This window comes from Anopheles stephensi, chromosome 2 (genome assembly GCF_013141755.1).
Source record: "Anopheles stephensi strain Indian chromosome 2, UCI_ANSTEP_V1.0, whole genome shotgun sequence".
Taxonomy (NCBI): domain Eukaryota; kingdom Metazoa; phylum Arthropoda; class Insecta; order Diptera; family Culicidae; genus Anopheles; species Anopheles stephensi.
In genome coordinates this window covers 31371761-31479221 of record NC_050202.1, presented here as the reverse complement: position 1 = coordinate 31479221, position 107461 = coordinate 31371761, and the positions used below count along the sequence as shown (strand labels likewise).

At 46.0% G+C, this 107461-nt stretch overlaps 12 protein-coding genes across 24 annotated transcripts; 2 read left to right on the top strand and 10 right to left on the bottom strand.

The window, feature by feature from the left end:
• Positions 1-1481: 1481 nt before the first annotated feature.
• On the bottom strand, positions 1482-7311 carry LOC118503173 (lipase maturation factor 2-like). Of its 3 annotated transcripts, none has more exons than XM_036036144.1 (4): positions 6864-7311; positions 6465-6712; positions 2799-3856; positions 1482-2703 (listed from the first exon to the last, which is right to left on the bottom strand). In XM_036036144.1, the coding sequence occupies exons 2-4, from the start codon at positions 6592-6594 to the stop codon at positions 1867-1869; spliced, it is 2025 nt and encodes a 674-aa protein (XP_035892037.1). In that variant the 5' UTR covers positions 6595-6712; positions 6864-7311; the 3' UTR covers positions 1482-1866. The 3 variants fall into 3 exon arrangements, with proteins under 3 accessions (XP_035892037.1, XP_035892038.1, XP_035892039.1); XM_036036145.1 differs by having other exon boundaries at positions 7101-7211; XM_036036146.1 differs by lacking the exon at positions 6864-7311 and having other exon boundaries at positions 6465-6844.
• A 21436-nt stretch (positions 7312-28747) lies between these two features.
• Positions 28748-31024, bottom strand: LOC118503172 (two pore potassium channel protein sup-9). Its single transcript, XM_036036143.1, has 3 exons — positions 30365-31024; positions 29632-30293; positions 28748-29558 (listed from the first exon to the last, which is right to left on the bottom strand). Exons 1-3 carry the CDS (start codon positions 30489-30491, stop codon positions 29214-29216), a joined length of 1134 nt encoding a protein of 377 aa, XP_035892036.1. The 5' UTR covers positions 30492-31024; the 3' UTR covers positions 28748-29213.
• A 191-nt stretch (positions 31025-31215) lies between these two features.
• LOC118503171 (1-acylglycerol-3-phosphate O-acyltransferase Pnpla3-like) lies at positions 31216-46061 on the bottom strand. 7 transcript variants are annotated; one of them, XM_036036137.1, is made up of 10 exons: positions 45882-46061; positions 43456-44024; positions 35921-36153; positions 35195-35847; positions 34596-34664; positions 34284-34389; positions 34087-34208; positions 33865-34012; positions 33675-33795; positions 31216-33205 (listed from the first exon to the last, which is right to left on the bottom strand). In XM_036036137.1, the coding sequence occupies exons 2-10, from the start codon at positions 43613-43615 to the stop codon at positions 32874-32876; spliced, it is 1944 nt and encodes a 647-aa protein (XP_035892030.1). In that variant the 5' UTR covers positions 43616-44024; positions 45882-46061; the 3' UTR covers positions 31216-32873. The 7 variants fall into 7 exon arrangements, with proteins under 7 accessions (XP_035892030.1, XP_035892031.1, XP_035892034.1 ...); XM_036036138.1 differs by lacking the exon at positions 45882-46061 and adding an exon at positions 44179-44375 and having other exon boundaries at positions 34087-34202; XM_036036141.1 differs by lacking the exon at positions 45882-46061 and adding an exon at positions 44179-44373 and having other exon boundaries at positions 33625-33795.
• A 4250-nt stretch (positions 46062-50311) lies between these two features.
• Positions 50312-65221, bottom strand: LOC118503170 (T-box transcription factor T-like). Of its 2 annotated transcripts, XM_036036134.1 has the most exons (7): positions 65026-65221; positions 64077-64652; positions 55702-56050; positions 52787-52907; positions 51289-52191; positions 51034-51218; positions 50312-50957 (listed from the first exon to the last, which is right to left on the bottom strand). In XM_036036134.1, the coding sequence occupies exons 3-7, from the start codon at positions 56010-56012 to the stop codon at positions 50534-50536; spliced, it is 1944 nt and encodes a 647-aa protein (XP_035892027.1). In that variant the 5' UTR covers positions 56013-56050; positions 64077-64652; positions 65026-65221; the 3' UTR covers positions 50312-50533. The 2 variants fall into 2 exon arrangements, with proteins under 2 accessions (XP_035892027.1, XP_035892026.1); XM_036036133.1 differs by having other exon boundaries at positions 64077-65221.
• A 6286-nt stretch (positions 65222-71507) lies between these two features.
• LOC118503169 (F-box/LRR-repeat protein 7-like) lies at positions 71508-74023 on the bottom strand. The gene is made up of 3 exons (XM_036036132.1): positions 73735-74023; positions 72463-73665; positions 71508-72102 (listed from the first exon to the last, which is right to left on the bottom strand). Exons 1-3 carry the CDS (start codon positions 73840-73842, stop codon positions 71584-71586), a joined length of 1830 nt encoding a protein of 609 aa, XP_035892025.1. The 5' UTR covers positions 73843-74023; the 3' UTR covers positions 71508-71583.
• Positions 74024-74634: 611 nt separating this feature from the next.
• LOC118503167 lies at positions 74635-79315 on the bottom strand. Its single transcript, XM_036036131.1, has 5 exons — positions 77397-79315; positions 75553-76758; positions 75152-75355; positions 74877-75083; positions 74635-74806 (listed from the first exon to the last, which is right to left on the bottom strand). Exons 1-5 carry the CDS (start codon positions 79035-79037, stop codon positions 74714-74716), a joined length of 3351 nt encoding a protein of 1116 aa, XP_035892024.1. The 5' UTR covers positions 79038-79315; the 3' UTR covers positions 74635-74713.
• A 2277-nt stretch (positions 79316-81592) lies between these two features.
• LOC118503164 (SCF E3 ubiquitin ligase complex F-box protein grrA-like) lies at positions 81593-84218 on the bottom strand. 4 transcript variants are annotated; one of them, XR_004905158.1, is made up of 5 exons: positions 83798-84217; positions 82533-83729; positions 82255-82458; positions 81833-82191; positions 81593-81759 (listed from the first exon to the last, which is right to left on the bottom strand). XR_004905158.1 is itself a non-coding variant. In XM_036036127.1 (5 exons), exons 1-4 carry the CDS (start codon positions 84155-84157, stop codon positions 81892-81894), a joined length of 2061 nt encoding a protein of 686 aa, XP_035892020.1. In that variant the 5' UTR covers positions 84158-84217; the 3' UTR covers positions 81595-81759; positions 81852-81891. The 4 variants fall into 4 exon arrangements, 3 of the variants coding, with proteins under 3 accessions (XP_035892019.1, XP_035892020.1, XP_035892021.1); XM_036036127.1 differs by having other exon boundaries at positions 81595-81759; positions 81852-82191; XM_036036128.1 differs by having other exon boundaries at positions 81603-81759; positions 81912-82191; positions 83798-84218.
• A 229-nt stretch (positions 84219-84447) lies between these two features.
• LOC118503165 (dynein regulatory complex subunit 6-like) lies at positions 84448-87012 on the bottom strand. The gene is made up of 4 exons (XM_036036129.1): positions 86639-87012; positions 85070-86566; positions 84764-84970; positions 84448-84647 (listed from the first exon to the last, which is right to left on the bottom strand). Exons 1-4 carry the CDS (start codon positions 86858-86860, stop codon positions 84555-84557), a joined length of 2019 nt encoding a protein of 672 aa, XP_035892022.1. The 5' UTR covers positions 86861-87012; the 3' UTR covers positions 84448-84554.
• A 617-nt stretch (positions 87013-87629) lies between these two features.
• On the top strand, positions 87630-89083 carry LOC118503166 (28S ribosomal protein S31, mitochondrial). Its single transcript, XM_036036130.1, has 2 exons — positions 87630-87785; positions 87877-89083. The coding sequence occupies exons 1-2, from the start codon at positions 87754-87756 to the stop codon at positions 89033-89035; spliced, it is 1191 nt and encodes a 396-aa protein (XP_035892023.1). The 5' UTR covers positions 87630-87753; the 3' UTR covers positions 89036-89083.
• LOC118503162 (E3 ubiquitin-protein ligase mind-bomb) lies at positions 89079-95912 on the bottom strand. The gene is made up of 6 exons (XM_036036123.1): positions 95412-95912; positions 92989-93981; positions 92347-92454; positions 91200-92261; positions 89890-91053; positions 89079-89812 (listed from the first exon to the last, which is right to left on the bottom strand). Exons 1-6 carry the CDS (start codon positions 95562-95564, stop codon positions 89672-89674), a joined length of 3621 nt encoding a protein of 1206 aa, XP_035892016.1. The 5' UTR covers positions 95565-95912; the 3' UTR covers positions 89079-89671.
• Positions 95913-96952: 1040 nt separating this feature from the next.
• On the bottom strand, positions 96953-102822 carry LOC118503163 (mRNA (2'-O-methyladenosine-N(6)-)-methyltransferase). The gene is made up of 4 exons (XM_036036125.1): positions 102113-102822; positions 99727-101645; positions 99503-99646; positions 96953-99282 (listed from the first exon to the last, which is right to left on the bottom strand). Exons 2-4 carry the CDS (start codon positions 101625-101627, stop codon positions 98991-98993), a joined length of 2337 nt encoding a protein of 778 aa, XP_035892018.1. The 5' UTR covers positions 101628-101645; positions 102113-102822; the 3' UTR covers positions 96953-98990.
• A 762-nt stretch (positions 102823-103584) lies between these two features.
• Positions 103585-105348, top strand: LOC118507985 (protein 60A-like). Its single transcript, XM_036047352.1, has 2 exons — positions 103585-103905; positions 103983-105348. The coding sequence occupies exons 1-2, from the start codon at positions 103691-103693 to the stop codon at positions 105094-105096; spliced, it is 1329 nt and encodes a 442-aa protein (XP_035903245.1). The 5' UTR covers positions 103585-103690; the 3' UTR covers positions 105097-105348.
• The last annotated feature ends 2113 nt before the right edge of the window (positions 105349-107461 follow it).

Genomic DNA, 107461 nt, shown 5'->3' with positions numbered 1-107461 from the left:
AGCACGAGCGAAGACACGCGAAGGTATTGCAGGGCCTTTGCTGTGGCCCTGCAATCCGTTGCGAACAACGGTGCACAAATGCATTATGTTTCGCGTCTCCCTTCCAGCTGCTGCTTCTGCATCCCTCAGCATCCGAAGCAGCTCTGGAAGGATTACATGGCCCGCAAAACTTAAATCCCAAAACCCATCCTCCAAGTGAGATGACTCATCTGCTCATCCTTCCTTGAGTGGAGCGCGACCCTGCAAACGATGCGTTCCCGTTTTCACAGAACGGAGCAGTGGTAGAGCAAGATTGCATTTTCTTGCTGCTTCTCTACTGAGCCCCACCTGGCTGGCAGGCCAAACTCAAGCGGAAAGATCGTGGCATTATAAAATAATCTAGCCTGTAGTAAAGCGAAGGAAAAGAAAGTGGAAGAGACAAAACAAAAAAACGCTAACCAGCCCCAGTAGTCAATCATTTAGCACCGAAATCGAGGCAATGGAACTCAAAAATGCATCCACATCCGGCATCCAGTGCTGCATGCTGCATTTTCGGTCAATTATTCATCTGTCCATCCGTCTATCCAACCAGCTGTCCGGCTCAGCACATAACATGTCTGAGTGGTCGTCGACACGGCACACGGGAAAGGAATGCATTCTTGCTCTTTAACGTCCAGATACAAGAAATGCAAATTATCCACTATGAGACTGATGGATGATGCCAGCCAGCTGCTAGCAGTGAGCAACCGAGCAAACCGAAACACGTCCACCAGGTGACCTGTCTCCGTTGGTTCTTTATACTTAAAATAGATTTAACTTCCGTTGCCGGACTCCGTCACTGTCTGCGCAACGGTTTGATATGACCGGGTTCGAATTGCTTGCTCCAGCATTCGAATGATGGATACACACTCTTAACCTACGACAATGGCATCATACGCTTTGGATCGACTCGAAAAATCGCCTGTTTGATCTGGTGAATTATTGCTTACCTCAACGTCGAACCGTCGTGGGAGGCTGTACCGAGTCCAAGCCAGCTGCTAAAAGTGTTCCGGTTTACTCAAACACACACACACTGCTGCATGACTTCGGGATCTCTCTGTCCGTGCGCCGTACCCCCCCCCCCCCCCCCCCCCAATTTTCTAATGCCTCACCTATGCTGACCTATGCACAGCAAAACCGAACACCCGGGACAGGTAAATATTCGAACTCCGCAAAATGTTCGTCCGAAAATCCTGTCGGAAGCTAATGAAAAATGCAATTCTTCTTTCTCGGTACGCTGCTTGACGTGCGAGAGCTTTGTTTCGGCCCCTCCGGTTTCTCGCATTTATCCGTGATATATTTAGCCTTGCTGACCTGTACCGTATTGCACTGTAGACTCTTTCTCCCTCCGACGTACGGCGCCATATTCCATCACAAATTGTTCATCCAAATGGCTGCTGTGAAGCTTTTTTTCCGGATGCACAGTTCGAAAAAAAAGAAAGCTTCCAGAGCAACAACAAAAATTGTGAGATTGAATTGCAATTTCTTTGCGCTCGTGTGTATGTGTCTTTATTTGTGTTGCTCCTACCGTGGGATAAATGTGTGAGCAAAGGGACGAAACGAAAACAGGAAATAAAAGCGAGCAGGGAAAAACACTAGTAACACTATCCCTCTATGGGTTCACATCCTCTACTGGGGGAAACTACCCCACAGGAAGTAAGACGGTGAGATCTTCCTTTTTTTTTGTGCAATGGTGCAGCAAATACGAACGCGCCTCTTTCAGTGCATACAGTTCTTCGAATAAGTTTTTTTTTGTTTATCTGTCTTGTTTTGCAATAATTTGACTACAATTGACACCGTTTTGGCTGCCCATACTTACTATTCTCTCTCCCCCATTGGGCTTTCAGTTTAAGTCGACTGGCCTGTTGTACGCTGGTGGTGCTGCTGGTGGTGCTTCTGCTGCTGCTGCTGGGTGTAGATAACCATGCCGGCTGCTACGAACAGTCCCACCAGCAGATAGCTACCCTCGATGGCACCGACAAACCGTCGTATTGCGTCCAGTACCCAGCGCAGCAGCCAGTTCCACGATCCACTGGAGGGTTCAACCGTCGACCGGAAGTTCATCTGCTTAAGCTTTTCCCGTAGCTGTGTGTCGTCCTGCGAGAACACATTGAAGTAGTCGGTGAGCCGTTCCCGCGTCCAGAATGCACCCTCCGAGAAGGATGTGTACGCAAACCGGTACAACGATGTGCGGATGTACTTTGGTGCCTGCGCTGGGATGTGCCGTCCGTCGAGAAGATCCAGCACCGGACGCTGATGCTCGAGCAGCCGTTGAATCAACGGGTAGATCCACTTTTGTGCGTCGGTCTTCGAACCGGAACCGTCGTAAAACTTGAAATCGAACCGGGGGAAGTAAAGCCATCCGTACGGTAGCGAGGAGGCACGCTCGATCGTCCACGGTTTGTACTGGAAGCCGTACTCGTGCCAGGTGCCGTTAATGTCGTCCGAATACTCGAGAATGATTTCCCGTCTCATAGGGCGCATCTTCGTTAGGTGACGGCCGTACTGGTTGACCACGTACAGGCTGTGCAGACCACCGTAGGCGCGTGTCATCACGGGCGAGGTGATGGCGGTACTCGGCAGTAACCGTGAGTGGGGTACAATCGACATGAAGAACACCGTGAACGCGACTATGGTCGATATCAGCAGTCCGAGATTTTTGGAAAATTGTCGCATTCCTTCGGCCTGGAACGGGGAAATAGAAGTAATAGTTGGGAAAATCATACATATTTTTCGCCTGAAATTGGGTTCCTGTTGGGTACATCAATTCTTTCACTTACCAAGCTTCCCACACTGTCCTGGGAGGAAAGTAGTTTCAGGAACTTTTTGACCATGAGGACAAACACCAGCAACGGTGCCGCGCGTATCATAGTCTGCATGACGTTCAGATACTGGTCACGGGTGAAGGATGGCTTAAACGTAAGTTGTCCCTCGTCCGAGGTTCCAACGCTGAAGCATAGCCACGATCCAACAACCATAAGTAAACCGATCACCTTTACCAACCGACCGCCGTATCGATCCACATCGGCGTCCTCCGTCTGATTGCGTCCCTTTGCACGGGGACGTCGTCGCGGCTCATCGGAAACCCGTTCGTGTAGCCAAACGAGCAGCTCGTCCTCATCGTCCAGCAGCGTTAGCAGCAGAGTCAGTACGAGTGGCGATAGAAATCCGTAATTGCCACAGCCGATAATGTTCAGATGGAGAAACACGTGCCACCAGAGGGCGAAACGGCGTACCGCCTTGCTCGGAGCGAAGAACAGCCACGGCACTACCAGCTCGCTCAGGTACACGTAGATCGTGCTCGCCCGATGGAACGCATCCGGCAGCTGATACGTGTACCAGCTGTACGATGTGGGCAGGGGCATCGTTTCGTAGTGTCGCTTCAACCCATCCAGGGACCACCAGAGTGGACAACCGCTAGCCAGCTTCACCGAGCCGGAGGCAAACATGAAGCGGAATACGAGCCATTTCAGCAGCAGCAGTGCGATATCTTCCATCGGCAGCCGCCGGTCAGTTAGCCGGCTCGGAGCCAACAGTATGCAGAGAAATCCGGCCTCGAGCAGCAGATGATCGGCTTGCTGGCGGAAGGACTGCGAAATCTGGACCAGCGAAAAGTACACCGACCACATCACGATGAAGCTGACCAGCCGGCAGTGGACGCGGGAGACGAGGCCCAGGAACGCGACCGTTGCACCGACCAGACACAACAAATCAATTGCCTCGTGCCCATCGCCCAGCCCGATGAAGGGTCCGAGCTGGAGCAGGCTCAGCCGCTCCTTTAGCGTCCCGTTCGCCAGAATCCGGCTCGCCGGAAGTATGCCTGCATCGCCGTACAGACCTGCGAAGAGAAATCAATCCGCGGAAAATAAAGCGCCCGGTCGCAACCCCTCCCCCGGGGAAACCCGGGAATGCTCCGATTAATCGAAGCGCTCTAATGGATTCTGACATGTCGCTTCGTCTCGTTGTTTCCAGCCGGAGGTTCGCGGTGGCGGGAGTTGCGAAAAACGCGGAGGGGAAGGTGGGAAGGTAGTTTGAAGACGCAGTCAAGGGTGACTGGGCCAGAACTGAGACGGGAATCGATTACCGAGTTTCTTCTCAAATTGAGAGATAATTAAATTACATCATTCGTATTCGCATTCACATTCGCTTGGGTGCACAGCGCTCGGGTTCAAGGGTATAGGAGCATTTGCTCCGGAATCAAATTGCCGATGATGGCTGAACAGCGTATCCATTTCACCGTACCTTATCATCACCAATCCCCCAAAGACCGACCGAGTACCGACCGTTTCAAGCTCATTTATACCGTCTTCTCCTAACCATTAGCTGTGACCTGTGCTATCCCTTTTGTGGGCATTCCCCGGTCCGAAAACCCTAGTGCCAGTCGAGTTTGAAATCATTGATTTCTAATTCCTAATGTGATGACCGGTCATCTCGTTCTCGTCACCGCACGGCGCGAAGGGACCCGGCTTGTGAAGCGCAAAAATGATGCCCGTGATGATGATGATGGGATTTTCTAGCCACGTATTAAGAAGGGCCAGAGTTTGGCACACCGACTGAAAGTAGCTATGTGGTTATGCGATGCTTGTAGCGAAAGAAAAATACTATCGAATTTAAGATCGACTAGAGCCCTAGTGCGGTGCACGGAAAGATATTGAATTAGACCGTAAACTCAATTACCAAACCACACACATTCTTCAGTTTGTCAGTCTGACCATGCTAACCACTTCTTAACCAATTCGTGGGACGAAAGATTTCAAAGCGCTTTTAAACAGTTTAATGCATAAGGGAATTGGAACTGCACCGATTGGATGAAGATAATGTTTTTTTACAAACGAAAGTATCTTTCAGGTATCAGGACAGTCCTATTCCAAATTAGGACACTAGAATGAAAACATTGGAGCGTGCCGCTAAAAGCTAAAGATCTTTAGGAGTTTGAAGGTACTCAAGTTCGATTTCGTCGTGAGTGTAAACTGTGTAATGGACCCTACGCAAAATTTCAGTGTATACCGGATTTCCCATGAGTTTTTGCATTCGTCCTGAGGTTTCTCAAATATTTTTGAATTTATCTCGATATTTGCTCAAAAATATGGTTTCTTCTAATACAAAATACAAAAACTTTGCGTCTTGAATAAAAATGATGTTCTAGTAAGTTAACAATAATAAAATTACACGAGTACTTTTTATTGTTAAATAGTTAAATTTTAAGTGAACAATATTAAAAAACCCGGCAAAAAACTACGAGAAAGCGCGAAAAAAACAATCTTGACTTGCTGGAAAAGTCCTCGGTACCGCCGCTCACGGTCGTCGTCTTACCAGTCTTGTAATCTTACCAGGCTTGTAAGCATGACTATGGCCAACATCACATGCCAGGTGAAGGTGGATGGAAAACTCTCAGGGCCCTTTGCTACCACCAAGGGAAAGCGCCAGGGAGATGGGCTTGCCTGTCTCCTTTTCAACCTGGCGCTAGAGAGAGCCATCCGTGACTCGGAGGTGGAAACTTCGGGGACCATCTTCTATAAGGCAATCCAGATCCTGGCATACGCTGATGACATAAACATCATTGGTTTGAGGCTCTCCTATGTAGCAGAAGCTTATCAAAGGATCGAGCGTTGGCCCCGTATGTGTGGAAGGACAATGGAGGAGCCGCTACAATGACGAGCTCTTCGAGCTGTACGATGATCTCACCATCCTCGCCAGGCTCAGGTGGGCTGGTCACGTCATGAGAATGATATCGGACGACCCAGCCCGTGAGGTCCTTTTAAGCCGTCCACACGGACAGAGGAGGCGTTGTAGGCCCAAATTGAGATGGAGTGATGGCGTTGATGCATCCGCCAGAACGGCTGGGATGACGGATTGGCAGACGACGGCGCTAAACCTTGAGCTGTGTCGAGGATTGTTACAACAGGCCAAGACCGCAAAGCGGTTGTAGCGCCTGATAAGTAAGGCTTTTTACGGTAACAATAGTGCCGATTTTCACACGGCAGAACCTTCCCGCACACAGGACTGACTATCCAGCATCGAGTAAAATCAAGTCATGGAAGCCTCCTCCAACCTCCAACGGTCCGGAGGTGATAGTGCCAAGGAAAAAAATAAATGGAATTTTTTCTCCAACATAACTAAATAAGTCAATCATAATACAAAGCAAAAATCCAATTGATCAGATTTCTCACATTGAATAGAAAACCCAAAAAACCGTTAACCATAAGCGCGTTAGAAAATCAAATTTCAAATCGGCCAAACCCGGGAAGCGTTTCTCCTTTTGAAGCGTTTGTGAAGCGTTGCGGACCGTTGCTGTTTTCGCTACTTGGGAACACCGCACGGTTATTGAGTGCTTGCACCACTACCACCAACAAAAATCCCGCAACACAACAATCGCACCGGGCAATGAAATCGATACGGAGATAGAAATTTGGAACCTTTTTCTTGTGGTTTCTTCACTTGCTTACCTTCAGCCTGGCAGTAAAATCCGACAAATGCCATCAGGTACACTGCACACATCGAACGTAGCAGCAAATTACGCACCCGCGGAACATCTTCGGTCTCCAGCGACCTTGAATCACTGTTTGCCTTTTCCATCGTTTTCGCTGCGTTTTATTTTACCCGTGCCAACAGTTTGCCCGAAATACCGTCGGCCAACATTCACGATCCTACCGATCCGCCCAGCCTTTTTACCACCAATTGTCGTTCTGTAAAACTAGAAAGGAAAACATTTCAACGCTCCCATAAGCAAACACTTTCTCTCCGCACTAAAGAACCACAACTGGACGATTTTCGGTCTCCACAGCGAGAGCGACGATTGCAATCAAAACAAAAACATAACCTATACACTTTGCCCGGGAACTCACGGGACGCTCACAGCGGATGCCGCCTCCGCTATGTCAAATGGCGTTGCGATGAGAAACCGCACAGGAAGCCAACTTTTGTTTAACCAAATGCTTCTGATTTACTTCCGACCGTGTATGTCTGCCGATTTGAAAAACACCTGGCCCAGGCTGCTGCTGGACAGAAAATGGTACGCGTGCGCTTGTACGGTTGGATTTCATAAGACAATAATGTACGGCGTCGTAACCGAGCCCGGGTACCGGTATCGATTGATAATCTGGTCGAAAATTGATACACGTCGTAATACTGATACTCCAGAATGCAGTGGGCAAGAACCGTAACCTAATACTGCCAACCGGCCAAGCCAGGGGAGACTAGAAAACCATTGCCCAACGATGAATGTTATCTAATCAACCATTTACACCCATGGTTATGGTTAAGTGGGCAGTTCGTCTTTTGCTATCGCACGAAATGAAGCCGGGTGTTGATTCTGCATCTGTAAGCCGTGCATTCAACAGTTGGTGCGAGTGCCGGCAGCAATGAAAAGTCTCGGAAGAAAATAGACGTCAGCAAACACTACCCTCGGACCAGTGAATCGCATTTACACACCGACGCCACCAGAACCATTTTGTTTCTTTCCATAACCTCGCCCATTTCCCAACACAATCAAATAATTCACCACATGTAAGTTTTAGCATGTATTTGCCATTTCCAGTACGCTAGTTTCAGCTCGCTTCGAACCCTCACACCCTGAATGCGTTCTCCTCGTTTTGCTTCCAATTGTAATTTTGCACGGATCTTTCATCTTAATCTAATGTGTATTACGCTAACTTATCATAATCAACCACTTGAATTTCTGATAGTATTGTTGCCATACTGAGGAACCCCCGTCTACCGGAGGCTTCCCAACATGGCACGCCGTATCGGATTGATACAGCAGGACGTTTCCCGACGCGTTGGATAGGTACATCATCTCGTGAGCGCCGTGTTAGGAAGAAGCCCTCTTCTTCAGATGGATGCTTCTGTAAGAAAGATACAAAATGTAGTTAGTACGATATGAAACGCACAGATTAACTCAACAATTAGCATAAACTATTGCACACACACACTTACCACATGCAGAAATCAGGGCCTGCAGCAGGAAAGCTTCCGGGTGAAGCTAAATTAAGATGAATCTTCGCTAGATGCTGGAGGAGAATGTCCGATCGGTTTCGAAGCCAGTGAAAAAGTGAAATTTCATCAGAGAGCCACAGCCAAAGCAGCTTTTCCATTGGCAGTTCAAACGTCAAAACTGGCAGAACCCAGTTGACAAAAGTAACTGAGCCCGGTCATTGACAAGTGACAACCAGGGTGTCAAATAATGTTGCTCATGAAAACAAAAATAATTTCAGACGTCGAAGAGAAAGTAATAATACTATTTCACAGTTGAATTAAGGTGTTTTTTGTTTTTTTTTTATAATTGCTTCATCTAGCACTCGTAGTTATTGCAGATGCATCTCTAGGAGCACAAATTGGTGCAAGGTGCTTTTTTAAAGCTGTTTAAGAGAACAATCGCTTTACACTATGGAACATATTGGAAGATTTGACGTGTGTTCGTAATGAATTTTTTACCTTAAAATTCAATGATAAGCATGTTATCCTCGTTCTCTGCATGATTGCTGTAAAATCGTTTAACCTTGAATGGAACTTTCAAGCTGATTAAGACGCACGCACACTCTCGCGCAGAAGTTGCGCTGTAGCCTGCTGGAGGATTGAATTTATGAAAAGCACCGTTTTTATCCAAAAGTCTTGCCAAATACTGCAAGTTTGTTGAGGTTTACAGGGCTACAATATTCCAGAAAGTGTATCAGAAACCGAGCGCCAACCGTAATTTTGTAATGAACAACATATTATTGTGAAGGGTCTATGCTATTTAAAAGCTTGTTAGAAGCACATGACACACCTTTGATGGTTATAAATTACCCAAATAGCCAAAATATCTTAAACAAACAATTTCAGCACAAACAAATAGCCAAAATATCTTAAACAAACAATTTCAGCACGCTAAAGATCGCTGATCTAATACGTCTTTTGTAGGATATATTGATCGGAATATCGATTATCTCGCAGTCGTCTTCGTTCTCAAACATTTCACGCATAATTGAAGCACACTTTATAAAATATTTTCCCGATATTCTTACACGCTTTCAACAAATCTTTCCACACAATGTTTTTCTGACGGCGCATGGCAGATAGCAATGTCCTATTGACATAATCCTGTAAACAAACAACTTGAAGGGCCATCTTTCACTCTTAAATGGGCATAAAGTTCCATGAAGTACCGCATGCTTCTTAATAAGCCGCATAGTTCGGATGAACACTATGCATGGTTTATAAATAAGCCTTATAGTTCCATCGAGTTCCAAGTGCAAGAAGAAAAGCTTCATAGTTCCATCAAGTTCCACGGTCTTTTTAACTTGCCTCAAAGTTCGGCGGTAGTACGTTTTTTCTTTAAGCAGCCCTCAAGCAGCACGATAGTTCGATTTCATTATTTTTGACGATTTGTGTAGATTCTTTAAAGAACTTCATCATTCAAGTCGGTCTGTACAGTAACAATTTAGTATTCAGTGTGTTTGTTTTGGTTTATCATAATCATATTCAGGACGGACATCGCCGGTCTTGACACCCCGGGATAAGAAATTAAATCTCATCCGTACCATTTTCTCGTTATGAGAAGCAACTATCCAACTGTAATTTCTGGCTTACGATACCGCATAGTTGGATAGTCAGTCCTCACTATGGGCAAACGGTTCGGATGGGCTTTCAAACCCGATCCTGCCGTGTGAAGCCCTGCATCGTTGTTGCCCTTACCGTCGTCTATTTTATTTCAATTATTTTTTTACACATTGATTAATAGTAATTCACTTTTTCGTCGAATGCTCATTCGTAAAACAAGATGAAAACTATTTTTTCTTTCGGTTATTTAATGTAATATTAACTTTTTTTCTTTTTTTCTAGTTTGTAGCATATTTTGCTTTCTTTTTCAAAGCCATGGTTCGGTAGTCATACAAGGAAAAAGTTTCAGAAGGATTCCTTATCAGTAAGCCACATCAAGCTACGCTTATAAAATTGATGATGTTGGAAAAATTATTTCACATTTGATGGTTAATGTTCATTAGACTTCTACGTTTTAATTATTTTTGCTAGTCTTAACTCGGTCCGGGGCAGACCGGTGGCTGAGACGATAACGGCGCCAGTCTTCACACGGGCGGGACCGGGGTTCAAATCCCATCCAGACCACCTGCGCGTACGTAGCTCTGACTACTTTCCTACGGGTAAAATTAAGTCACAGGAAGTCAGAAATAGCAGGCCGAGACCTCTCGTGGACCAAGGAAGAAGAAGAAGTCCACAGCGGCGCATCAAACTGTGGTAGAATCATCAGGATTAAAGCTGTAGAAGCCACGTGTCGGAGACCTAGTATGAGTTGCCTCATATTGATGACTGGAATTGGTGGTCTTAAATTAGGAGCTTCGCACAAGATACCGCGCACATTTCATAAAAAGGCAACCAAAATTTTCCACGATACATCGCTGGTTCTCTTTAAGTTACACTCTCCGGTCAACAGTTTTGTAATCTCGAAATCTGGTAGGGGCCAGATAGGGACCGGCAGGGCTGGCTATCTAGCTACGGGTAAACTAAGTCAAGGAAGGCCAAGCTAGTCATGGCAGGCTAAAACCTCATGAGGTTGTGAAGCCAAAGAGGTTGAAAGAAGAAAAATTAACGGAATGGATTATTTTTTGCACCAATCGTACCTTTAAGGCGTGTTCGCCAAACATAATGTCGCTCTTACTCGAGTTAGCTGGCAGCATGGTTAAGGCTGCCGTCAAAAGCTTTCTGCTCTTTCCAGGCCCTAGTATTCAGTTGGTATTCCTTCTAGAAGAAAGACCTATTGAAAAATATCCTTCGAGGAGTTGGGACTCGCAACTACTAACGGTGCCTTAAGTGTCGAAGGGATATTTGTTCCGAGCGCAGTCAGCTACTCATTCTGTGTGATTTGATTCTTCTCATTGTCTTTTTCAATAAGTTTTAAATTCTAAAGTTAAATTTATTCTTCCAGTAATGCAGTACTAATAAGCGAAATTTAAATCTAACTATATCCATCGTATAATTTATTTAATCTTCATTTCAGGTACCGGGCAGTGGGTCACGCTTCCGGTAAGTTCCAATGATTCCTTCTCACTTAACATCCAGTTCGTCAGATGCGGTCGGGGATGAACGTGCAAAAAGGTTACTTTACTTTTAATGCGAAAGCACCCAAACACTTTTCATGAATATGGAAAAGCATACGGGCATAGCAAACTGTGTGTCTCCACCCAGGTCCTGATTAACTAAAACAGGTGCATTTACCACGGTTGCGGAAACATTGGTTCCGCAGCATGAATTCCAACTCCATGCCCCGGTACCAAATGGAACTAAATTCCATTAATGTCCTTGCTGAAGTGTATGGTGAGCTACCGTTCCGCCATGGTGAGTAACGTGCTCCAAAAATAAATATATTCCTAATGGTACTTAATTTCCAAACTTATGCTCGCTGAGAACTGACCTTACCTTACTCATGCGAGTGAGTAGAGTTTCGGGGTTCGAGCTACGATGATTTTGTCACCTTAACTACCAACCTACGATGGTGGTCCATTTTTGGATCCGAACGAGCCTTTTTTCTCCTCTCAGTGGCGCTGGTGACCGTTATATTTTTATATCATCCTGATAGCCTTAGCGCTGCTTACCGACAGTCCGCACTCGGAAATGAAGTCGAAAAGGACTACTACGCACTGTACCGGAAATGCGTTTCGATGATAAAGGTGTGGCAATTTATTACGAAACGCTAAAAATGATGCCATTGGACACATTCGAACTACATTTAGGGGCTACAGTAACGAAGTTCTCCCGGAACGTACCGTTTGGGATAAGTGTTGGGTGTGGAGAGGCACGATGTGCGAGATGTGTTTGTGTCGTTTATTTAATGCCGTTCCTGCTAGCTTGTAACAAATATCTTCAAATCACTCAGCCATATCGATGGAGCTTCAATATCCGCTCACTGAAGGGACAATATTAGGTCCAAAAAAGGATAGTTAAGACATCGTAGCCGAGTTAAGCTGATCTCGCATCGAAGACGACATCGCAGCATGGGCTAAAAGACGACAACGCAGAACGGCATCGAGCATCGAGAATCTGCAACGCAGCAGAATGCACCGAGCAAAGCGATGACGACGAAGACGCCGAGCAACGCGACACTGGCCACGCGCAGACAGCTCCAGAAAAGGACACCGCTGCACGTGGAGAGCCAACGTGGCCAAACCGTGGGAACCATCGTGGGTTCCCGACAGTAGGGCACAAGCTGGGCGATGATAAATCAGTTGTAATTAGGAGTTCGAAACGATAAGTCGAGTTGTAAAATTATCTCTAGGTTTAATAAAATTTTTTTTATGACCAAACGGTTATAAGAAAGTTTAACTGGCGCCCGAATAGGGACCTTTGGTGAGGAAAACCCAAGTGTTGTGAAGTGCAGTAACCGCGTTAGTGCTTGAGTTACGCCGACATAGACATTCGGAAGTCTATCCCGATCGCCTGTGAAAAGTGAAAACAAACTGATGTGCAGTGAACTTTAGTGACTGCGTTAGTGCTAGTGTCACAAGTGCATAGTGCAGAAGTTATCGAACACTTTAGGCAGCCGTGCGAGTTGGTACCAGAGTAGCCGATAGTTGCCAGCAACAGTCTATCGGAGGAAAAGGATTCTGCCGCCGCACCGAGAAGGAAGACATCACCAAAGGATTCCAAAACCAGCCCCGTCAGAGGAGGTGAAGAAAATCAGCCCCGTCAGAGGAGGTGAAGAAAGCCAGCCCCGTCAGAGGAGGTGAAGAAAACCAGCCCCGTCAGAGGAGGTGAAGGAAACAGCCCCGTAAGTGGAGGTGAACAATGCAACTGTTAATGTAAGTAATAATATTAAACATATTCACATCCGATAAAAGTGAGTGACAAAATCCGTGAAAATCGTGTGTCGGTATACGTGTCGATTAGTGTAATTCGAAATTTTGAAGTGAAATTCGTGAAAAAGTTAGGAGATTAGTCAAACTGGAGGAATTAGTCCAATCACTACGACAATTCTCAGTTTCAATAAAAGAGAAAGATAACGAAGGAAAAGAGAGTAATTACGAAATGGAGGCATTGATCAACAGAATCGCAGCCCTAGAGGCACGATTAGAAGAGAACAATATAACGGACGATTATAGAGATCCTCCACTATTTTTCGTAAAAAAGGACGGCAGCGCCATAAACCCGGAGACTTTCGAGAAGATCCCAGGTTTGGTGAAAGACCTTCCCGTTTTTTGTGGAGATCCAAGCGAACTCAACAGCTGGATCAGCGACGTTGATGGATTGATCAGGTTATACGAAACTACTCCTGGTCATACAGAAGAACAGCAAAATAAATACCATATGGTATGCAAGTTTGTTCGACGAAAGATTAGAGGAGAAGCTAACGATGCGTTAGTCGCATCGAACGTAGGGATCAACTGGAATAACATAAGGAGAACGCTTATCACATACTATGGAGAGAAACGTGACTTGGAGACGCTCGATTTCCAACTAATGAGCGCACACCAAAAGAGTCGATCTTTAGAGACGTACTACGATGAAATAAATAGACTGCTTTCGCTAATTGCGAATCAGATAAAAACGGATAGCAGATTTGCCCACCCAGAAGCCTCAAAAGCAATGATAGAGACGTACAATAAAAAGGCAATAGATGCGTTTATCAGAGGTCTAGATGGAGACGTATACAAATTCATAAGAAACTACGAACCGACTTCTCTAGCAGCAGCATATAGCTACTGCATAACATTCCAGAATTTGGAATGTAGAAAATTACTAACAAGACCAAGACAGGTAAACACACCCCCATCAGCACCAAGGAACCTAATACCACTCCCAACTCCCCATCCACCACCACGAGTATTTCAAAACCACCAAAGACCATTTATGACAAACAACACAAGACCACATTTTGGAATCAACCAGCCATTCCAGAATCATGCAAGAAATTTCCAGCGTCCAGCTTTTTATCAACCAAATCAGACACGACCAATATTTCAACGATCAAATTTTAACCGACCCAATTTCATGCAACATACGAACCAATTCCGCGGACCAGAACCGATGGAAGTTGACCATTCAATTAGGTCACAACAAATTAATTACGCGAATAGGCCCAATTCATCCAATGTAAGGCCTATGAAAAGACAACGAGCTTTCAACATAGAAACATTTCCGCAAGAAGGAAATCCATATGAAGACGAAACTGAAAGTCAGGCGTCATATGAACGATACATGAGAAATGTAGAGAAACAGGAGAAAACAAACAACACTTCATGTACAGCAGAACTAAATTTTTTAGAATGAAGTCTGCTTTGCCCTATTTTATATATCATGGTAAAGCAGGACAACAGATAAAAATTTTAATTGACACAGGATCCAATAAGAATTTCATAAACCCAAAACATGCGAAAATCTCACATGACGTAACGAAACCCTTTATCGTATCATCAGTAGGAGGAGACTTGCTTGTCACGAAATATTCACAAGCTAAAATATTTGCCCCTTATTCCGATGTAAATGTAAAATTTTATCATCTACAAGGACTGAAAACTTTCGATGCCATTATTGGTTACGATACCATCAAAGAAATGGGAGCATTCATAGATGCCAAAAGAGATTACTTTATTATAAAAGATAAAATAATACCTCTCTTACTATACCCGTTACAGGAAATTAACAGGATCGAAATAAGAGATCAACATCTTAACAACCAAGAAAAAGGAAAATTACATTCATTCCTTAACAAGTTTCAAGATTTATTTCAGCCACCTGACGAGAAATTACCATTTACAACAAAGGTTGAAGCAACCATATCTACGGATGACACCGAACCAGTTTACTGTAAGTCATACCCATACCCCTTGTCTCTCAAACATGAAGTGGAGACACAGATAAAAAAATTACTAAACAATGGTATAATTCGACCATCCCGCTCACCATATAACTCACCTGTTTGGATTGTACCCAAAAAGGCTGATGCATCTAACAAAAAAAAGTATCGACTTGTGATCGATTATAGGAAACTAAACCTAAAAACTAAGAGTGATAGATATCCTATTCCAGACACGTCAACAGTTCTTTCGAATTTAGGAAACAATAAGTATTATACCACACTTGATTTAGCATCAGGCTTTCATCAAATTCGTTTGACAGAAAAAGATATCGAAAAAACCGCTTTTTCAATTAACAATGGGAAATATGAATTTTTACGACTACCTTTCGGTCTAAAGAATGCACCTTCTATATTTCAGAGGGTCATGGATGATGTTCTAAGGGAACATATCGGAAAAATCTGTCATGTCTACATCGACGATATAATAGTCTTTGGAAAGACATTTGATGAACATTTGAAAAATTTGGAAATTGTTTTGAACACATTACGCGAAGCCAATTTTAAAATACAACCAGACAAATCAGAATTTTTAAGAACTGAAGTTGAATTCTTAGGATTCATTGTCTCAGAACATGGTCTGAAACCAAATGAGAAAAAAATTCAAAGCATACAAAAATATCCCGAACCTAAAACTATCCGAGAGCTTAGAGCATTTCTAGGACTCTCCGGCTACTATAGAAGATTTGTTAAAAATTATGCTGCTCTAGCAAAACCTCTAACAAAACTCTTAAGAGGAGAGGATGGCCAAGGCCACTGTAAAATTACAAAAAATCAATCAAAAAATTTTCCGATTAAATTTGACGAAGACGCCACTCGCGCATTTAAAACTCTCAAGGAAATTTTATCATCCGAAGACGTTTTAGCGTACCCCGATTTTGATCATGGTTTTATATTAACCACAGACGCGTCCGACAAAGCAATCGGAGGTGTTTTATCACAAAAAATCAATGGTATTGAAAAACCAATAACGTTCATATCCAGAACATTATCGAAAACGGAAGAAAACTATGCTACCAACGAGAAGGAAATGCTTGCTATAGTTTGGGCTTTACATTCCTTGCGCAATTACATATATGGTGCAAAAATAACAATACTAACAGATCACCAACCTTTAACATATGCAATGTCGCCAAAAAATAACAATGCGAAACTAAAACGATGGAAAGCGTTCATCGAGGAACATAATTATGAGTTACGCTACAAACCTGGAAAAACTAACGTTGTAGCGGATGCGCTATCAAGAATCCAAATTAATTCTCTAACACCAACACAACATTCCGCTGATGATGATAGCAGTGAATATATACTGTCTACTGAAGCCCCCATCAACGCTTTTCATAACCAACTAATATTTAAAACAACTAACAATTCGTCCTATGAAATGATGACGCCGTTTCCAAAATTTAAAAGGCATATTTTTTGTGAACCAGAATTTACTAACCAATATTTAACAAACAAACTAAAAAGATTCCTCAATCCTAACATTATTAACGGTATACTAACCGATGAAGTAACTATGGGTCTTATTCAAGAAGTGTATAAAAATTTATTCAATCCGAAAACAATGCGATGTAGATTTTCTCAAATACAAGTTGAAGATTTAACAAATGAAGAAAAACAACTAGACGAAATTAAAAACATTCATAATTTTGCACATAGAAATTCGAAAGAGAATTCATTACAATGCATTAAAAGATTTTATTTCCCAACGATGAGAAAAGTAATAGAGTCATTTGTAAAAAATTGCGAAATTTGCAAAATGGAAAAGTATGATAGGAAACCACAACAATTTATACCAATAAAGACTCCAATCCCCAGATATCCAGGTGAAATTGTTCACATTGACATATTTGCGTATAACTCAAACTTGCTGTACCTTTCATCAGTAGATAAATTTTCCAAATATCTCAAAGTAAGATTCATCAAATCAAAATCTATTGCAGATATAAAAGAAGTAATGCAAGAACTTTTATATGATTGGAATTTACCAAAACATATCGTAATTGATAACGAATGCACATTTGTTTCAAATGTCATAGAGCAAATGATTAAAAATCTAGGTATATCTATTTTTAAAACTCCCGTAAATCGTTCAGAAACAAACGGTCAAATCGAAAGATGCCATTCAACAATTCGTGAGATAGGCAGGTGTATCAAGGCACTAAACCCAGAAATCACAGATAAAAATTTAGTGCAACAGGCTGTATACAAATACAACAACACCATTCATTCGTTTACGAAAGAGACCCCCAAAAACGTATATATCGGAGAACAATCGGAAGAAATGTCGTTTAGAGACAGAGCGTTATTAAGAGAAAAACTTGATAAAAAAATTATAAAACTATTCGAAGAGAAAAATGAAAAGATGAAAGATAAGAAATATAAAGACTATGAACCAAATCAATATGCGTACGAAAAGAGGAAAACAAATAATAAACGAGATAGTCGTTTCAATATGTACAATCCTTATCGCTATTTCATCGATAGAATCGAGTAAAATTAAGATACATAATGTAACAAATGATCCATTAGCCATAATACCGATAGGGAAAGCTAAAGTACAAATTGGGTACATTAGAACAATTCATCCAATAGATTTAGCCGATATCAACGAAACAATAGAGAAAACATTGCTAGATAGTCCAAATGGAATTTTTACTGAACCTATCGACAATTTAATTAGAATAAAAGCTAGCATGCTACAGGACACTTTGGCGAAAATCAAACCATTTGTGAAAAGGCAAAAACGATGGGACACGATAGGTAAAGTTTGGAAATGGATCGCCGGAACTCCTGACGCCGACGACCTACATGTCATTAACTCCACAATGAACTCCCTGATAGCAGAAAGCAACAAACAAATAATAATCAACCAAGGTTTCAACGACAGGCTGAAACAAATAACTGATGTCGCTAACCAAGTCGTAAATATCGAGAACGAACGCTATGAGTCATACCAAGTAGAAAATCGAAAACTTATTCTACTTCCCAACATAAATATGTTACAAGAAAAATTGGATGTCATAGAAGACGCTATACTGTTAGCTAAACACGGGATTCCGAGCAGTAAGCTACTATCCCTTGAGGATCTGACCTCAATAGAACAGTTCCTTGAAAAGAATAACATTAAATACAACACACCGGAAGAATTGCTAAGGCAATCAACTGCCCAAGTTGCAGTAAATGAAACTCATATACTATACATGCTAAAGTTCCCCAAACTATCTCCAAAAATCTACGAATACGACTATATCGATTCGATAATACAACACGATGCACGTATAATCGTCACACAGAACTATATATTACAAAATCAAACCCACGTATATTCCATGGCAGAGAAGTGCCAACAACAAGAAGACGTTTATATATGTCCGCAAATCGGCATACAACAACCCACAACATGCATTCAACAAATTGTGAAAAGAGAAGATTCACAATGTGACTACGAAAAGATTTATAGCCAAGGCTTCATAAAAAGAATCAAAGAAGACACAATACTAATCAATGACGTCATAGCAGAAATCGCATCAAACTGCAGCAAAATGAACCAAGTACTGAACGGTTCCTACGTCATACAATTCGAAAATTGTAACATCATCATTAATGGAGAAATTTATTCAAACAATGAAGTCACCATTCCTGGTAAACCATTTAAGTCAACAACAGGAATTAACATTGACAAAGGCGAAATCAAACATAGACCGCCTCTTCAACTGATACAAAACCTCACAATAGAACACAGAGAAAAGCTAAAAAGTATCAACCTACAAAACGACTCCTTGAGATGGAAATTTAACATATTTGGAGGAACATTTGCGTTAATATGCATATGCGCATGTATAATATTTCTATTCTTCCAATTCAAGAGAACTACAGTAAAAATAGACATGACTCAAGCGAAACAACTCGAAACCTTTGTCAGCCGACCTATCTCGTTCCACGCAGCAGCGAGACTTTGAGGGCAAAGTCACTTAAGAGGGGAGGAGTTAAGACATCGTAGCCGAGTTAAGCTGATCTCGCATCGAAGACGACATCGCAGCATGGGCTAAAAGACGACAACGCAGAACGGCATCGAGCATCGAGAATCTGCAACGCAGCAGAATGCACCGAGCAAAGCGATGACGACGAAGACGCCGAGCAACGCGACACTGGCCACGCGCAGACAGCTCCAGAAAAGGACACCGCTGCACGTGGAGAGCCAACGTGGCCAAACCGTGGGAACCATCGTGGGTTCCCGACAGTAGGGCACAAGCTGGGCGATGATAAATCAGTTGTAATTAGGAGTTCGAAACGATAAGTCGAGTTGTAAAATTATCTCTAGGTTTAATAAAATTTTTTTTATGACCAAACGGTTATAAGAAAGTTTAACTGGATTACTAGCTGACCACTTGGTGGCAGTTTTCAGGAAGAATGGCGTCCAATCTACTCATCGTAGTCAGCGACAACCTAGAAAAGGGATTTGTGTGAAGCCGTCCGAATCAATGGCATCATGAAAAAGGGCAAGCTCCCTCGCTGGAAGTTTTACAAGGGCATGTGTGGTGTTGTTTTGCAGAGCATTTGGTAAATCCTACCAAAGGATAACAAAGGATTTCAAATGCTGTTTGCTAATCAACACAACATTGTTCAGTGTTGAAAATGGCCTGGGTTGGAGATCCACATCGCAATGAGTTTATTAGTTTGCTGCCGGAATCCAGAAGAAAGCCCTCCATCTAATCCGATTGAAATTTCCAAAACGAATGTATGAAGTTGAAGATTATTAAACGTCCCGCACGAACCTAGCATACCTGAGCAGAGATTTTCCTTAGCCGGGAAAACTCTTCCTTATATTATTAGAAGCAAAAAAATGCTTAAAATATTGCTCCTTTCAAACTATTCGTTCGTAATTCTATTCTAAGTTTAAATTTAAAAATTCTCCTCCGGGCACAGTTTAACGTGGCGCCCTGGTTTTCTCACACACGTTCCAGCCGACAAATTGAAACATTCTGTTAGCGCAACCGGAAGCGGAACCTGTCCGCGAATTCAATACGCGGAACCGGCTGCTTTACATAAACACACGCACCCTTGCTACAGTGCTATCATGAATATTCAAGCTAGCTAGTGCACGGAAATAGGGTTTTATTTTCGGGTGTCAAATTTCGACAACGTATGCTTCTTTTGCGGGGACCATACCCAATGTTCGCCAAACAATTCTCATTTACACTCTACACGAAGGTACCTAATTGTAACGATGATTACGTTCTGCTCACCTTTTCTGCCCAATTGTTTGATGTTTCAGGTAGGTGATAAAGGTAAGGATTGAACATCAGGATCAAACGACACTCGCGATTGCCAACACCGGAGCATGTCAACACTATGGCCACGCTCGATTAACATTCCCACTTCCGTTTTTTTTTTGCTCTAGCACTTATGTGACCAGCATACCAACGGACTCATCTCATCTCGACCGGCCTTATCCTTGTGCTAAACCCGTTCCAGCTGCATTAATGCCGGCCCTATCGCTGTTGTCCTTTCACAGTACATCGATTGACCACCCACTTCGAATAGAGGGAGAGAGAGTAGGGGGGAAAAAGAAAGCAAATATGTAACGCCCCATCCGAATCTCCTCACGGTGACAATATGGGGGTGTGTGTCGAAAAAGGGAGGAGAAGAATATTGATGGGACATTACCATGTTATTTCTATGCATGTCCATACTTGCCCCGTACCCGAACGCTACGGTAAGTGAGTGTTGTGATGGAAGTGTTGAAGCGTAAAGTAAATCAGTTTCGGAAAACATGATCCCTGATCGAACATCGAACACATCACGATACTGAGATGGCATGGTAAGGGCATGGAAAGCACCAGAACAACTAGTAGAAAGCTAAAGATTATGGTCCAAGCATCTATTCTGGGTCTTTTGATGGTCAATTGAATTTAACAGATGGATAGAAAGCTATTTGCACGTACCGGGGCTGTTACTATCAATGAAGTAAGCTTTAAGTGTAGAAGCATTTTAGCTTCATGTAAGATATAACCGTATGATCAGCTTATGATAAACAAAATTATGTTGCCTCTTCTTTGGGACTACACAGCATAGAAAGATCTTGAAGAACTGGCTTTCTGCGACTGCGACTCACATGTAGCTGGGATAGGTAGGTGGTCCGAACGGGATTCAATCCCGGGTTCGCTGTTGCATCCACCAACCGTTTGCCCCATTTTTTTAAGTCATGCATTTTGCTACTCCAAAATTATTTTTTAACATTGATTATCAGTATTTGAGGTCTGTGAAAAATTTCAAACAGCTTGATAGCAAATCCACACTGGCAGACCTATACTGTATAAGCTTTAAAAAAATCCTTTTTCGTAAACATGTTGCTCATTATGTTGATTGAAATTGACTGTAACCTTATAGTTTTACGAAATATAAAAAAAGATGTTTTCCAACTTTTAAAACACTTTTTTAAACAATGTCAAATTAAGTGTATTAAGTGTCATTCAGCCTTTTGGAATCGGTTATTTGTTTCGTCGTCTGCGAGTATCGTGAATACGAATAGTGCAACAGCTAGAATGAATTAATTTTTAATGTTGTAAACAGAAGTAAAATAAGTTACGTTATGCTTGACTTGATCAGTTAGACAAAACTACAAATTAAATACATTTTTTGTTGTTGTGATTGTCTTTTAAATGTGGTGCAGCACAGCTTAGTGTACAGCAAATGCAGTGCGTAAAAAACAATAAGGCTAGACTAGTTTTTGAGAATAGCTGGAGTTGGAGTTATAGCTTATTTTGCTGTACAATATTTGCTCTTTACTTTTATTCATCATTTTGCCCAAATTTTTGTATATTTTTATTTTTGATTTTCGAAATTTATGATCCATTTTATGCAATATGTTTTGCATAAAGCCGCATCTATCACTACATTTATTGAGCTTTAGCCGCAAATGTTATGGTTACTGTACCTGGGATCTTCCAACTTATTTTGGAAGATAATTCTTGTAGCTTTATGTTTAAAAAAATGGGACCAAAACATGCTCAGGAACAGAAATAAAATAAACAAAATTAGGTTAACTGGTCATTAAAAAATGGTTTAAATTAGTTTTTAGATTATTTCGAGGCTACTACCTGGATTTTTTTTTCCAAATTTTAAATTGGTGATTTGGTAAAACTTTGGTTTTACTTTTTGGTTTGGTAAGCTCATATCAAAAAATGATTTGAGTGCTTAGTCATAAAAATGATGGATTTTTGTTAGTCGTTTTAAAGCTATGATACATGAAGTTATTTTCAACCCAGTGAAAAAAAGGTCTTATTCTTCTTCTTCTTTGACACTACAACCTAGAAAGGTCTCGGACTGCCATTTCTGGCTTTCTGTGACTTAATTTTACCCGTAGAACTTGATTTGATTCTTAACTGAACTAGTTAATGTTACGTACGAGAAGGCGGTCGGGATAGGAATTGAACTATGGTCCTACCGTGTGAAAATCGGCGCCGGCGCTGTTATTGTAAGTGTCTTTTAAATATGGCCCATAGCTTAGTGTTGGCTACCAACCTACCATTGTTGGTGCAATGACACTTACATATTGTCTTTGTAGTGGTAGAAGTGCGGAACAGGACACCAACGACACACGAGGCATCGGAGAGATCGTCCGGGCAGATTAGCAGTTATTTTTGTGTCTTGTAATGTTTTAATACCAAAAGTATTAATTGTAAAAATAAAACACGCAAAATATAGCACACATCAAGTATCATAAGGTGATCCGTCCGGTGGCTTTTTGTTACCGATCTTTGCCTTGGCAGGATATATCTATCCACACTATCTCACATCGAATCTGCTGACTGGGCCAGAGTTAGATTTATAGTAGAGACATTACAAAAGTCCGCTTAGAATGTTCGGAATCCCTCTAAATGATCGATGCATCCAGGGCATCTCGACCTTTTTAAAGGACGATACGCCTTTGCAGATATGAACGAGCCCCCGTGGAAGGCTCGGGGCAATAGGCATGTTTTTTTTATCAGCAAGCTCTGAGAAATTGAAGTGCCAAAACACTAGCGAATGAAGTAGTCTTATTTAACTCATAGCTTTTTACAGAAACCCCCTTTTAATTTGAAAATTGATTCCGCTTAAAAATTAATTAATTAATTAAAAATAAATAAATTTTAAAGTAACATGTGGTAGCGGCGCCGGTCCTCCCACGCCAGGACCGGGGCTTAAGTCTCATCTGGGCCGCTCCCCTATAGTGAGGATTGACTATCCAACTATGCGGTAACAATAAGTCTAGTAAACCAGCAATGACAGGCATGACCTAAGAGGTGAGGTCAATAAAGAAGAAGAAGTACAGTAACTGGATATAGCATGGTAAGAAAGTCTCCGAACATCCTACTCCACTTCGTACTTGGTGGATTGCTCTGTACGCTTAAGAGGCATTGGCCTTACTAGTTTCCCTCACTAAGTATAGTACCCCTTGATTTGCTTTATATTCTTTTACTTTAATGATTTTACACTTTAGTGAACTTTCACTGAATGAACTTACGTGTAACAAAATACAACTGTTATTCTTAGCCTTATTTCGTCTTAGTGCTTGTTACGAACCTAGCATTTAATAAGTTTTTAACACCGTCACATGAGTGCTGCTTTATTTTTTACATAAACATAAACTAATTTATCATATGGACTCACTAATTAAATTGAGGTTTTACTGAATGAACTTCTACTTTTTTTACCTTTAATTGAACTTATTGTATCATTATAGCTTCCACCTGGCATTTCAATAGCTTGGTACAATTTATTCCATGCAGATTAGGAGCGGAAATTGAATCAAACTATGCTTATTTATTCAACGATAAATATTCAACAAACCCCGAAACACTGTTTCCAACAAAACACATGGGAATACGTTACTATCATGTGTCGTTACTTACGGCACCAGATAAACTTCTTTCTCCATAAACTTATGCAACCTTTACTACCTTCTCACACTATCATGCGCTCCATTCCCATGGAAAGAATGAGCGTCTTTAAGTAAGATCCTTTGTTGCTTCCAATTTTCCAGAATTATGCTCCACCTTTCAGCCTGTCATAAGGCAACGATTCTCGTTCTACGGTCGGAGTCGATGCGAGAGAGGGTAGGCTACAAATGCTACTAACACCCTTCGTAGTGGTGGGAATTCAGTTTCCTCAAGTACCCAATTTACATATTTTTATGCGCATTCATAAACAGCAATCAGGCAATACTTTCACTTTCTTCGCCATCCTGGTCCTACGCTCCCGAAGGATGGGAAACTGCTAGTGCCTAGTGCCATAGGGATAGAAACAGTGGGGAAGGGAGTTTTCAACTCGTTCAACACGTCCTTTTCAAGTTTCTTCCTTTAGTTTTCAGTGTACACCACTTGCTTTCTATTTATATTTTGTACATTATTCACCTCTTATAATGCAAACTTTTCCATACTATAAGTTATGACTGGTAGCAATACGGCCAGGACGTTCTTCATGAATAAAAAAAAGTTATAAATGATAAATTGCGTTAAGGGGGGCTGTGATGGGTAGTTAAACGTGGTGGTAGTTTAATTAAAAAAAAACTCTTTGATATCCGATTATTATAGTCGATAATTTACCAACAACACACTCGTCTCGTCATCTAACTATAACGGCAGCTGAGGTATGTTCTAACCTAAGGTATTGAAGTTCTATATAGATAATGCAAGACAAACAGAGGTTTGTTAAAAAGACAGGGCTTTATGCTTCTGGAACTTAATAATATTGCAGCGATTATACTTGGAAAATGCGCATCATCGGTTGCTCCAGTACTAGCAAAGATTTATATCGAATCACGTCGCACAGGTATCTTTCCTGAAAAGTGTCGTGGTTAACTCATGCATACCAATGTCCCTGGAGCCCTGTTTGGCCTTACGAGTAAACTGTCACTTTAAATCAGCTCGGTTTTATCCCAAATAGGACAACCACGATATATCTGGTGCAGTTTGAGTTCTCTAGGTTTAGATTCCGAGTGGAAGCTGGGTATCATTCACCCAGTGCACAAAAAGGGCGACACACTAGACTGTGCTAACTTCCGAGCCATCACAGTCCTGAATGCTGCCTACAATATCCCTTCCCGCATACTCTTCGGCAGACTTGCGCCCCTTGCTACAGATTTCGTCGAAAGCTACCAAACCTGGTTTTGTTGGAGGGAAATCCACGACTGACCAAGTAGTCAGTCTTCAGCAGATCGTCCAGGCAGCCTACGATAGCATGGATCGAACCGAGCTATGGAACACCATGCGGCAGTACGGTTTCCCTGCGAAACTTGTTCGGCTGTTGAGGGCTACTATGGACGGTGTGCTGTGCAAGGTGAGAGTGTCAAACATGAAGTCGGAATTGTTCGCATCTCATCGGGGACTGAGGCAAGGGGACGAACTCTCCTGTCCGTTGTTTAACATCGCTCTGGAAGGTCGTGGATGACATCGACATCATCGGACGGACATCTGCGGAGGTTTTGCGAGGCGTACACCCGACTAAAACGCGAGGCCGATAGGATTGGGTTGAGGATCAATGCGACGAAGACAAAGTACCTGCTTGCCGGAGGTTCTGACCGTGATACAGCACGACTCGGAAGCAGAATATTAGTTGACGGCGACGATCTTGAGGTAGTAGAGGAGTTCTGTTACCTTGGCACGGTCGTAACTTCGGACAACTTCGTAAGCAGCGAAATCCGGGAGAAATCGTGCCTATTACGGGCTTCTCAAAACCTTGAGATCCAGAAGGCTCCTACAACGCACGTAATGCGCCATATATCGCACACTGATAGGGACGGTAGTTCTCTACGGACACGAGAGTCCTGGACTATGCTGGCGGAGAACACCAATGTACTCGCCATTTTCGAGCGGCGGGTGCTACGGACTATCTTTGGCGGTGTGTGCGAGTAGGGTGGGTGGAGAAGGAGAATGAACCGCACGAGCTACATCCTGACGGTTACCAAAGCCGGAAGGATACGCTGGTTAAGGCACGTGATGCAGATACCGGACTCATGCCTTACCAGGATGGTGTTCCCCGGTGACTTGTTGAGCACGAGGCGTAGAGGAGTTCAGCGAGCTTGTTGGTTGGATCAAGTCGGGTCAGACCTGCGGAAAGTAAAGAAGATGGCTGAGGCTAGTTACACTGATATAAAAAAAGGCATGGACATGTGATTCCTGCTATTCTGCTCGCCAAACGTGACAGGCTAGGATAGCTAAGACCAAATGCGCCAATCCTGGTCTCAATTTTTCGCGACTCGTTTCGCCTGGGCACCTATCCTGCTAGTTGAAAAGCCTCGTAGTTAGTTCCAGTGCACAAAAAGGGAGACAAATCCAGCACCTGGAATTACCGCGGCATCATATCGCTTTGCGCCTGCGCTAAGGTTTTCGAGCTTGTTGTGTACGAATCTCTTCTCGCTGCTGCCTCAAACTACCTCAGCACTACTCAACACGGATTCGTCCTCAAGCGCTCAACCACCACAAACTTGGTTGAATAGGACCATCGACTCCGGCTCTCAGGTGGACGCGGTATGTACGACCATCAAAGCTGCCTTTGATAGTGGCCCGCATTCCTTGCTACTCGCCAAGCTCCTGGTGTTGGGTACGCCCGTCCAATTGCTGACTTGGATGCGTTCGTATCTCGCCGGCCGATCGTACCGCGTGAAAATGGGAACCCATTTGTCGCGTTGTACTCCTGCTTCTTCAGGGATGGCTCAAGGGAGCAACCTCGGACCGCTGCTGTTCGTCATTTTCATCAATGACGTAACTAGGGTGCTCCCCGCTGGAAGCCACCTACTGTTTGCTGATGATGCGAAGCTATTCCTGCGGATCCAAGACCGGTCCGACTAACTTCGCCTTCAAGCTACACTCTGTTCATTCCAATCCTAGTGTTCAGAGAATGGTCTTGAATTGTGTGTTGAGAAGTGTGTTGTCGTAACGTTCACGAGAAAGCGCTGTCCTCTGGTGTACGACTACACATTAAACGGTTCTGCTATTGTCCGCAAAAGCTGTGTTAGGGATTTGGGAGTACTCTTCGATGAGAAGCTGAGCTTCCACGAACAGCTCGAACACGTCGTCACCAATGGCAACCAGCTGATATCGAGTTGGGTATCGAGTCGCTGAACCAGCGTAACCGCAACTATTTGTTGTAGGACTTTTGGACTACCGGATCGACTCCCCAGCACTACTCTCTGGGCTCAACTTATACGTCCCAAAAAGGCCGCTTCGCCCAAGGACGCTGCTTGACGTAGAGGATCGCCGAACCCGTTTTGGTACCTTTGATCCCTTTCTCCGTATGTGCCGCGAATATAATTGTATCAGTTATCGTCACCAACCGGACATGTCACGAGCTGCGCTTTTAAATTGTATTCAATCCGTCCGTCCTTATAACTGTTAAGTGTCGTAGCAATTAGGCTTCAACGGGGCCCTGCGTAGCCCGTTGAATTATAATGACAATAAACAATAAACAATAGCCAAGACCCCTCGTGATGTAGTTTCGATCGTACCTGATCGATCGATCACACTCAGTGAGGTTGGGCCCACATCTGTCGTGATCTCTCCGAGCGCCATCTCCGAAGGCAGCAATCTCGGGCCCTCATGGTTTACACTGTTCATCGATGGTCATGGTGCTTCGCAAATCGTTCACCAAATACGCACGTCAGAAGACCATCTTCATCTACAGGGCTCACCGCATGAGCTCAATTCTTAGTACAAGCGTAACATTTTAACTCAGCGTCGATAAATGCGTAACCATCACCGAAGCGCTATGTTTTTTAACCGAAAAGCGGTTGCGAGACACATACGTTCTTCAGCTATGTTTTAAGCGGAAAGATCCTCGCGATAAATGATTGTATTAAGGACCTAGACGTGCTCATCGACTCGAGATCAATTGAGTTCGAGGAACAGTTAGACCATGTCATTGCGAGGTGCAGCCAACTATTCAATCGTTTAATAACGCTAATGCTCGTTGATTTGATGGTGGTAGGAGTATGCTGAAAAAAGTGTGATGGCCTCTTTAAACGAGAACCTTGGTGCGATTCGAGTCTATCCCACGACGGGCTATGCGTATCGCTTTTAGTGCTTGGGATCGTCCTCTGAAGTAAATGACCAGGACCTTGCTTCTCGGGCTACCACCATCGGGATTCACCATCGATAGTCCAGCACTGCTATCGTCGATGTTCCTGTATGTACCCGCCAGGATGCTCGGATCCCTTGGAATGCATGCGATCACAGAGTTCCGGACCGCCTTTAGCTCTCGTAACTCATTGGTCTGCTTGTCTCGACTTTTCAACACAGTAGGTAAGGTATTTGAACCCGGTCACGGACTATCCAGTAAATTTGACTTTCCAGTTCTACCTCACCATCTTCCACTTCAACTTATCCAATGTCCAGTACAACTTGACCATGGTCGGCAACAGATTGCCAGTTCTACCGGGCAAAAGTCTACTTCCTCCTGACCATCGTCCAGAAATGGTATATTTCTCTCATTCTGAAGCACTCATCTTCCACCAATTCAGCGTAGTCACGATAAATGCGCAACTTGTAGCAAGCAGATAATACACTGTCGCAAACTTCATCTCCCCTTGGGCTTATGGCTGCTGGCGATTGTCACCTTGTGGACAGATAAAAAGCGCAATTAAAACTGTTAATCGCGTCATAAATATTCAAGTTTTATGCCCAACCTTCTACCCTCCCGAAGCCAGCCGAAAGCCAACCGTATGAGGCTCTCGGTTTAATATCTGGTGATCCGTTTTTTCACACCGCCTTTTTCTAAATGTTTGATTTAAAAATCACAAAATCCATGATGATAATGCGATAATCATTACAGCAACTTCGTTAAGAACGAATATCTTTTCGAGCCCCTTCTTTCGTATTGCACACCAACAAAACAGACGGGGAGTTCTGGTACTTACGCAAATTGCTTTTGCTGTTGTTTTCTTGTTTCTTTTTATTCATAACGCTCAAGACCGATTGTTCCCGGAGTTTTTAAATTTCTCTTTATCATTGCTAAAACTTGATCAACCGCCGCCACCCGTCTCACTTATTACGCTACTTACTTAGTATAAACCAATTCGTACGCATTCGCATGAAGGGATGTTTTTCTTACAAAAGTACTGTTAGAGGAAGATGATGATTTGCGGCCACTAATTGACCCCACCTTATTCGAGTGGTGTGTTTGTGTGTGTGTGTGTGTTGTGAATTAATTTTGTGCGTTCGTTGCGGCACGCAGCAGCTGCTGCATTCGTTTTTGTCATAGTGCTGCTTCCTTTTTGCTCTGCTGATCATCTCCATCACTCCGTTCCGTCCGTGATTTGGTGTATGTGTATGGTTTGGTAGGATAAGACGATCGGATGCCTCTGGGTGGCTTAAACCGATGCACGACCACGGCTCGGATGGAAATCGTACCGTAACGGTCGTATTAGCCCGTCGTCATCCGTTTCGAAGTCATGCATCCGGTGGCCATTGTTGCCGGGCCCACTGAAGCCTGCCGGTGATCGGAGCTGCGTCATTTCGCAGTCCATCAGCGGGTAACGGTAGTTCGTATCGATGTAACACCCGTTGCCGGCCTCCGTCATGTCGAACTTGGTCGGACAGTTGTGACACACGGTCAGCGGGTTGATGACCGAGATGCGATCGTAGCACCGTTCATCCACACTGTCCGTGTTCCCCGTAATGATATCTCCGTCCAGCTTGACCGCTATTTGCATTGCCTTGATAAAAACAGGAAATGGATGCGTCATCATTATTGCCCCATGAGGATTTCGCCCAACCCCTACTACTTACTTGTATTGCTTGCGCTTCATCGCGCTTTTCATCCTCCGTGTTCATCGTAACGAAACGCAGCACAAGCAGATTCAACGAGGCGGCCACCACCGCCAGCCCGAACAGGATGAAGATCAGCGCGAACGCCACGTACTCCGGCTTTTTGTTGAGTGCGTTATCCTTCTGCAGCGCCACCATATCGCCGAACCCGATCGTCGTGAGCGTGATGAAGCAGTAGTACACCGAGTCGAAGTAGCTCCAGCCTTCAAACTTGCTGAACGCTGCCGCACCCCCCGCTATGGTGAGCGAGCTGAGCGTGGTGACCACCAGTATAAGATCCACCTCGGAAGCGATCGCTTTCTTGCAGTTGAACGACGTTTTTACCGCGTGCACGATCACACTGCTCAGTCGGTTGACGCGCTCGCCAATGCTCTGGAACATGACCAGGCCCAGCGGAATGCCGATGGCGGCGTAGCACATGGTGAAGATCTTCCCACTGACGGTGGACGGTGTCGAGTGACCGTACCCGATCGTCGTCAGCACTGTCGTGGCGTAGTAGAACGCACCGGAAAACTTCCACTGCTGTCCGGCCTTGTGCGGTTCCGACTTCATGATGACCGTTTCGATGACTTTGAAGTCCTCCGCGCTGATGTTGTACCGTGAGATGAGGATGTTTTCGACTGCTGCAAGTGGGAGAGATTGGAAGTTGGTAAGTGCATGCATCAACCCTAAACGAGATGTTGTCGGTGCGTACCACTGAGTGCCTTCCACCGTTTCTTCTCCGTCTCTGACTCGAGCGCATCGAACACGGCGGCTCCAATTAGCAGGTATGTGAACGTACACACGATCAGGGAGATGGTCCGTACGTTTTGCTTTTTCATGCTCGTTCTGCACTGCCTGGCCTGGTAGGCTGAAGGAATATGACGGTTCGGGAAGCCTGGATACGGTGCGTTCTAGCACACCGATTAAAAACTATTCTTGTAGCCACTCTATTTCCACCGCAGACAACCAGCGGACACACTACACGGTAGAGTGGTTATATCTTTTAGCTACGTGGAATCATTGTGGGCAGGTAGATGATGATGGTGCTGGACAGCTAGCCAAGTGGGGTGGTCGCTTGTGGGGAAGAATTGTGGATTCGGTAGGAATTGGGGGGGAGTTTTGGCACGGTTCTAGTGGCACAAGTTCGGATTCGGCACCAATTCCTGCGCTACGCGTTCTCCTTCCCGCCCCGAACGTTCACGGTACACGGTGGTGATGGCTTTCGGAGTATAGCACCATGACAAATTCTGCAGCAGCGCCTATATGTCTATCGATTGATTTTTTTCCTCGTTGTTTGACGACCAACAAGGATTTCTGACATTTCTCGATGAAGCTGAAGGATACCGACTGCGCATGACACGCAAGGTGCGTACAGGACACACACGCACACCATCACAAGTATGCTCAGAGGGCGGGGGGGGGGGGGGGCGGGTTTCACATGGAAAGGGACTGGGGGCGGGTATCCAATTTACCGAATGAACGCATGCTTCACTTGCAGGCACGTGCTTAGCGGACAGTGCTATGCGCCCGCTAGGTCCACACAAAAGTTTCGATCGTTTTTTTTTCTGTTTCGTTTCTTTATTTCGCGCAAAATATATTCTATCGATAAATCGAACCGTATAAATAAACAAAATGTCACGCGTTTTTCCCTCGGCTAGGAACTGATGGACAAGGGGATCGTTCAATCGTACACACTAGGTTTCAAAAATACATATTTTCCCTTGTCGATAACGCTTTTGGTCCTTTTCCCCCTTTCTAGCGCTCCCCGGTACCGTTACCGTTTTGTTTTGTTTGTTCGAGCCATTTTTTGTTTAAATAATTTTGCTTTTTTCTATCGCTTTTACATGGCATCGGGACACGCACGGAAACGGAATCAAACGCTTCTCACACCGGCTACACAAAAAAAAACTTTTCCTATATCGCCTTTTGTTTAGTCGCGCCGTCTATCCCCCTCTACAGGTACTATTACTGCTCACCTCCTCTGCTCTGGATTCATTTAAACAAAACAGCTTTGTTTCTATTGCACAGCCTTTTGTGAAAATCATGTTTTTTTTTCGTTTTTTTTTCTTCTTAATATCATTCACGACGACGAGGCGAGAAAAAGGAACACGGCGACGAGCCGGAAGTGAGGAAGCGGGGAATGGGGGATGCTGATAAATTAATCGGTTGCTAAAAACGAACCATAACCACTACGCACCACCTAACGTTTCTTTTTTTTTTCTTCGTTCTTACATATACTTGCATTCAAAATCACATCCGTTTAAAAGTTGCCTCTTTCTGAAAGCTGTCTTAGAAAATGAAAGTATCAATTTGTATTGTTTTTGGTTGACGTTGCGATTTAAAAGGTCTCCTCGCTAGCGGAGAGGAGAATGGTAGAACAATTGGTTGAGAATGAAATCGAGAGAGAGATGGTGAAAGAAGGAAGAATTATTCTACGTTAAAATTAGTTACGTACCGTACGATCGTCCCAACCATCAAATGTCATACAGTCAGCCGGTACCGAACACGCCATTGCATACTCTGATCCGGACGGTCGTACATAATTCAAAATAAAATACTCTATGTACGCCATCTTGGCCATACTATTCGAACCGTGCACGCGATGGAGCCGCATTTTGTTTTTTTTTTAAATCAAAAGAAAGTGCCTTCCCTACTCCTAATAGGTTCCTGCCTACGTGCAAACCTATGCATGTCCCTGCTTGCAGCTATCGTACTATATCCATCCCGAAAACTACTCATGTACATTTTTTGTTTGTTTTCGTGTAAACATCAGTTCACCTGTAAGTCTTGTGAAACCACGCGCGGCGGAGTCGCAGCTCCCATCCTTGGTCCCACTTGTTTTGTTTCGTGTGCACTCCACGCTTTCCTCGGGGCACGGAACCACTTTCCTGTCCCGCGTCGATTTGGCACTGCTTGCTTCTTTTTTTGGCTTTTGAAGCGCCTCCAAGCAACCAGCCCGCGAATCCGGGGAGGAGGAGGAGGCTCGAAAAGGAAGGTAACTTTGGTCGCTACTAAATGGTAATATCATTCCGGTAACTTTTGTGTTTTTTTTTTGTGTCGCCCAGACACGAGTAAGGTCCCTGCCGGTTACCTCTCCCTCTCTCCGGTTGTGATATGCGACGAGCTTGTGCTTTTCGCACGATCACGTGGTTGCTGTTCACGTCAAACTATCAACTGTATGGCCGTGTAGCGTTGAGATTGCGAGAGCCAGCGCTGATGGTTTACATCTCGATCGAGTACGAAGAGGGAGGTTTGCTTAGCAGCAGCGTTGCCGATTCGGACATGAGGCTGGTCTGCTGGTCCGCTTCCGGTTCCAGCGAGGGATCGTTGAAGTCGGTTGACAGCTCTTCAATTTGTACTTGCGAGCATTCCCACGGGTTGATCGGATACTGTGAGAGCGTGCTAAGGCCGCCAGTGTTGTTGTTGTTGTTGTTGTTGTTGTTGTTGCCGCTCATGAGGTGATGATGGTTGCCAGTCATGAAGATGCTGGGATCGATCAACTCTTCGATGTCAATTATATTGTCTCCACCGTACGAGTTGGTGTAGAGGAAATCTGCAAGGGTGACCAAATCAAAGAGCGAGAGAGAGAGCGCACATTAACAATAAAGTAAATTAAATTAAGCAAAGATACAATTTACATGCTCTTTTTACTTTGAGCTACACATACAACAGTAAACGTACATAGAGTGGTTACAACACAGTCACATACAACACATAAAATGGTGGTGATAGTAGAAGGTTGGGTGCAGTGTGTTAGTGATAAGGAAGATCCTGACATTAAACACCGCGTGCAGAGTGTTGTGGTGTGCAATTTTCTGCAAGGTTAAAAGAAATTATACAATTACAAAACACACACGAGTCAAAATACTGCTTCGGCAAACGAGATGTTGCAAAAGGCAAACGAAGGCTACAACAGTGTATTAGAAAAAAAAACACTCCAACGAAAGATGGTGATGGGAAAGGTGGACATACACAATGTGCCATGGTGGACGTCCAACTATAACGTTTCTTCCGGCCTGTACCTGGCTGTGTTGTTTCCCAGTCGGTATCGAACTCCAGCTGCTGGTTTGCCTCAAGCTCGTTGGCAGTTTGTAGCGCAGGATTGTCACTTTCGCTCATATCGAATATCTCCGTTACCTTAACCTAGAATTGTTCAAGGATTCATTAGCGATGGAGTTGTATTTGTGGCTTTACGCGGTTCAAAACGGTTACCTTATTGTCTTCGTCCATGTAGTAGTAAGCGTACATTGCGTCGTGATGCGAGGATACTTGCAGTATGTGATCGAATGCGTCGATATCGCCCATCGCCGAATGGTGTCCGGAGGTGTAGGTCGGGGTGATCTCTTTGCTGAAAGTTTTGCTAGAATAATCGAACAAGCGGAACGCTGTTAGCAATCGACTTTGGAGATGCACCGGACGAACGCATACACGTACCCATCATCCATTCGCATGTCGATGATCGAGCTGCGATGACTGTGCTGGTGATGCTGCTGTGCCATGGTTTGGTTGTACTCCGTGAGAGCAATCTGGCACTGTAGGTTCGCTGTCAGCTGTTGCTGCAAATGGGGGAAAAAAAAACAAACTTCCGTGAATTACTCGGCTTACAATCAACGAGCTTACCTTCACCTTACCTTTTGCCGCCGTCGCACCTTCAGCAGGATCGTGTTTAAGTTCTTCAGCACAAACTCGCTCATGGCCCAAATCTGTTTGCCTATCGATGGTGCCGCACCCATTAGCCTGGTGGAAAAATCGTACCATTTAGTCAGTAAGGTTGCCCTATTATTAAATGCATCAAGATTTCTCTAGCATTCCGCAGCACACCCAAACTTCCACCACCAACAGAAAATAAGGAACAACATACGAACATAGAACGAACGGGCACAGGAGGACGACAAGCACAGGAGCATCTCACGTGGATGTGGATCGATAGTTCGTGCGCTTACCGGTACGCTAGACGGTTCTCGAGCTGCGCTAGAAAACGCTGCCGGTCAGGGACGGCCAATGTTGCCAATCTGTCGAGAGGAAATGGAACGGGATCGGATCGAGACGAGGAGGAGCATACAAGATGGTTACATTTCGAACGCTGTGGGGCTGGCTGTTGCTTTTCCCGCAACCCCTGACCTGTTGCAGGGCAAACCACATTCCCCAGCACTTGGTAGCGGAATTGTCTCTGCTCGATCATACCACCAACGATGCTAGCGGTGCGCAAAATTTAGCAAGGAGGAGCAACATTTGTTAAGGTGCGGGATAGGACGGGAAGGGGTGTTTTAGCGGTTAGTTACGATTTCTAATTCAACTACTTAGGCGGTTCATTGGTGAGGTGGTGGTAATGGGAGTTGGTGTAGCGGAAAGCGGTTATGATTATTGCACTTAAGAGCGTCTAAAGTACAGATCCCAAACAGATAGGAAAGGACCGACGGTTCCGACCTAGAGTTACTTTTACAATGCACACATATAAAGGGTGATGGCGGAGCGTAAGGGTGCGACCAGCGGGAAGGAACTGAAGCAAAATGACTCTGCTCCACTAGCGAAGAAAACTCACTTAGTCAGCGTGGCACACACGATATCGGCTGGTAGAATTGCCGGAAGGGAAAGCGCAGTCAGCAGCTTGCCGCCCCGATGACGGAACACCCAGTTGATTAGGCCCTTGTTTGCCTGCTCGATGTACGTCTGGAACACAGTCAGCACATTGTCGGGCATGCTTCCCACCAGCGCGTTCTTTCGATGCTGCGTACACTCTTTGCACTCGCTGCACTCCGGATCGTACTCTTCCAGGATCTGTTCCTCCAGGTTCGGGGACGGTTGCTCAGCGACGACGAACGTCGATTGGACCGCTAGACATCGGGTGCAGCTGATGAGATTGTTCCGGTGCAGGAAGTTGAGCGCATCGTCGAATCCCTGCTGACAAAAGGAGGACAGTATTTCGGGCTTCGGTGGGAACAGAATGCGACCGAAACGGTTGATGTTTTCCTTGGACAGTTCGATGCTAGTGTTGGCCCAGTTGACGTGGAACATCTGCGAGCTATTGTCACGCGGGCAGATGTCGCTTTCCCCACAGAACGGACTGACCGTCACCGTGTTCTCGTCCAGCGTCGGAAGGTTATCGGAGAACGCACCGTCCATATACCGCACGCCATGGAAGCGGGGTGGCAACAGGCCCGAAAACACCGGAATAAAACAGGCACAAAGGAGAGCCTACGGAAAACGGAGGATAAATGGTTTAGAGAGAGAGAGTACACGGCGATAGCGGTAAATGGTGCACCATTACCTGAAGAAGATCCTCGCGGCTATTGAACTGTGAAACGATCACGTTCTTGCCATCGTACACACGGGTCAGCGAGATGTGCAGCTTGCCGTTGACGCGTTCGTGCGCATCTGGTGGCAAAAACTTTTGCAGCCCTTCCAGCAGGCAGGTCTGAATGTTGAACCGTGGGCTGAACGGGCCCAGCGAATGTGATCGGGCTTCGTTGACCACGCGGAAGAAATCCGACGTCATTTCTCCTGTGAAGGTGAGAAAACAACGATTGATTAGCTACAGGTGAAATTGATAGTTTAAGTTGTGTGTGGAGTTTTTTTTTTTGTTAAATGGCTTCAGCGTGATAGTGGAGCATGCGTAATCGAGACCCGGTTGCGCAACGCGACAAGGTTAACCACTTGAACCTGACACGAGCTGGCGTGTGACGGAAAGGGTGCTGTGCTGGGTGCTCGGTATGTCGAGAGTCCGCGTATTAATAATAGCTCGCTGGGCGAGATCATACCAACGAAAGCATGTTTGCAAGGTGTAATTGATAGTTATGTACGTGGACTTTAGAAGCATTAGAACGACATCACGCGGAGCTGGGGAGACATGTGATTGCGATGAAGTCATTCAAAATGTAGATAAACTTGGCGGCTTCCTCATTTTTCCCTCCCTTTGCACACACTTTACGATCGATAATAGGCAATGACTTGACTTTAATAGCACCAACAGTAGCATTAAAGCGCATCTAATTCCCGATAAAAAAACGACTTTTTGCACTTCTCTATCCCGGAACGAGAACGACCCATAAAACCCCCCGGGTATACCTGTGCAGTGCAGTTAATGCATCGGCGGCCCTTTTTCGATTGCCTTTCGAAAGTTTTCTGTTGACGTCATCGCAGACACACCTTCTTTGCTTCGTGCTTCTCACACCACACGCCGCTACCCACAGCATCTCCGGAAACCAGCCCAATAGCCAATGGACGCTCGTAGCGGACGGGCCTCCAAAAAAGCGAAACCAACCAACAACAGCAAAAAAAAAAAACCTTCCAAACAATCGAAAGACGAAAGTCATCCGTAGCATTAGACCCGTCTTTCAAAAGCGGGTCGTCCGGCGGCAACTCCTCCTCCGACCCTTCTTCCCCGCTGTAGGGCGACGCGTCCTGCCACCCTACCCTACCTCGCGCTCGAGCTCGAGATCGTCTTTTGCGCCGCACACCGTAGTGGCGGTTGTTTCCCAACATAAGTCGGCGCATAGATTTCGACACCGTGCTATGCTACGTGTTTGGTGGGGGTATGCTTCGTTGATTGTTATGTGTTGGTGTCCGATCACGCCATATGCCGGCCCTTCTAGCTTGCGGCCTCCTTTCCCGTCTCCCGGCTCTTCACCGTGCGATTGCGACTCGCAGCAAATGCTTTCGAAAAAAAAGGGCCCGAGCTACGCAGTTCCCGAAATGTCGCCCCGTTTGGAGACGAATGGAGAAGTTTCTAGATACACACGTAACGGGGTGTCTGTGGGAGAGAAAGAGAGCGATTGGAAGACGCACGGGCGACGGGGCACCGGGAAGGAACCGGGTGATTAGATTTTTGGAGGCCCGTCAACTGGATTTTTGAATCGCAAACGTAGACCCCCCTTCGGCTCAATTGAAGCGGGGTGTCTTTTTTGCGTCGCAGTTAAACTATACGAACAAGAGAACGTAGGTCCCGTGCGAGTTAAAAAGAGACGCGAGTACCAAGATAAAATCTCGAGGTCACCGTAGCCGTCGTGGACGTCAACAACAAGGGGGCATGTGCGTGTAACCGGGACGAGCCCTTCAACATGACACACGACCGCTGCCCGCGCGGAAAGGGTTTTAGAATAGACGAATTGGTATCCGGCTTGTTATGGCCGCCTAGGTCAGTGGGAATGTTTGGAGATCATGTTATTACGATTCCGGACTGACGATGATGTGTTTTGTTTGTCAGCTTTTCACACAGGCGGATGTTTACGAGCGGAAACAAAAACACCCGACTTTATCGATCATTGATCATAACTTGATCATGCACTTAGTGAAAACAACATCCACACCCCGGACATCGGTTGCTGTTTAGGTACTTGCACTTAAGCAATAAATTGTCAAATTTCCCGCTCGTCCATCAAGCGAACCTACGACAAGCAGGTGCATTCTAATCGTAAAGTTTGCGTCACACAAGGCTCATTTACCGGAGTTAATCTCGCTTAATCCCTTTGCCAATTGTTGAGATAAAAAATTGCGTGCCTCATTCAAGGTCACAACGCATGAAACACTTATCGATACTTTCAAACCCGTGATTTACCCGCTGGTGGTCATTAGTTTACGTATCCAAACATACATGCGCACTACCGTAACGAACTACAAATGCTTCAGCTCGCCATGAACCCTTGGCCTTGCGAGGGCACGTCACGACATTAATTTAAGCGGTTTCTTAGTACACCGTGCACGCACCGATAAGGCACCCCACACGCTAAATAGACAAAACCCCCGTTGCGAGTGTTCTGCGGGGCAGCTCTCCTTCACCAGAGACAACCAAAAACACAACTCTCTAGACATCTTCTTCCTTGGTTGCGTGTTTCAATGCGAATGTTGACGTCAATGCAGCGCACGATGGTGGTTTCTTATCAGAAACCTACCACGAATCGCTCCAGAACCGTGTGCGTGAGTGTGTTGTGTCCATAGCGGAAAGAGTTACGACACCATGCACCGAAACATATAAAAAAGTGTTAATCTTCCAATTCCCTGACCTGGAGTCTGTAGCATAACTCTTCGTCTAGAGAGCTTCCGATCATCCGATTCCGAACGCGTCATACCAGACATTGGGGTCCATGGCATTGGCATCATCATCAGACCCCATTTCGGGTCAGTAGGATCAATCGAGTATGTGTGTGCCAGACAATCTCTAAAGAAGCAGGTCAGTTGGGTCAATTTTGGACATTATTTCTAGAGCTCGCCAACTTCATCAATGGGAAGATGAAAGCCGCAGCACACTTTTTGATAACGATCAGTTTGTTTGCTTGGTCAGGGAAACTATTTTAGCAAGCCGGACATGATTTGTACCAATTTATAGGGCACCAGAAATTATTGTTTGCGAATGATCAGTCAATGATCATCGCTTGATCAGGAGAACATCATTTTCGCTTGCTCAAAATGCTCACCCAGGGAACTGCTACTTTACCGCCGATGTGGGTGACAAGTGGCCGAAGCTCTTTGTGATGCCGGCGCGTTTTTCAGGTCACCTCATAGTGCCCCCATGATAAAGGGAGAACTAATCGGAGCACCACATTGTTTACACTGGAGCTCGCGCGATTATCACGACCAAAACCGCGCACCCTTTGCCAGACTCGATCGAACACCATCTAACCCAGAGTTGTTGGGCTGCAGTATTGTTAGCAACATTGAATTGATCAATCGACAACCCCTTTCTTATCGCAATCTGGCTGTCCGTAAGGCCGACGATGAAAGCGATGGGGCGATGCAGTTAAACAAAACAAAGCAATAGGAAAAAAAACTGCCATCAGGGCAGGGAGACGGTTGGTGCATTAGGCTCGGTGGTGTGCGTGTGTTTAGCTTTCTATTGTAGCAACACAAATCATGCCATCATTTGCGTCACACGCGATGCCACGTTAGTAGTCTTCTGCTCTGACTCCGATTGCTAAGCCCTCAGTTGCCTTTGTTCGGAAGAGGCACGGGTCATTGGGAGCTTAGTGACAACTGGCAATGTGCAACAGCACGAGTTTTGTGACACAGAACCTCGTGCTAGGACAAGCGTTCGCGAAATTGATTCTAATTGAGGAAGGCAGCCTCTGAATCATGCAAGCATGGGAAGAGAAGTTGGCAAAGCAAAGTCCACCGGTTCCTGTCACGTGCGCTGCAATGTTGCAAATCCATATGCCAATTTCAAGAGGCATGCGGTGTCTAGCGGTTATCTGTCATAGTTGAATAATCAGACGTTCGTGTATCCACAAACACATGATCGTTTAACGCAACAGGCACAATAACAATTTCACTTTTGAAAGATCCTTTAATGCCGCAAATCGATATCAGCAATAAACCGCGTCGTTTTTACCATTTTGCAGGCAATAAAAGAGCTCTCGCAATACCCCAATGCCACCGGTTCGCACCGTAGGCTGTAGGCCTGTAACAAATGCGTGTGACCTCAGCCGGTGCCCTCCGACTTACAGCAATCGCTAAGGCTTCCACTTAACACATGTGTCTCCACCGGGTCCCACCACTTCACCCCATCAACCCGCCGAGCGACAGAGAAAGAATGCAGCCTAGTGATACTAAACCAACTTGTTTACAACCATTTCGCGCGCACTTGGGCCGGCCGCGGGCAGCAGCATAGGCCAACGTGCCTTCTCCAAAGCGCGTTAGCGGCACGTGGTTTTGACCTTGCGAAAAATGAGCGTCGTTACGTCTCGGCGAGTACTGCAGCGATTGGTGCAATTTCGCCACAACAGACATGCTTGCGACCATGTGCCTGGGGAGGCCAATAAAATCCGATATCCACACCAGCCGTGGACGCGTGTTGACGATGGTATGACGAACGGACGAAAGCCTCCGACGATGCACGTGAGCGAAATAAAATCGGTGTGCAGTGAAAGGCCTGATCATTGCTGGAGCAAGCAAGGGAGGAATAACTGCAACCGACAAGGGAAAGTGTTTCGTTAGCGGTTGCATGGCCAATAATGCAACATGCTTTCAGGCGATTTGTAATGCATGTAACGCATCTCGTAGAGATGAAAAGTTGGCGAGGTGTGTGAAGCGTATTGTGAAGTCGGAGCTATTTGAAACTCGATCGTTTCTAGCACTACTCTTCCAGCGCTCCTCTAGAACTGACCTACCAGGTTGCGCGATTAATATATTCAAACTATGTAACGCGTGGTGGACACTTGCCAGCTTGCTGTACCGCTTTTGCAACAACCCGAAGCACGAATGCATTCGAAATGAAGTTTGTTAGGGTAAGCGACGGGTTTGTGAGCAAAACTAACCTAATTTTCCTTTGTCATTATGACCTCTGTTTTGCTCACAAAACTTCTCGACACTGATGTGTCGCACTGATTGTCACCGAAAACAAAAACTGTGTCACTCGTTTTCTTCAAGCACTACGCAAGCAAACATAACACAAGTGCTGACGGTGGACAAACTATGGCAAAAACGAAACAAAGCTTACCCTAGGTCTGCTGAATCGTCGTCTTACGGAGAAAAAGGGACATGTTTACGTGTTATGTTTTCATTATTTTTTAAATTCACCGCGATTACGCGATCGTGCAGACCGCAGCTTCAGATGGTGCAGAGCATCCGCAGAAGTTGATAATGGGCAGAAGAGAACGAGAAGTGTGCTTACGCGGTTCAATAACCCAAATAACATGCGGAACAAAAAGAAAACCGGCCGATCGTGATAGTGCACGGATTCTTCACACATTCTTCACACAATCGGGTCCGTTCGTAGAGGAAGAAGCGGTTTAAGCATTCCTAAGAGGTGTTTTTTTTACTCATTTCGCCGAGATAGAAGCGAACAGTCCAAAACATTCTCCACCCCCTTCAGAATAACAAATCCCTTCTTGCTGCCCCGCAAAAATCAGCGCACAACACAGACACACACAGTTAGAGCACACAGGGAGGTGGTATGGTTCACAGCTGATAACCCTGCCGGTAAAATACACTGCTGGAGTTCCACCGGGCAAACCTCTGGACCAGGACCACTCGGTAGGGCAGAAACACTCGTGAATTTTACGACCAACTTGATCAACTTGACCACGAGAATCTCGCCGCTCATCGGAGCTATTTTGCGTCATCAGCACAGCACAGTCCTGTGTTCCGGGCTTTGCGAAAGTACGCAGGGGGGCGACCAGTTCTCCTGCGTCGAAAGTTTCTTAAGCCGCGTTTGAGCGTTGTGTTTTCCCATCGGCCGCCTTCCCTAATCATGGCAACCCATTTCTAATGCGTAGTACACGTTTGACCCTGAGACACTGGAGACTGGAAATATTTGCGCACATTTTCAAGGTTCTTCTACGATTGTTGATTGCGTTGCGCTTTTTAATTCATTTTCGATCATATACAATCATTTAGGGGCTTCATCATCATCATCGGTAGGATTAGAATGAGGCAAATTCATTTCAACACTCTTTCAATCTAGATAGCGCCAAATGGGAGTGAACCCACCACCCCGAATTCATCATAGAATCATAGATTAGATAGACTCTGGGCGGTGTGTTTGATAACGACGATTCTTCCTTCTCGAAGCTTTTGCCTTGTCCACTCACAATGCATATGTCCGCCGCGGTTGATTCTCCACCTCATCCTCCACCTCATCCACCGAGACAGAGACCGAGACCGTCCAAAGTGCAGCATTTAGGTTTCCCGATACGAAAATCCCTTCCTACGGCAGGCGTGATCTCATCGCCTCTTTGTCCGGATGGAAAGAGCGATAGGCATTAGGCCACGCGACGTCAAACAAGCCCCTTCCGCTCACGGGACACCGAATAAACCCACACGGATTCCTACCCGTGGGTAGGGCGATGGGGAACAGGGATAGGGAGATGCTTATCGCTGGTTGCTGATTAAATTGGATCAATTTTCAACCCCTTCCGCAGGATCGATTTCAAGGAATCTCGCCCAAAGTGTGGGGAAAGTCAGACAAAGGAGCTCGAACTTTCAACCGTCCACCCTCTCGTTTCCACCCGGTTCCAGCGCCACGGATTGCAATCAGCTGATTGTAGTTGAAACATGGAGGGGGGGTAGACAAATCATCAGCCTTTATTCGGTGCATTTCGGTCCAAAGGCCAGATATTTCAAAGGCTTCCTACCGCACTCTCGCTACTGCGAACTGTCTGCGGCGAGACGGCGTGACTAATACGTGCCCCGCTTGATACGCAAAGAACTTGTCCGTTCCCGGTTGGACACGTGTTTGAGGCTAAACAAGCTGCTGATTATTCGATCGATGGAATTGAGCGATTGTATGTGAGACTGCAAACAACGAAGGGCGTTCGGTAAACACTTTGCGCCATTGCACATCTACATCGACGACGGCGCGGCATCGGAAGTTCTTGACAGCCGCCCCAACATCAAACAGAAAATCCCGTTTGCTTGCGAGGATCAATGATCCAAGGGTCGTTGTCAGGTCGGCAAGCATCACTTTGTGATGTATTCTGCCGGCGTTTTGGGTCGTCATAATCTACTCGGCGAACCATGAATGACGAAGATGCTGTTACCCCGGTACCTTTTCTGAAGTTGGGAAAAACATCGCCAATAATGAGAGTAATTAAGGGTAGCAGCTAAAGAGCTTTTAATGCACCTGACGCTGCGAACGTTCCCGAACTACCTGCACCGTGTTGGAAGAGATGGAGAGGATATCTCTAATTGACGTCACGTCACGTTTCCCAGACAAACGATTGTACTCGGGGATTAAGGTAACCGAAAACCTGGGCACGTTTAGAGACCTTTCTCCAGGCGACAATGTCCGCCGCGTGAAGGTGTTGCCGGCACGTTGAGCAACCTGACTTTGCGCCCTTCCTGTTGTAAGGATTCCCCGACCCACAAACTTACCTAATGGCATGTCGCAGAGCAGACAGCAGGCGGCCAACGCTCCGGCCGATGCGCCACTGATGCGGTGCAGCAGCAGATGGGGTGCATACTTCTTGAAGGCGACCGCAACACCGACATGATAAATGCCGAGAAAACCGCAGCCGGCAAACGATAGATTCATTTTCGGATGGATTGCCGCGGATCGAGTGCTGGTGTTTTCCGTACTTCTATCACAATCACCGAGAAAATCTTACACTTCACGCACAGAAACACACACGACGCACACGCGTTTCGGCGGTTTGTAAGGCTTTGGGGCCGTAAAACTTTATAACCACCGCAAGTATTTTATTCGTTTGCAGGAATCTTACCTAAGCGTAAGCCTCTTCGTTAATCACACTAATTTCCTTCCGCACACACACACACTTTCTTCACTTGAACTCTCCTGTGATCGTTTACGCTAGTTTTAACGATTATTTTTCAACTGTTACGACCATGTACACTTGTTCCCACCTTGAGTTTTCACTGGTTTTCCACACAAACACAAAAACAAAAACCTTGCCTCCAGCGGGATAATTTACATTCTGTCTGTCCTAAAACGATACAAGAAAAGCGAAAGACGGCGTTAGTGGCGGAGCAATAGTCACGCTGCTTCACATCATTCACACCGCACGTTCGGTAAACAAACAAAACGGCACAGCCCTTCGGGGGCTGGAAATAGCGCGTGCAGTGACAAAGCAAACCTACACGCGAAGGGTTTCTCCTCGAAAACCTTGGTAACGGCCGGGGAGATCGTTTGTGACAGGATTATGGGAAGGCAAGAGACTTCGTACGGCGGTAGGAGGTTGAAAATGGCGGTTGAACTGCTGCGACGCGCACACACGATCACTCGGCTCGCTCGTCCGGAAGTAGACTGAAAGCTGACCGTTAGTTGGGGTCGCGGTTTTATACCCACCCACCGCGCTCGCTCGGGACGGTCGGTATGTTTTCTTCAACCCTTATTTCGTCTCCACCGTTCTCACTCACACTTGCTGTGGTCGTAGTAAACCGCTGTGGGCGCACTGATTGGGTGGGGGGAGTTGTGGTGATGGATGTGATTGACATCATCATCCGACCAAGTTGCTCTCTTCTTTTCTCTCTCTCTCTCTCTCTCTGTGTGCTTCCCTTGCAGCACACGGGAGAGCGTGAGTTGATTTGGGGTTGGATTTTTACCGCGCGTATTTTTCTCTTCCAAATGCAGTTTCGAGGTGAAGTGGTCCGCTCGGTCAGTGTGCGGGTGATGTAAACAAAAACCTTCCAGGTCGTTTTCCCGACGTTGGACAACTTTGGAGACGTTCAGTTCGGAGAGTGCGGACTGTGTAACAGGTTACAGAAACACACTCAAACACACATGGGCCTTTTAAAGCTTGGTTATCTGCCCACTGTTACTGGAGTGTCGGTCAGGCACATCAGCACACTCGCCCGAGGAAACAGCAGTCCGACCGAAGCAACACTCTCTCCCCTTTTTGGCTGAGACGGTATCGTAGTGCAAACTGCACACAACCACACACGAACAGCTGTTTCGCGCATTGCATTGCTGGCATTCCGCAGCGTCGTTCGCTGTACGGTGGAACATTCCAAGCAGAAGCATCCATCGCCAACCCACCTGCTGCTGGCCCGGTTGCCGTTGAGTACCTTTAAACGCGCACGTACGAAAGCGGGTCGACGAGGAAGGCCGATGGGAAGGCCCCCGAGCGGCGTTGCTATAGCAACCGAAAGCAAGCGCTTATTTTGTGCGTTTGTTTCGTTTCCGCGCTGCCCTTTTTAGCGGTTCGCCCTGCATTTCTACCTGCTTTCAAGCGAACCTTCCGGCCATCCACTTTCCATGGAACGGAAACCACGGAACGGCCGCGCACAGAATCGCATCGTTAAAACTCCCTGCGTGTGTGCGTGTTTGTGTGGAGTGACGGGCAACGGTAAAGGACCGGGTTGGTGGTGCGGCAGCTGGCCCGATCGTCCCTCTCTTTCGGTGCGTTTCTTTCTCCTTCTTACGCACGCACAACGGCACGCGGAAGGATTCGTCGTTATCCTTTGTAACGGACGTTTCTTTGTTCCCTTTTTTCTCTCGCTCTCGCCTGGGGGCGCTTTTTCCGTTTTTCACCTTCCCACTCGCACCGCTTTGATGCGGCCCGCCACAGACGCACACGGGTGGTTTTCCTTCTTTTTTTCTCAATCCGTTCAATCTCACGCACCTTCCACCAACTTGTGTCGCAAAAATCTTCCATCGGATGTTTTGTTAGTTTCTCCGCTTCTTCGCACGCAGTTTTTGTATGGACACTGTATGCGGTGGATTTTCGGACAAAAATGCCCGGATTTTCGTGCAAGAGTGCACGTTTTCGCTAACACGCACATTCCTTCGATAAGGCGGGATAACATATTTGCAACACTTGCCCAACCGGGACGATACGTACTTGTAAACTACTGAGATGATTCAACTGAACTGCAGGTTACGATGCAGCATCCACTGTACTGCGTTAAGAAATCTGCTATCAATGTTCCGATTCTAAGCTAGTGAGATGTAAAAAAGACGTTCGGTACGTTCCGTGAACTATTCTTGTTTTGTACGTCCGACACACCCAACGTTGTTTTCACCAAATATTCAACGACCTTGTTCCGCAGTCGCTTATATATCGATCTGACACTTGCGAGCTGTCAAAGTTCGGCAGGGTTCGGAAACGTACCCTACCAACATTTTGCGTTTCTGAGTCTGAGTGCCAGCTGAGTGACCGCTGAGTTCCCTTAATCTCCGGTCGAACAAATAACAGAACACAAAAGCGTATGGCAAAACGAATCATGTGACTGTTTGTATTTTCCGAAAATTAAAATATGTAAAGTAGTTCATGTTTTCAACAAAGGGTTACCATTAATTATTTCCCAAAGTTATAAGGACAATTATAAGACAATCATTAAAATTTATTTAAAGCGCTTTTTGAGTCTGAAATGTTGATTCAAAATGTTCAAGATCACGTTAATACTAGTTTTTACGACCAAACAAATAAACGTTGTTCTACAATCGCCTATCCGCTACGGCCGGAAGTTTGTATATTTTTTTTTATTTCTACTGCTCATATAATTTGTTCTGTTTATCGTATTTTCTTAAAACTTGCCACGAAGTGTGATATTCTGATTGTCTTACTAAAATATGCAATTAAGAATGTTTAAAGTCATTCCAAACAAATAGTAATATAAATTCAAAATTCCCCGCCAAATGGTACTAGTTGATCAACAACCAGTTTCAATCAATTATAACAACAAAATACGGCTCTTAAAATATACGGTCCACTGAAAAAATCTTTCAACATAAATTAAAAGTAAATAACAACAATAAAATGGAGAAAAACTCATTTCTTTAGTGATGCTCATTTTACGTCCGAAAGATATTTAAGAATGAAAGACACCTGAGCTTATAATAAGCCAGTCACTTCACACCAATCACAATTGTCATTCTAATTTAATCGAGCAAATTCTTTTATTTTTGTTTTGTTTTGTTTGCTAATGTGCCGTTTACAGCTCAATATAGGCCTTTTAATAAAATTGAAGATAACAGTCAAATTACTCGATTTGTTGTGGCTAACCCTATTGAAAAGCTAACGCCTGGCGTCCGCTGACAGAATCATTAACCTTAAGCGTACTTAAGGGAGATTGGCATTGAATCTTAACGGGACCATGAAGATCTTTGAGATCCTGGTACATAAGTTTTATACCTTGAACTATTCTTATTTTATAGGTTAATTGTACCCCACTGTACTTACTTGTACTATTTGCACTAATACTTACTTCTGTAAAGCGTAAAGCGACGACAAAAACCAAAAACACATACGCATTGTTGTTTCTTTAAAAGAGTTTCTAAAAAATATGTAACATCAGCTTGTATTTCACACCTCAAGGAACGTAGCCAACAAAACATAAACGGCAGTTATCATGCACATTAAGATTGATATGATCCCGCCTAACCAGGGCACAGCATTTCGATTGCTCTGTGGATGTGAGAATGGGATGGAGGAACAGTTTGCTACAATTTTCCAAATTTATTCTTACCCTCATTATGATGGCACACCCTTCCACAACTTCCAGCACCAGGGAGATGATGACCAACGTAATGCATATGAAGTACGTGCTCGACTTTTCGTTGTACGTTAGCAAAAGCCGCAGCTGGTTCGCGTTTGCCGTCAGCAGTGAGACATCTAAAGCACTGTCCACGATGCTTCTAGAATTTCGGCGAGGTTTTTCCGACGAGCACTCTGAATCACGACCATTTGCTGTTGTTGGTTGTTGGTTGTTAAATTCTAGCGACATTACTTGTATTTCAACATTTTCACAAACATCTTCTTCCACCCAACAATTGTCACTTTCAGCCATTGTTGGCCAACGCCGGTGTTGTGTGAGGTTTTAATTTGCGAATTTTAATGAGAGCGTTCGAGCTTGTTCGCTTTAACTTTGAAGCGCGACTATCCAGTTATCCATCAAACAACTCACTAAATGCTTATCATTCGAACAAAACTTGCTCGTGTTTGTTTAAATTTTAATAAACTGCTCGTGTGTTAATCGATATGTGTAGCAAAAGGAAAAGTTTTTTTTTTTTTAATGTCTGTATTCAGCTGAGATAAGATACATGAATTTTTGACGCTTACCCGTGGTTTTTTAAGAGACATTTCCTTCTCCAAACCGTGAAACGGCACCTTATCCTGGATGAGCTTGATCGATCCATTAATCATAATTCCGTCATCCAAATTCGTGGTGGTGTTGGTTGCGAGGGTCGGTATCGTGAGTGATCATCTCATCCCGTTTGTTTTTGGGATATGCCATCGTCAGTTTTCTTCGTTTTGAGTAGGATTGTCTCTGGCTTGTCTGCATTCATTGACCGTTGCAACACGCAATTGCAGATATCATTGGAATGGACGCATGATCTCCGAAGATGCCTTGGAACCAGGGCTTCAAGCTAACTTGGGGTCGAATATAAAAACCTCCCAAGCTCATCCGTGTCTCACATACTCTGCCACCGAGCAATGCAGAGAGATTGTGAGGCACGCATGTGCTCGTGAGGTAGGATCAGCCTATCAAAAAAAATACCCTTCCGAAGCGTCCTTTTTGGCCAATTGATCTGCCCTTTCATTGCCTAGAATACCGCAATGAGCGGGCAACCAAACAAGAGATATTCGGAAAGGAGCTTAAGATCTTTAAAATTTATTTCACAAAGTAGTCTGAGCTCTTAATTGCCTTCATAGACTTTAGTGCTTTGACAGCGCTTAAGCTGTCGGAGAAGATGAAATATTCGTCTGGAGAACAAGCACTTATGATCAATAAGGCGTAAAAGATTGCGGCGCGCTCTGCTATACAGATTGAGCATGGTCGGCGTAGTTGAAAAAATGCTTCGGAATCGATGTTATATACGCCAAAACCGATGGCCTGCTCTGAGGAAGATCGATCGGTATAAAATTGGTTTCGGTTCAAATGGCCATACTTTTCCACAAAAATGCTGGGAATTGTCGTCCTGCGAAGACTATCGGAGATAGACTTTGTATCCTCTTTCAAAGAGGTATCTACTATAAAACGAGAACAGCAGGACCCTGGCAAGCTGGCACGATTTACATTTTCTGGACTGCTAGGGTGTACATGTAAAGAGACAAACTCATGATAGGTGCTCATGCTTTGCATTTAGATCCTATCACATGCAGTGTGTTGAAGATGAGAAGGCGAAGCGAGAGTAGCTCACACTTCACTCAGATACTGGATGCGTTCTAGATGGATCAGATGCGTCTTGGCTGCCCAATGCAAGCAAATGCATCCATATTCCAAGACTTACAGTATCGTTGTTTTGTACAGCTTAAGGATGTCTAATGGGTGCGCACCTCACCAGAATCCGGTAATCGTTCTGGGAAGATTTATTCTTATGGAGCATTTTTTGACAAGATAGTCAATATGTGACCTCCACACATTCTTGCTATCGAACCAAACGCCTAGGTATCGGAAAGTTCTGGCATTGGATATCTTTTTGGTTTTACAAGAGTATATCAAATTTTTGCGTCTAAACGAGAATATGAGCATTTCCGTTTTCTCGGGTGAAAACTCGATTCCTGGGTTTCTGGCCCACACTTCTAGGTTGTTCAGCGTGGTTTGCAAAGGTCTTTGAAGATCGGCGATGTTGTTGCTGGCGACTGATACAATACCGTCGTCCGCCAATTGACGTAAGCTGCATCCTGGTGCAAGGCAAGTATCAATGTCTTTAACACGGAAAAAATATTAAAGTAAAATGATGAACGCAATTGTGGAAAAGTAATGCTGCTCTTGTCAACTTACTAGAACACCATTTTTGTCCATATCCTGTTTCGCAACGTCTAAAAACGAGTTCAAAAATATTTGAAAACGATCATAAACTATCAATGCCTCGTCTATCAATGCTTCGTCCTCTGAACCGGGCACCAATAGATGCAGCAATGCAGCATGCAGCAATAGATGCATTATGTGACTTATATTATACAAAAATAATTTAAAATACAACAACTTCATCGAACAATTATAACAGTTGCATTCAATACCGCGGTTGATGCAAATAATCTGTACCGTTCTAACATCGAGATCGGTTCAGTACCTTGATAGTCTATGCGTTCCCGGTCTCTATTCGAGTACGGATGGACGGATCAGTCGTATAAGTGTTATTGAAGAAAAATTAAATACTTGCCGTCAACTGTTGTTTTAATAACTATTAACTAGAAGGTTTCACATAATTCTTCTTTTCATTTTAAATATTAAAAAATTTAGAGCTATTATTTGCATTCAAGTAAGGCCGCTCGTTAACATTTTCTCATTTCATATTCCGATCAAGAGCCACTGTACAACACCCTTTTAGTTGTTTCTTTTGCACACATTCTTAAGCTTTATTCTATCTAGGTAAAACATTAATTTAAAATTGCATTTCTAGTTAAAACTAACACGGTTTCAGATTGCTGCTGCAAACCCATTCCATATTGCAACCAGATCAGAGTCTGCACTGGTTCTCGGGCACAATTTTAAAGTGATGGTACATCCCTGTTTGTTCAACCCAACGTGGTTCGCTCCGGCGCTGCTAGATGCTGGTCGTTTGCGGTGGCGTTAGCGGCGTCCAGGCACTGCCGACGGCATTAAGCGACGTTCGACCGGGGCTCTGGGAAAGTTGTCCCGTCGATCCTACCGCGTTCGGGGACGATGCCACCGAGTTGAGTGCACTGGCAACGCTGGTCGCAACCGTCCCGGGCGTTGGTTCGGGACTTTGATTCTCGGTACATTGAGCATTCGTAGTTCCATGATGCTGCTGCTGCTGTTGTTGTTGTTGTTGGTGCTGCTGCTGTTGATGATGATGGTGGTGTGTGGGGATCAACGGCGAATGGCCTTCGCTCACGTGATGACCGTGATGATGGTACTGGAGTGGAGATGGTGCCGCCGGCTCCAGATGCCGGTGCGGTGCTCCCACGGAGGTTAGCTCCGTAATATCCGAGGGATGGTTGTAGGTGCTACAATTTACGCAAAGAAAAACCCATTAAAAACTGATTTTAAGGTGGGGAAAGACGCATGACGATTTGAACTTACTTAATCTCGCCTATCATCGGGATGTACTCGGCCGTCGGATAGTGATATGTGCTTTGGTAGACACTAAAGTCACTGGCACTGTGCCAGGAGGTGGAGTACCCGAGATTCGTGATGGACGGCGCATTCAGAACGTTCCCGTACAGCTGATGGTTTGGAGAAACTTGCGTCGGGGTTGGATGGTAGATCTGCCAAAAAAAGGGGATAGTATTATTAGTTTGATCGGCTGATTACGCTGAGCCGATGTTTGGGTCGTACCTGATGGCTGGAAGGAGTGTAGATTTGCTGGGGAGATCCCGCCGGTTGGTAGATGCCTTCCATCTGAGCGCTAGACACCGGGATGTACTGTGGATGCTGCGGCGTCAGTGCGGGATGACTGGCCGGGTACGTTGGTGACGAGGTCGCATAGGACGGCGATCCGTTCGACGGTGTTGGTGAAATGTTGGGTGCAATCGAGTTAGGGCTTCCAGGGTTAGTGCCGAGCGGCTGCTGTACTGCACTGGACGGATTGCTCCAGTACGGTCCGCTCGGCGTGGTCTGAGTTTGCCACGTCGAGGGGTAGGACGAGAAGACGGGCGTGGACACCGAGTCCAGCGCCAGGTAGGAGCTGTGCTGGGGCGAGGAGCTTCCGCTGGTGTTTCGCGAGCGTTGGGTGGTGTAAGGCGTGACGCGATTCGTACGCGCTACGGAATGCGTATGCTGGTAGGATCGATCCACCTGTGCCTGCAGAGGTGATTGAGCCGTCGCATACGAAGGATGAAAGTTGAGCCATCCGTAGGTGGAGCTTTCGCGCGAGTACACCGAGTCCGGGCGTTCCTTCGCGTCGAGAAAAGCTTTCGCAAACGGGTTATATTTGATCTTGAGCGAGGTGACCTCCTCGTTCTGGTACGCCGTTACCGCGATGAACTGCGTCTCTGGGAATGGGTACGTGTGAACGTTGCGCTGATCGCGCGCATCCGACACCACCTGCACCAGATGCACCCGCGGCTCGTACTTGTGCAGCGAGTTTAGCATGATCTGCCCGTTGCCGTTTGTTTTGTTCGTGAGCTTCACCTTGGCGAACGAGATCGGTTCCTTCATCCAGTGCTGGCCAAAGTTGGGCGATTCCGGGTGCACGTACACCGGGTTCGGTGGTGGTGCTTCGGCCTTCCCACCGGCAACCTGTTGGAGGCAGAACCAAGGCAGAAGGACAACGGTGAGAGCAACGGTGATGGTGATGCGCAAAGGGACGACGCACATCAAACGCGAACTGTGCAGCACGGTTTCGCGATGGTTCACTGCAAATTGCGGTGCAACGAGCCGGCAGGCGGACGAGGAACCCGGGTTCGAAAAAGCCCTTGCAATACGGCCATCGGTGTGGTCTATTCTCATTAGCACCCACCACCAGGGTGGAATTGTTGTTTCTGTGCATTAATTAGCGTAATGTAAATAGTTTGTTACGGAATAAACAAGCGCTCTTTAGAGATATTCTTTACCGAGAGGCCCTTTTACGTACGTACGGAGACTCGTGTACGGATGACTACACAAAAACCCACCCCGCCCCCCGGAAGATCAAGATGACAAGTCGAACCGCTAGGCAGCGAAGGCAGTGAGTGCACAATCTGTTTCGCTAAAACGGCTACTCCAGAGCGCTGTAGCATTGCCGATTGCTGCAGAGCCGTGTTTGTCTAATCATTACTGATGCACCGTCCCGGATCTGTGGATGCGATTGGTGGTGGCCCCGGTTTTGCTACTTATACTTGTACGGCCAACTTACCCATTCGCCGTTGACGTACTTCCAGCGGTGCGAGTCGACTTGCGAAAATTCCAACAGCACCGTGTACATGGCAGTCGGGTCGAGCCCGGTAGCGGTCACCTTTACTACTGGGAACATTCGCCTGGAAGAAGATAACATGATGGGAATGCAATCAATTATTAGTTTCGTTTTTTAACTCAATATCTCATATAAGAAACTGCTAATGTAAATTAAAAAGTGCAATGAAGCTGCTAATATCAAATCCCTTTCGAATGGATAGCAAACAAATATTGATCCTTAACTGCAAGTAATAAAATCTTTTACGCCCAACCACTCCTTTTACAACTAAAGCTTATGGTGGTCAGATGCACAATGTATTGAAGGAGAATATTCTGTGACAGCACTTTCTTTATATTTGATTTGATTACTTAGTGCCCTAGAGACTAGGCAGAAAATGAGCGTTAACGAGCAAGTTCGGCACGATTACGTCATTTGTTTGGCACAAAGTGATGCAACGGGTTATTCCGGACTAGAACGTCATTAAAAACCGGGTAAACCAATCTTACTAGCAAACCGAGTTAGTAAAACTGAATGAAACACAGTGCAAATAAAGCATTCTGATTACATTTCCAATGGTAGCAATACGGCCAGGCCGTTCTTTATGAATAAAAAAAAATAAGCATTTCCAATGGCGAGCTTGTGTGCTGCAACTTTAAAAGGTCGAATTACAGGGTATCCCGGCAATTTTTACCGCTTTTACAGATATCTTTGCTCTAGTCTCGAGATTTTTTGACAAATTTTCACTTATATATTTTTCGTTCTCGTCCCGAGATCTTTTGACGCGTTCCCATATATTTTTCATTTTGTCCCACGGTGTATTGACGCGATAGGAAAAAAAACCCTGCCAGTAAGGATTAGTAACATGATTTTAAACATAACTTACAATGAAAACAGCAATACGGTCTGGCCGTCCTTTATGAACAAAAAAAAAGCAAAGAAAACGATAGATCGTCTTGTTTAGAGAAGCACGATCCAATCAGTGCTAACAACCAAACTCGGTAAACTTTTATTTTTATCGAATCAATACTAGTTAAATCTAAAATATTTGGTACGATATCCTTCTTCAGTAAAATCTTCTTGAAATATCTGTTTTACTTTTTCTTTGTAAATGGCTTTAAGCCTCGAGAGGTCTTGGCATGCCTTTATTATCCACTCGTAGATGGATAGTTAGTCCTGTGTACAGGGAGGCGATCCGGACAGGAATCTATACCCGGTCCTGCCTGGTGAAGACTGATGCTGAAACCGTCTCTGCCACTCGACTGCATCAATTATATATAAAGTACATCCTGATTTATTTGTATGTTAAAAATATATAAGCTTTAACAATGCTCTATACTAAACAACAAAACAAAACAAAATAAATAACATATTATCTTTAAAGCGTTGTAGGTAAGCCCTCTAAGTGCTACGAGAAAAATCAGTAATTGAAATCAACAATATATGGGATCGTGTTAAAAAATCTCGCGACCAGAACAAACGACTATGGGAGGAAAACAAAAAATATCTTGGAGTGTGTTTAGAGACATCTGGATACCCTGTGTACTGTACAATATTCACAGTAATTTACCGTTTTAATAGAAAAAAAAGTTATTCGAATAATTCATGAAGTGGTAGTACGCACTATTGATTGTCCAACTTAATATAGTATACTACGTGTTTATTGCTCCCCGTTTGTCCCGGTCAATAACTCCAACGTGCGCCAATCGCATTTTTGGTCTAAGCTGGTTTCAAAGCAGCACTCAAGAGACCTGAGGTCGCTATTGGCGGTCGTGCTGCCGGCGGAGTGTGTGTGTGTCTACTACCACGATGGCACAACTAAGCTGTTGTGGTGTTCGAACCCAGGCATGCTGCCGGCGGCATGGTCGCCCGTGACGACATCAGCACGCAATCCGGAAAAAACGGTTTGGAGATTCGAAGCTTCATCGAAGGAGTTCGACGCAGAGGACGGCGTCATCAACTTTACCAGCGGAACTCCCCATCCTCCACCGAGCTCACACGGGATAAGGTGCATTTCAAGGGTAGGAGAAGGAAATGTCTCCTATCAAAATAGCATACATCTAAGAATTATTTTGTTAGTATTAAGTATATAGTTCATAAGACATACGGCCTGGCCGTCACAACGTGAAATAAAAAAAAAATCTTGAAGTGATGGTCCTTTTTCAATCTTGGGGCGGCCTTTCGACTTGAGGCGGGCCGGTGGTAAATGCGATAACGGCGCCAGTTTTCATACGGCAAGACCAGGACTCAAATACCATTCGGGGGCCGCTCTCCCGTAGTTATGTGTGATTATCCAACTATGCGGTATCATTAAGTCTAGTAAGCCAGAAAAGGCAGGCATAACCAAAGAGGTCGTTTGGCCAAGAAGAGAAAGAGTCCTTTTTCGATAAAATAATAGAGTTTTTAACGCTCACATCCAACAGGACTGTGTCTCCTGCACTGTAAAGCTAAGTAAAATTTATGCCTTAGATAGTAGGACAGGCAAAGGTTGTAGTTATTGATAGAAATTGCTAAATTTCTGGCTTATTCGTGGCGGTCCCATGCAGAGGTGGTAGCGACGTAGGTAAGGCTGGTCTTTAATCCAAAAAATTTCAGCATTGATTTTACTTGAACGATCGTGTTGAATTCCTTATATGATAAGTGCGTACTAAGCCAATAATTTTTCCTTTTTTATTCGCTTTTATATTCGCTTTTATCTTTTTTCATCGAAATAGATTGAAATTATCAATGACTTTCACACTGTTCTTTTAATTTAAGGTTTTCCTTTCGAAGGTGCTAACCATGATTTTCTAGCATTAAATACTGATCTATGAACCTAAGTTAACACCCCACAAAATCTTTGGTCTTCTAGTCCTAGTTTCAATTTTGCATTAACGTACCTGCCATTTTTCGTGACGATCATTTCGTTGGTTAGGTTCTGGAAGCGCAACCAAAGGTCCCGATCGTCCAGCGTTACCGAGAGGCTTCGGTCACCTGCCCCACGTCCCATAACCGTCGATCCGGACTGCAGCAAAGTTCCTCCGACCGTCGAGCCACCGCCATTGCCCGCACCTCCATTGGTCCCATTCGGGACGGAGCCTCCATCGCTACCATTCATTCCACCGCCGGTCGGAGTGTTTGCCGACCCGGTTATAATTGGATCGATGGCGGACAGTATGTGTGACGTCGCCATCTCATCGACCGATCGCATCGATCCGCTGGCTGGCTGGGGAGAACGGGAACGAAACGCTAGAAAAGCAAACAAAATTAGTAGAGCGTCTGGTGTAAGTGGTGCATTTTCATCCTAAGTCTAGCAAGTGTATTTCCAGCTGACCTGGAATGCGTTAGCAGGTCGTGGTGCGAGAAGCTGATTGGTTTCAGGCTAGATAAAGTGTGACACGCATCACAATTGGAAAGTTTCTGCAAATGATATGCTTCTAGGGGCGCGAAGACGAGATTGTGCTGTGACGCGGGTGTCTCAAACTTAGTAAAGTTTTTCAATTGTTAATGTTGCTTTGAGGGGAAACAGGCCTTGATCTTGGCAAACACTGGCCGAGAAAACACTCCAAAGAAATGTACAATATTTTTCGTCATCACCCCATGCGGTCGTCGGCCCATACCCAATGGCATCAGCGGTGAACCCGGCCAGCAACGGGTTTAACCTGGAACGTTTATGAAAAATGATCGTTTGTTCAAACAGCGATCCGGTCGAACGCAAACAAATCGTAAAATAATGTTCGTATGCGTGCGTGCGAGCGTTTGTGTGTGTGTGTGTGTGCGTGATGCAGACCGCGATCCGCTTGAGTGCCCGGCCCCGAAAGCTTGATCGAGAGCTACGTTTACACATTCATGGGCCGGAATCGATCCTTGGAATTGAGCCGATGGTGGGCAAATCGAAACAGGTAATTTTTGGGGGACCACAGTTACCAAGTATCTGTGTGGGACCACACAGACCCATCCACTCTTTCCGAGGTACTGTGTGCGATGGTACCTCCGCGCGGGATAGGAGCGTTTCGGAATGGCGAGAAAAGACAACCGATGGTGGTGATGTTTGATTATAACTTGAAAAAGCGAAGGGAAAGTAAAACGCAACACGGGGAACGTACGCGTAAAATGGAAGACTTCTCGTTGTATAACAACTTTTTTGTAAAGATGGTGGATCTCAGCGAGGGCATCGAATGTTCGACGTTAGAATCGGACATTTTGTTTGTTTTTGGAGGAAGATTTTAAGTGTCATGCTATTCTTTCAACTGAAGCATTCCAAATATTATTAAATTTATGAGATTCTACACCCTAATTGTTAATGTGCAACGTGATAAAATTTTAATGATTTCTAAAATTATAAACAAAGCATTTCAGGATAAGTTCGTCAAACAAAACCTTACTGTATTCAAAAATTATTGATAGTCACACTAAGCGTGGCTTATTGCATTAGTAAAAAGCGCAGTTCGTGCAGTTGCACATAAAACTTAAGAGTTTACTAGAGTTCCTTGAATGGGACACACAATTTTTCGGGGTCTTCATTGGGTTAGTTATGATAATAAGTTCACATAGTTGGATAGTTTAGGTAGTGTTAGATAAATCGAATATATAAGATAAATGTAAGCAAATTGGCATTTTTTAATATTGACACTGATTCGGTTCCATAGAAGGCCAATCGATGTCATCGCTGTCCGTTGCGAGTTTTAAAAAGCGAGAGATACTCAAACTACTATTAAAAGAATCTCTAATTTTCTCATGAACTTTGTTTGTTTCAATTGCAACAAGTAATTGTTGTGGCGTGTATCAATGTTGTTAAAACATCTAAATCAGATTCCTGTTGAATGGACTGATTTTTAAGGTCTTATCACTAGAATGATGTTTAGAAATTAGTCTAATACCGATCGAATTTAAACTCAATTATCATTCAATTATTTCTTGAACATTTTGTATCTTTAATCTTTGATGATCTTTGATAACTGCTTCTATATTTTTTGGGAAACTAAATAGTTGACAGATCAAGAACCGAACAAAATGGTGACTAAAGAAAGCAAATAATTTTTGACATACGAACTTTGTCGATCGAAGGACTTTCTTACAAGCCACGCGTTTAAAACTGTTTGATAGTCGCGGTTTCTTGCAGAATCCCTCGATAACACTCACGGACAATCTCCGTAACTAAATTGTCCGGTACCGTTCGCACAACATGATCAGCTCCAAGTGGTCTCCTGTGGCCTGAATAATTAGTTCGTGTGTGAGATCACCGTACAGTTAGTAGATCGCACGTTAAAAATCCTCCAGGCAGTCTTACTGTCGAACGCGGAAACAAAGAGGAGTCCACCAGCTATGGACGAAGATTCCTTCTCAAAGACGTATTTTATTAAAAATATTAAAAATGTTCTATACAGTCATAGTTTGGACCATCTTGACAGGTACTTCGATCAAAAAAGTCCGGACTGCCTGTCTGGCCGGTTTGTAGCCCTTATAAATCTCTTTTACAATATCTACGTTTTTGTCGGTGGCTAATACAAAGCGGATTTCAATAATTTTTAAAGACTTATGGATTGAACCAAAAAGATGGATGAGTGTTCAAAGGCTTTCAGTATTTCATTATTTGTCAGCATATATAAAGGCATAAGAAGACTTTTTGTGTTCACGATGGCTTCATCACCGCTGGTCTTCACACGACAGGCTCCTGTTTCGTATCTAGTTCGAACCGTCACTCGTACATCAGACTAACTGCTAAGCCCGCTGTCTTAATAAAGTCCATGACTCATTTCATTAGAGCAGTACGAATCCAGTCAATCCCCAACACATCTTACCAAAACCAAAGTCCTTTAGTCCTACCCCACCGAGTAGCACGGTTTTTACGCACGATTTTTGCCGGTCCACACCGGTAAGATCAACCGAACGCTACCAGTTGTAGATGAACCAGCGCCAACGAATTAACATTTGGAAGGGGCTTACGTCGCTGGCGTAAATTGCCAACGTACATAGACGGCCCGTAACGGCACGACACCTCTCGATCAGATGTCGATCGTACGTATTTGAAATTAATTCGACAACCAACCAACCCGAAACGTATCTGGGTGATTCAAGGTCCAAGATCCGAAGTATCCACGTTCGTGGCGTTCTTTGTCCCCGTGCCAGCAGACACGCTCTCTGCTGTGACGTATGCATGGTATCACGTGGTACGCTCCAAACGATACGTCACGAAATACGCAATCACACGCGCAACTTTTTTATCAGCCGGAACGCGTCCGCTCTTATCGCGTTAAATGCAGAATTAGTGTGTGAACAAACAAAACCGAACCGTTGGAGCCGTTGCTCAGCAAGAAATGTCAAAATGCGAAGCCGTTGAAAAGTACGAGCTGCTACTGTTTTTTTTTCTCTTTTCAATATGGCTCACGAAATTAAAAGACTTCGACGTCCAATAAAGCGATGAACGCCGCCAAAATTGCTTGGCGTTGGATCGACTGTTTTTTTTTAAGCTGGCGTTGTTTGCATTTTTCATTTCCAGTTTTATTTTCAATCCTTTCAAACCACCTTTAAAGCTCAACGGTTTCGATGAACCGCACCGAAGGGAAGAAACAGACTACAACTCCCGCCAGAACATAATCCGAAGAAGCCGACGAAACGAACCGGGCAATGTGCTGCGACCGGGCGCAGCGTTGGAAAACGGCGTGGAACATAAATCAGAGGAATATTAATTGATTCATCAACGAAACACTTGAGCACAGGACGGTTTTATGGCCGCTTTTGCACCGTTTGCGGCATGGTTCAAACTTGCTCCCAGATTGGTGCGCTGCCGGTTGGCGGTGTTGCCCGGTACGGAATCCGGTGAGGATTGCACATACCATGCCGGCCAGTTGAACGATTGTCCAGATGTAAGAGAGAGAGAGAGAAAAAGAGGGAGAAAACATGAAAAAAAACAACAACCAAACTCGACTCCAACATGGGACGAAACTGTTCGGCGGGTTCTTTTGATTTCGTTTCGTTCCCACCAAGCTCTGGGGATGGGTTCCGAGGTTGGGACGGACGGAAGGTTCGGCGGGCGACCGTTCCGAAAAAGGTTAAAGCGTTGTAAATTACACTTCGGGCGTGTTGCGGTGCGTGGTATCGATGGAAAGGTTTCAGCTACGCATTCGGCAAGGGAAACGATGCTCCCATTTAGCAACCTGATGTAGGACAGGTCACCAAGGGTTCATTTTTCCTACGGGAAGGATTCAGCCCAAAAGTATGCAAATTAAGTTTTTTTATGTATTTTACAATATTTCAATACTATTCCTCAGAGCACTGATTTAATTCTGGTTTGCATAAGCCTCTTCTGGTGGGGCAATTCTCGAATCAAAAAGGTGACTGGGAGTCAATTCAATCCCGCTAGCTCGCATCACGAACGACTCTCGGTTTGACCTTGCCCGATGACCATCCCGAGCCCGCTGAACGGCTTCCGTGCTTTCGGTACCATTTGAGGAGGAGGGCTCTACAACCGTGGCTCATTCTCGATCGGATTTAAAGCTCCGGCGGTACATCGGTCCGAGATTGGACCCTGTCGCGCTGGCGCATTCACGCATTCGCGGCACCGCAACAGCAGCAGCAGCAGCAACAGCAGCAACAGCAGTACCAGAACCACCGTTGCCATAAAGCGATAAAAATTAAATGATATTTTCCAATAAAAGAGATAAAAATAATAAAATATTGATATTGGTCCCGTGGAGTGGAATCGGCCGATCGAGGGTTTCCTCTCAGCATCGTCTCCAGGGTTCTCCCCGGAGGAACCGAAACATGTCGAACGGGATGCAGGAAGACTATATTCTCATTCCTCGCGGCACCTCATCACAGGCACTTGAACGCCGCCACTGGCTGATGCTGCCGCCGACACAGCCACCAGCCACCATAAAAGTAATATGGCAGGGTATTCTTTTACACCAGACCGTATCGCGAGCCCAGAGTCGATCGGCTGTGCCGTTTGCCATATCTGTCGATGATGTGAGAGGCTGTGGTGTTTGAGCGTCAATCGAATCGGTGGACGGTGATCCGAAATAATTAAGACATTTCCGATGGTTGTAAAGACACGCTCGGGCTCGATAATCCATCCGTACGGTCGAACGTTTTCGGGAGAGAGAAGAAAAAACAACCAAGCCACCTTGCAAAAGCAAACCCCGCAAGATTCGACCGAAGAGGTCAAACTCGATCGCGAAACGTGTGTGAGCTGCCCGGCGTAAACTGGAACGATGCGTTCAAACGCTGATCGCTGAAAGTAAAACAGTTTCAAGCAGAGAAAAAAAACGCCATCCTCGAAAAAGTGAGAAAGATGAAATGGCCGGGTCGGCGGTACGCATGGAGAAGCACGCACCGGTTCCAAACTCCCGTCGTAAAAAATTAACTCGTAATTTGAATTGTATCACTTTCGAGTGTTGCTAAGTGGCAGGCTACATGTCATGATGTGTTAATTAGGTGTTTATACATTTCTGAGCCTGCCGAGCGCACATTCGGACCGAATTTTCAATCCGAGCGTACGATGGCGCGCAGGGAACCGCAGTGGCGGAGTGGTGGTGGGGTTAAGGTGAAGTGAAACGAGATGCGAAAAGAACGAATGACTAGAAAATGTACTTTCAGAGGGATCGGGGGGGAAAAATTAGTCCACGGATTCTGGAATTAATGACGGATGTTTTGGAACGGGTAGGGAGTAAGTGTAACTGAGATTGTGTTTAATGCTCAATAATGTGAGTTATATCTATTTTTCCAAACATGATTTACACTAGATTGCTATATTGATTAAATAGCTACATTTAGCAATCTGGTCAGGTCTTCCAACATGGATGAAAACATAGTTTTCCACTTACTTATTTGCAAAAATTTTTTTTCTTTCGTGTACTTTTTGCTTTGTACCGATGAAATTCTACAGTGTTGTCAGTTGATTTAGATCCAATAAAAGATTTTTTAGTCGCATGAGTTCTAGCCAGAGTGAAGACATTGGAAATAGTTAGGCAAAAACCAAGGATAGAATAACTATGGTCGAGTTTTTAAAAAAAATATTTGACTTCAATTTTAATTCTGGAGATACAGTCTCATCAAGTCTCGCGGAGACCTTAGGCTCCTTATCACCAAAAATCTGCTAAGCTAACCTATAAGAGGTCTATGACATTGAGGCTCTACTGGATCTTCCGTCGACGGGGCTCATCCTGTAGTCTACTGGAGAATCCTTCAGCTGACGAGGCCATGGACGGCTAGAGAGTCCCAAGAACAAGCGTATCCGTTGCAACGTTGACAAATGGTGTACAAGATTGTCTGTCCAAGTCTAAAGCCGTCCGTTATAAAATCCCTCGAAATAAGTACTCGTGATCCTAGCTGAATTATATTTTTTGTTAGCTCTATGCACAGGCTTTACTCTACCACCTTTTCTGAATGGACCTAGGCACTGAAAATTACACAAAAATCGGTTGAGGCTCATCTAATCACCTGATGAATGAATCTAAGTATGCTTTGAGTAAGAGAAATAAAATAGTTCCTTTAGTGATTTCGTGTCGACAGCACGTGTAAAAATTACTTTAACGTAATTACTTTACAAAAGGCACCGAAATGCCATACTGATTCAAGACCACTTGGAAAGAAAATTTAGTGTTTTATCTGGTAAACGTCTTACATATACTAATTTCATTGTGATTTATAATCAATGGAGACTGCCGATACGATGTACGGTGAGCTCACACCAGCCTGCAGCTCCGGTAGGCTGGCCATGTCATGGCAATGGCACCGGACGGCCAAGCCCGTAAAGCTCTTTTAGGCCGTCCTTCACGAACAGAGGAGGCGTAGTAGGCCCAAATTGAGAGGGGGTGATGGCGTTGATGCGTCCGCCAGAACGGAAAATGATTGGCAGACGACGGCACTGAATCCCGAGAGTGATGTTGAAGATTGTTGCAGCAGGTCAAGACCACGCTGCGATTGTGTTTGTAAAATAAGGTAATTTTCGTAGGTTTTTCTTTAGTTTTTTCTTAAGCATTGTGATCGAAGACATTTTTTGATAAAGTTTCAAATGACTGTGTCAAAAGGCAGCTACAGTAACGAACAATAGAATAGGACCGTTTTTCTAACTTTTGCTTTCGATACTTCTACTAGAAATAATCAAGCTAAAGTTTTGCTAAATTTTCCCTACGGCTTAACTTTTTTTTTATTATTAATTTTGTTTTTGTTTAAAAAATTAGCAAATCGTTGAGTGCAAATCTAAAAAAAACCTTTATAATGTCTGAATGATTGAGACATAAAAAATTACTTTTTTAAAAGTAAAGCTGGACAGCGTTTTAGTTCAAGAAAGAAAGACAAGGTGTCCAACACCTTAAATAAAAATTTATTGAAATTTTAAATTTGATACATAGTATATTTTATTGTTCAGTAATAATTACCATATTTGTTTCAAGAGAATAACAAAAATATGCTTGGAATTCTCAATTGTTTCAACGATTCGATCGTTTTCTCAATAATTTGATTTTTTTACAACTAAGTAGATTCGTACCCAAATTTTCACGATTTAAAAAAAAGGTGGTCTTATTTTATTGTCCATCACTGTAGGCATGAGCTTATTTTTAAACTAAACGTCCAAACAGTCCAAAGTTATATGCTTGAAAATGCTTTACAGCGCTATCATGAGGATATTCTGAATGTAAATTATTCGTTAAATGAAAGGATATTTAAATCAGTAATGATCAGAATCCTTTTCAACGATTTTATCTACATAAAAAGCTAAATCTTTTAAATGAAATACATTTTCCCTGACCGCAAACAAAGCTCAATGGCTATAAAATTATTGTACATTCCCAAACAGTGTGTTTTGCACACAACGCGTCATCGCGCGCACAACGTTTCACCGCTAATTTTCATTTCGGTTTTTGTTTCTCCTTTGCTGATCCCAATCATTTGCATACGCAAACGGCAGTTTGTTTTCTCCAGATTGACACCCAGCAGGGATGGATCTTGCCATTATTTGCAATAACGGATTGTGTCAAATCACGCACCGCAAGTTCAGAAATTTGCCTCGCCCCCAGAATCCGGTGTGGTGTTTGGGTGGTCTCAAGTCACCAGCCAGCCAGCCTGCCAGCCAGCCTGCCAGCCAGCCACCCGCTCCCCCCAGAAACGGTTCTACCATTGCTACAGAGCATGGACGATTGGGATTGGTTGGTGTAGCAGAATTTTCTCACGCTCCCCAAAGCACACACGCACGCACGCGTTGGACGATGCTGGCGTATGCCGAAGGATTAGTGTTTTAATGTTGATTTCAAAATTCAATAATTCAACTTACCCCTCCTCCGTGGATGGCCCGTGACAGGCCGCGCTTCTGCCGGTGATCCTTCTGACGGGTGCGAAAGGTTGCGGGTGAGCGGTGCCGAGATTGGCTAGCTTCTGTTAATCACCCGTGCACAGTGGCTCTGTTGTGTGATGGGCTTTGTTGCAATTAGGAAAATTATCTCCTCTTTACGAACCGTTTGACACCCGCTAATCGGTCCAGCTGTGAAGAGTTTCCGGTCCGGCCAGGGCGTATGCGCTGTGTAACGGCAGTTCCGTCGGCAGCTCGCTTATCGGGCTAATGATTGCGCACGAGTTTTCAGCAAATCGAGCATCGAAATATCACGCCATTAGTATCAAAATTCGCAAAATCGTAAATTTATTAGACGTTCGGGCATTACTAGCACAGCGCACAATCACAACTTTTCTCACACGTTCACACCAGCCTGGTGAAACTTTTTTTGGTTGTTGTCGTTTACACCTCGTTAAGACCTCTGTTCTGACTGCACAGGTGTTAAAGATCATTCACTTTTAAAATAATCACACACCACACACCCGAACGGATCAATGTTATGGGAAGTGATGAATGAATCTTAAGTATGCAAAACAAAAAAATACAGTAACACTTGCTCCAAACACACAGACTCGTCTTCACAGACACACACACGCACGCACGCACACCGGTTCACAAATATGGACAATTTTAATAATAATCTTTGTAATAATGCTATGGATATACACTAATTAATTAGTATGGGTTTGTCAAATGTTTTATAAATAATCAACATCTTCCTTTCTTCTTCCTTCCTGCCCGGTTTTGGTCACACACGCGCGGGATTCGATTGACACTTGACACACTCTCTTCCGCGGGCGTGGGTCTTCTGTGAGGTTCCTGCCGTGGGCACACTTGCACGCACACACAAATACACCCAAACGCTATACGTGGGAGATCATAAACGATTCACCTTCGACACCGTCGTACAACAATTTGTTTTAGTGGAGATTGCAACACTTTGGGGTTTTCTACCGCAAAACACTAACACACCGCTTCGGAAAAAGGAACGGTTCGTCGCTTGATTGCGCTCTGAAGTCACTCGACCGACGATCGTACGAGTATCCTCCTCGACGCGATGATGGCCGACAGCAGAGTGTACATAAGCAGCATGGAACGCTCCGTGCAGAGTGTTTGGTGGACGTGATGTTTCAGATGCTTGTCGAGCGGAAAGAAACCACCGTTGGTCTCGCTTTCGCCACGGGCAGCGTGACAGCGTTCGATCAGGTGTGCTGTTGCTCTGGCAACCGCGATGAACCAACGCTGTAGCTCCGCCCTGTTGCCGTTGAGAAAGGTACACACAGCAAAAAAAAAAAGGATCGATCGTTGCCATCGTAAACTATTATGGCCACCGGTACACCCTATTGTACCTGTGCGTAGTGGTTGATGATGTTTTGCTTGTTGCTATTGTTTTTCTACTAACCTTTCTCTGAACATTACAGGCGACTGCTTATTACTTTCTGAGCATGGTCAGTAGTTTCTCAGAGCACAATTGCGATCACCGGTGTTAAAGGGCGATGGTGAGGTTTGTCGGTAGGACAGCGGGTTCGTTACGAATCACCCGCTGGATGCACTCATTACGAGCGATTTGAACAGGTTGAACTCGATTTCACCCTTGGCCAAACATGTTTGAGATTTTTGTTTTTTTTTTCGCCTTTTTTCCAAAATTTGATCTTTACACTCACTCGTATGTTTACTCGCGCGTGATTTACATTTTCAATCAAACAACTCACTTCAACGCGGTCGTAGCACGAGCTCATCTGAAGAGAATGAATGTGGAGAAACGGAGTAATTTTTTTAAAATAATACGACGTGATTGAAAAAAATTAAAACTAATCAATCATATAGTTTATCGAATGGTTTTTAACAGAGTAAATTTAAATAAAAAACCCCTCATGTAAAATTTTCTTAATAAATTATTACAAATGTTAAATTGTGGGTGTTTAACTTTTCTGTGTGCAAAACTCGACAGACAGGATCAGGTTTAGACCGCAAAATCGGTTATCGGAACTATATTTCTGCGTCAAATTTAGGACATATGGCTATTAGGCCCTCGAATATTTTTTAGTTGTAGTTGAGCAATGTTTGGCACTCTCAAACCAGTGGTTTAACTTAGCCCAGCCCAGCCCAGGAAGCTGGATTCTCTAGTCGTATTGAGAGATTACCTCTCAGAGAAGATAAAGAAAAAGAAGATATGTAAAAATGATGATGATTGATCTTATGATTTGGAATTGCGTTGAATTCCGACAACCAAAGTCAAAGTCCTTTTCTTGGCGAAGGACTTTACCGTAAAAAGAGAGACCTAAAATCGGCTCTACTTGGACGCATTACTACCAAATATGCCGTCATCCATATGAGAAGTCCTGCTTTTAGGGAGGATTTTAGCTGTGTTCCATATCCTAAGTGTGCTCAGCTGGCAATAGAACCTTGGCGCTCTATGTGTGGCCTTTTTGTCCCTTTCCGTTGACTTGTTACTCAAGTGCGGATGTGTCCAAATAATTCTGCAAGAAATATTTCGCAAAAGTATCTCATTATTCCATCCTTCTTCTTCTTCCTTGGCACTACAACCTCGAGAGGTCTTGGCCTGCCATTTCTGGCTTTCTGTGATTTGATTTTACACGTAGTAAAGTAGTTAGTCATATGTACGGAGGATTGGATTTGAACCTTGGTCCAGCCGTGTGAAGACCTGTGTCGTTATCACCTCGGCCACCGGACCACCCCATCCATCCCAACATATCATATTTTTGAGCCAAGGGAATAACGGTGCCGGTCTTCACACGGCAAGACCGGGGTTCAAATCCCATCCAGACCGTCTCCCCTTACGTAGGGCTGATTACTTTGCTACGGGTAAAATTAAGTCACAGAAAGCCATAAATGGTAGGCCGAGACTTCTCGAGGTTGTAGTGCCAAGGAAGAAGAAGCAGAACATATCATATTATTGCTCCGAAGTTGAGAATATTTTACAGTGCATAAGCTTACTTACTTACTTATTAGGCCCTACAACCACTTTGCGGTCTGGGCCTGCTGCAACAATCCTCGATACCGCTCACGGTTTAGCGCCGTCGTCTGCCAATCCGTTATCCCAGCCGTTCCGGCGAACGTATCTCAATTTGGCCTACCACGTCTCCTCTGTCCGTGTGGACGGCCTAAAAGGACTTTACGGGCTGGGTCGTCCGGTGTCATTCTCATGACGTGACCAGCCCACCGGAGCCTGGCGAGTCTAATTCGCTGCACGATGGTAAGATCATCGTACAGCTCGTAGAGCTCGTCATTGTAGCGGCTCCTCCATTGTCCATCCACACATACGGGGCCAAAAACCCTTCTGAGCATCTTCCTCTCGAACGCGACTAAGAGGGCTTCGTCAGTTTTGGACAGAGTCCATGTCTCAGAGGCGTATGTGAGTACTGGGACTATAAATGTTCTGTACAATCCCAGCTTCGTCCATCGCGACAGGTATTTAGAGTGGAGAAGATTCCTTCTCAGTGCATAAGCAGCCTTCAAATATAGTCTTTTCTGTTCTACCTTGGATAGTTCTTCAACTATCTAAGAACTCGTAAGCTTTTCATACAAACAGTTCTTTAGGCTGACCTCAACACAATTTCTTCCAATTTCTCAGCGCTAGCTCGGTAAAAGGCTCGCGCAGTGATCTTATTTAAACGTTCAATCGAAAACGTTTGTACAAAGCTCGCGGCATTGTAGCATTCCCCGGAATCTGACGCCGTCGACTCGGTGGTCGTGTCGTCGTCGTTGTCGTGATACCGTTTTTTTTTAAATCTCACTAATTTTTCCAACAAACATTTACCTCCGCTCTGACTCAGGTGGGACGTTGCCGGTTGCTGTTGCTGTGGTGGGGTTTGAAGATTGATGGAGCAGCAGCACGTCACCGAAAAGTGAGACGAAAGAATCAACCTTCCCCACCTACCTTCCCGACCGTCCCGACCCGCCTCCTGCTCCTTCTCCACCGGGCCAAGAATTCTCCGCTGAAGCTTAAAGGTTTTGGCGTGACTTGAAATTAATTCAAGCGAACCAACACGGCTCAGTCGCCATCGGATGGGGTGGCCGGGAAGGTCCGTCCAAAGTCGCCGTCAATGTCGCGCAACGATTCCATTTTGTCGTCGCCATCGTTGTCGTCGTCGTCTTTCAATTGTTTGCGTTATGCTGAGCATGAGCAAACACACCATCTGTACGATCGGATCGGCCACAATCACTCACACACACACACACACGTATACGCGCACGCGCAAACAACTGACCAAACGACGTCAGCTACGGGGCGAAGTGGAATTTGTTTTCCTTCCAATCCCCGGGCTCTGGCAGCATCGGGCTACGGATGGCTACTCCGGTTTTGCCACGAACTGCTCGGTACGCACATATTGCCTATTTACCGAGTGCATTGTTTGGAGAGGTTTGTTTTCTCTGTTTTTTTTAAGCATTTCTGGCTGGTGCTGTTGTTGGGATTCGATTTTATTGCCATGATCCTGGAACCGGCGAGCCACTACGAGGAAAGGCTTATTTACCCTTCCGTCTTTCCAGAGTGCCCCAGTTTGAGCAAAGATCAACAGCACTGTTGATGTTGTACGCTTAATGCACATTTCTTTACGTTCAGCAAGGAAAAAAAAGGTAATGCACACAGCTTGGAACATCATTTGTATCGATTAGGCAAAGAAGAACATGTGCTAAGTGAGATGTAGATTAGTGTGGCTTTTTAACAAGATGAATTGTATTTTAAGAAGTATCAAATGAACGAACAGGTCTTAGTTTTCGAATCGAATAGAGATTCAAATATCTCTGTGAGGAACGTTTCTACCCTTGATTTGGTTCCTCTTGACTACTGAACAGACTTCACCAGTTAAGCTTTTAATTAATTGGCTTCTTCTTCTTTCTTGATCTAACGACCTCTTGGGGCATGCCTGCCATTTTTGGCTTACTAGACTTATTGCTACCGCATAGTTGGATAGTCAGTCCTCACTACGGGGGATCAGCCCAGATGGAACTTGAACCCCGGTCCTGCCTCTGTTGTTGTATCCACCACCGGGCCGACCCTATTATGTGGCTTCCGTACAGAGATTATTATAACTTTGGACCATGAGAAATATTTCATATGGATCCTACCAGGAATTTTCTCCGAGCAATTCAAGTTCAGAAATACGCATTCAATTCCTCTCTACGATCCTTAGTGATCTTGGCCAACCATTTCATGGTTCCTAAACTATGTTTCAACCTTTGGGATCAATTTTGGGGCTTAGGGATTTGATAGCTTGTAAGAGACCGCTTCTTCTTCTTTGGCACAACAAACTAGAGAGATCTCGTCCTGCCATTTCTGACTTTCTGTGACGCGATTTTACCCGTAGCAAACTAGTAAGCCCTTCGTACGGGGAGTCGCGGTCTGGATGGGATTTGAACCCCGGTTCACGGCAGGTCTGAAGACCGGACTGCCCCGTTAAGAGGTTTATCAAAAACTCTGATTGTCAAGAACTGGCTTGTCTGGCTGACACCTCAATCATCGGTTCTCTTCGCGATACGCAGATACTATGAACTGTTAACTCGATCGATTTACTGGACACAATTTGTAATGAGAATTTTTACATGAATGGTTGATTTTTTATGCCTTCTAAATTTTGGCCGATCCGTTAACTGTTATTCCGTCATCCAAATTCGTGGTAGTGTGGCTTAATGCAACGTTTTAAGTAGATAAAATTAAGATTTTCATCATAAATTTGAATATCATACGAAAAGTGGAAAAGGTTAATGCAATATTTAGGTAATTGAATGTCCAACGAATTAAAGTTAACAATTAAATGAAAATGTTAAATGTTGATTGGAACCTGCAAATGTTAATGAGATCTTATAATACAAAATCCGCGTTTAATACATTATCCGCGTATCTTGGTTAAAGTTAAGGTAGGTTAAGGCTGTACCTGAAATGCATGATAGCGATGTTTGATTGTTAGTGTCTTTGAATAACATATTAACAAGTCAATTGCTCAATTGCTTGTCCTCTGTGATCATGTCCTTTGTAGAAATCAAATCAAATTTAAACATATCTCGAATTGGAATCCTTATAAATGAAATATCTATTTTTAATTTTATGTTTAAATTTTGCAATTAAATCTGAACTAAATTGTATCCTTTTTGTAGCGTTCTTTACATTAAAAATACTCTTGGTATGATTTAAATCATTTCTATGCTTAAACAGATAATTGGTAATATCCATTTTTACATAATTCGTATCAGAAATGAAATGTCTAAACTTACTTTAAATCTTTTTTGGTCAACTAGCCTCTAAAGTGCAGCAATATCCCTCGATATAGGATAGTAAACATCTTTCTTCACAAATACCATTGTCCTTCTTTTCCATCGATAAGAAAACAGCTCTATCTTTGCACACAATTCTGCTCGCAGTGGGTTCGGGTTTTTTGCATTCCGTTCTCCAAACCCCTTTTGAAGTGAAACAAAAACTTCCAAAAGGTAAAAAGGCGGTAAAACAGGCCCAGCTAGACGGAAGCAGAAATGAAAGATCAAACTGAAACATAAAAAAATACTGCTGACCATTGCCGGTAGTCGGCACCAAGATCTGACGAGCGGCCGGTACGCTGATGTCCATACGAAAACACTCTGTCTTCTCCACAAACGAACACAACCTCGACGACGACGACGGCGGCGGCTATGGCGATGAATCCGTTCCGTTTAGGTCCGTACCATAAAACAACACAAAAACACCGGAGATGCGTGCAATAAAATTATTAAATCATATAAACTTACTTCTGCATGTTGCCCCTGTTTCGGCTTCCCTGTCGGTGGGTTTCCTACAAATCTCTGCCTGCTGACCCCACGGGTCAGCAAGTGCTTTTCGGGATTTGCTGTCGGTCCTTGCCCGTTTTCAGAAGCATCCGAGGTGCAGAGTGCGTGCACTTTTCGACAGCACGGTATGTTTGCACCCTGGACAAGGCTCTGGTTTGTCTGCGCGCGGCCGAAACCGACGGCGGCATTATCGTACGGGGATGCCCCGGGTGGCGGTAAGGGTGGGCGGCCAGTACCGGTAGCACAGGCTCGATGTCCGTCGGCAGTCGGTTCTTTGATCTTTTATCTCAAGCATCACCGACTAATTAACCAAAAAACTTCACTGATCATTACTTCGATCTTGTGGATCGCCACCGTCGTTGGCTCATAGGTGGCCGATCGGTAGTCCGGCCGGAGATGAAGGGGGGCCTGGATGATGAAGTGGACAATCTACTGACTGCACTTTGCCTTGCTTCTTCGCCTGGTTCGTACCTGTTTGACGATCGCTGCCTGTGGCTGTGAGCATTAAGATGTTTGGAAATTGCCCACGGAGAAAACGAAAAAGATTGACCTTGAGTAGAATGTGGGCAAGACACGAAACGGTCATCGATCGAGTGAGCTATCAACCGTCAAACGCATTCCTTTATTTAAATATACACAGATTTTCGCTCCTCAGAATCACCTCTGAGCCTTAGAGAACTTCCGGTGTTGTTCCGTGCAGATGTCGCAACGATTTCACTGCCGATAGTTTCGATTCCGCGTAGGACGATATCTTAATGCAGCCGCGAATATTCAGCACCCTTAGCACGCGACAGTTTTCCACGATGTACTTGATGGCCTTATCCGTAATCAACGAGCAGTTTTGGAGCTTGAGCGTGGTGAGACGGGGCTCACATTTGGTGATGATCTCGATACACCGGTCGGTGATCGTACGACACTCGCTGAAATCGACAACCTCGAGCGAAGGACATCCGAGTGCGAGTCGTTCGATGCCGCTGTCGGTGATCTGTAGCAGTCGGGCAAGACTGATCTCCTTCAGCTCCTTGAAGTTGAAGCAACGCGAGAACGAGTAGTCAGTTATTTTGTAGCAGCCAGATAACTTTAACGATCGCAGGCCGACCAGTTCGGCTATCGAAAAGCACAGCTCGATGTCCCAGATGGCGAACGCCTTCTCCTCCAAATTTACACCCGTAATGCCAGCGTCCGATATCTATATCATCGGAAATTTAAAAAAAGAATTAAATATGTTGGATCAGTCATGGTTTAATCATGGTTTTGCATGAATGACATTCGCCTAAACCTTGTCTAGTCGATCTTGCTTGAGTTTTGCATACTCGTCTAGTAATTGATGGTGATTATGGTGAATGAGTTGAACTAATAGTTGACTATGCTACAAGATCCGGTTGGACCCTTTTTTTGTTGATAAATGCTATTTTTGAGATAAAAAACTGAAAACTGAGGGAAGTAATAGAAAGCAAACTAATGCATCATTTCCAAACGAATGCTTTTGTTGCACCACATTTTTTCTGTTGTTGATCAACAGCTAGCCATCGCTCATTGTCACACTTACCTTCGCACAGCAGTCTAAATTTAGCTCCTGCAGCTTCGTCATGTGGTAGAAGATGTACTGTATCGACAGATCGTTGATGCTGTTCGAGCAGCCACCCAGATCAAGCACCACCAGGTCACAGAACTCGAACGACACCTTCGTGAGCGCCGCATCGCTCATGTTGGTCAGCAGCCCGAGGTAGAGCTTGCGCACGTTTCGGCGATTGTGTGTGAACAGACCGCCCACCAGCCCGGCGTCGGTGATCCGCTCACAGTTGGTCAGATCGATGTGGCGCAGCCGAACGAGACTCTTGATCGCCGTAATGCCATAGTCCGTGATCATCCAGCAGCGATTGAGGATGAGCGTTTCCAGCTGCGGAATCGAGTGGGAGATCTGTATCAACGCGTAATCATTTAACGCAAGCGATTTCGAAAGGTCCAGATGGGTGAGGGCGCTTTGCGCTCGCAGCAGATCGATAATGCCCGGTTCGCTGGTAGGAATTTTCTCGCAAACCATAAGCCCTAGACTGCGCAGCGAGAGGCCGCGAATGTCCGCCAGCCCGCGGAGGAACACATTGTCGATCGGTGTACCGCAGAGGATGAGATGTCGCAACCGGTTCCGGCTGGTACGCACAAAATCGAGAATGTGGTTAAGCATTAGCACACGCTGCCGGGCTTCGATACTGCTGAAACATTCGGACACATCGATCGAATCGAGGTTCGGTGCTAACTGCACCAGATAATCGAAATGATGCTCCAGGAAGCGATTGTTCCGGGCAAGGCTAAGGTGCGTTAGCTCTGGCATCACCAGGTTCCAGGTGACCGTAGTATTCTCGATTAGCTTCCAGGTCTTGAACAGGTCGGGACAGTTGAAGAGATTAAGGCGGCGCAACCGTGGCAAGTACTTCAAGATCGACGCCAGCTTGTGCTTCCAGATGACACAGTTGTCGAACGTGAGCTCCTCGATGCCGTCACCGAACTCGCTCCAGAACTCGCTCTTGTTGCCAAACACCACCTTGGTGATGCATACGTCCGTAAAGTAGCGGAAGGATGTCATCAGTCCCTTCAGCGGATGTCCATTGTCCACGAACTCGATATCGTGAATGTGAAGGCGTACGGCACGTTGGAACTTGATGTACCGAAAGGCATCGTACCAGGAGCGACACACAAGAGCCGCCGCACTACGATCACTAGGATTCAGGTACTGGAACAGATGGATCAGCAGCTGTTGGGAAAGATCATAAGGATCATTAATCTCGAGCAATAAAGCACATCTACCGCTAACAACACAAACCTCTGGTGGTAATGCTTCAAAGTTAGGTTCGAAGAAGTACACGAAACTATCCTCATAGTGCACGTACAGCGTTCGCTCGATTCGCTCCACCAGCCGAGCCAAAGCCATCCTAGTGGGTGGGTTGCTGTATACCCTAAAGACACAAACAAACAATAACGCCTCGTGGATCTACGCGGATTTGGCACGACTCAAAAACAAGTACTGCTGCCAAGCGTTACCTCTCAGAACACGACAGCACTTTCGACCAACCGTCTCAGTGAATGTGGATCGACTAAAACTGAGAGTGAATAGTGTGTCCACTTCCTGCTGCCTTAGAATTAAAAATCTCGACGAAGTACTTGTTTCGGGTGGGTGCATCGCGTTCGGGCACTGGGTTCGGGGTTCTTCGACGATAGGGGAAATCGAAACTGATCGAGTTCTTGCACCATGACATAATGGCGACGCCGGACCGGTGATGAAAGACATTCAGGTGAAAATCATTCAGAATTCGCTGGCCCTTGCCAAGTCTGCAATTGCGCATGTGAAAGCGTTCTATTACGTGTCGTCGGGTACGGTTGTTTGTTTGGTGTATTCTTGCGAAGAACGCAACATATCAGCTGATTGCAGCAAACATTGATACGTATTGTTGGCGGTTAGACAAACCCGGTATCAATATTTCCTGTTGATACTGAACGCTCTAGTCGCCTGTTCATAAAAGGATTGTCATTGGATAGTACTCTCCTTTTTTAAGCGTTCTAAAGGTGGTTGGATCATATATTTTTGAGTATACTATGTTAAATAATAAAATAGTTTCAGAAGTCAAACATAAAAGTAATGTAGGAGGAGAGCAAATTAAGGAAAATATGCTTTCCGACAGGAACTTCATTTAGCAATACCATTAGAATAGAAGTCATATTTATATTTAAAACTTTTTATTTTATTTTTATATCCACAACTTAATATTTACAATAAAAAAAATATTTCCTTACAAATACTCCTTTTAAGATTTGTAAACCTGTCTCATGGTGGGTATTTTCGCGAGACGATCCGCAATGTCCGGCGGCAGCTTGAAGCATCCTCTCACATACAGATACTGGAATAGCAAATGAAAGAATTAGAAAAAGGAACTAACTTCCACTATTCAACATCTCCCCAGTGCTTACCTTCAAGTTCTTACAACACGTCACCAAATACTGTAGACAGTTCTCCGTCAACAGTGGACAGTTGGCTAGCTTTAGCGTGCTGATGCGTTTCAGCTGAATGGCGATCATCTTCACGCAGTTGTCGTTGATGTTGGGACATTCGCTAAGATCCAGATACTCTAGCGCTGGGCACGACGATACCAACCGCTCGACGCCAGCTTCCGAAATCTAGGAAAAAACCAAACCAATCGAGTTAGATCCGTGCCAGCAACCGCAGTAGGAACCCCCCATCTTACCTGGTGACATCGCGATAAGCTTAGCTCTTTCAGCTCGGTAAACCGGAATCCGTAGCGTAGCGCAAAATCCGTCATGCGATAGCAGCCGGAAACCTTGAGCACGCGCAGCTTCTTCAACCGATCGATCGCGAACGTTTCCTCCACGTCCCAGATGGAGAACGTTTTCTCCGGCAGATCGATCCCGGTGAACCCGGCGTCAGTTAGCTACGGGGCAGGTGAAGGGAACGCATGAGTCAAATGGGGAAGGAAGGGGGGGTTAAAAAAAGACACGTTTAGAAACGTCACGTTTCGGGTCGGAAATCCTTCGCATCCATCGTCCCGCCACAGGTGTTACCGTTTGGAGGTGTTAATTACATGAGCAACACGTTAGCAGTAAGTTAGTTTCGAGAGGGCAGCAGTACCTTGGTGCTGCGCTCAATGTTTAAATGCTCCAGATTAACGAGATTGCAGAAGATGTACTGCGCGGACCAGTCGGTCATGCAGGTCGACGAGCCGCCGATGTTCAGCACGGTGAGGTTGGGAAAGTTTGCACCAATCTTCACCACGCACTCCTCGTCCAGCGTGTCCAGCAGCTCCAGGTGGAGCTCGCGCAAGATCGCCCGGTTGCTGTGTGCGGCCCCATCGATGATGCCATGCTTCGACATTCGGATGCAGTTGGAGAGGTTCAGCGTTTCTAGGTGCTGCAGCCGGAATATCTGCTTGATGCCGTAGTCCGAAATGCCCCAGCAACCGGTCATTACGAGGGTCCGCAGCCCGGTGATGTTCCGTACGATCTGCTCCAGGCAAAAGTCCGTAATGCCCGTCGAGCTGGTCACATCCAGAAAGCGTAGATTCGTCTGCCTCCGGAACAGATCGATGATGGCGGGCTCTCGGGTGGGCATTTTCTCGAGATAGGTCAAGCTCAGCTCGTCCAGCAGTAATCCGGTTGCATCGGCTAACCCTCGCAGAAAGATATCATCCACCGGAATGCCACTTATATTGACCGAGCGTAGCACGTACTGTCGACGCACGATAAACTTCTGGATGCAGCTGAGCAGGAACATCTTGCGACTGGTTTCCACCTGCCGGAAGCAGTTCGAAAAGTCAACCCGTGTCAGGTTTGGCATCATCTCCACCATCGACTCGAACTGTAGCTGGCTGAAGTTGTTCTTGGCAAGCGAGAGTGACTCCACGCCCGGGAAATCGATCGTATACAGGCCGTTGTCGAAGAATTTCCACGTACGAAACAGATCGTCCCGGAGCAGATCGCACTCGACGAAGCGTGCCACCCGTAGGTTGGGCATGTGTTTGAACAGCGAAATCACACGCTCCCTCCAGATCATACACTTCTCGAACGTGATCTCGTGCACGAACGGGCCATAGTTTGCCCAGAACTTGCTCTGCACGTTCAGCTTCACCCTGGACAACTTTATCAGCGGATACTTCCGATCGGCCAGGATGAGATTCATGACCGGTGGCTTGAAGTCATCGAAATCAACCCCCACCAGATGCAGCACCATCTGCTCCGCGAACCGGCAGTACTTGGACGCTTCGTACCAGCGGCTGCACACGAAACACGCCGATCGACGATCACTTGGCGACAGATACTTGAATATCTGCACGACCAGCTAGAAATGCAGATTGTTGTTGTTTGCGGTATTACACTCCGATCGTGTGGAAAACCATCTGTTTAACCCCAAAAAACTTACCTCAACGGGCAGCAGCTCGAACTGGGGCCGAAATATTGGCAACTGTTTTCTTTGGTAGCGCATCCTTGATCGCGCTCCGTTAGACGGCTACTGAACGGTGGTTGCCGATTGTCGATTAAATAACATCTGGTTCGATGCCGTTGAACATCGCGTCGGCGTCGGATCGAACAAGGAAACCGCAAATGCCGCCCGGTGCCGATGGCGTACAACTGTGCGCCCAAAATAAAGATAGCGAGAACAGCTATCCAATCGAAAGCACTGGTCCGAAAGCGATCGGGCAAATGAACTAATGGCATGTTTTAAATTGCCCTTTGCGTGCTGAGAGGCGTCGCTGAGCGGTGATGTAGAGGAAGCAAGCAATCTTTGTTTTCGTTGTTTGGCGGCGCCTATTTTGAGGATCATCCTTGGCAGTGACAGTGCGGATGAGATGCCGTAATTCGGGGGTGCTTTCCCTTTTCAAACAATCTTATCGCGTACTGCGTATTTGAGCATTGCCGAGGGAATTTTAGTGACAACACAAAACACAAATCAGACGTTGCGCTGCCCCACTAGCTTACCTTGGTACACGACTGGAGGTTCAAGTTGCGCAGTTCCTGAGAGTAGCAGCACAGATACTGTAGCGAAGTGTCCGTAATGGTCGCGTTGCTGTCCAGATCGAGCACTTGCAGGTTTTTAAACATCAGCACCAGATAGTACATCGTGTAGTCGCTGAGCGTGCACAGCAGCGAAAAGTACGCCTCATCCATGGGCCTTGCCCGCTTCCCAATAATGCCCACACGCATGCCATAGTCCGAAATACGCTCGCAGCTCGAAACGTCCAACACGCGCAGGTGCTTGAGGGTGTGCAAGTCTTGTACCCCTTCGTCGGAAAGTAACCAGCAACGGCGCAACTTCAACACCTCCAGCAGTGGACAACTTTCCACGATCAGCTGCAGGCACACATCGTTCACCCCGATCGACGACGTCAGATCGAGATGGGTGAGCCGTGTCTGCACGCTGAAAAACTTCAGTATGCCCGGATCCTTCATCGGAATGCGGTCGGTGTAGGTGACGGTAAAGTGCGTCAGGAACAGACCGTTCATCTCCGCCAGCAGGTGCCACGCGACGTCATCGAAGCAGGGAATGTCGCTGATGTTTAGTGCCTTCATGAAGAGCCGATTTTTGCTCACCAACCGAAGCACGCGCGATATCATGGTCATGCGGCGCGACAGGTAGAGGTTGATGAAACAGTTGGACACATCGATCGATTCCAGGGCCGGTGCAGCTTCGATGAACCGCTCAAAATGATACTCGTTGTAGTAATCACACGCTGCCAGCGACAGATGTTTGAGGTGTGGCAAGGTAAAGGGAAACATCGGCTCGTCCGTGCTGTAGTCGAGCGTCCAGTGCTTGAACAACTCATCGCACTGCATCAGCTCCAGCCGCTCGAGCATGGGCAAATTCTTCATGATCGTGATGAACTTCTTCTTCCGTATCAGACAGCAGCGCAACGTTAGCTCGCGTATGTACATGCCATTATTTAGCCAAAAGTCGCTGTGCTTGGTAAACTCCACGAACGTGAACGTAAGGTACGGGTAGGTTCTCATCGGGTTCGAGAAGTATTTAATCGGACCTTCCTCATCATTAAACTCGATACGGTCGAAGTTGAAGTACATGCGACGCTGGAACGGTTCATAGTAGTGTGCGGCCTCGAACCAGCGGCGACAGGTTTCGCTCGCCGCCAACCGGTCGCTCGCATTGATCTGCTTGAAGATTTTCAGGATCAACTCCATTGGCAGCAGATCGTACCGGGCGATAAAGCGTCCATCGCAGCAGAACGGTTCCATCCAATCGCAGTACTGCACCGGCAACCGGACGTTCTCCTCCACCGTCGGTTTCCACTGCACGTCCGGGAAGAGCGTGAAAATGCTATCTCTTTTACGCTTTTCCTGCACCGTTTCCACCTTCGTACTGGGGTTCTTCTTGGACGAACCGGACAATGAAGATGAGACCGATTTCGATCCACCTGATGTGCTGCCCTTTCGATGGTTCGCGGTCGCTTCCCTTAGCTCGACCTCATTTTCCACCACACTAGCCATCGGTTGATCGAGTGATTTTGAGCGAGCAAGCATCCGGTCCGGCTTCCCTTTGGTGGGAGGCTTTCGCACTGGTAGGAAAACACTCTGAGGACACACAAAATCCATCGCGTCTTGATGCATGCGGATGAGCTGATATTGACGCACCGAGCACAACTGAACGGGCCGGCAGTCCGACAGCGGTAGAGTATTATTTTAGATCCTTTTTCCTCGATTCCGATCGGATCGACCCGAACGATCCTCCCGATCAGCCGGCGGCTATGCGGTTATGCAATCCGTCTGTTTTTGGGCATTGCTATCGAGCTTGGTGCTGTGATAATGTGCGCTTTGCTGAAAGGAAAGGAAAAGTGTTTACGAACGGTCGGCCGATTCGGGCCGCAACCGATGGGAAAGTATCACAGTACGTCGGGAAAAGACACGCATTGAAGGGTTGATTGTACATCGACCACCTTACATCGAATTGCATACTTTCGGGCAAATTGAGATGAGCGGCGCTTGTTTGAATGTGAATATTGCGTTACGATGAGCTCTAAATTAAAAAGAAAATTTAAAAAAACATTATACAGATCGAGCAGAGGAAGATTTACAGAAAAGATTCTTCTGACAAGTACTGTATGGTAATGGTAGGAAGCGGTTCTACATCCACCTCTACCTGGTAGCACTAGACCTACCGCGCTTGTTATGCTTACAACTCTACCACGACCGGTCAAAATAACTATGGATTACAAATCAATATTCAAAATTTGTCTATTTTTACACACGCAACAAATGTTGATTGTTTTATCGTTGTTTGCAATAATACACTACTTCTGTTTGCACTACAATGTTTGAATTTGATCGTTTGGCTTAGAAATTTTCTTTAGGGGTTTGTCCTTTTTAGCCCCTTTTTTGAGCATATATGGTTCAAGAAACATACAATTAGAGAAAAGATGCGTCTTCCATTACGTCCATTAGCGATTTTACTCCTGCAAAGGAGTAGAGATGGAATCCCAGCCAAGCCAACCAGGCTTGTAAGAATGACAATGGCCAACATTACATGCCAGGTGAAGGTGGATGGAAAACTCTCAGAGCTCTTTGCTACCATCAAGGGCCTGCGCCAGGGAGATGGGCTCGCCTGTCTCCTTTTCAACCTGGCGCTAGAGAGAGCCATCCGCGACTCGGAGGTGGAAACTTCGGGGACCATCTTCTACAAGTCAATCCAGATCCTGGCATACGCTGATGACATAGACATCATTGGTTTGAGGCTCTCCTATGTAGCAAAAGCTTATCAAAGGATCGAGCGTGCGGCACAGATCCTCGGGTTGGAGATTAACGAGGTGAAAACCAAAATGATGGTGGCACCACCAGCGGCCTTGCTAACAAACACTGATTTACGCAGGGGTGATGTACAGATAGGTGTCCACACCTTCGAAGTCGTCCAAAACTTCACCTATCTGGGGTCAAAAGTCAGCACCGACAACAACATTGATGTTGAGTTACGCGCAAGGGTGCTGACTGCCAACCGGTCATACTACAGCCTAAGGAAACTTCTCCACTCTAAGTACCTGTCGCAACGAACGAAGCTGAGACTGTACAGAACATTTATAGTGCCAGTACTCACATACGCCTCTGAGACATGGGCTCTTTCCAAAACTGACGAAGCCCTCTTAGCCGCGTTCGAGAGAAAGATGCTCAGAAGGATTTTTGGCCCCGTATGTGTGGAAGGACAATGGAGGAGCCGCTACAATGACGAGCTCTACGAGCTGTACGATGATCTCACCATTGTGCAGCGCATTAGACTCGCCAGGCTCCGGTGGGCTGGTCACGTCATGAGAATGACACCGTACGACCCAGCCCGTAAAGTCCTTTTAGGCCGTTAGAGACACGGACAGAGGACGCGTGGTAGGCCCAAATTGAGATGGAATGATGGCGTTGATGCGTCGAGCGCTAAACCGTGAGCGGTATCGAGGATTGTTGCAGCAGGCCCAGACCGTAAAGCGGTTGTAGCGCCTGATAAGTTAGTAAGAAAGTAAGGAGTAGAGATCAAGGTGTTGCGTGAAGCGGCTTAAATTGAGTTGAGATGAGTCCATGCACGTCAAAGTCACGATCATCGGCTTATCAACCGATTTAGGTGCATAAGAAGCATATTTCGTCAATCTAAAACGTCCTCCACCAGTTTGTTGCGTGTGGGCATTTCAAAGCGATGATGACCACAAGATAGCTGTTCCGTCTACTATCAACTCTGTACTCAGGGGGGGAAATAAGAGATGTTCTATATCGGTGCGGAAATATCATCGCCTTTAGCTGTTTAACGATTGACAATTAGAGGGGCCTCAACTGCCATTCTGCTCAAGTCCTCCAAATATCTTGACTCCCCACTCGTAGCAGCGTAAACCGACCAAGGAAGTTCGTTTTGATAGTAATTTTGAGAGAAGTTGTGTACTTGTGAAGCAATTGATAGTAGTGACACCTCTTCTTGCCACAGTGTATGGCTCTACGAGTCTGAGCAGCACATATTTTCCGTGTGGTTTCTTATCGGCTTTTCCAAGGTATGGCAATCCATTTAGAACGTTCAGGCCAACTAAAACTGGACAGGGCCTGTAGTTCTAATGTTAAAAATCGATCATCATGCTCATACTTACCTGAATCCATTTATCGCAAGATGAAATATTGTCTTCGGATATTCGCCATATTGCTTAAGTTTGTTTATATATTATACTTTATTTGACGTCTCAGAATTCATCTCTTTGCCGCTTCTCCGGCAGCAACTGTACACCCCGCAACGAAGTCTCTAGACAAATAAATAATAAGGGAGTTGGGCTTGTATCTTTCGGGGAGGTTTCTTCTACATCTCATTCCGACATGCCTGCAACAAGAACAGTGGAACGATTCGTTAAGTGTTGAAGCACACGTGGAACAGCACACCAAACACTGGACACCTGCACAAACTTAACACACATCGACTACGGACGGACACAATCCAACAGGACAACACCGACTAACACTTGGGTATATTACGTAGGGTGGCGATTTTCTTCAACCGTTCCGGTGCATCCTTCGGTATTTTGTTGCAGCCGCGTATGTACAGATAGCGGAGCGCCTTCGCGTACTGTACAAGCGCGTCCACACTGGCACTCGTGATCAGCGGCAACCGTACAAGCTTCAGCGAACGAAGCCTCAACAGGTTCTTGGCCAGTGCCTCGACGCACTTGTCGTTGACGTGGAAACAATCGCTCAGATCTATTTGCTCCAGTGCGGGACAGTTTCGTGACATTGCTTCGATACCTAGTTCGGAAATCTAAAAACAATGAGACATAGTTTATCGGTGGTAGACGAGCCAGATGGCACACACTGCCCTTACCTGTACGCAGTGGGCAAGGTTGAGTTCACGCAGCTCTCGGAATCGGAATGAATGTGTCAGCGTGAAGTCGGTCACTTTGAAGCACCCGGACAGCTGAAGCTCCTGCAGACTGCGCAGTTCGCTGACGGAGAACGTGGTCTGGGTGTCCCAGATTTCGATCACAGCTACCGGGAGGTTCTCCCCCGTTAGGCCAGCATCGGATATCTGCATGTTTATCAAACAAACGGAAAAAAGCCAATTACACAGTTCCTCTTCGGTAGTGGTACGCCCGAACTCACCTTAACGCATCCATTAAGCCGCAGGATGCGCAGACACTTGAGATAGCAGAAGAGAAACTGTACCGAGGTGTCGTTCATGCAATCCGAACCGCAGAAATCGATCACGGTGAGATTGAGCAGCGTCAGGCAGATCTTCAGGATCACGCTATCCGTCAAACCGGGCAACATGCTAAGGTACAGCTGGCTCATGCAATCCCGTCGTTTGTCCACAATCGCCTTCATGAACCCACGATCACTGATCTTATCGCAGTCGGACAGATCGAGCACCTGCAAACGGTCCAGCTGGTAGATCGATTCGACGCCAAAGTCCGTCAACAGCCAGCATCCGTTCAGCTTGAGCGTCTTCAGCATCCGGAGCGAGGTGGATATTTCGATCAAGGCAAAATCGGTCAGGTTCAGGAACGAGGACAGATCGAGATGCACGATGGCCGACTGGCAGCGCAGTATATCGATAATGCCCGGATCCTTGATCGGTGCTCGCTCGAAAAACGACAGACTGATCTGACTGAGCGACATGTTCTCGATCTCGGCAAACTGCTTCAGAAACAGATCGTCGTACATCGTGTAGCTAAAGTCGACCGCCTGAAGCTTCTTCTTGCGCATCTTCATGATCGCCAGGATGGTGGTGAGAATCTTAACGCGCGTCGGTGCATCAATCTGCTTCAGACATTTGGAAATTTCCAGCGCACTGATGTTGGGTCCCATCGCGACCAGATAGTACAGATGATCCACCGTAAACGCGTTGCTCTTGCGCAGGGCTAGCTTGCGCAGACAGCGACACACCGGCTCGATGCGTTTCAGCTCGACTGGGGTCCAGGTTTTGAAGAACTCGTCCGCCTCCTCCAGCACCAGGCACTCCAGAAACGGCAACCGCTTCAGGATCATCGTGAGCTTCGACTTTGTCAGCGTCACACAGTTGCAGAACGTGATCTCGCGTATGTTCTCGCCAAACACGTCCCAAAACTCGCTGTACCCGTTGAACTGGACGCGCGTCAGCTTGATGTTGGAAAAGTGTCGAAAGCTGCGCAGGAACAGTGCGATCGGCGGTGTCCCATCGCAGATGCTCACCTCCTCAAAGTGAAAGCACACCTCGTCGAGAAACTCCCGGTAGCCCATCGCATCGAACCAACGCTTGCAGGTGAGGGCCGCCGAATCTCGATCGACCGAGTTGAGAAAGCGAAAGATGTTCAGCATGATCTGTACCGTGCGAGCGAAAAATCTCTCATTGCATCATTACTATCTACACGATCGCCACCATTGCTTACCTCCATTGGAAGATTGTCAAAGCCGGTCCGGACGCGCGGTCCTTTCAGGTTGATGTAAAACACATCATCGTGAAAGGGAAACTCGCGATCGTCGACTTCCTCGACCGGTTCCTGCGGCACAAGCTCGTCCTCTTCGCTTTCCTCCTCCTCGTCGTCGTAGTCGTCACACTCCTGGCCGTGCCCGAACCCGTAGTAGTGCAGGTTGAACCAACTCTCTATAGACATCTCCATCCTTGCACCAACAGGAAACCGACAGGAGCTTGTTCCTAGGAGATCGCGATCGAGACAGCGGACAGCGACGCCGTTCGGATGAAAGTCACAACTGCCACTACGGTGTCGCGACACCGTTCGACCAATCATTTCCGCCTTCGAGTCGGACCGATCAGTCGCACTATTATTAAACCAAACAGACACACCCGATCGTCAACCCGAGATCGCGAGGGCTTTTACCCACGCCCGGCCCGAGACATTGACATTGCTGAGGAGCTAGAGAGCGCATGCGCGAAAGCATCGCAACTAATCGCGGCATTTTGCGTAAGGATCACAATTTGTTTACAAACAAAAGTCTCGTCGTGGTCATCGATCGTGATCGTCCAATGTCGTAACATTCTTCACGAGATGCAGCAAACGCTCTATTGCAACATTCATTGTTTTGGTTCTAAAATAGGATTCGTTGTTTTTTATTGTTGTTTTTATCCTTAGCAGTGTGTGTAAAATGGTACGCTTTCTTACTCGCTAGATTCGGATCGCCGACCTCCTACCACTCAACGTAGACCGCTTTCAGCGATGGAAGGTGCGCGAGGCGCTCACGAGGTTTTTTCAGCCGGCGACAATCGCTTACGTGCAGAAACTGTAGGAAAACTTCAAGCGCATGAGGAAATGTGGCCAGAGCGGCTGGTAGCAGCCGTACACGGAACGGGACGAAACGGCGCACTAGGACGCTTAGACTACGGGCACGAAGCTTACCTTCAAGTAGCTACAGTTTCGTCCGATTATCTCCAGGCAGGCGTTCGTCAGCAGGGGACACTTGTTCACCTTCAGTGTGCGCAGCCGCTTCAGGTTGGACGTGAGCAGCTCGATGCAGTTGTCGTTCACGAGCGGACACTCGCTGATGTCGATGAATTCCAGCGCCCGGGCAGTGTGGCTTAGCACCGAGATGCCGTTCTCTGATATCTGCAATGGTAGTAGAAGGCAATCGATTACACTCGAATCCCTTGCACACTCACTCGCTTCTCTGTACGAGCACAAGCAACAATGAACACTCTTCTCAACCTGATAACAGCGCGCCAGATGGAGTTCCTTCAGTTCGGCCAGCTTGAAGGCGTTCTGTAGCGAGAGATCCGACACCCGGTAGCAGCCGATCAGGTTCAGCGAGCGTAGCTTAAACAGCCGATCGAGCGGGAACGTTTCTTCCTGGTCCCAGGTGATCATCGGTTTGACGGGCAGATCGATCCCGGTCAGCCCGGAATCGGTAATCTTTGTGCAGCAGTACAGGTTCAACTGCTTCAGCGACACCAGATAGTAGTTGATGTACTGCATGGTGGCGTCCGTTGCCGCGTTCGGGCTGTTGCTCAGGTCGAGCACCTGCAGCATCTCGTAGTTCAGCGTCACCTGGATGAGCGAGTAGTCGCTCAGCGTGGGCAGTTCGCACAGGTACAGCTCTTTCAGATTTTTCACCTTCCGCCCTATCACCCCACGGTACATGGCGTGATCGGAGATGCGGTAGCAGTTCGACAGATCCAGCACCTCCAGATGCTCCAGATTGACAATGTTCATAATGCCTTCGTCCGTCACCAGAATGCAGCGACGCAGTTTGAGTGTTTTCAGCTTCGGCAGGCAGGTCGTGATCAGCTCCATCACCTCGTCGGTAATGCCGAGCGAGGAGGTTAGATCCAGATGCACCAGATTGGTTTGCCGCACGAGAAAGCTAATGAACCCGGGCGCCTTTATCGGATGCCTGCCCACCTTCCACTCAAGGTCCTGTGTGATGTTGAGGTCCGGTTGACGGCGCAGCAGATCGATGATCGCGGCCGGTATCTTATCGCAGAACGTCATGCTGAACGTTTCCAGGCTCAGCCCATCGATCATGGACAGCGTGCTGAGACAGATGTCGTCGATCGCTAGCGTCCCGTTGAACTTGAGCGTCTGCAGCTGGAACTGGTGCATGTTGATGAAGCGCATGATGTGCTCGACCATCGCGACCCGCCGATGCGAGGCGATCATCTTGAAGCAGTTCGAAAGGTCCAAATGCGCAATATTCGGGGCGAGCGTCATCAGCTTGTTGAAGTGCAGCTCGTCCAAAAAGTCATTGTTCGTGAGCGACACATCGAGCAGGTCCGGCAGCACAAAGTGAGACTCGCAGCAGCTGTTGCGCTTCTCGAAATACCACGAACGAAACAGTTCGTCGCACTGCTCTATTTTGAGCTGGCGCAGATTTGGCACGTTCTCCAAGATGTGCAGCAGCTCCGTATCCTTGATCAGACAGTTCTTTATCGTCAGCTCGACCACATGCTCTCCAAACAATGGCCAGAACTGGCTGTTGCCGTAGAACGTGCACGACTTGATCGCGATCCGCGGGAAGATGCGAAACGCGCCGAGAAAGTTCTTGATCGGTGGCTCGTAGTCGGTGAAGTTGACGTTGGTAAACTTGTACACGATACGCTGGCTGAATGGCAGATAGTAGTGGGCCGCTTCCATCCACCGGTGACACGTTTGACCACACGCTAGCCGATCGTCGACGGAGATTTGTTTCATCACTTTCAACAGCAGCTGGTTGGGGGAAAAGCAATCCAGCTGGATTATTCACACTTCACCCAAAATGGCTCGCCCACCATTACTTACCTCCATCGGCAGATAGTTAAAGCCCGTAAAAATCTCCGGCTCTGGCGTTGGGTCTTTGGGCGCAATTTTCGGCAACTCCTTCGTTACCTCCTCGATGCCATTTTTGTGCCCTTCCTGGTCAAGAACGTTTTGCTTCGGAAAGGGTAAGGTAAGCATTTCGACCACCGGTGCCGGAGGTTCTACGGGAGTGTTGTGATTTTTGGCAATGAAGAAATCCATCATATTCTATGCTCTGCTCTTGGTCTTTGGCTTCTCAAGATTTATGGGAAACGTCCTACCGGTTAGAACTCACTCAGCAAACTGGCGCTGGTCGAGACGATTGTCGAACCCACATCGGAAGGCATCCCGCCCGAGCTTCCACCGTGGTGAGCGGCATGAATAGTACCAGGTAAAAATAAACCGGCCAAACGGAACCATTTCAAACGGGTTGGGTTTGTTTGTGTGGTACGTTGCCAAAAAAGCGAAATCGATGCGAATGTAAAAGCTCCGAGTGATAGGCCATGGGGGAGTGTTTTGTTCGCACATTACATGGCTACGAGCCGTGCGGAACAGCGCCGACGTACAGTGAAAATAACAACAGAGTTTCGCTGCTCGATTGTCGCTTACATTTCGGTTAGAATGTTACTAAACTGAGCGGTGACATAAAGTACGCAGGATTATCTCTGTTTCTATGCGTGTGTGCGTTGCATGAGGTTAAATTGTGAGTACTCCTTGATAAGATATCAGTTAATTGCGGTTTTTTACGAAAGAATCTTCACTCTAGTGTTCAAAACATGCTTCTGATTAAATATTTTTTCATCCCGAACATACAATATTTTACATTTTATTTCAATAAAATCCGAGATATGCCATTAATATTAGAATTGCCCTGAAAATTTTACGCAACACATTTCTGTTTTATGTTTGATTTTCCCAGCCCATGTTTACGCCACAATCCAACGGTCAACAGACGATGCGAAATGTCAATTTTGAATTTTGACAGTTCGCTGCGGCACTGCAGTTTGACATCAAGCAAACCGAGGTAAATTTGTAAACAAACCCACGAGTTGTTGACCAATTCACAGCCGGTCTGGGTACTGCAGGCGTATCGTATCTTAAAAGTTAACTTTAAAACAATGTTCCACATAGCTCGTGCACCTCTGTTTCGGTAAGAATGGACCATCAGTTTTACGAAAGCCCTCTAACTGATCTTCTTCCATTGCGACGCATGTTTACGACATGCATTTTTGTTTGTGCAGATTACATAAGCCACAAAGCATTCGGCTTCTGTTGTCGTGCAGCAATGGGTTTTCATCCGACTCGAACGCTCCCGGCGATGGAAACGATAAGCCAAAGCCCCAGCCGGCTGCACCGGCCCGCAAAGCCGACAAAAGTGAAGAGGAAGGAAAGAAATCATCAGCTGCCCTCAACCGGTTGAACGAACTGCTCGCCATGATGAACACCGACAACGAGGTGAAGCTCGTGAAGAAGGTGGATCTGCCGCGCCCAAAGGCCAAGAAATCGAAGGACAAAAAAGCTGACTCGGATTCGGATTCCGATGACGATGAGCGGCCCAAGGATCTCGCTCAGGCAACGCGCAAAGTAGCAACCGCTCTAGGCGGTGATGCGAAGCGTACAGAGTCGGAGCTGCTTTCGAAGCTGCTCGGAACAACGAATCCCGCCACCGGCGAGAGTAATCTGACCGACATTATTACCGGCATGGCTGTCGATAGGAGCACAAAGAAGCAACACACCGACAGTGATCCAACGCGAAGCACTCTGGTGAAGAAGTCGATCGATTCCAAGCGCGCGAAGCAAAGGCGTCCCGCGGAAGATGGCGAGCAGCAGGCACGTGGTGCTGCATCGCCCAAAGAACGTTACGAGCGAAAGCGTTTCAGCCCGAAACAACCGCCCCAAACACCGGGCGGTCCGGGCAGTGTGAAACTGTTCGACGAGGAACCGTTGGGTATTTTTACGGATCTTGCCACGCTGAAGGAAAGTCCGGACAAGCTTCCCACCTGGCAGAAGCTGAACGAGCGCGAGCTTCGGCTGGCCGTAACGCATCCACCAGCGAACTACTTCCAAAAGATGGCCATCTGGACCGAGCAGGGCAAGCTTTGGAAGTTCCCGATCAACAACGAGCAGGGTCGGGAAGAGGAAGCGCAGGTTGCATTTACCGAGCACGTCTTCCTGGAAGAACACCTGGAACCGTGGTGCCCGACTAAGGGCCCGATCCGTCACTTTATGGAGCTGGTGTGCGTGGGACTGTCGAAAAACCATTACATCACGGCGCAGGAAAAGCGTGACCACATCTTCTGGTTCCGGGACTACTTCGAGCAGAAGAAGGAAATGCTGAAGGACATTATCGTGGCGGAGAGCAGTGGTGGGGGCGACAAGCCGAAGGAGATTGAACAATAAACCTGTAAGTGTCGTCGTAGAATTTCGAACCAGCTACGAAGGATTATGGGGATTCGATTTGCTTTTATTCCGAAAGGTGTTTCTACAACGGTTTGTTGTGTTGTATTTTTCTTTCGTCAGAAGGACGCACGTTACAACGATCACTGTGACTGTTAAGCAATAGAAACAACGTTCAACGTACAGGAAATGCGTGCGCGCGTAATTTGCTTACCGATCTTACCTTGCAGATGGCATCGCTCGTCACGATCGTGTGTCTGTGTCTTTTGATGGGTTTATAATATATCGAACCTAATATAAAGTGTCGTAGTACACAATTAGATAGAATTTTAAATTAAAAAAAATCGATAAATGTGCAATAAAATGGACCTTATGGAAAAATGCAACGAAAATGCAGCCTGCCTTAGCACAAAAGCTTACGCATATCGCAACGGCTCAAGCAAAAACAGAGTACCGTGATCGCAGCAACACCAGATTGTGTCAATGAGCTTATTTGTGTGTGTGTGTGCTAGGAAGACGTAAAACGAGGATGAATATAATAAAATGAGGTGAGCGCAAAGCTTAACCTATTCAGCAGCAATGAGACTGTTCATTGTACGCTATGGAATGGAGGAATACGTTCAGCACCATTCCCGGAGCTTAGAATAGTAGAATACGCTTTTCGACCGTTTTCCTACAGATGGGGCAGCCATCGATCTGATCGCCGCACATCTGACACGTTCCATGGCCGCACAGGAAAACCATATTTTTAATGCGATCGAAGCAAACCGGGCACATAGTCTGTTGGAAGAGAAGAAAAGTGCGTTAGCATTTGCCACAGCAACAGGGAAGCGCAGTACCGAATGCCCAAAGCTAACCTGCTCCTTAATATCCTGCAGCTGTTGCTGAAGCTTCTGGAAATCGTCCACCAAATTCAAATTGTTCGGTGCAACGCCCGTAGCGCCCGTGGTGTTGTTGGTCGTGGTCAGTGGTGTTGTGTTGCTGCTGGATGAGCTGCCACCTCCGGCCAGCAGTCCATTGTTGCTCAACACACCACCACCACCTGCTGTAGCTGCTCCTCCCGCCGCCATCGAGCTAGTATTCGGTGACATCGTGTTGTTCATGGCAACGCCAAGGCCTGCCTTGTTCGTACCCTGCAACAACTGCTGCTGCTGCTGCTGCTGCGATGCGTTCAGATTGTGCAACAGATCCTTCTTTCCATCATCCGCGTGATGCTGGATGTTGATAACGCTGCCCTGCCCACCACTGCACACCGACAACGGTACCATCTGCTCGAGCTGTGTACGGCACTGGACGCACTTCTTCATAATCGGTGCACAGTGTTCGCACGCCACCATATGCCCGCACGGTTTAAAGAACACCGACGCCTTCCGGTCGGAGCAAACCAAACACTCGTCGATCTTTTCCCGCGACAGGACCGATTCCCGGCAGATCAAACACTTCTTGATGCGGGGCCCACAGTTCTCACAGCACACGACGTGTCCGCACGGTTTGAACACCGTGTCGCGCTTCTGGTCGGAGCAGAGCAGACACTCGTCCAGCAGTCCACTGCTTCCGGTGACCGCCGCACTGCTTCCGCCTGCATTGTGATTTACGCTCACGTTCGTGTTCGCTTCACCGGCCGCATTCGGTTGGATCGACATTTTGCTCAACCCCATCAGCAGGTTGGCATCGATCTGTGAGTGGGTCAACCCGCCCGCACCGAGCCCACTCGTGCCGGGATTGCACGAGGCGGAGGAAGAGGATGACGTCGAGGCGGTCGGTTCGCCGGCGTTCGTTCGGAGACCGGCTCGCATCACACTCGGTTGCATACCGGTGCCACCAACGCCGACGCCGCTTGCCGCGGCCATATCCATGTCGTCCGTCTTACGCTCGTTATAGCACTTGATCAACGTTTTGCAGAGATTCGGATCGGGGCATAGGTCCAACGGGGTTTGTAGCTTTCGATTCTTGATCGTCAAATCGGCCCCGTTTGCTGCCAGAAAACAGGCAATCGATGCCGATGCTTTCTTGTCCGTGTTCTGAAACGTTAAAGAAGGAATAAATTAAGCTTTTCATCTTATCAAAAAACAAATCATATAAGCAGTCTTGGGAAGCCTGGCGCCATTAACGCCTCGGCCTAAAAAACTGTTTATGCCAAATATTTACCAACCTCTCGAATACTTACATTTCTCAAGCCCATCAAAATTTTTCCAAACCCTTCCACATCCTGCAACTGGCGCAGCTGCGAAAGGGTATGATGACGCAGCGCCTCATGCAACGGTGTGTCACCATCCTTGTCGGGAATGTTAAGATTTGCACCTTCGCGCACCAGCAGCTTCACGATCTGCACGTGCTGCCGCTCAACCGCCAGATGCAGCGCCGTCTGTAGATTCACGTTCTGGCAGTCCATGTTCGCTTTGCCCATACGCACGAGCAGTTCCGCAATTTCCACGTGATTGTTCAACGCGGCCAGGTGCAGTGCGGTGTATCCGTCATCCTTGCGCTCCTCCACGATCCACAGGCGATTGGTTTTCGTAAGTAAAACCTTCATCGCGCTTGGATTGCCCTTCAGTGCGGCGTGGTGCAGCGCATTGAACCCATTATTGTTCGTCAACGTAATGTCCGCACCGTTGTCAAGCAGCAGCGCCAGCATGTTGTCGTGTTCCTTCGAGATTGCGTCGTGTAGCGGCGTATCACCCTCCGAATCCTGCAGGCTCGGGTGACAGTTCAGTTCTAGCAGCGTTTTTACCACATTAAAGTGTCCCTTGTTGACGGCAATGTGCAGTGCCGTTTGACGGCGTTTGTTGCGTGCGTTAAGGTCTGCGCCGGCCTTCGCCAGCATTCCCATCACTCCCGGTTCATCGCCGAATGCTGCGTGATGGACGGCTCTGTCACCGTCCTTGTCCTCGATCTCCACATCAGCGTTGTATCGAAGCAGCACCTCAATCACCTCAAGGTGTCCATTCTGGCTAGCTGCTTGTAGCGCAGTATGGCCAGCAAACACACCATTCACATCGACCTTCACCACCGGCTGTGCTTCGTCCATGCTGGAAGACGACGGTGTCACATTCTGTCCCGTCGTGCCAGCGAGGAAATTTTCCACCATCGCTTTATCCCCATTGGCGGCGGCTTTTACCAACTCTTCTGTGGTATCGCCGGAAGTGTGAGGTTCGAAGAGCTTCTTCAGTATCGCCGATAGACGTTCACCGTTCGTTGTTACTGCGGTGGCACCGTCGGAGGAAGAAGCCTAGCAAAGCGAATGAGAAACGGAAACATGAGATCAGTCAGGATGTGGATAGGAAATCTACCAGGTGCAGGTCGTGAAGACTTACAACTTTCGTCACGGCCAGGGGATTATAGGTCCAGGATGTGTTGCACACTTCTACCTTCAGATCGTTGTCGTGATACACCTGTTGCACACGGCCCACTTTTCCCAGGGTCTGCAAAAGGAATGAAATTGGGTTTGAACTTTGCTGTATTCTTCTTTGCGTCAAGGCTAGCTCCATTCGCCTTCTCTCTATCGTACCCTGTAGTTACTCCAGCGATCCTTGTAACTACTTGTGGCATAAGATTTGCAAAGGAATAGCCTCTTTTTTTAATGTTCAAATACAAATGTTCAACAAATGTTCAAATAATGTTCTCACTTTTGTTTATGTGAGCATGTATACAAGGATCTATTATTATCAACAATTTTCCTGTAACTGCATGTCCAGCGATCGTTCAAGCTAATATAGAAGATCCACCTAACCCTATATATTCTAAACAGCCAACAGCGCGAAGGGTATATTATGCTATTTTTTGTAGCAAATCTCTCTTATTTCCATTGAATCTAATTCGCAACAGCAATATCTGATCGCTTCATCTGGCGCATACAATTCTAGTCGCAAGAATAAAGCAATATCCTGTACATCAACTACATATTTCTTGGGGATATCACTCTAAACGTTCCAATGAAATAGCCAATCAACACTTACCGGCACCATCGCCTCCGCCCATTCACCATGTCCGCGCTGCAGTATCTTGATACGTTCCAAATCGCTACAAATCTTTACGAAATCACCCACCGCAAACAGTTGCGGCTGATTATCGGTTAGCATCATCATCGGTGACGAAACGATCGTCAGCACGGTCGGATTGAATGTCCACCGGTGGGAGCTAGGATAGGCGACCACAATATCGTGATCCTCGTCAATGCCCACCACCGTTCCGGTTGTGCTGAGACATTCAAACATCCCGTCAGTCCATCCGCCGTGCCCGTGCTGGAGCGATTGTACAATCTCAATGTCCAAATCCACCGTCACCTGATCGCCGATCTGGAAGTTGTTCGGTGCCCGGCCCGGTCCATACTCGCCCAACAGCGGCAGATGATCGCGGTACACGGTCATGCCTTTCGCGTCGTTCATCACCTTCAGATCGGCCATACCCTCGAACCCGACACGGTACAGATTTTTCGCTCCATTGTCCCACACAACGTACGCAGCGGATCGGGGCGATGCAGACGACCAGTCCTGGATTTCGTTCACCTTGCCGCGTCTTCCATTGCCCCCATCTTGATCCTCCCACTGCCAGTCTACACCGCGCACAACCCGCGAACTGGGGAATATGCCACGCACCGCAATCTTTTTCGACTTTCGCCGTGGTTCCAGCAACGTTTTCTCACCACCCGGTGTGGTGATACGGTGGAACCTGTGTCGCAGATGGTGCTTGTCGCTGTGATAGCAAATTGAGCACAGATCGTAATTGTTGCACTCGGCACACTTCCAGCGGATTCCGAAAATGGGTTGCTGTCGGCACGTGTCACACATCGTGCCTTCGTGTTTAATGCCCGTCGGAGCACTGTCCAGGATGCGCAAATCGTACGCACCGGCACACCGATAGTTGGCCGCGGTTCCATTATCCCAAACGACGACCACCTCCTCCTGCGACTCAAAATTCCGCACCGTACCGACGTGTCCTTCGCCGCCATCCTGCAATGAGTGTGAAAGTGGAGTAGTAAAGGAAACACATTAGAGTCGAAACTTAGTCCACCCTTCCCGGCGCCTTAGTACAATCTGATGCCGGAAGAGAATCCCGCCGCACGGGTACGTGAACCTGCAAACCGTTGCAAAATGCAATCAAACTACAAGGCGGAAATCTTTGCTGCGGTCAACCGTTATCAACCTCAAGGCGTGATCTTGTTCGCGATCTAAACAAAACCAAGCGGCGTCAGCGGCTTGATGGCGCGATCGGCCCCTTCTTATTGTTATTGATTTTTTCGTTAGCAAATATTGTACTATTCATGCCGGCAGCGATCAGACGTCTGCTCTGCAGATAGATGTTTTCATTTCCGATCGATTAGACATGAAACGGTGAAAGCCGGCCCTTTGCGCAATCGGGGAATCTATTTTACGTTTTTAAAAGCAATTCGAACGTTGGAAAACGGTTGGGGGCACCTTTAGAATTAATTTTTAGCTGTACGTCATTTGACCAATCTCTCACTCTCGACAGCGCATATTGGCAATCATCATCAAAACGGCATCTTTTTGCCACAATTAAATCCCAATCGTTAAAGAGCTACAAACAATTTGCCATTACCAGGTCTGGTGAGGAGTAGGCTGAGAAAATTGGTCTCCCTGGCAATGGGGACCCCCTCTCCCATTTCCCATCGCTAATTAACTCCCGTTTAGTAGTAGACGAGTCATCAGCCAGGTCTGCCACCGTACGGCTCAATGTCGCAAAGGTCTTGCCGACGAACCGTGGCAATTGTTTTCCGTGCAATGGTGGGTTGTTGATTGATGAAATAATAAATTTTAAATTAACACACTCTTCACTTTACCAACACACAACACGCGGCGCGCACACAAACACACGCACACCACACTATGCGAAGTTTTCTCGTGGCCTTCTTTGCTACTTCATTCTTGTGGTGCGATGCTGCGCTGGTTTGTGCTTTGTTGCTGCTGCCTGCGTTTATCGCGCCGTACACATAATGCTTTTCTTCCCTTTTGTGAGCGGCCTTCTTCACAAATAATCCCAAACCGATTTAGCTTTCAGGATGTAGGAAAGATGATTCGTTGGGACTCTCGTAGCTAAAACGCACCAAATCCGTTTTACCATCACTACCTGCTGTACTCCGGTGTGGCATTGCCTGCGGTAAAAGAGATTTCCCTTTTTCCAAACTCGCATACACTCATACGCATTCACATATGTGGGTTTCGCATCTTTGGCTCTTCCTGTGCATACGGGTATTTATGACCCAAATCCTATGTACGGTTCGGAACTAGCACTAATTCCAACCCAACACGACCGATCGCCAAATGGAAATCCATCCAGCCGCCTTTTACCTTGAATACACCACAACCGCCCGGGACTGTCGGAATGTTCTCGCAAGATGTGTCACTACTCCTTGCGTACTCACCTGTTTGCCCCATTTCCAGTCCGGACCGCGGATGACCCGTGATCCAACGCCTTCCATCGTGAACCGTGAAGGTCGGGCTGCGGCTGCGACATTCGTTGGACCCGTCGGAACCAATTCCATGCTGGTTGTCGATGAAGCACTAGCACAGGCCATTGTTTCCCGTGTGCATCGGAATTCGTGGACGCAATCCGGATTCTGCTGCAGCCTCTTCTTCCCTACCACCGTTTACGACTCGCTCAATGACGATCGCGAGAAGGGCAGTAAACGCAGTGAAGGAAATCGGACGTTTGCGCTGCTTCGTATTTTCGTGCGTGTTTCTTCTGGGTACGTAATTTCACTCGCAGACCGTCGTTGCACGTTCACTAGAGCTTTCCTTCGGGGCAGTGTTTTTTTGGGAAATGCTTGTACTTTTTACACAACTTTTCCCGTCTTTCTAATCCACTCCACTTTTCCCCCTACCTGTGTGTAGTGGTGCTTCTGTGTGTTGGGAAAAACAGTGTCAAAGCAACCGATGGAACCTGAATTGTGCGAAGGGTGCTCTGACGTAGAACGGAAACGGAGACACACACGGCCTTCATTCAGCCCAATATTACTGCACTGAGACGTAATTTCTACCCTTTCACTTTATTGCACTAGTTTTACAAGCTACACAATGCACTTTTTACCCCATTTCCACATGATTTATGTGTTATTTAAGTAAAAATTTCACAGAAACGAGGAGCACTTGGACCAGCATAGTGTTCAAACTCGAATGAAGTGTATGCGTGTGTGGGAGAGCGAGAGAGAGCTTTGAATGAGCAAAAAAAAAAATGGTCCGAACCACACCGAAGACGCACGAACCGAATGGAACGAAGTTTGACAGCACGGCGCGAAACGTCAGATTAAATAAAAAAAGACGTTTGAATTTTTGAAAATATTTTTATGTTATTGCTTTTTTTTTTATTCAATTTGTATAAATAATGTGATTTCCTCATAAAATAGTTTTACAGCAAAACTGAATAAATGACTCTCAAATGTGTGAATTGAATTTCGCAACCCGTAGCAATACAATTTTATGTGACGATTTCGTAATTTTAAGGATTTTTTATTTTATTTAGTTATTAATTACTACGGACAGATGCCGTATGGTAAATTAAAAGGATAATTGCAATACAAATTCCGAAAAACGAATACGAGGCATTTTTTCAGAATTAAATTGGGCTACATATCATTCTACATAATTAAAGTGGTCGCCTGTCTTGGTGCATATATAAGTCATTCCAAAAGGCAGTAAAAGATTGCATTTCTTAATTGCTTTAATAGCAATCAATATCAATATCAAAACCAACCAAAAAGGCCAATTTCCTTCTTAATTCTCGAATATGTTGAAAATAGTACAGTTTGAGAGTGACATCCCTTGGCGACCGCTAGTCGGGACAACCATCTCCAATGATTTTAGGGGAGAGAACAGAGCAGAGAAAATCAAATGGAAATAAGCCTGCAAAAAAGCAATAATAATTTCTTTTCCAGACGGCACGGCGCGAAACTCGCGACACAAAATCTTCAAATAGTTTTGTTTTGTTTATTGGTTCAATCCTGTAACATTGTGGCTCGATCTAAAAACTGGTTGTATTTATAGTAATTAGCTTATTACGCCATGTGGTCTTTCTTCCTGTCGCCTCAAGTAAGGACGACACGGTTGTGTTTTGTATGGGGTTTCGACGGGGTTTTACTCAGAGAAGAAAGGGTGCAGTTCGCATTTGTACATTGTTTCATTGAACAGATTGACGGGCGCGCGAATAAAAACAACGCCCTTGGTCGACGTTTGGGTTTTGTGGTTGTTGATGTACATACCCCACCAGCAAGATTGATGTTAGCTAAAAGGTGCTTCTTTTTCTGATATTGATATCCTTCTCTCTCTCTCTCTCTCTCTCTCTCTCTCTCTCTCTCTTCTTAGCCTTACCCGAATAAACGATGTACTATTTAAATGTTTAAACTATTTCAATAACAAAATGTACCTTTTTTCGTCCACTACTATATGAGACACAACATAGAATTTACTGATGATCAGAGACTTTCGATCCGCTCGCCTTAAAAACCCGCTTACCCCTACCATACACTCACACAGCATCTGCCTCATCGCTGCCCATTTTGTTACCGACGATATAAAAAAAAACGCAATGGTTGGAAGTAATGCTCTACACGCTAGAGAACCAGGCCGCGAAGGGAAGGTTTTGATAAGAGCTAGACTGTAATCTCACATGCACTGTGCTTTAAATCTTATTGCTAATATTAAAACATAAAATTGCCACCGTTACACAGCTTAGCACTGATCTGATCTGTCTGATTACTCCTTCTGTCCCGTATCCGAAACACTAAGATGTAAGGTCTAGTTATTACGTACACATTACACGCAACACGTGTGTTTCGCCTTTGAACGTCTTATACCATAAGAAACAACTAAGCATCAATCGAACGAACGAACGAACGTACTGTAATAAATATATATGCCTGTAACTGTTTCTATCGGATGCTACATTTTTCTACCACTTAACTGCCGAATCGATAGCTTGCGAAGGGGAGTTTTCCCTTCTGTGCCACGAGACGCTGGCTAACGAAAAACGGGGATCGAGCCAATTGAAGATCGGTGCTCATACACGCTGCTGCTCGCCCGTAAATAAGATAAACTGTCTTAAACAACATCATTTACATTGACTGTTTTGTATTCTCTTCTCCTCGCACTCTTTCTCTCTGTGTGTGTTGGTTCTCGTTTTCCCTGTGCACTCAGGTATTTTTGTTTGCTGTATTAACCACATTGCCTTATGCAATTTACCAATGAATCGTACGCACGGACAATTAATTTAAGATAATATACTTTGCACTGTACACTTAGAGCTACGAGCCTTCGCTTGAATGTATGGCCCGATTTGGAGCTTTGCCCCAAAACGTGACACCATCTGTCTACCTGCTGTCCGGAGAGTAGAGGCAATATAGAGATCTGGGTTATAATTCTGCCGGTGCCTAAGAGAGTACGGATAACAAATCCTACCCAATGTTCCCTACAACCGCAAATAGTTGCTGCTCTACTTGATTTTATGTTCTAGAAAAAAAGGTTTTCGTTTTTCGTACGGACACGTGTGATTGGTTTACTTTGCGATATTGTTATCCTCTCGCCCGAACCCTGCTCGATCGACGTAGGATCCAAACAAAGCAATAGTAAGATTAATGATAATAAACAGGACACATCAAACTGCGCGCGCGCTCTCTCTCTCTCTCTCTCCCTCACTATCTATAGGCATTCCGTGAAAGGTCCACAGTTTAAATGTGCATTTGCTTATGTTCTGATTGTTGTGAAGTTCAAATATTGGTCTGTGTTGCAGTTGCGCTACAAGCTAAAACGGAAGCATTTGTGAGAGCCGGCCCCTTAGCACGGGTACCGCAGTGACTAATGTGTCTCTAGGCTGTGGTGGATTCTTTAAAAGAAGAACGGAAACTTGTTCGTAAATGTGTATGCTGCCGATTGGTGCACGAACGTGCATCACCCTGAAGCTGATGCGTCCTGTTTACCCTACGCACAACAGTTGTTTTTAGCACCCTTGTTTAAACAGTGGCTGGCGTCGCCGGTTTCCCCGGACCGGTGGCTGAGATTTCGCCCGGCGCACTGTTGTTACCGGCCGTCGCCACATCGGGCGAACTCGCGCTGGCGGAACAGCTCGGCTGTACAGGTACGGTGGTAGCGGACGCCTTGTCCCGATCACGCTCCCGACCAGGACGGAATGCTTCCAGCAGTGCGTCGACACGCGCCTCGGTCGGGGCCCATCGTGCGTACCCGGCAGTATTCTGTAACCACACCACCATCGTACCGACGATGCTCTTAAAGTTCACCTCCGATCTGAGGAATAAATGGGTGGTTTTAGTGTTGAAGGTTAAAAGGCACAGTATGGCATGCCAGCGTGTAAGACGCTTAGACCAGATACGGTACAGGATTTCTGATTTACAGCAAGCGGAATTAAAAATAAACTCAAAAGGTGGTAAAAATATGCGTCATAATTTAATATCTTTGGTTTTGAACTGGTGTAAACGGTAGTGTGTGTAGGTACATGTTGGCTTACTTTGGTATACAATGCTGCAGCCCGTGACGGTACTCGTGCTCCATACCCATCACGACCACCTGTTTGCGCTTGTACGGGCTATCCTCGATCTTTGACAAACATTTCAACGGTGGATCCTTCCATTCCTGGAGAAACACGATGAAGCTAAAAGGAATGCAATGTTTACAGTATCAGTCTCCATCCGATCTAGTAATCGGCGACAGTTTCTCCAACGCTTGCTTTACCTTAACGCATCGGCAGAATCAGTTAGCAGGCGGTCGATATGCTGCAAGCTGGCATCGATCAGTTCCTCACAGTACGGAGGATTCACCTGGAACGATCCCGCCACCGGCTTAAAGTCCAGAAACGAACCACGCGACCCAAAAAACGAATCCGTATCACCGAACGCGGAGCAGTACTGGCGAAAGTAGCAGTTGAGCGGGCTGGCGAAGCATTCGAACGTCACGTTAAAGTGATGGTGCAAACACTCAAACACAACCGCCGGTAGGGAGGCTTGCGTTAGCTCCGGTTCCTGCTGGTTCGGATTGGCATTGTTCCCGAGGAAGGTGGCGTATCGCTTCAGCATACAGTACGCACGGCCGATGAAGAAATCGAACTTTTTATCATCGAAACAGTTGTACCGGTACAGCTGTTCCAGCTTCTGCAGGTGAGATATGTTCACCACGTGCGTGTCGGGCGCCGCCATTACGGCCGAGTTCGTGTACTTGATTACCATGTGGTCGCGGTCGTTGATGTAATCGATCTGTGGCATACGCGGCGAAGGCAGTGCGAACTGTACCGGATAGCACCACACCTTGCGGGTTGCGGGCGGTTGTAGCGGTGCCGTCAGTTCCGGGATGCCATGCTCCTTCAGGATCTGTGCGTGTCGTTCGCGAATGTTTCGCGAGTGCTGTACCGACAGGTGGTACAGCTTCGTGCACAGCTGCTCCACACTAACGCGCACCGTTGCGATGATGTGCGGTTCGCACTGGCGCTGCAGATGTGCAAGCCGGTCCTGGAAGTCTTCGTAGCTAGCGCCCACCGTTCGCCGCAGCCACTCGTACGCTTCGTCCGCGTTCCATTTGACGATTTTTTTACTCTCCTCACTCGCACCCCGCCGTTCGACGATCTTTTTCGCTGCGTCACAGTACCGCGAAAGCTGCTTCCGGGCGTCGCCGGTAAATTTCGGCTTGACGATCTTGATCGGAATATCGCGCAAAATCTCGCGGTACATCTGGGGTGAGATTTCCGGGGAGCACTGGCTTGGCAGCAGCGGATCGACGCCCTGATCGATGATCCTCCGCTCCATGAGCCACCGCTGGAAGGAATCTTTCGGCGGTGCGATCGATTCCCGCTTATTGCACAGATCCTCGTACGTTTTGGCCAGTCGCAGCGTCAACGAACCACGGAACGCTTCCACCTCGGGGTACGGTTGCGGAAAGGTTGTGGGTAAACGTTCGTAAATGAGCACGTTCGTAGCTACCTCGAGATCCCACGGTCCCGGCAGGACGTACTTTTTTAGCGGCGGTGGCCCACCACTCGTTCCTCCGCCGCTGCCGACGGGCGGCATATGACCGGAATGCTGCGTATCCTCCGAGGCACGTCGTTTCAACGTATGGTTGTGAGGCGATGCGTGAGAATTGTTGTAGTTGTTGTGCGGATGAGGCAGCGGCCCGTTGCTACAGATGCCGAGCGGGTCCGTTAGCGGATCGAACTGTTGCGGGCCACGGTTGAGTACCGGGTGTTCCCAGAGCGATTCACCGGTCAGCTTGTTCCAGAAGTAAGGTCGCCCTTCTCGTTTGGACCAAAATTTGCGCCAGCCTTGCTGCGTAAGCTCGGGGGAAAGTTCTTCATTAAAGTTTGTCCCTACCGCACCGGGGACAGCTCCGGGCGCAGCGCCTGAAGGTGTGTGCGCTACGTCAGGCGGTGTCGTTTTCGTGGGAGTTAGCAGTGGCGCACTGACTGTGGTGGGGCTGGAGGCCTGCATTTGAGGGGACTGGGCCTGGTGTGGATGCTGCTGGTGCTGCTGCTGCTGCTGTTGCGTCTGATGTTGTTCGGCCAGCGAAGGATTCGTCAATTGGTCCCAGGCGGATGGCGCCGCTGGAAGTATGTTCTCTGTTTTGCTGTTCATTCCCACGTCATTCATGATGGAGCTTTTTTTGTCCTGAAATGGTGCGAATGAAGATTGCACGATGAAGGTGAAATTATAAATTAAACGTTTTGGTAGTTAAAAAGGCAGATCGGGCAAAGATCGTTATTGCTAAATTATTTCGAAATGTAAGCATTGAAATAATTGTCTTTTAATTATTTTCATGCTTTCGACAAGTATTATACATCGATACAGAAGTGTTTGTTTAGATGAAAGTTTTACGATTGAATTAGTTCACGCTGTTTAAGGGTTTGTGTGCATGCGGCGAAACGTGATGCAAACGATGGACACGGTTTTGCACCTGTTTTCAATTTAACTTCCTTTTGTTTCAAATAACGCACGATCAATTTTAAATAGACTAAAAGATTGGCTTTTGGCTTTGCTATGAAATTTATACCGGTAACCATTTCGTCATCGTTAGCTCGCAACACACCTACATATGCTACAAATCCATGTCAGTTACACACGATTAAGGTGCTTACTTGTTTGTATTGGGAGATCGGCAAAACCGCGCGTTTTTTGTTCTGCTTACTGCGATTGTTTTTTCTCTCTAATGTGGTAGTCGTGAAACAGTAGGCCCTTATCGTCGTGGTCGTGGTCGTTGCGTGCCCGATGAATGAAAAAACCCGCGAAAATGTGTGCGCCCACCGTTAACCGTCGTTGACACCGTGTCAGCCCACCTGAATCCGTACCCGTGCTGGCGTTCGATATGGCACTAGCTTTGCACGCACTTTGCTTCAAGCTGTTGGAAATGACTGCAATTTTCCCCCCACCAACCCGAGCATCTGTTTACTGCGCAGCCAACAACCGCCAACAACACCACCACTACCACCGCCAACGATCACGGGTCACACGCGTCACGGATTGTTTTGATGCGACGACGCACCTTCAGCTCGCGAGCTGCTCACCAGCTTCGCGCTGGCTGCAACAGCACCAGCAGCAGCAGCAGCTACACTACCGCGGTGCAATCGTAGGGAAAAAAGATGCACTAACGAATTTCGGCACGGAACCGCATCCAAATCGGCGTACTCCAGTGTGCTCCGCTGCGTCATCGATTGTACTTTAGTTTCGCGCACAAATGCACCGCCAAAACATCACGTAAACTGTCGTAAAGCACGAGAAACGGGTGACGAAGAAAAATTCACTACAGCCCTCCGTCGTACGCCATTTGCATTTTTTTTCTGTCGTTTTCTCTCTGAATACGGTAAACATTTGGAAGTGAAAAAGCTACGCAGTATCAATTCGAGGCGTTGCGTATATAGGGTCGGGTTGATTACTTCCAATGCGATGTGCGTGCTGTTGTGAGGTTGTTTTTTAGAACAAGCATTTTTTTTGAATCAAAATCATGGTTGTGAAGTCATTTTAAGACGATGATGAGGTTTTAAAATAAAAAAAATATTATATTTATACCGAAATCAGCATACCTATTTCTTAATTTTGGCTGATTAAGGATTTTGTACTAAAAAGAGAAATGCGATTCAATTTGTGCGTCGTTTGAAGGATTGTCATAGTTTTTTCACCAGACTACAGTGGTAGAAATGTTCGTAGGTACGATATTTCGAAATTTATTTTAAATTTGATGATTAAAGTTGGCTTAATGTATGGCATTTGAGTAAAAGAAATGACTCAAAATGTATTATTGGCAGAAGTTAAATATTATTAATAATAAACTTTCTGTGCATATAACGATTCGTTCTACCCCTGTTTCTTAGCCCGGTAGAGCTTGACTATTCTTACAGGGTAAAAAGTTGGAAACAAAATCTACCTAGAATCCAGTTGGAATTATGAAATTCCACACTTGAAACAGGGGTATTGTTTACAGGACTTTCTACCCTGATCTGATGGCGCCAAGATTTTTTTTTACCGGTGGGTGTTCTTCTCCCTTCCTTCCAACTACCTTTCTCTCTAACGGGTACGGAAGCTAAATTTATGGATTTGTTATAAAAACAATCCATACGCTCGAGGTTCGTTGTCAGTTTTGCTTCAACCCCAACCCAAACCAGATCAAGCGTGTTCCCTCCAGACCAGACAATCAGACCGATCGGAGATACGGGTACAAAATGCTGAAATTCAAACTGTGTGGAAGCGTGGCTGTGCTGTACGTGCTTATCGGAATGGTCCACACGACTGGCTTCTACATCGACAACGGTGTCGATCAAACCGTCCGGGAGAAAAGCGTAGAGCTGCAAGAACGACAAGAAATCGAGCACGAAATTCTCGAACTGCTGGGTCTTCCGGATCGTCCCAACAAACAGCATGTTCATCCTTCTCTCAGGTAGAGTTGGTTTATTTCGACCTGTGATATCATCATTCTTTTGTCTAATGCGCTTTTTCGTTTATTTTGCAATTTAGGAAATCAGCCCCACAGTTCCTGCTTAACATTTACCACAAATTCACGGAAGAGTTAAACGGCGGTCACACACGTCGGAAACGGTACGCGGACGGTAGCAATCTCTTCACGATCGCCGACGAGCGTGCCATTGGCGAGAGTGACGTGATCATGTCCTTCCTGAACAAAGCGAACCGTCATCTGCCCAAGATCCGGCATCACCGCGGAGGACATCGCCTGTGGTTCGACACGTCGGAGATCGGTGCCGGTGGCGATAATAACAATCAGCTGCTGTACGCAAGTTTGCGCATGTACAAAAACCGTACCACCGAGCGGCCCTGGGACGCGATCGTGCGCGGTCGGCAGATAGTCGTGAGGGCCTCGCTGATCGGTGGATACGACGCGGTTAAAGATGGACACCGGTTGGAGTACATCGGGGAACAGTCCGTCCCCTACAACTACGAGGGATGGGTTGAGCTTAACGCTACGCAGGCCATGCAAAGGTGGATCGTAGATCGAGTGGCAAACAAGGGCATCTTTGTGGAGGTATACTACGCGGAGAGTCCTCGCAAGGACATTCTACCGCACGAGGTAGGTTTGATCCTGTCGAACCGTTTCGGACGCTATCAACCGTTTCTGGTAGGTTACTGCAAGGGACCGGAGCTAGTGAAACCAACCGCATCAATCACCGGCGGTAGCTTGGGTGGAGGACGAACGAAACGTAGCACCCGGCGTGGCAACAAGGGCGGCACCGGTGGCAAACGTTCCGAGCGCGTCCGAAATCCTTTCCTCGAACGATTTGGCGCCGCGTCGGAACGGCAAAAGAGCTGTCAAATTCAAACGCTGTACGTTAGCTTCCGGGACCTGAACTGGCAGGACTGGATCATCGCACCGGACGGGTTTGGGGCGTTCTTTTGCTTCGGCGAGTGTAACTTCCCACTCAACTCACACATGAACGCCACGAACCATGCGCTCATACAGACGCTGGTCCATCTGATGCATCCGACCCGCGTGCCGAAACCGTGCTGTGCGCCAACCAAGCTGAATCCGATCTCGGTCCTGTACCACATCGATGACGCTAACATTAATCTAAAAAAGTACAAAAACATGGTTGTGAAAAGCTGCGGTTGTTTGTAGGATATAAGGTAACAGGGAGAAGTTACCAGTGACATCGAATGCAACGAATGGGTGGGACTTGGGGGCATACATTAAGTTCGCTTTTAAGCTAGGCACTAAAACACAACCGCGCTAGGGTAGTAGTTAGTTGATTTTGTAATTTTATTTTCGTTTTTCTTTAAACTTGTTCCATCTACCCCGTCAAACACTGCGCCGTGTGACAACCCTTTTGGGAAATATACCGTACAGCTTATCGGCAAGCACAACCCGCGACTGGTTTCGTTCGCTCGATTTTCCACTTTCGCAACACGTACCGAACCGATTTTCCTTTCGCATTGTACGCTTTGGGTACACATTTTCTGTAGGCTTGTTTTGCTCAGGCTCCGTTGCACTTCTGTTCTACTACGGGCGTTCCCGGTCTCTATTTTGTTCACATCTGGGTTCTCCTCCACTTGTACATGTTTAAAGCTGATAAATGTGTAACCATGTTTCTCCGCCGTTCGCCCTCCGTTAAATGGCGTTTGGGTAGGGGTTTTTGTTGTTGTTCTTGTTGTCTGTGCCACATCGTCTATGTCTACACGCTTTCTTTGCTGCGATATCTTTCGCTATTGTAGTAGTGTTTGTGATTTAATTTAAAACGGTTCAAACCGATCGAAAGAAGTTAGGCTTACGAATGGACCAAAATGAAACGGTTTCGGTTTCGTAGCGAATCAAATGTACAGCACTACATGTTAGATGGGCAATTGAATTATTTCCCTCACTCGAATATCTCTCTATACCCTTTTAAACCTTTCTAAGTGTCCCTTTATCCTTGCTTCTTCTGCTGATGGGAATTTGAATTTGAACGTTTGAAAAAATTGCCGCTAGCACGAGAAGTAAGCCCATGATTGATTGAAATATGGTTACTTTATGGTTGGTAATTACAAAACTAGGGAAAACGTTAGGAATTTTCCTTCATTAGTTGGGTTAAGTAATTGTTGTTGGTTCTGTTGGTTCGTAGTAGGGACTTACATTGGTAATAATTGGAAATTGGGATTTCCGCTCGCTACTACACTAAAGGATGTTGGTTCCGTTGGACCATGGAGGGTTGGTGTGTTTGTGTAAGTGTTTGTGTATCTGTTGTTTTTGTTTTCACAATTTGTTTGCTTCGTTTTGTTGTTCGTTTTTTCCTCTCATGTTTAGCGTGTATCGATCACAGAGTAGAGTTGCTTTCCGCGTGCAACTGGCGCTGGGTACGCGCGGAAGCGTTACCGCGCACGCAGTCGCACCGCTTAGAATATCTTTTTGTTTATAAACCTAATTAATCTTGTTTGTTTTTTCCTTTATGCTTTATTTTACCTTTCACCTCTAGATAATGTATATTCTAAAATATTATTTACAGCGTGCGCCCAACACCCGGCGGTGATAGAGCTTCATATTCTCCTCCGTCTTAGTCATGTCTAAGGGTAGGTGAGGGAATAATGTGTGGACCTTTTTTTTTGCTATGGATGGTTTAAAATTTGGTTGGAATGATTTAAAAACGAGATTTTTCAATGGTGAATCTATCGAACGTCGGGTACTTCTGTGTTGTTGGGAAAACGAAAAGATATAACAAGCTTCTCGATGCTTAAATCAATAATTGGTTTCAGCATAACACACATTCTAACCAATATACGTTTTTCAGGCTTTCGACCCATGTAATGGAACTTTTCAATTGTTTAGGGGAATGTTTTAAATATTTAGGGGAATACTCAAATATTTAAATCAATGCTGGATGACCCTTGAACAACTTTAAGCTTTCGATAAGTTTTTTTTTCGTATTATTTGTTTGTAAGTTTTTTATTAAGATTATCGAGTCTTAGATGCACAAATTTCAATTTAAAAAAAAAGTGGTCCGGTGGCTGAGAAGACAGAGGCGCCGGTCTTCACATGGATGGATCGGGGTTCAAATCCCATTCAATCCGCCTACCGTACACAAGGCTGAATATACGGGCAAAATCAAGGCACAGAAATACTAGAAATGGCAAGCCGAGATCTTTCAAGGTTGTAGCGCCAAGGAAGAAAAAGAACAAATAGATAAATAAAATAAAATAAAATAAATTTGTAATCATGCAATGGAATGTTGCAAACATTCAGTAGATATTTAAACGGTGCCTGTGACATTTTACCATTAGCTTACGCCGCAAATCCCTCCTAAATATGTGCAAAGTTCCATAATATGATTGCAAAATTCCATAATTTACTTGTCACATTTAACTAATTATTTAAAAAAAAATCCATTATATGGATCGAAATCCTGTATTGTTGGTATGGCTCCAATCGTACATTGCTCTAAACAAGGAGACGCTTATTTTTGTTTCTGAGAATCACGGTAATGCATAACTTTAAATTATCGATCGGATCTAAT

Bases quoted from the DNA above. Each gene is read 5' to 3' on its own strand.
- LOC118503162 (XM_036036123.1), bottom strand. From the start codon at position 95,564: ATGGCCTGTGCTAGTGCTTCATCGACAACCAGCATGGAATTGGTTCCG. The intron at 93,982-95,411 runs GTGAGTACGCAA...CACTCATTGCAG, and splicing joins ACTGGAAATGGGGCAAACAG to GATGGCGGCGAAGGACACGT. The intron at 89,813-89,889 runs GTTAGCTTTGGG...CTCTTCCAACAG, and splicing joins TGCAGGATATTAAGGAGCAG to ACTATGTGCCCGGTTTGCTT.
- LOC118503164 (XM_036036126.1), bottom strand. From the start codon at position 84,157: ATGATTGGTCGAACGGTGTCGCGACACCGTAGTGGCAGTTGTGACTTT. The intron at 83,730-83,797 runs GTAAGCAATGGT...CGCACGGTACAG, and splicing joins TTGACAATCTTCCAATGGAG to ATCATGCTGAACATCTTTCG. The intron at 82,192-82,254 runs GTAAGGGCAGTG...CATTGTTTTTAG, and splicing joins ACCTTGCCCACTGCGTACAG to ATTTCCGAACTAGGTATCGA.
- LOC118503166 (XM_036036130.1), top strand. From the start codon at position 87,754: ATGTTCCACATAGCTCGTGCACCTCTGTTTCG. The intron at 87,786-87,876 runs GTAAGAATGGAC...TTGTTTGTGCAG, and splicing joins GCTCGTGCACCTCTGTTTCG to ATTACATAAGCCACAAAGCA.
- LOC118507985 (XM_036047352.1), top strand. From the start codon at position 103,691: ATGCTGAAATTCAAACTGTGTGGAAGCGTGGCTGTGCTGTACGTGCTT. The intron at 103,906-103,982 runs GTAGAGTTGGTT...TTTGCAATTTAG, and splicing joins CATGTTCATCCTTCTCTCAG to GAAATCAGCCCCACAGTTCC.
- LOC118503167 (XM_036036131.1), bottom strand. From the start codon at position 79,037: ATGCATCAAGACGCGATGGATTTTGTGTGTCCTCAGAGTGTTTTCCTA. The intron at 76,759-77,396 runs GTAAGCTAGTGG...CTGCATTTCTAG, and splicing joins ACCTCCAGTCGTGTACCAAG to CTGGTCGTGCAGATATTCAA. The intron at 75,356-75,552 runs GTACTGCTGCCC...CCTGCCCCGTAG, and splicing joins ACATTGAGCGCAGCACCAAG to CTAACTGACGCCGGGTTCAC.
- LOC118503172 (XM_036036143.1), bottom strand. From the start codon at position 30,491: ATGAAAAAGCAAAACGTACGGACCATCTCCCTGATCGTGTGTACGTTC. The intron at 30,294-30,364 runs GTACGCACCGAC...TCCCACTTGCAG, and splicing joins ACGGTGGAAGGCACTCAGTG to CAGTCGAAAACATCCTCATC. The intron at 29,559-29,631 runs GTAAGTAGTAGG...GTTTTTATCAAG, and splicing joins ATGAAGCGCAAGCAATACAA to GCAATGCAAATAGCGGTCAA.
- LOC118503163 (XM_036036125.1), bottom strand. From the start codon at position 101,627: ATGAATGACGTGGGAATGAACAGCAAAACAGAGAACATACTTCCAGCG. The intron at 99,647-99,726 runs GTAAAGCAAGCG...CATTCCTTTTAG, and splicing joins GATTCTGCCGATGCGTTAAG to CTTCATCGTGTTTCTCCAGG. The intron at 99,283-99,502 runs GTAAGCCAACAT...TTTATTCCTCAG, and splicing joins CTGCAGCATTGTATACCAAA to ATCGGAGGTGAACTTTAAGA.
- LOC118503171 (XM_036036137.1), bottom strand. From the start codon at position 43,615: ATGAATCTATCGTTTGCCGGCTGCGGTTTTCTCGGCATTTATCATGTC. The intron at 35,848-35,920 runs GTAATGGTGCAC...CGTTTTCCGTAG, and splicing joins GCCGCGAGGATCTTCTTCAG to GCTCTCCTTTGTGCCTGTTT. The intron at 33,796-33,864 runs GTAACCGTTTTG...GAACAATTCTAG, and splicing joins ACATGGACGAAGACAATAAG to GTTAAGGTAACGGAGATATT.
- LOC118503169 (XM_036036132.1), bottom strand. From the start codon at position 73,842: ATGGCTTTGGCTCGGCTGGTGGAGCGAATCGAGCGAACGCTGTACGTG. The intron at 73,666-73,734 runs GTTTGTGTTGTT...CTTTCCCAACAG, and splicing joins TTGAAGCATTACCACCAGAG to CTGCTGATCCATCTGTTCCA. The intron at 72,103-72,462 runs GTAAGTGTGACA...CCGATGATATAG, and splicing joins ATTTAGACTGCTGTGCGAAG to ATATCGGACGCTGGCATTAC.
- LOC118503165 (XM_036036129.1), bottom strand. From the start codon at position 86,860: ATGATGGATTTCTTCATTGCCAAAAATCACAACACTCCCGTAGAACCT. The intron at 86,567-86,638 runs GTAAGTAATGGT...TCCCCCAACCAG, and splicing joins TTAACTATCTGCCGATGGAG to CTGCTGTTGAAAGTGATGAA. The intron at 84,971-85,069 runs GTTGAGAAGAGT...CTACCATTGCAG, and splicing joins ATCTGGCGCGCTGTTATCAG to ATATCAGAGAACGGCATCTC.
- LOC118503170 (XM_036036133.1), bottom strand. From the start codon at position 56,012: ATGCGATCGGTCGATGAGATGGCGACGTCACACATACTGTCCGCCATC. The intron at 51,219-51,288 runs GTACGACCCAAA...TTTTTTTGGCAG, and splicing joins ACACTCCTTCCAGCCATCAG to ATCTACCATCCAACCCCGAC. The intron at 50,958-51,033 runs GTAAGTTCAAAT...CGTAAATTGTAG, and splicing joins CCGATGATAGGCGAGATTAA to CACCTACAACCATCCCTCGG.
- LOC118503173 (XM_036036144.1), bottom strand. From the start codon at position 6,594: ATGGAAAAGGCAAACAGTGATTCAAGGTCGCTGGAGACCGAAGATGTT. The intron at 3,857-6,464 runs GTAAGCAAGTGA...TTCTCTTCGCAG, and splicing joins ATTTTACTGCCAGGCTGAAG to GTCTGTACGGCGATGCAGGC. The intron at 2,704-2,798 runs GTAAGTGAAAGA...TCCCCGTTCCAG, and splicing joins AGGACAGTGTGGGAAGCTTG to GCCGAAGGAATGCGACAATT.